Here is a 121,896-nt window from a genome sequence, read left to right as displayed (position 1 = left end):
TTGCCAGTCCTGGGTGTGGACTCAGGGCCTGAGCACTGTCCTTAGCTTCTTTTTGCTCAAGGCTAGCACTCTACCACTTGAGCCACAGCACCACTTCTGGCTTTTTTCTCTATATGTGGTGCTGAGGAATCAAACCCAGGGTTTCATGTATACGAGGCGAGTACTTTACCACTAGGCCATATTCCCATGGAACCCAACTCTGTATCTGATGCTTTCACTCATGGGCTGGTGCTTTACCACTTGAGCCACACCTCCAACCCCAGGGTTGAATCTTTTTCTTTTCTCCAGCTATTATTGCCTGTTCTTTCTCCTTGGTACCTACCTACCACAGGATAATTGCCTCTTCATTAACTTAAAGGGGTAGCAAAATGTGTTGGGGTAGCTCTTTCTAAAATGCTCTATCTGGTCTGAATTAGGTTTGTGGCTGTGTGTGTGTGTGTGTGTGTGTGTGTGTGTGTGTGTGTGTGCTGGCACTAGGGTTTGAACTCAGTGCCTCCCTCTCTTGCTTTTAGTGGAACAGTTTGGGATGCCTGGCCTTCATCTTGCTCCTTGTTAATTTGTGGACCCAAGTAAACAATCAAGGTTTTTCAGCCAACAAAACAAGTCCTTAAGCACCTCTCATGATATTGTTGTATAGGAAAATATCTCATTCTTCAAGAGAGATGCAAAGTGTTTGATTAACACATTGTGATGTGTTTATTTTGCTTTAAGATTATTGCAGCAAAAAAAAAGAATCAGCATGGCCCAATACAAACAGTGACTACATCCAGGCACGTGTGTGACTGCTCATTCTGAAACCAGAGTTTGGGCTCCATATGGCCAGGTTCAGGCCCTTGCCCTCACATGACCAGGAGATGGCAAAAGCAAAGGGTCTCTGTCCTCCTCCGGGGGAAGTTGGGCTGTCTGCTGGTCCTTGTTCCAGACACTTCCCATAGGACGCTGGGTCGGCTCTGTCTTCCACGGGCTCTCGGTGACTTGGAGCAAGGCCAGATACAAGTGGAAGCGGGAATGGCTCCCAAGCTGTTCTTCCTCTTTTAGTTAATTTGTGGTCCTAAGGAAGTTTAAGTACCTGTTACAATCCAACAACTTCTATGTGTGTGTGTGTGTGTGTGCATGTGCGTGCGTGTGTGTGCATGTGTGCGCGCGTGTGTGTATGTGCGCGTGTGTGTATGTGTGTGTGTGCGCGCGCGCGTGTGTGTGTGTGTGTGTGTGTGCAGTGCATGCCCATCCTGGGGTTTGAACTTAGGGTCTGAGCACTGTCCCTGAGCTTTTTGGCTCAAGACTAGTGCTCTACCATTTGAGCCACAGTTCCTCTTTAGCTTTTTGGTGGTTAATTGGAGATACAAGTCTCCTGTACTTTCCTACCGGAGAACTGGCTTTGGACCTCGTCCCTTGGATCTCAGCTTCGAGTAGCTAGGATTACAAGTGTGAGCCATTGGTGCTCCACCTCAAATACAGTGCGTGCGTGCGTGCGTGTGTGTGTGTGTGTGTGTGTGTGTGTATGCATGCAGGTACTTGGGGTTGAACTCAGGGCCTCAAGTCTCATAGATTTTCCTGTCTGGGCTGTCTTTGAACCTCAATCCTCTGATCTCAGTCTCCTGAGTAGCTAGGATTACAGGAGTGAGCCACAGGTGCCCGGCCTGTTTTGGGAGACAGTCTTCCTGTGCTGCCCAGGCTGGTACTCTGGGGTCAGGTGGGCTCCTGCCTGAGTTTCCTGATCAGCTGGGACTACAGGCAGCACCACCTGTCCTGGCTCTAGATTGTTCTTTTTCCTTCTTTAGTCTTTCTTAGCTCCATAACAACGGCATCTAGAGTAAAAACCACCTGAGTGTCAAGGGAAATTTGAGCATGGCTAACTCGCAGCTGGACTTCAGGATTATCCCATTGTAGCCTTTTCTGGTGTTGGAGTCATTTTACAACTCCAAGCAGGCTGTCCTCACTAGGAGCTGACAGCGTGTTCCCTCCCTCCCCTTTTGCCCTCCCTCCTACCCTTCTTCCCTTCCTTCTTCCCACCCACACTCCCTTCCTTCTTTCTTTCTCCTTACAATGGTTACCGAGGGGGACATTTTGTGGCTATATTTCCACATATTTACAATATATTCCAACCAATCTCAACCCCGCTCCCCCCCCCCCATTGCTTCCTTCCCAGAACGATTTCAACAAGGTTTCATTGTGTCCATAGCAGCTAACAATCTACTTTGATGGAATCTATCTTTTCAGGCTTCCCATTAGCTCAGCCCCTCCCATTAGAATCCACCCTTTAGCTGAACCCGACTGCTTTCCCAGCTGCCCAACACCAATTGATCTGCAGGTTTGATTGAAGGTCTAAGTTCTTTATTATTTTGTGGGTGTGGGTGTGTAGGTGTGTGCACGCGCACATGCTTCAACTCAGGGTGATGGTCTCTCACTGTTTCCTCTTTCTTTTTTCTTTTCTTTTTGTTGCTGTCCTAGGGCTTGAACTCAGGGCCTAGGTGCTGTCCTTAAGCTTTTTCCACTCAAGGCTAGTGCTTTACCACTTGAGCCACAGAACCACTTCCAGCTTCTAAGTAGTTTACTGAAGATAAGAATCTCACAGACTTTCTGGCCAGTCAAGCTTACAACTACAGTCCTCAGATCTCAGCTTCCTAAGTAGGTAGGATTACAGGTGTGAGCCACCAGTTCCTGGCATCAATATCTGGGAACTTTTCTTGTATGGTTGAGACCCCCAAATGAGAAACAACAGGGAAAGAAAGCTGGAACTCTCTCACTGTCCTTGTTCCTTAGGTGGGTACAGAAACATCTGCATACTTTAGAATAATAAACAACTCCTATCTTGGCCACCAGAACTGTGGTCTATGAGCTGGGGAGGTTGAAGGGGGGGCTGTTGGATCACAGGACCCCAGATTAGAGAGTGTAAAGGCTACAGCCAGGAATCTGGGTTTTGAGTCATTAACTCTCATTTCCACAAAAACAAACACAAAGGAAAAAACACAAAGCCACCCATTTTGCAGACATAAACCTCTTTCCCCTGTCTCCCTTGGGGGCTGTCGCTGCACCCACGTTGGCAGTGAGGAACTGACACACCGAGTCCCACCTTGTCTGAATAGGTGGCTTCTGAGGGCAGAGTATGTGGCTTTCTGGCTGCTCTGCTCCCATCTCCTCAGGGTTTTCAACCCCTTCTTCAGATGCCATAGGCCTTCGGAGCCATTTTCCCCTCCTGGGCCCTCAGACAGCCCTTCAGGCCTGGCCCTAACCCCAAATGCCTTCCAGGGTGAGGAAGAGCCAGGGGACTGTGCAGTCCCTGGCAAGACAGTTCCGGGCATTTTGGTTTTTCCCAAAGGTGTCCAGCAGGCCAGAGGTTCTGAAGTGGCTGTGTGTCTGCCCGGAGCTCAGAGGGGCCCAGTGGGGCCAGGCAGGTGGGATGATCCCCCCCCCCCCATCTCTACAGTAATGGAGACAGGACAGATGAATAAGTGACTATGGTTCATCCATGATGGTGGAATTTACCACTTCACTACTTCACTAGAAAGCCATGAGGGAATGACCCACAGAGACACAGCCATGGCTAAGGGCAGCTCAAACCTCTCACCCTGCTACTCAAGAGACAAGAGATCTGAGGACTTCCATTCAAAGTCAGTTAGAGCAGAAAGGTTCTTGAGTTTCTTACTTCCAGTGAAGTAGCACAATGCTAAAGTGGAGGCATGGCTCAAGTGGTAGAGCACCAGCTGTGAGCCAAAAGCTGAGTTCAAGCCCTGGTACTGGCACAGAACTAAAAAGGAAACACAACATTCCTCCCTCCCCCACACCCAACTGTGGTCCCAGGGCTCAGGGGGCTGAGACAGGAGGATCAATAGAGCAAGATCTTGCCAACTAAAATACAAGATAAAGCTATGACCGCAAGCAGTCCAGGTTAGATAGGCTGGCCAGCCCAAGAACCTGCTCTCAGCAAGGACACCATCTGCTTTTTCCAGCCCGCCATCTGGTTGGCAAATGGGGAAGGGAGGCCTGAAGATGAGCTGACTCAGTGGTGACTACCGGGCCAGTTCAGGGTAGAAAGGAGCTGGGGCGATCACTGGCCTGGACAGGGTGGGTTGGGGAGCTGAGGCGTCTGTGCCTGGCCTGCGGGTCAGAGTCCAGGCTGGCTGGCCATGCTGCAAGGCGGGAGCAGATTGCATCAGGGCTGAGCTGGGGGTAGGGATTCCCAGGTGATGCAATGTTGGCCCTACATTCCACGCAGGACAGGTTGCGTTGCAGGGCCCTGGGGGCTCTAGTCACACCCACCCTGAGCCCTTTGCTTGATCTCTGTCCCTCCAGACACTCCCAGCCCAGTGGACCACCTGGGGCTGTCTGTTTTTCATCTCTGTACTTGGTGGGGGGCAGGGAGCTGTCATGATTATCAGCCCCCCCTCTGTAAAAGGGGGCACTCTACTCCCCAGCTGACCAGCTGAGTTAATTAGGTGGTAGTTGTTTATACTTGCTTGCCGTTACCAGAACACAGGTACAACACAGCTCCTGAAACTTTGTGCTGCTCAGGCCCAGTTTACAGAGCACATCTGCCTCAGTGGGCACAGGGCCTTTCCTATTACCACTCTGCAGAAGAGCTGGAGAGCAGGGGCTAACTCAGCCCCTCCTCTGCCAGTCTCAGGCTGCCACCTCCAGGGAGGGACCCAGTCGACACACAGTCCTGTGGGATGAGGGAGTTCATGGCATTCCCTAGGGAGAGTCCACTGCCTGCCTTTGTGACAGACAGTTCTGGGGCTTGAACTCAGGGCCTACATGCTATCTCTGAGCCTTTTTTGCTCAAGGCTAGTGCTCTCCAGCTCCAGCCATACCTCTAGTCCCAGTGCATCCCGAAAGTCACTGCCTGACTTGGGATGGGAAGTGATCAGGAAGCTTCCGCCTGGTTGCCTCAGGCAGGCAGAGCACACAGCACCTGCTTGCCACCTTCACCAGTTCCAAGGTCACCGGGTCAGGAGAGACCAAGCAGCCAGTGGTGTGAGGGTGAGGACAGGCTGCATGGCGTTCAGCCATTGGGCTGGGGCTTTCCCTGGAGAGGATGCTGTGGAACAAGTCAGGGATGGAGGAGGGAGCCCGGTGGCCTGGCAGTCCCAAATCATCTCTCAGCTGCCATCTCAGGAGGGTGGCACAGAGAACCATGCTGGGGGGGGGGGCATGTGCCAAGTGACTCAGGGAAGGTTCCTGTCTGAAGCTGTTCTCTCCATACAGGACTGTGTGAGAGCGAGAGAACATGTGCAGCTTTGGGAGGGGGCTCAGGAGCCTCCTGTTTACCTCTTCATGGATGCTGGGGACATACTAGGCAAGAGCTCTATCACTGAGCGGCCCCCAGCTGGTGTAGAAAAACTTTATTAGTTTGGATTTTAAAATGACAGTGAGACTTCAGCAAAGGGGCACTGACTTGCAAGTCTGGCCCTCAGGACCCTCTCTGGATACTCCCAATTGTACAGGGATCTTCTCCCCACAGTCTGCTGGACACACAGGGACCTGCCAGGAGCAGGCAAAGCAGCACAGCCCTGTGAATGGAGGTGTGTGTGTGGGGGGAACCCAGGCCCGATCATTTCAGGGAAGTGGGTGGCATAGAAGTGGTAGGTGGGAGCACAGTGCTTTGCCTGCACAGCTTTAGCTGCTTTTTCCCCCTGGGCCAGGCTCCAGGCCCAAGGATCAGCAGAGCAGCCTCTGGGGGAAGGGTGTATCTGCACCATGTGGTAGGAGGTGTGGATGATGGCATCTGGGGATGTGGATGATAGGGTCTGGATGATGGAGTCTGGAGGGTGTGGATGATGGGGAGTGTGGGTAATGTCAGGAAGCAGGGATGATGGGGTCTAGGGGTTGTGGGATTTTCTTTCCTGTGAAATGGGATGTGAACAGCAGCCTCCTGACAGGTAGAAGGCTGCCCGCACACTTGCCACTGCGTCCTCTGCCATGCTGTCTCCCCTCAGATCACAGAACCAGGGGCTCAGTCCCCTCTCCCTCCTCACTCTGAGGAACAGCCTCCCACTAACAAGTCCAATGCAGGGCCGGGGATAGTACTGCCACAGCTCCAGGTGACAATGCTGTTGCGGACCTGGCTGCTCCTAGAAGCTGTCCATAGCCACTCACTATTCTCCTGCCTGGGGTCCATGGCTTACCCTCACCTTGCTACTCTTCCTAGCTGGGCCCCGGGCATTCTGAAGTCCCCCCTGCAGCACCAGGGAGGGAACCAGGTGAGTCACAATACAGCCTGCAGGATGTCTTGCTATAGCCACAGGCGCTGGCAGGCCGGCTCAGGGGTGCAAATGCCCCAAAGACCCTGTGTCACAGCACCTGAGGGGACACGAGGTCCTGCCTGGTCAGGAGGGGTCTGGTACAGGAACACAATCCACCATGTCCTGTCTGCGGTTGGGCCAGGATTCAAACCTGGTAGGAGCAGGGGCCTGGCTGGCCTGTGGGGTGGGGAAGGCTTTGACACTGCTGCCGGGCCTGTCTGTGCACTGGGAAGGCCAGGCGTGAGCAGGGTCTGGGGTCAGGGTGTGTGTCTGCACTTGGATCCCCACTGGGCCTCGACCCCCATTGGTGACCGAGCACGAGGACCGCTGGAGACAGGAGATGCAAGGATCTAAGCACAGGAAGGTCACGAGGGCCATCAGTGAGGACCCATGTAGAGGACATCAGAGCTGGTGTGACCCAGAGCAAGGGGCGGGTAGCCTCCCTGCTGCCGTCCGGGGCTCCTGCTAGGTAAGTTGGGTGATGTGTGGTGTGGGGCCTGTGGATGGGCGTGCTGGCTGCCTGCCCACGGCACATGTGGCCTTGCCCTCTGAGGCTCCTTTTTCCCTTGTGGCCAGCGTGTCTGTCCCTCAAGGTGCCCGGGCAGGGGCCATAGACTCCAGTGTCCAGGGTGGTAGCAGAAGCAGCGGCAGCAGCAACAGCAGCTTTGAGGACCCCAGGGATGTGAGCGGGGATGCAGCTGAGGTGCAGGAGCACGTGGCCAGCCCATCCTGTGCACCGCTGCGGCCCTGCGCTGGCCCTGCAGGGCCGGCGCTGTCCTCTGATGGAGGCTCTCCACACACCAGCCAATCCCGGGCTGTGGACTGTGGGTATCCCGGGGCGGCTTCCAGCTCGCCGTCCAGCACCTTCCAGTACTCCTGGCCACGGAAGAAGTAGGATGCACCTGCAGAGAGGATGCAGGCGGTGGGGAGGACAGCCAAGCGCCGCCGAGGGTGCCTCAAATTGGCTGGCCAGGCCTGTCAGGCCCCTACACAGGCCTCGTCCGCTGGAGGTGCGGCTGGTTTACATGGTTTTAATGTAGGATCTGCTCTACACTTGCTGCTCTAGATGTTGGGGACACAGCATCAAAGGGTGGAAGACTCTGCCTGGTCTGGAGGACCAGGCCCGGTCCCATGGGGGAGCCTCGAGGCAGAGCCCCAGGGCTGGGCACCGCAAGCCAGGTAATGCTCAGGAAGGGCCCGTGTGGGCACTGGGGCCAATGCTGTGTGCAGCCACGAACGTGTGTGTGCATATGTGTGACATATATCTGCATACACATGTGTACACACATGTCTGGGATCATTGTGGCAGGTACAAAGGCCCAAGGAAGCGTGTTTGGGAGAAGCAAAAGAGGTAGGTGTGGGTGGATGGAGTGGGCAGGAGTGGGTGGGTCATGGTGGATGAGGGGTGTGATGTTTATAGATCCAGGAAGGTCAGGGCCTCTCAGACATGTGGACAGTGGCTGACCAGACCTCTGTGTGTATGTGTGTATGTCCGCGTGCACACACACGTGTGGGGGTCACTCCACCCAGAAACACCACTGTGATTCATGTTCTACAGAGATGAGGAAACTGAGGCTGAGCAGCTTTGCCCATGCCCAGCGCTCACCATCAGACCAGCGCATGGCGTCGTCCAGTGTGCTGGGGACACCCCTCCACAGGGGGCCCTGGGCAGGGTAGCCAGGGTCCATGCGCCGTGTGTGGTCGTCATAGCGCCAGTACAGCTGGTCCTTAAAGAAATAAGTCCTGTCATTGTGCGCCCAGGAGAAGGCAGCATCGACGCCGCCTGGCGGGAGGCTGAAGTCGGAGATGGGCCGTGGGTATCCTTCCTCTACGTTATTGTCCTTAAACACCCAGTATCTGTCTCCTGGGGGGGCGAGAGAAAGGGCCGGGGGGAAGGGGCTCAGCTCGGCCCACCCCGGGGCGGGGGAGCTCCAGCTCTGCCCTCTCCTGTCTGTTACCCTCACCCAGGTATGGGACACGATAGCCACAATGTGGTCATCCCCACCACAGGGCCTGAGTCCTCATGAATAGTCACTGAGCACCTGCTGTGTGCCTGGCATGGGTCACCAGGTTACCAGCTACCTGTGTGTGCCAGCAACCACTGAAAAGCCACCAGGCCCAAGAAGCTTTCTCACACCTCATCAGTGCTCCATGTGCAGGGTGGGGAAAGCTTTACAGGCAGACAAAGAGCCAGAGGCCCAATGTTCACAGCACTATGGACTCTGTGCAAACGCAAGGCATTGAAGCCCTCTGCCAGGCACAGGGTTTGCAGACATGTCCCATAAAAATTCCTAAGCAGATGGTGCTGGAATTGCAGTCTAGCACTTAGGAGGCTGAGGTGGGAGGAACAAGAGCTTTCCAGGCTAGCCTGGGCTACACAGTGAGGCCCTGTCTACAAAGCAAAAAGAAAAAAACAAAAAGAAGCTAGCCAAAAGCCAAAAACAAACAACCACCACATGTGACAAGCAGGCCAGCAGGCCCCATCTTTGGGGAGATGCAGCAGGAAGCCTTGCGGAGCGCGTCCAGGTCAATGCAGAACATGGGCTGGCCAGGAGAGGAGCCCTGCGGCCGGCTGGTGGAATGAGGATGGCACAGTCACTGTGGAGGATGGCATGGTGGCTCCTCAAAACATTCAACAGCTGGGTGTCGCTGGCTCATACTTGCAATCCTAACTATTTATTTAGGAGGCTAAGATCTGAGGATCATGGTTCAAAGCCAGCCTGGGCAAGAAAGCCAGTGAGTGAGACTCTATCTCCAATTACCATCAAAGAGCCAGAAGTAGAGCTGTGGCTCAAAGTGGTAGAGCACTAGTTTTGAGCCAAGAAGCTGAGGGACAGCACCTAGGCCCTGAGTTCAAGCCCCAAGATTGACACTGACACACACACACACACACACACACACACACACACACACGGAATTACATGACCCCATAATCTTACTTCCTAGCAGAAGGTCAAAAGAATTGAAAGCAACTCAGTGTTCACAACAGCCCAAATCAGTCATAAGACTTTACAATAGTCAGGCAGCCAGCCCTGGGCCTCTCTGCCTTGTGCCACTGGGTGAGGAATGTGTGTGGGTCATCCTTCTCATGTAACATTATTTAGCCTTGGGCTGGGAATGTAGCTTAGTGCCTAGCAATGCATGAAGCCCTGGATTCGATTCCTCAGCACCACATAAACTGAAAAAGCTGGAAGTGGCGCTGTGACTCAAGTGGTAGAGTGCTAGCCTTGAGTAAATGAAGCTCAGGGACAGTGCCCAGGCCCCGAGTTCAAGCCTGAGGACTGGCAAAAACAATGAAAAAGAACCAAAAAAACATTATTTATCCTTAAAATGGAAGAAGACTGGTGAAGTTTGGCAGCACGTGCCTGAGAGATGGCGAGTAGGGAGATGGGGGGGGAGGGGGAGGAGGACAGCCCGGGCACAGCCTCCAGCTGCTCCTCCTCACCTCAGGTTAAATCCTTGCCACCCATCAGGGCTCTCGGATGCCTGGGGACAGAGGTGCTTGCTGTGTGTGCACCCTGTGAACCTGCGGGGCCTGCTACAATGCAGGTGGGCACACAGTAGGTGCTCCACACAACTGTCAAGAATGCAGGTTGGAGGTCTGCGAAACAAAAAATTTCTTGTCAAATGGTGTTTCCACAGGTTTGGGTCAGCGACCTTACATTATGTATCTAAAACCAAACAACTACTAAACATAAAAAGGTCTAAAATAAACCTCTCAGTGGATTATCTATGTACACATGATCATATAAGACAAGGATAAGCAAACTCTATTGTTGACGTTATATTTAAAGTTCTAGGTGAATTTCCTTTGGCGTATGCCACGTGGCTACTGTATATGATTTTGGTCCACTGGGTATTGTATATATGCCTACCTGATCTAGGGAAGGGAAAGAAAAACAAGGGTGTAAGATATCACAAGAAATGTACTCACTGCCCTATTAGGTAACTGTACCCCTTTTGTACAACACCTTGTCAACAAAATTTAATTAATAAAAAAAAAAGAAAAAAGAATGCAGGTCAGAATGGGAGGATGGGGACGCAAATCTGGGTTAGCAAGAGCCTCCTTGGGCACAGCTGGTAGAGGGCAAGGCCTGGGGTACCCACCTTTGAAGAAGACGATCTTGTGGTCGCTGGTGCGCTCATACACAGCGTCCACGCTGTCCAGGTGCAGCGGCAGGCCTCGCCAGAAGCGGTGCATCTGAGCCGGCCGCAAAGACACCAGGTGCCGGTCCCTTGTCAGGCGCCAGAAGTACTTTCCTGGGGGACAGATGGGAGGTGGCTGCGGGCACCAGTGGTGGGCCTGTCCCTCCCTCCCCTCGGCCCTGCATTACCTTTGAAGAAGAAGGCTTCCCCGCGGATCTGGGCCACAGCGTCGAAGTGCGCAGTGCACCTGTGAGGCACATCCTTTCTGAGCCTGCGGGCACAGAGCCAGGGCTGGGGTCAGGGGTCCCAAACCCAGGGACCTGGGGAGCAGCGTTCCAGAACCTCAGGTGTGGACGACCCCTGCCATCTTGGCCAGGCACCGCAGTCAACGGGAGAGAGGTGAACTAGAATCAGCGCTGCCTGCCACTTCCTAAGCCACAAAGGTCTAATTTCAGCACACAGTAAGGTGTGCACACCGTGGGCGGGTCTAACCTCAGCATACATCGATTGGTGCACCACAGATGGGGGGGGCGGGGGGAACCTCAGGGGTGGTCTGGGCCCCGCATATCACAGTGCTGCTGAATGCAAGCCTGGGACCTGATTCCAGTTCCTAAACACAGCCCCACAGGAAGGGAATCTCAGCCATGCTTCTGGTCATGGCACATAATCCGGACACATGAGCGTGCCCTGACGGGGAGGGTCAGCGGCAGGGGTGTGTGAGGAATACGAGGGGAGGGTCACAGGGGTGTGTGAGGAATACGAGGACACATGAGCGTGACCTGACGGGAGGGTAAGAGCCCGGGGTGCAGGTGTGGGGAGGGAAAAACACGGCACTGTGCAGGTCCAGTCAGTACCCAGTGAGGCTTTGCACAGCTGGGCCTGGGAGCCCAGGGTATGGCTGTGGGGCTCTAGCTTACGGGGTGCTGGACCGATTGCCAGGGGGCTCTGGCAGCAAGGGGGGCTCCTCAGGCTCCGAGGTGTCGAGCTGCGCTGTGGGGGACACCGACTCCCGCACACCTGTGGAGACCAGGAGACAAAGGTGGAACCCAGGCCCACTGTCCTCCTCCTCCACCTCTGGGACTCTGCTGAACCGACACTGGGCCACATCATGTGGCTTCCGTGGACTGGAGGACCAGGCCTGGCTCTGGGCCCCGGTGCTCAGCGGGGTGGCCCAGCCAGGAGATGCAGATGCACCAGGAGCTAGGGGTGCACTCCAGGCCGCCCTGTGCTCCTGGGGCACAGTGGGAGCAGAAAGCAGGGAGGGCCTCTTTCCCACAGTGAATGCTACCACTGGAGGGGCAGAGGCCTCTCGGCCATGCAGAGGCCAGGGCTGGCCGCCCACCACATGCAGCCCCCCAGGGGAGGGGGCCCTGCCCACTCCACGCTCACCGTACAGCTGCCAGATGCGCACCGGTCCTCGTAGGGCAGCCCGTAGCGCAGAGGGTCACCCACGGGGCCCCGGTAGTACGGCTGCATGATGGAACTTGAGGCGGCGACATGGCTCAGCCCAATGGCATGGCCGAACTCGTGGACAGCCACCGCAAACAGGTCCACCCCATGAGCATCTGGGGAGAGTGGCTGTGAGGCAGTAGCCAGCGCCTCCCCAGGCACGCACGGTGCCTGCGTGGTCCTGGCTGTAGCCCGTGGGTTCTCTCATGGCTTCCCCCTGGAGGCCCTGTGCCCTCACGTAGCGATGATGACCACATGGCAGATACCAAGGTCCTGGGGTCAAGGGTGACCTGGGCTGACAATGCACACACTGACCTTCTGGACACCCCCAATGATGGGAGTTGGCTCCTAGTGCTAGCAAGCGTGGAGGGGCCCCACTGGGTGACGTGCAGTGCTGTCCGCAGATAGGTGAGGGCTGTGGCCTAGGTGCCACCAGAGTGAAACAGGTCTTAGGACCTGACAGCCAGACACAGACTGCTTAAGCCGTAGAGTCTGGGGACTCTGCTCTGTGGGCCAGGGCTGCTTCTCCTCCCACAGGGCTGTGCGCGTCCTCACACCGTGGGGTGCAGCTGTGGGGGGGAGGGGCCCCGTTCCACACTGCACCTACCTGAGGAACGGAAGGTCCACGCCTCGTCATCGTCGAAGTGTGTGTCCCCCGCCGTGTGGTGGTCCCCGGGAAAGAAGGCGTGGGCCACAGTGCCACCGGGACCATCGAAGGGGTAGGCATCGTCGTGGTCAGCCTTGGAGAAGTCGACGTGGATGTCGGCAGTGTTGCCAGCCACCTCATGGAAGTTCAAGGGCGTGATGTCACTCCAGACTTTGAGAGCGTAGTACATGAGTGCACGCACTGTGTCCCGGCCCAGTGGGGAGTCACGGGGGAAAGTCCGGACTCTGGGGTGGGGGTCAGAGAGGAGTTCAAGCTGCAGAAAGCTGCCTGCCCCGGGCCTCCCTCTGGGAGTGGCACCTGGGTGTGTTGGGGGTATGCAGGTAGAGATGCACCCGTTGGCAGGATGCAGGCCCAGTCCTCTGTAGGGGCCCAGGCACTTTGGCCCACACGTGGATGGGACAGTGGAGGGAGGGGAGCCCTGGGGCTGGAAGAAGTGTCATCGGGGAGCACCAGCTGGTTAGCCCCAGGACCTGGGCAGGCCTGTGCCTGCAGTTTCACCCAAGGGGCCTCCCTGAGCTAGCAGTGGCCCTGGGGTCCAGCAGCTGTGCTGCATCCCTCAGTGTCCCACCAAATGTCTGTGTTCTGAACACGACCTGACTAACCCCCAGGGCCTCTGCAGCCACGGTGGAGGCAGGGACTGCAGGTGCTCACAGTAGACCAGGCTGTGCGTCCTTAGGGGAAGAGGGGGCAGGGCAGAGCTCCAGGAAGGAGCAGGTGAGGTGTGGACAGAAACAGGTGTGAGGCAGAGGCGCCCCCAAGGCCCAGTCCTACCCACACCTGACTCGGGGTCTAGGCATGGGCCTAGCCCACGCGGCACCTGCCCACACCTACCTCCATGACAGGTTTCTCTTGTTCCACTTGGCTGGTGACGCAGCCTCGCGCCTCCTTCGTACCCGGGCCATAGAAGGTAGGTCTGGGAGGGAGCAGCGTGGGGTCTTCATAAGCGCCAGTGTGGCCTCATCTGTGGGGTGGACTGAGGTGAGCAGCCGGGCCTTGGCCCTCTTCTCAGCAGGAGCCAAGTGGGTCCACGGGGGTCTGTGCGTGAGCTCCCCTCCCTCTGCACCCTGGACCAAGGGACATGTGAGGCCACCACCCTGGCCAGTGAAGGTCAGCGGCAGAGCCAGAGCAGCCAGGAGGGGCAAAGACCATGGCGTCTCCTGCTACCCCTGCAGAACTGACCCAGTGTGCCGGTGGCCTGCAGGCCTCCAAACTGCTGCATGGCGGCGATGGCCCTGGACAGCTCCTCCTGGGTCTGCAGCTGCCCCGTGGCAGGGTCAGCAGGAGGCAGGTAGCCAAATCTGCTCAGCCACTCCTGGAGGTGGAAAGCAAGGAGAGGGGTGGGGTGGTGCAGCCTTGCTCTGCGAAGAGCCAGCATGAGCCCACACTGGTGCGGTGGTCAGGCCAGCTCTGCCCCATCACTCCTGCCAAGGAAGCCAATGCCCACCCAGGGAACATCTGTGTGTGTGTGTGTGCGCGCATGTGCACACACGCACACATGAGCACACAAGTACCGGAGCTTGAACTCAGGGCCTGGGCCGCAGTACCTTAACGTTTTATTCACAAGGCTGGTGCTTACTTGAGCCATAACTTCACTTCTGGCTTTTTGCTGGTTAATTGGAGACAAGAATTGTACAGACTCCTGCACAGCCTGGCTTTGAACTTTAATCCTAATCCTCAGATTTCAGCCTCCTGAGTAGCTAGGATTTTTTTTTTTTTTGGTTATGGGGCTTGAACTCAGGGCCTGGGTGCTGTCTCAGCTTTTTTGCTCAAGCTTAGCATTCTACCATTTTCAGCCATAGCTCTACTTCTGGTTTTCTGGTGGCTAATTGAAGATAAGTCTCATGGACTGACCTGCCTGGGTGGGCTTCATCCTGTGATCCTCAGATCCAGTAGCTAGGGTTATGGGCTATAGGTGTGAGCCACCAATATCTGGCCCCGGGGGATACTCCAGAAAGTGAACGTATATTGTCCAGAAAGAAAGATACTCTTTACCTGACTATGTAACTGTAACCCCGTTACACCTAACCTTTATACTGTCATCACCTTTATAGTAATAACAAAAAGGGACTGGGAATGTGGCTTAGCGGTAGAGTGCTTGCCTAGCATGCATGAGGCACTGGGTTTGCTTCCTTGGCACCACATAAACAGAAAAAGCTGCAAGTGGCGCTGTAGCTTAAGTGGTAGAGTGCTAGCTTTGAGCAAAAAGAAGCTCCAGGGACAGTGCCCAGGCCTTAAGTCCCAGGACTGGCAAAATAAAATTAATTAAATAAATAAAATTTAAAAAGGGAAGCTAGAGAGTAGAGGTAAGAGGATCATGGTTTTGGGCTAGCCTGAGTTTAAAAACAACAATGAGACTATCTCAAAAACGCACTAAGAAAGCAAAAAGGGGCGGGGGCCTGGTTCATGTGACAACACCTGCCTAGGAAGCACAAGTTAAAATTCTAGTGTTGCCAGGAAAAAAAAAAAAAAGAAAGAAAAGAAAACGGAATTTAAAGGTTCTGAAATGCGGTCAGTGCCAAGTACAGGCCACACAGAGGCCCCACCCCAGGCTGCTTACTGGGCCACCTCTGCCTTCTGCCCTGGGAAGGGCAGTTTCTTCAGCAGTGAAACCTGGAAGGTGCCTTATGCTGGCTGTGAAAATGCAGTGCATGGGGACGTGGGTGTTGTGTGGATTCATCTGCTGTGAAGGGCCCACAGGAGGGACACATGCCCAAGTAAAGCAGGAACTCTGCGTGAGCCTTTACCACAGACCCAGCATGTTCTCATCTCTGCCTGTGGGGTCTGAGAGGGAGGCCCAATGCCTCTGGAGACTGGGGCAGGGAGGCCTGAGGCCTCTGGGGGGCGGGAGGAGGCAGCAAGACCCTGTGTAGTGGCGACTGCTCTCATGCACTTCAGCCACCAGGTGGCGCTCTGCCCACGCCCACGGCAGGACAACACGGTAAAACCATGTTGCCTGGCACGGACTTGCTGGCTGGAAGGACCTCAGTGGTGTTGGGGTTTGGGGATTCTGAGTCCACAAGGCGCCTGTTCCTGCTTTGAGAAGGGTGAACCCAGCATTGTCTAGCCAGAAGTCCAAGGAGAAGATCTATTTCTCTCTGATATTTTAATATTCCTAAGTGGCACACCTTTGGGCCCCACACAGCCTTCCTAGGAGGATGGCATGGGCAGCACTTGGGGGATGGGCTTCACCTCCCAGAACTCCCTGAGGCCTCCACTGGGGACTGGCCATACTGGGTGGGAGTGGGGGGCACAGGTGGCCTTCTTGACTTGCAGGTGCTTTTCATATGAATGCAGTGAGCAGCTCACCTACCCAGGTAAGGGCCCAGGCTGGTTAGGGAACAGAGCTGTGGGCCTGAGATGCCCTAAGCACAAAGGACACATTCTCCCTAGGGCCTGGAGTGACAAGCTGCACCTACCTGGGGTGGCACTATGATACTTGCGCCCCAGGTGTTGCTCCAGATCTGCCCACTGTCTGCTCTGGGCACTTCCTGTGCCTTCCACCCCATCCACACACTAAGAACAAGCCCTACCCTCATTGATGGTTTGCTGGACACCTCCCAGCTGCTCCAGCTCAGGCTACTCCTGGTCAGATGCCACACAGAGAAAACTCCTCCCGAAATGCACGTTTTTTGCTCCCTGTTTTGTTAAGTTGAATAAGCATTTTAAAGTTTGCTCCTGCAGTTTTCCTTCCAGGTGTTAGAGAGCACGCGTGCATGCTCACACAGGCTGCCACAGAGCCCTGGGGCCCTGTGGTTGCCACTCAGGTCAGCTGTGACACCCTCAGGGGCTTCCTCAACCACTCGGGAAGGTGGGCTGGGGAGGGGCAGGTGGAGGTCTCAGGAAGGCCCCACCCTCCCAACCTCCCCAACAGTGGGTGTTGTGCATCAAACTTGGTCTCCAGGGGCAGGCTGGCAGGGCTGGACATCTGCACAGTAGTTGGACTTCCTGCCTCATGGGGTGGCCCTCTCTCGTGCCACTGGAACCACAGAGTCCCGGCCACCTCCTGCTTCTCCCCCAGGCCATGGGCCAGCATTCCAGTGGAGGCTGATCTGTGGTGGGCTTCATAGTGCACATGCAGACAGAGGGAGCCCAGCCACCCCCGCTCTGGTCCTTGCAAGCCAGCGGGGAAGCAGGGGGCAGAGCCCAGCCGAGGGAGGGTGTCAGCAGCCAGGGCTAACAGATCTGAAATGTCAAATGAGGCTAATGGGCCGGTGCGGTGGCAGTGAGCCAGGGCTGGGGGCCCTGGGCTGCCAGGCTGACGAGAGCTGCCCAGAAGTTGGGGTCCTGCAGGAGCCCAGCTTCATCATCACCTCACAGGAAGCAATCAGTGGCTGACTCTGTTCCCCTTACCGTGTCCCCTGAGGCTGTGCACCTCCTATACCCCCCGGAGTTCCCACCCCTGCCCCTACCCGCTCTGTACCTACAGAGCTGGGACAGTGCTTGGCCATCAGGGCTGCCTGCTTCCCGCCCAGCCCTCCCTCCTGTCGCTACAGAGATGGACCGCTGTCTCCAGGGCAACAGAGGCTGCAGCATGCGGGCGCCCAGCATCACATCCCCACAGCAGGATGAACCTTCCAGAAGGCTACCAGGGAGGCCAGGAGGGAGGGAGGGGCCCTGGCCGGAGTTGGGATGACACATACCCCTGAGCTGGGTCATTACTGCAAGGGGGTATGGTGGGCATGGTCATGAGCGGGGTCCAGGATGCCCCAGAGATGTCTGCCCACATCCCGCCCATGTGGCTTCACACTTTACTGTTTCAAGTTTCACTGAAACATTTATCACCATTTGACACAATGTGTATCTTTTTACAGCTCTAACAAGGCATAATGTACACAGCATAAAATCTCCTCGATAATTTTAGCAAATTTATAGGGATGCAGATACCACCCCCAGGCCTGCACACTCATTTCCTTCACTGCCCCTTGGAGCTGGGCTGGCTGGGCCCACAGCTGAGGCGGAGCGGCACCTGTGGCCCCCTACTGGTGCTCACACCCCTTCAGACACTGGGCCATCTGGCAGCCCAGCCCTCACCCTCTTCCCCCTCTGCTGGCCCACCAGCCTGGAGGGCTGCAGGCGCCTCACTGATCTGCTCGATATCTCTGGTGAGGAAATTGGGGCCCAGAGGCCATGCTGGTGGCTGGTGCCCATCCCCACAGCATCATATACAAGGGGGCCGGTGGGCACTGCACAGAGGATAAACAGAGGCCCAGATGGGTGCAGTAACATGTCCAGGGTCATGTAGCACACGGTCAACGGAGGAAGCCATAGTCTGCTGCAGTGTCCGTGCCTGACACACTTGGCTGGGCCACAGAAAGGTCCCTGAGTAGCCCTGCCTTCCTCTGGGGCAGGGTGGTGGGTGGAGCGATCCCAGGACCCCATGCAGCCTCTGCCTGTCTGTCCTGGGGTGGGAAGACCGGGTGGACCAGTGCCCCTGCAGGTCAGGGAATGGAGAGAGAGGAGAGGAAGGACTAAGCACATAGACCCTAAGAGTTTCTGACAGCTAAAGGCCCTGGAACAGTCTCCACACCCATGACCTTGGTGCTCTGCCTGGTCCTTGGGATCAAAGGTGGGATGGCACTGCTCGATTCGGAGATGTCCAGAGCATTCAGCAGTGCTCAATCAGAACTGGGCATCTGCTTTAGGATGGGGTGCTACTGCCATCTCAGTTTAGGCTTTGAAGAGGGAGAGAGAGGCCGGGTCACTGACGCTCTGCCACACAGCCAGTGAGTGTGACTGGGGTTGGAAGCCTGGCTGTGGCTTTGGGGCCCATCCTGCAGCCTCTATGCTACAAGGCAGGAGGCGGGTGGGGGAGCTGTGAGGTGGCGCACAGGTAGGCCATCCTGGAGTAACACAGGTGGCCAGATGGCCGGCCCTGTCTTGAGCCTTCATGGCAATGTAATGGCAAGTGTGAAACTGAGGGAGGACCTGGATGCAGACATCCCGGGCCCAGAAAGAAGCCAGGGATGGGAGCCCAGGAGAGGAAGGAGAGTGGGCAGGAGAGGAGCTGGGGAATGGGAACTCAGGAGAGGGCAGAGAGTAGACAGGAACATAAGGCCAGTGGCTCAGAAACAGCACAGGACTTACCTCCAAGTGTAAAGTGACCACAGTCTCTGCACTTGCCACACCACCCCATCCTTGCCGGGCCCAGATGTGTACCAGAAGGGGTCTTGGGCTCAGAACTTGTCTGTGCTAAGGGTTCCCAGGGTGAGGGCTATGAAGATGCTTTACTTCCCTCCGTGGCCTGGTTTGGGCACAGGGTGAAGGGCTGTGGATGAGGTGGCGGGCAGAGATTATCTGGTCCTAGGACTACAGGTTTGTGAGGGTACCATGGCTGAGGGTGGAGGGACTCAGAGCCACTGGCTGTGGCCAGAATGGGTGGAGGGACATTTGGGCTCATGCCTAGTCTACAGTCTGGGTCCTTCCCCCTGGCCACGGCTCCCCCCCGCCCCCAACAGCCCTGCAATCATCTGCACCCATGTAGAGACAGAATGCATCCCTGCCCAGAGGCTGTCCTGTACCCAGCCTGCCTTGTTGAACAGGAAATCTGGAGGGCCACTTGCTCCACTCCACCACAAGGTGAGCCGACGCCCGCATCTCAGAACCCTCAGATGCTCGCCCAGTGGCATCCAGGGCCCTGGCACCAGAAACAGGCCACACACATGTGCCAGCCCTCGCTAAAATAGGACAATCGTGCAGTGAAATTCAAGGGGTGGTGGTAACAGAGCGTCATGCAGACCCACACAGGCGGTACAGAGAGGAGAAGCCAGTCACCATGTGGACATGTGGCACACACACCAACGTCCTTGCCCAGCTGGTCTCTGGAAGCAGCGGCTCCCCAGGCCTCTCCCCCCACCCCCCCCAGCCTGCCTTCCCCGCGTGGCCTGCCCGCCTTGCTGTGAGCACTAACTCAAGGAATCCAGTGACAAACTCAGGCCCAATGAACCTAGACTCCCCATAGCTGTCACAGAGATCCAGGAGGACGCGGCCCCCTCTGCCCTCACTGTCCCGGCACCCACCCTTGTATCTTCCAGTGGCAGCCTGCCTGGTTCGCAGTTCTGCACCGGCCACACTAGGCGACCCCTCAGGGCCTCCTGCAAGCTGTTCGGTAGATGCTCGGCACAGGAACAAGGGGGTCGACGCCTCACAGGTCCCAGGCCTGCGCACACGCTCAGCATCACGGGAGGTGAGGGGCGAGGGCTGGGGGGTTTCGGGAGCCCCAACCCTAGGTCCACGGTCTCCCCAGGCTCCGGTGTCATGACGCAGAGAACCGCCAGATGGCGCCGCCCACCGCAAGAGGAGCGCCGGGCAGGACTTCTGCACCGGGCCGCCCCGCGCTGGGGTGGGGTCCCAGGCCGGGGATACCTTGGGCATCCGCGGTCTTCACCCACGGGTGGACCCCAGAGTTCTGCGGGCGCTGGCCACGCTGGAGCCTCGTTCTCGCTGGTTGGGGCTGGGTAGGAGCAGGTGGGTGACCCCGAGGTTGGAGAACCCAGCAGCCGGAGTGGGATGGGCGCCAGTGGAGGGGTGCCGGGCCCAGAGCCCCCGCCCCCGCCCCCGCCGGGCTGCGCAAACTTCCCAACTCCGCGGCGTCTGGTCCGCAACTTGGCCCGGGCAGGGACCGAAGCCCGGCGGGCGCTGACCCCACCTCCGCGAGCCCTCGGAGCGCGGCGCCCGCCCCCCTGCCTGGGAGCGGGAGCCCAGGCTCCTTGCCTCCAAGTGTGCGCCGCCGTGGGGCCCGCGCAGAGATGTTTGCGGGTGACTGCAGGTGGCCGGACGGCTTTTCCCCAGACCCGAGCCCGGTTCCCGCCCGACACGGAGGAGGCCGCCTGAGCCCTGCCCGGCGGGACCCCGCGCGCAGGGTGCCGGTCTTGTGCCGAGCAGGGGCGCCCCTGGCCGGGTCCCTGAGTCTCGGCGGACCGGAGGCGGCCCGTGCCCGGGCTTATTCCGGGGCGGGCTCGACCCACGCGGTTGAGCTCCGGCTGTTGGTTTGGGGCCCGGGGAAGCCTGGCCGCCTTCGCGGAGGAAGCTGAGGGAAACCGGGCCGAGACCCACGCCCCGGGGGCTGGGGCGACGCTCTCCGCGGAACGAACTCCAGGACCACCGCCCTTCCCGGCGCCCCCAGGCGCGGCCAGCGTCCTGGATGCGCGCCGCCCCCGCCACTCCCGCCGGGCGGGCGGCCGCGACGCCGGTGCCCAGCGCTGGGGCCCGCATACAGGCGGCTCAGGCCCGGCGCCCTTCCCGCCCTGCGCAGGGACGGGACCCGGGTGCGCTCGGCTCGCGTCCCCAGCCTCGGTTTCCCTGTCGCGAGCCAGGGTCCGGGCGCCCCACCTTGCCGCCGCAGCTCAACGGGCGCACAGGTGTCTCCTTCCGCCCCGCCCGCCGCCCGGGGCCCCGCGCCGCCCCGCGCACTCACCACCCCCAGGCTGAGGTCTTCGGCGCGGGGCGCGGGCGCGGGCGCGGCGCAGCCCCCGCGGGCCGCAAGCGCCAGCAGCCACAGCACCAGCGGCGGCAGTCGGAGCTGCGGGCGCGGCGGGCCGGGCCCCCGGGCGGCGCGGCGTCCCATCCCGCTCTCCGGGCCGCGGCGGCGCGGGTTCCCACGCCCGCCCGCCCGCAGCCGCTCCTCGCCCCGCTCGGCTCCGCACCCGCTCCGCGCCCCGCTCCAACAGACTGAACCGCGCGCCCGCCCCGGGGGCGGGGCCGAGCGAATGAATGCTAATGAGCCCCGCCCCGCCCGCCGCCTTAAAGGGCCCGTGCCCGCGTGCGAGTCTTGGTGAGGCCCAGGGAGCACGCGAGATGGTAGTGGGACGGCCGGGAGTGGGGCCGGCCGGCAGGGAGAAAGGGTCCCGGCCCGCGCCACAGGGCCTGCGACCGAGTTCTCACTGTGGTCGGAGAGGCCACCGCAGCCTGCGCGACGGGCGCGTGGGGGAGCCCGCGGGCCGCGGAGCTGGAGGGACGGGAGCTTGGGAGGGGGAGAACATTGGAGGGAGGATCTGGGGGGAATGTGGGAGGGGGAGCATGTGGGTGGGAGGAACATGGGAGGGGGTGTGTGGGAGGGGTGAGATCATAGGAGCGTGGGAGGGGGGAGAACAACCGAGTCTGGACTAGCTTGGCTGGGATGGGGTTCTGGCCCTGGTTGAAGGACGGTGGGTGGGAAGGGAGTGGGGTTCTCGTCCTGGTTGCAAGGGGATGTGGGGGGTGGGAAGAGGATGGCGGTTTTGAGCTTAGGCCCTAGGTCCTCACCCCCTTTCACTCCTGCAGTTAGCCAAGGTTGGGCCAGCTCTGCCTCCTAGCCTGGCCCAGGAAGGGAAACATGGCTAGTTCCCAGTTGTTGGGAGCAGAGAAAGGGTCTGGCTCCCGTTCTGTGCTTACTCGTACAAAATTTCCCTTCTCACAATTTTGATGACATAGAAGCCATGCAGAAGCAGGCCTAGAGGGATGAAGTAGTCTGCAGTTGGTGGCAGGGCTTGGCTCAGCACCCCAGCAGGGGACCAGTGGGCTGTGGGCAGATCTCTTGCTAGCTTCTCCACTCACCCTGCTGTCAGGGTTGCACTGGCCTTTCACTGGACCCAGGAGACAGGATTCAGCCAGTGGGGCCTTGGCATACTCTCTCCGGGCCGCTCAGAGCCTGGGTACCCCTCAGAGACAAGGCATTCGTGACCATCCAGGTCCTGGGGTGCCCTGGCTGGCAGTCACCTTTCCCAGGCATGCCCTAACTTGTGGTCATTCTTGTTAGGCCAACCGGTGCCACTGTATACCAGCTCCGGCCAAGGAAAGGGAATGGACAGACTAACACCCTCCTTGGTTCTGTCCTGGCCCAGGGTCTGGCCAGGAGACACAGGCAAGGATGGTGGGCAGCAGAGGTGAGGGGCAGTGAAGAGCTTTCAGCATCATGGAGACATCTTTTCTCTCCCCCAGAAACAGTTAAAAATTAGCAAAAATGAGAAAAAGGGCAACCCAGGTTCATTGGAGAGTTGTCTCCAAGACAAGCTCCTGAGATCAGGCCTCTTGGCATCTGTGCTCTGCCAGGCTCTGGCTAGGCACTGGACTGCAGGGACAAGGGGGCCTGGCCAGGCCCCTGCATGCTGGCTGACTCGTGATGCTAGCAGGGTATGGGATACAGAATGGGTCAATCAGAGCCCCTAGCAAGTGAATGAAGACCCTGGCATCTCAAGTTCAGCCTGTGGACTGAGTTGAGGATTTTTTTCTTTTCTGGTTCTGGGGCTTGAACTCGGCCTGGACACTGTCCCTGAGCTTCTTTTGCTCAAGGTGAGCACTCTACCACTTGAAACACAGTGCCACTTCCAGCTTTCTTGAGTAGTTTACTGGACATAAGAGTCTCACGGACTTTCCTGCCCGGGCTAGCTTTGAAATCATGACCCTCAGATCTCAGCCTCCTGAGTAGCTAGGATTACAGGCATGAGCCACTGATGCCTGGCACTGAGTTGAGGATCTTGACAAGAGAGAAGCTTGTGTGGTTGTGGTCTGGCTTCCAGGTCTTCAACTTCCCTTTGGGGGAGTTTTCCTGCATACAACAGACATTTTTTTTTAAAGATCCCAAGCATGCTGGGGTCTTAGCAGTATAAATATCTTGTTATTTTATGAACTCAAGGCCTAGACACTATTTCTGAGCTTTTTTGTTTAAGAGTGACACTATCACTTGAGCCACAGCTCCACTTCTGGCTTGTTTGTGGTTAATGGGAGATAAGTCTCACTGACTTTCCTGCCTGGGATGGCTTTGAACCATGGTCCTCAGATCTCAGCCTCCTGAATAGCTGGGATTACAGGTGTGAGCCACTGGTGCCCAGCTGGAAACTTATTTTTTGTGAATTCTGGAGGCTGGAGTCCTGGGTTGAGGTCAGCAGTGCACAGCTCTTGGCACAGAGACTTCTGTGGACTCCCATAGTCCTTTGTGTCCCACTCTCCTCACAAGGACACTGGTCCTGCTGGCTTGGGGTTCATGTTGACTCTACCATAGTCACCCCCCAACCCTCTAGGCAGCAGAGCCACCATTTCTGAGCATGCTAGGTCCCTAAGAAACACCCAGCCCCCTGACCATGGGACCCCCCCCCCCCCACCATGTTCAGGTTAGCTGGCCTGGAGCTGTTGCAGCCAGGCCCAGAGTCACATTAAAACAAAATGAGACAAATCCTTAATTCTGTTCACTGACTGGGTAACAGGACACGCTTCTCCTTTCTCCATTTATCCCTCTTCTAACCCACTTTACTAAAATAAATCCTTGCTATAACTTAAAAAGAAAATGAGCCAGATGCCAGTGGCTCATTCCTATAACCCTAGTACTTAGAAGGCTGGAGTCTGGAAGATCACCTTGTTTACTTATTTTGTTTTTGTTGCCAGTCCTGGGGTGTGGACTCAGGGCCTGAGCACTGTCCCTGGCTTCTTTTTGCTCCAGGCTAGCACTCCACCACTTGAGCCACAGCACCACTTCTGGCTTTTTCTATATATGTGGTGCTGAGGAATCGAACCCAGGGCTTCATGTATACGAGGTGAGCACTTTACCATATTCCCAACCCTGTGGAAGATCACCTTGAAGCCAGCCTGGGCGTGGGTCTCTACAGCTAACCAGCAAAAAGCTGGAAGTAGAGCTGTGGCCCAAGGGGTAGAGTGCCAACCTTGACACAAAAAGCTGAGCAAGAGCTCAAGGCCTTGAGTTCAGGCCCAGGACTGGCATGCACCCACATGCACCTATACACACACACACACACACACACACACACACACACACACACAATCAACCTTAGGGTGGGAATATGGCCTAGTGGTAAAGTGCTCGCCTCGTATACATGAAGCTCTGGGTTCAATTCCTCAGCACCACATATATAGAAAAGGTCAGAAATGGCGCTGTGGCTCAAGTGGCAGAGTGCTAGCCTTGAGCAAAAAAAAAAAAAAAGAAGCCTGGGACAGTGCTCAGGCCTTGAGTGCAGGCCCCAGGATTGGCAACAAAAACAAATAAATGAAACAAAAAACCTCAGAGCTGCAAGTGGCAGAGTACCAGCCTTGAGCAAAAAGAGTCCAAGGTCCAGGACTGGCCAAAAAAAGAAAGAAAGAAAGAAAGAAAGAAACAAACAAACCAATCAAACAAACAGACAAGGAAAAAGAAAAAAAGTACGAGTTCACATGGCGTGTTGAAAATAATTAAAACAGTGCTATTAAAAAAAAATAAAAAAACCCTCAAAGCTGAGTTTGAAGCCAGCTTTGGCAAAAAAAAAAAAAAAAAGAAAAAGAAAGAAAAAAACCAACACAAAAAACCATGAGACTCCACCTCCAAAGTACGAGCAAAAACGTCAGGTTGGAGGAATGGCTCAAGTGGTAGATCACCACCCAAGCAAGCAAACCAGCCTTGAGTTCAAAGCCCTGTATGTAAAAAAAAAAAAAAAAAAAAAAAAAAAAAAATCCCTATATGCTAATAAAAATTTAAAAGAATTTCCTTAATTTTTTTTTAAAAGAGAAAATGGTTCCATGGAAAAGATTCATGGTCACCTGCTAGCCAGAAGCAGGACTCTGGGCTTCTCCTCCCGTGTGGCCAGTTCCCCAGAGATAAGCAGTTCAAGTGGGGAAATAGGGACCATGGTTCCAGGCATAAGAGGCTGGGGGCAATGAAGGCCCAAGCATTGGGAGTTCCAGTGTAGGAGGCTCCAGACATGGTTAATTCAGGGACTCAGAACTCAGATGTCCACAGGACCTTTGCACCCACTATGCCTGTGCTTGGGGTGGTCTTACTTCTGCCACCTTGTTCCTTTTGTGGATGATCCTTGCCACACCCTTTCTAAAGACTTTCCTCAGGAGGCTGGGAATATGGCCTAGTGGCAAGAGTGCTTGCCTGGTATACATGAAGCCCTAGGTTCAATTCCTCAGCACCACGTATATAGAAAGTGGCCAGAAGTGGTGCTGTAGCTCAAGTGGTAGAATGCTAGCCTTTAGCAAAAAGAAGCCAGGGATAGTGCTCAGGCCCTGAGTCTAAGCTCCACCACTGGCAAAAACCTCCACCAAAAAAACAACAAAAAAACTTTCCTCACCAGTGGTACTGCCCTGCACTCCAAGTAATTCTCTATCCACCGCCCATTCTGCTGTCTCATGGGGCAGCAACCACTGCTGTCCTGTTCACACAGCAGGCCAGCACCAGATCCAACCCCAGAGCAAGGGCCTGAATCACCATCATCCACCCAATGGACTTAGCTTGTAGTGAGCCGCCCCCTTTATTTACCCCTCTTGGGCCCACAAAGAGTACAACTTGGTGACCACAAGCCTTCTATTCCAAACACCTGCACTGCTGCTCAGGGTGACTGCAGTCCTGCAAGCTATTAGCTGTGTCAGGCTCACCCACTGGTCACTTCTTGGGCCACCTTATGCCTGATGACCTCCATGGGGCCTGAGCACTGGCACAGGAAGAGCAACGAGGGCCATCAGGCTGTGACCAAGGCCTGTGGGACACTGGGACTGGCACTAAGGCTAGAGAATTGAACTGTTATCTGCTGAGGTCCTTCGGCCCTACCAAAATAGGAACAGTTGGTAGGCCAAATGAAGGTCTTCTAGGGCTAGCAATCCTGGGCCTTTGAGTATTCAAAGCCTAGGGGTTGGACTGGCAGAGCCAAAGCTCTTAGCTTTAAGCCCTGAGAGTTGGGGGCCATTACCCCAGCTTTAAAAAAAAATTATTTATTAATTAAACAATTTTTTTGACAAGGTGTTGTACAAAAAGTGTACAGTTACATAGTAGGGCAGTGTCTACATTTCTTGTGACATCTTATACCCTGTTTTTCTTTCCCTTCCCTAGGTCAGATAGACATATATACAATACACAATGTACCAAGAACATATACAGTATCCACGTGGCCTATGCCAAAGAAAATTCACCTAGGGCTTTAAATGTAATGTCGACAATAGACAATATGTCGACAGTAGTCTTATATGAACATACATACATAGTTTTTGAGCTATTGTGTTCCACTGAGAGGTCAATTTTTGACCTTTATATGTTGAGTAGTTGTTTGGTTTTAGTTACGTAATGTTTGGTCGCTGACCCAATTCTGTGGGAAATACCATTTGACAAGAAGTTTTTGGTTTCACAGACCTGGTCTCTACTGTCTCCCCACCACCCCATCTTAACAGTCATATATCAGGGAGATCATGCCCCTTTGTTTTCTGTGTTCTAGGCTTGTCTCGCTCAACATTATTTGTTCAAGTTCTGACCATTTCCCTGCGAATAACAATATTTCACCATTTCTAATTGCTATGTAGCATTCCATTGTGTATAGGTACCATATTTTTTGGGTCCATTCATCTGTGCAGGCATTGCCCCAGCTTTAGCAGGCAGTTACTGTAAATACACACACAGCAGCTCCCATACTCGGTACCTATTACAATCCGGGGCTTGCAGCAGCAGGTAGCACTTGTTAGTGTTGCATCTCCTTCCTGCCTCTGGTGATGGAAGCCTCAGCTTCGCTGCAGGCAGTGAGTGTTGTAGCACTTGTGTCCAGGGTGTCTGGGACTCTGAGTGCTTGTCAGCTCCCTGGACCTCTTCCAGTAGCCAGTGTCTGCAGCTTCCTCCCTCTGGCTCTTCTCAGCCTCTGCTTCTTCCAGTCTTGGTACTCCACTTTTGTTCACCTTCTAGTTTTGCTATCTCAGACAGGCTCTGGAACTCTTCAAAGCTTCATTACTAACTACTGCTGTCGTCACGGTAGCCGTTGTCACTTCTGCCACTAGCTCAGCCTCTCTACTAATGAAGAAGCTCAGAGAAGACCACTGGAGAGAATATTTTATTGGGTTTAATGTTGCAACTGCAAAGCAATACAGGAGGGCATATCCCAGTCCAGCCTCAGGGTGGGGCAGCCGGCTTACATAGCAGAAAGGGGGCAGGGTAATGCTGTTTCTGCCAATCACAGGAGGCCATGCAAATGAAGGCTGGATGTGTGCCTATCACAGGCCTTTTGCCGGGCTACTAGGGGATGGGCTCCTCCTCTGGCCTGGGTGGAAGTGGCATCAGGGCCACCTAGAGCTCACTGAGGCTTGTGATGGGAAATGTCTGGGACTGGAAGTTTGTAATGGTCATGGCCAGAACAGGGTCTTTCAGAGCTGTGCTCCAGCAGCAAGCAGCTGTGGTTGTCATCTAGTTCTGAGTTACTAGCAGCTGGGATGCCAGCAGTGGTCTGTCTGCCTGGTTGTTAGTCCTTTGTTCAAGGAGGTCATGACACCAAGCAAGGCCGGAGTCAAACTGCCCTAACATCCCACATATTAGCTTAAAGGAAAACTAAACATTAAAAGGAGTGCTTATGATGAAGGCCTGACTTTAACACCTAGTTCCAAAGTGGTATGGGCTTGCTGAGCACACACATATCTGAGGCTGGGCCCCACATGCAGTGAGGAGGCCACGGGTGGCAGAGAGACCATCTCTGGATACCTTGAGCCCATGGTTGCACAAAGTTCACCCTCCTAGGAGCGGAGGCAAAACAGGCAGGACACCAATAGGGTCCCATGGTAGAGTCTGGCCACTGCAAATTTGTTTCTGCTTTGGCACAATTCGCTGCTGTACCCCAAAGGGAACCCAGGTTATTTCAAGTTGGTGAGATGGTCACCTGGGCATCATTTCCACCTCAGTCTCAAGCCCCACAAGATGTGTTCAGAGGGAAGACAGAGGCCTCAGTTCAGCAGTGAGGGGCTTCCTAATGCATATTAGCCCTCCATTCAGATGCCTGATGTTCCTGCTTTCCCAAGCTGCCCCTGCTGAATAGTTAATGAACTTGTAATTAAAGCAACTTTTCACATCACTGAAGTCAGCTGACCTGCTCTGGAGGTTCAGGGAACCAGGCTCCAGCACTGTCCCAGACTTGCAGGATAGCAGTCTATGACCTGGCTCCAGGGCTTTCTGATGCCCATGGTGGTTTCAGCGAAGGGTGGGTCCAGCCAGGGGTATGTGTGCAGCCACTGGCACTCAGGCACACAGTGGGTATGTGCTGTTTACTGGATGGGTAGAGTTCTAGGCTCTTCCTGAAGTGCTTTGCTCAGGCCCCTGTCCCCTGCAGGCTTGGGGGAAAGAACAAGGGTGCGGTGGCTCCTTATGAAGCATCGTGGTGCAAAGAGGACCCTAGACTGCTGTGGGTGGACAGGCCCGCTTGCTCCTCTGTGCTGAGCCCCTCCTCCGGGGCTCTGACCTCTCCACCTGTCCAGGCCCACTTGCCCCTCTGTGCTGAGCCCCTCACCGGCCCCTTCTCTACCTATCTGGCCTACAACAGCCTCTGGTGTGGGAGCCCCTCAACCAGAGCTGGGTCTGCCACATGGGCTGACCTGAAGCAAAATCTGGCCCTGGCAGTGAAGGGCCCCAAATGAGCCATGTTCCTCATGTTGGGACTAAAGCACTGCTCTGGCGCTGGGTCCTGGTAGGCCAGCACTTATCTGGGAGTCAGGATCACGGGACCACTGAGGTCAGAGGCTTTGACAGCTAGAATCCCAATGGACCTGTAGGAGTTCCAAGGCAGATGACTACTAGGACTGCAACCACAGCTCCTGCAGAGCCAACTGCACCGGCAGCAGGGCCAGGCAGCCACATTCCACGTCATCCAGCACCAGCAGGAGTACCAGCCTGCAGGACAAGGGCCACAAGGCTGCCTGCAGTGGGGCGAGGGCACAGGAGGCCCAAGTGGGATGGACCATGCCCTTCTACCTATGCCAGGCCAGAGGCCGCACTACTGAAGTGTCCAGACCTATAAGTCCAACTGCAGGCAACATGTGATAGAGAGAGCCACAGGCAAAGCAGGAAGTGACCCCAAGGCTGTTAGCTAGAAAAGAGCTTTCTTCCCATTTTATTTGATAATACATCTCCACAGAAACATGATATTATTTACAAATATACAGTTAAGAGATTGCTGGTCAAAAATCTTAAACTGAAAATATCATCAAAAATTTACAAAAGCCACCGACGGTCGCAGGGAGTCTGGAGGAGAATCCAGATGGCTGTGAGGTGGTCTGCAGGCGCAGCTGCCCTGCCCTGGTCTGTGCCCAGAGTCCTGGAGCTGCGGCCCCACGAGCAGAGGGGGAGCGATGCCCCACGCAGGACTGGTGCCCGGGGTGAGTGCGCCTCAGGATGCGCTGGTTTGCAGGTTTTTGGAAGCTGCGAGCATTGCTCTTACTTTGGCCATGAGATCCTATGCAGTGAGACATGGAGGGAAGTCTGTGAGCTGTAGAGGAGGCTGATTCCTGGCCCTTGCGGGGCCTTCCTGCTGGCAGACTAGACCTGGCTTGGTAGTGGGCAGATGGCATGCGTTTGTGTCTAAGTCACCACCCTGGCCTCGTTCTAAGCCTCCCATGGTACGAATTCACATGGCCCATGGGCACAGGGCCAGTACCAGCCATAACCAGACCCCTCATAGAACACGACAAGAGAAGGGACAGACAGACACCACATGGACAGTACCTGAGTTATTTTGCTCTGCACAGAAGAAACGATTGCTGAAGAGATCTGGCCATCTTTTTCCTGAGAAACGCCCCTGATGCAAAAAAAGGACAGAGGCTTAAGCATACCCCAAATCTGGTCAGACAGTGATTGAAAGTATCCACACCCCAGCCTTCCCCAACCAGAAACACTGTATTTGTTCCCAGGAACTGAAAAGCAGCATATGCATCATAATCATATATTTTATGTTATACCCACTCCAAGTTATTTTGTAAGATGACCCTAGCTCAAAATTTGTCTTCATATCATTACGTTTTTTGGGGTGGGTGGGTGTAGATGGGTTGTGGGGCTTAAACTCAGGGCCTAGGTACTATCCTTGAGCTCTTTTTACTCAAGGTTAGTGCTCTACGGAGCCAAAGTGCCATTTCTGGTTTTCTGGTGGTTCGTTAGAGACAAAGGTTCTCATGAACTTTCCTGTCCGGGCTGCCTTGGAACTGCGACTCTCAGATCTGAGTCTAAGTAGCTAGGATTACAGGTATGAGCCACCAGTGCCTGGCTCAAGGAAGGAAGCACTAGCAAAGTAGCCCTTCTCAAGGACCCCTCAGACTCCCAGCCAAGGGCCTTTAGGCTCTCACCCATGTGGATTCCACCAACACTCCCCATTACTCTTATTCTAACTCTGGAGATGCCACCTCTCCTGTGCTGGTTGGCTTGTGTGAGCTGCACTCTGCTGTCTCTGTGGGGACAGCCAGGACTCTGCCTCCAACTCTAGTCATGTCCTGATCACACCTATGAAAGCTCAGAACCAAGACCAAGAAGGCTCATCCTTCCCGGCCCCTCCTGGTGGGGAGGGGGCAGGAGCCTGACCTGAAGTCTGGTGAGTACAACCTGGGAGGAGGCTGCCATTCCTCAGCCTGGGCTCGGACAGCTGGATGCTGGGCCTTGGTGCTCCGGGGGCTCTTGGCATTGGTACCTGACTGCACATTTGTCTGGATTCTTGTCTGGCTGGAAGTAGCTCAGCCCTAGCCTCTGTGGCAGAGGAGTTCTGGGTCTCTGGGCTTTGTTGATGCTCAGCCCTGGTACGCTCTGTGCCACCCTACCTCCGACCATGCCTGCCACAACCCCCATGGCCTACTCCTAGGGGCAGAGGTCAGAAAGACCCTGCAGAGCAGGATGGGGCATGGGCTGAACTTCAGACTGCCGCCATCTTCAGGGTTGCTGACCCCTGGTTCCAAACAGGCCGCTGCAGGACCCCTGGAGTCTTGGGGGTCTTCAGCTATGGCATGGCTCTGAATGGGTTCTGAGGAATGGCCCTAATGCACTCACATTGGAGGTTAGGCCATCTGACATTCCGTGCCCAAGGTACTCCCCAGAGACTGGCACCCCCTGCCACCCTCCACACTTCCCACTGAAAACTGTCCAGGTCACAGTCACCTGGAGCGCTCCTGGCTGGAGCCCCGGCTCTCCACAGGAGAGATGCTGGCCGAGTGGGCAGCGTGGGCCGCTGGACGGTGGGCCGCCTGCTTGCTGGGGGAAGATGACTGCGACCGGGCCTTGGCCTTGGTCCTTGACCTCGACCGCCGTTTCTTCTTCTTCTCATGGGGACTTCTGCAAGGAAAACATCCTGGTGAGGGGTGTTTGGGCACAGGTGTGGCCTAAGTTTGCCTCTGGATGCATCTTCAAGGGACAGTGCAGTGAGATCTCCTCATGTGTCTGTGAAAGCCCTGGCCCTCCACCTCTCCACGTGTGTCTGCAAAAGCTGTAGCCTCCACCTCTCCATGCGTCTGTGAAAGCTGCATCCCCCACCTTCCACACATGCTAGCGAAAGCTATACCCTCCACTTCTCTACATGCGGTCATGAAAGCCATGTGTGGCCTTCCACCATTTCATATCTGAAAACTATGGCCTTTCACTTCCCCACATATGCCTGCAAAAACAGTGCCTTTCTACCCATGCATGTTTGTGAAAGCCATGGATCTGCAAAGCCATGGCCCTTCAGCCAACCTGCATGCAGTCTGCCATGGTTCACAGAATCACCCAAGGCAGCCTCTCTGCAGGAAGAAGCTTGGTCCTGGGCCAAGTGCTGCCTTTCACCCATTCCACCCCATTTTCCACTGCTTGTCACTGATGCTGGTGCAGCAAGGGCTCTCAGGAAGGCAGGGATGATTACTGGTCAAACACTGCACACACAAAAGCTTGGTGTTTCTTCTGACCAGCAGTTGTGTGTGTGGGTGGGGTGGGTGGGTGGGGAGATGGCTGCACACCAGCCTCTGACCACAAGTCCCAGACTGAGTCCTGCTCTGGGGCCACTGTCACACTCAGTGCCTAGGTCCGTCCCACTATCACACTCAGTGCCCAGGTCCATCCACTGTCACGCTCAGTGTCCAGGTCCGTCCACTATCATGCTCAGTGTCCAGATCCATCCACTGTCACACTCAAGTGTCCAGGTCCATCCACTGTCATACTTGTGTCCAGGTCCATCCACCGTCACTCTCAGTGTCCAGGCTCAACCACTGTCATACTCAGTCTCCAGGTCCATCTACTGTCACACTCAGTGTCCAGGTCTATGCACTGTCATACTCAGTGTCCAAGTCTGTCCACTGTCACGCTCAGTGTCTAGGCCATTCCACCACCACACTCAAATGTCCAGGTCTGCCCAGTCCTGAGAGTGCTATAAGCCCTACCTCCATTTCACTCAGGATGGGATCCCTGACCCCATCAAACCTCTCATTCCCAATCTGTAAGCACTGAGAAGCTGGTGCTAGTGGCTCATGCTGTTATCCTACCCAGAAGGCTGAGATTTGAGGATCACACTTCAAAGACAAACTCAGCAGAAAAGTCCATGAGACTCTTAGCTCTAATTAACCACCCAAAAGCCAGGCTCTAGTGGCAGAGTGCTAGCTTTGAGGCAGTCTCAGGCTGTTTCCCTTCCTCTTTCCCTCCTGGGTTAACTGACAGAGACCAGAGAAAGGACTGAGGTGTTCTGGACACTTCTAGACAGTCTCACAGCCTCCACACTTTTGCTGTTTGTCTAGCTGCTGCTCCATAATCTGAGGGGACACATGCCTCACTGCTGCCTCCTGGGATCACAGGGGCACATCACTGTCTCCCAAGGTCACAGAGGCACAGCCATGACTATCTACCAAGATCATGGGGCACAGCTGTCTTCCAAGGTCACAGGGGGACACAGATCTGCCTTGCTTGCCTAGCTTCCCTCAGGGCTCAGAGACACATAAAGACCCTCTCCTGGGTTACCCACTGTCCCCCAGGAGACACCCCAGAGCCCACTGCTGGCCTTGGACTGCGTGGCTTCTTAACAGCACAGCTACATCTTGCCACTAGCACGGGGGTGGTGGTGGTTTACTTCCACCTTTAAAGTTCTAAAATATTTGTATATTTATAATTCAGTGATAGAGTACTTGCTTCAGCATGTATGAGGCCCTGGTTCAAGCCCAGCACTGGAAAACACAAAAGCAGTACTGCTTCATAAGCCATCCACTCCATCTTCTGCCTTTCTGTCTGTTTACCCCAAACGACATTCTTCATACATTTTACTTTGTAATCTCACTCGCCCCACTTGCTTCTTTGCTTTCCCTTTTTGCTCTTTTCTGCTTTCTTTAGAATTTAATAAAGCATTTTAAGTGTTTCTTATCTTCTAGCAGCTTTTGAACTACGTTTATTGTAGTGATTACAATCTGCCACCTTTTCACTATCAGAGTCTGCCTGGCTGAACACTTCATGAGTGATAGGGTGCTTCCCAACAACAGTGCCCTCCAGCCATGCCTCGAGTGCCCATGTGCCAGAGCAGTGCCCTCCGGCCACGTCTTGGGTGCCCATGTACTAGAGCAGTGCCCTCCAGCCACGTCAAGTGCCAGAGCAGTACCCTCCAGCCACACCTTGAGTGCCCCCATGCCAGAACAGTGCCCTCCAGCCAGGCCTCGAGTGCCCACTTGCCAGAACAGCACCCTCCAGCCAGGCCTCGAGTGCCTACTTGCCAGAACAGCACCCTCCAGCCAGGCCTCGAGTGCCCACTTGCCAGAACAGCACCCTCCAGCGATGCCTTGAGTGCCCCCATGCCAGAGCAGTGCCCTCCAGCCACGCCTCAAGTGCCCATGTGCCAGAGCAGTGCCCTACAGTCATGTCGAGTGCCAGAGCAGTGCCCTCCAGCCAGACCTTGAGTGCCCGCATGCCAGAGCAGCGCCCTCCAGCCACGCCTTGAGTGCCCCTGTGCCAGAGCAGTGCCCTCCAGCCACGCCTCGAGTGCCCATGTGCCAGAGCAGTGACCTCCAGCCACGCCTCGAGTGCCCATGTGCCAGAGCAGTGACCTCCAGCCATGCCTCGAGTGCCCCCGTGCCAGAGCAGTGACCTCCAGCCATGCCTTAAGTGCCCCGTGCCAGAGCAGTGCCCTCCAGCCACGCCTCGAGTGCCCCCTGCCAGAGCAGTGCCCTCCAGCCATGCCTCGAGTGCCCCCATACCAGAGTAGTGCCCTTCAGCCACACCTCGAGTGCCCCCATACCAGAGCAGTGCCCTCTAGCCACGCCTCAAGTGCCCATGTGCCAGAGCAGTTGCATGTACTAGGCACGTGCAAAAAAACCACTCCAAAACAAAACAAAACAAAACAAAAAAAACAATGGCAAAAAAAACCCCCCACTAACACCAACAAGGAACTACTGGTTCATTCATTTTCCTTCCTTCACCTTCTCCCCTTGTTCTTCCTCTTCCTCCTCTTCTCGTGCTAATTACTTGGGCTTGAACTCAGGGCTTTGTGCTTTTGCTGGGCTTTTAGGTTTCCTGCTCACACTGATGTTCTCTCACTTGAGCCAGGCATCTAGTATGGCATTTTGCTGGTTGATTGGAGATGAAATCCTATGGACTTTTCTGCTCAGGCTGGCTTTGAACAGTGATCCCCCACATCTCCAGCTCCTAAGTAGCTAGGACTACAGGTGTGAGCCAGTACTTGGCCTGATTTACTCTACTGTTAACCAGGACACTCTCATTACCAATGCACTATGAATGACTTGGTGAACATCCTCATGAAAAATGCTTTTATAATGTACTCCAAGTACCTTTTGTGAACCTTGTTGTTTTTTTGTTACCCCACTGCATCAAACTTTACTTTCAGATGATCAAAGAACACTGGTATGTGTTTAAAACAAAGTCATACCAGCTTACAAGGACTCCACTGTTCAGATGAGACAATGTCACCATGAAACAGTAATAAGGTGACAGACTAGCCCAACAAACTAGCCCCATACTTCAAGCCTACAGAGGTACTAACAAGGAGGAGGAGTCAGCTCTTTCTTCCAGAGGATACAGCTACCAGCACAGCGCAAGAGGCCTAGAAAGCCACTATCTCGCAAAGGGTAGCTGGTGTGGTAATGGACAGAGAGCTGCCGGGATACAGCTCATGCGGGCTCACAGGGCTCCTCAGACCCCTGCACGCTCAGAGGGAAAGGTGACCCCCAGCCAGGCCACCTGCCTCAGCACCAGACAATGGTACAAACAGACATTTCTGTGTCTCCTGATATGACACAGAACCAGTCTGTCTACATAAGAAAACCCTTTCTAAAACCAAAAAGCCACTTCACATCTTCAAACATTTTAAAAACAAGTCAGCAAAAGAAGTATATAGTGGTTTCTGTAGATTTAACCTTGGGTGCATGATGCCACAGGATTAGTGTGACAGTGAATTTGTTTCATGCTACGGAGAGAAAGCAGAGACCCATCCCTATGCTGAGACCCAAGGACAGACCACACAGCTAGACCTAGGACTCACTAGAAAACTGGCTTGTAGTTGAGCTCAGGTTTATACTGCAAGAGCAGAACTGCCCAGAGGCTTTGCGCCCTGCCACCTCCCCCGCCCCGCAGATGGGCAGAGAACTGACTGCCTTTACCTTCTTTACCCAGAGCTCCTGTAGGCCACTATACCTGGCAGCCACAGCTGCGACTAGCATCACTAATACCTCCTCCCAGGACTGCCTTTAACGAAAGGTTAATTTGGGAGCAAAGAAAGAACTGTTCTGTGAAGAGAGATCTTTTGCTACAAGAAATTAAATTTAGACCATGCCCTTTATGCATTTCAAAGGTGGTGATGACTTTCAAATGTTAAGCTACTTGCTTAAGGAATAAGCAAGCTGGTAGCACATGCTGGTGCTGGGTATACTGGGTGTGGGACTGCCAAGGCACAGACCCAAGAGTCTGAACAAGAACTGTTTGCTAGCAACAGCCAGCTTTTCCATCCCTTTACCAGCTTCCCATTTCAAGAAAGAGAGTATCTCGTAGTGGCTGTCCATAGGCCCATGGGTGTCCATGGGTGGCTGTCAGCCCGGGTCTCCTCAGGGCCCTTCAAGGGGCACTGTCTGTGGGCAATGATTGACCCTGAGCATATCCTGCATAACAGTGACTCATGGTCTGTCCTCTCAAGGGCCTGGCCTTACTCTGGCTGCTTGGCCCATTGCTCAGCCCCACTTCCTGTCTTCCTACCATCGCCATCCCTTTGTAGACACTGGGGATCCATCAGTGACATTGGCAGTAACAACTGCCAAAGAGTCCTTGAGGGTGGTGCCCTGGAAGTGCTGCCCACCATGGCCAGGTGCTGCTCAACCTTGGACCTTGGTGCTTCCCAGAGGTGCACTGGGGTCCCAAGGTGGGTGTTTCCTGCTGAGCTCACTGGGAAGGGCCCCTCTGCTTTGTGTCCTTGGGGGTGATTGGTTTCTAGTATGTACTCTCCTCCTGCTGAGCCACCACAAGCCTCAAACATAGGATTGGCCACTATGCAAGGCAGCCTCCCTCCTTCCATATCAGTGTGGGGGTTCACAGAGAGCCATGCAGCCTCCCTACTTCCATGCAGTGTGGGGGCTCATAGAGGGCCACGGCAGGCAAGACATGTTTTTGGTAACTGGAGGGGAACCCAGGGCACTGTGAGTGGTGCTATGTTGGGGGGTCGCACTGGCTGTCTGGGGCCTGGCAGAGACCGGGTGCTTCTGCTCCCTGTTCTCAACTTACAACCATGACGGGCACCCACTAGCAGTCAGGTCAGCATGCGCTTGCATCTGCAGCCTGGCCCTGTCAGAGTCATGCACCAGCTCCCAGGAGATCAGGGAGGATTCCAGGCTGGAAGTCACAAGTTTCTGTCTTCCTGTGCCTTGCCAACAGGCAGGAGGGGTTATACATAAGCACAGATCCAGGAAGGCATTAGAGGCTAGAGTACAATGCCCTGGAGAATTTTGGTGAGCCTCCGCTCTAACAGGCAGCAGCCCATAGGGCCAGGCCAGCCTGAGCTGCACTGGTCCACAAGTGGACATCACTATCTGGTGTCCCCCACCTAGCCTTTAGACCCCTTCTGCCCAGGGGACCCTGAGTGTGCACCTGTGGGCACACAGCCACCTACCTGGAGCGAGTTCGCTTCCTGCTGGCCCCGGGGCTGCTGCTCACCCGGTATGCAGTGGGAACGCTTCTCTCTTCCCGCCGTCTCTCAGGGGAGTGTGCTCTCCTCCGAGGGGACCGGGAGCGTGACCTGGACAGAAGTGACATGGCATTCAGCTCTAGAGACTGGTCTGTGCAGTGTGCACCCCCACTACTGCTAGGCAGCTGGCACTCAGGTGTAGGCAGGGCCTGTGGCCCCTCCAGATGCCTGCTCTGCTCATAGTGCTCCAGCGCCTCCGAGGCCAAGGCTTTTAACACCCCTGACCCATTGTACCAGGCTGCAGGTCTCGGGAGGCTAAGCTGGGAGTGGCCGCCACCCACAGACACACTTGCTCTGCCCTTCACTAGCCTCTGCCGGTCCATCTGCCTAAAGCTTTCAGCTCACCAGTGCTGCTATGAAATGCAGGCAAGGGAAAGCCCCGAAGGGTGTGCAGGACCACAGGCCACAGCTGTTCTCCTCAGTCCACACTAATCACGTGACCTCCAGCTGGAGCAATTGAGATGGTGCTGCAGGCTCACTGGCAAAACCCCAAACTCAATGGAGAACAAGCCATTCTCCGAAAACTTGGGCTAAGTAATTCAGGTTCTATGAGGTTGCAGGGATGAAAAATCATCCACTAAAACTTAATTCTTCTGTTCATTGGGCCTAAAAAGCCCCATTCTCTTACAGATGGGACATAATCTGTGTATGGCAAAAGACCCTAGAGACCCTCACCCATTTGGGGTAGCTGAGGTCCTTGGACAGTGGCTTTGGGATTTCTATTTTAGTTCTTTGTTCATTCAGTGAAATTACTGTTTTAGGAAAGCCTGCAATAAGCAGAAATCTAGGGGGACCCCCCCATATCTGCTCTGTTTCCATGACAACCCACTGAAAAACAATATAAAGAGCAGCTTGATTGTACCATTTGAAAGTTTTCCATTGAATCATTTTAATTACAATAAAATCTCCAAACCAACATGCACTGCTGTTTCAAGACTTAACCTGTAGTCACCCTCCACCACCTTGTGTGTCACGGAGAGACAGAGTCACTCTCAAAACACACCTGGCCTGGGAGCCCACCTGAGAGCAGGGTGACCCATGCTGGCTCTTCTCCCACACAGCTGTGTCTGGACTCACTGGACAGCTCCGCCTGCCTCCCGGACCTTCCTTAAGACCTCTAGGAGGGAGCACAGAGGCCAGGGAAGGCAGACTCCTTGACATTTAACCTCACAAGAGGTCCAGGAGTGGAATGTGCTAGAGGCCGAGGCCGCCTGACAGCTGTGTTCTGCTGTGTTGCCACTGCCACAGCAAAGTTGGAACCAGGCTCCGTGCACCCGTGCACCGGGTCCTGGGGGAGGCATAAGCCTCACACACAGAGTGAAGTGTGCCAGGTTGGGTACTAGGAGAACTGTGAGGAAAGCTCCTCTTACCCAAAGCCTTAGCACCTATGGATTCTTAACAAAGAACTCTATGGTAAATAACCATCAGGAAGAGTAAATTCATTCTCAGTGCCTGCAGCTCACCATGCTGAAGAACAACCCTGTCTTCAGCTGCTATCATCAGTCAGACTCCTTTACAGGGAGGTGTGGCTGTCCTCCAGGAAGGAAGACTGCCTCAGGACAGGGGCAGGAAGTAACTGGACAGTGCTGTGGGTGCCTCACTTCTAATGAAAGAAGCTTTAGTATTCTACTCTGTTCTTCAGGCACAGTGTGAGAACCCGGAATTCCATCTTACAAGTAAATCTGTATAGTGTCATTAAAGGCCTTCTTAAAGATGACAAAGTGGTTTCAATTAAAGGGTTTCAAGTAAAAGGCAGCTCAGATAGCTCTTCTTGTACAATTACAGTGGTTTGCTAGCAAATAAAGGCACGAGGAGCCCTTCTTGATAAAATTACAGAAACTGACTAACTGACCACATTTGTAAGTAGCTTCTTTCCATCAACACTTAGCCCTTTGCCTCATCTGTGTACCGTCCTTCCAATGACAGGTCCTCCACAAGGCATGGTGACCTGGCAGCGAGGCCCCACTGGAACATGTGGCCACCTTGCAGGCTGGGGGCTGCCTGCCTTGCACTGCAGCACAGGAGCCCAGGCTTCACCAGGCCCTGCCACGGTTCACTCAGAGAACACTCCTGTCTACACCAACATGCCAAGTATCACCACGCACATCCCATGGCTCCAAGAAACAGGATTCATTATTGTGCAGAGAAAATGGACAGTAAAAATTCACAAATTTCAAACCAAATTATGACTTAATTTTGCCTAAGTTCTTTCACACTGCATAATAAGACTAAAGAGGCATCTAGACACTTAGATGAAAACCAAGTAATCTCACTTTAAGGTTTTAAAAAATAATTGTACTTTCAAGCTTTAGTCTTATAAATGTAGTTTAACAATACCTAAAGCTATTAACTTTAGGCTTAAGTAAATTGTACAATACTTCTTCATTCCACTTAGAAAGCTTGATGTGATACTAAAACATAAATGAAAACAGGAATAGCAGGAATACTGACACTTTAGTCAGTATTGACTAAAAGATAGTTACATGGTCAGAACCACATGCTTTTGGAGAAGCAAACTGATTTTTGTGAAACTAAAGACTTGCTATGACTAAATTGCTTTCAGAGACTAAGAGTCACTCACAATTTGGAAATAAATTTGGAAATACTGAGTAAGCAGGGCTCCCACTTTTTTTTTTTTTTTTGGTGGTGGTCCCAGGGCTTGAACTTATTAACTTATTAGAGCCTGGTCCCTGTCCCTGAGCTTTTGTGCTCAAGGCTAGCTAGCACTTTACCACTTGAACCACAGTTCCTTTGGCTTTTTTTGGGGGGGCCAGAACTGGGGCTTGAACTCAGAACTGTGATTCTCAGATCTCAGCATCCTGAGTAGCTGGGATTATAGGTGTGAGCCACCAGTGCCTGCAGCCCACTTATTAATGGGCTTTTGTATTGTCCTGCATTTTATGAGATTGTAGGGCCTATGTATGTAAGCATCTGAGAACAATTAGAATGTTAACTAGCACTTTACTTTGTGCTGACATGAGCCACTTAAAAATGATCAACTGGATTTTGCCAGGCCCAAGAAACAAGTCTGGTATATATCCTAGGTGAACATGATGTCTATTATGGGTTATTCTGTCAGAGAAGAGAGTATCATTAGCACTTTTGGTACTGTGGTGAAAAATGAAGTGTTACACAGAGTGGGTCACATGTCAGAGGACACCATCTCCTCCTGCTTCCTTTAAGTTCTCCTGGGGCCCTGGGAATGATGAGGAAAGTGGGTGGATCTGCCTCCAGCTTAGGGGAATACAGCCCTCCCTGCCCCCAAGCACAGGCAGCCATGTGCAGAAGGAGCTGAAGCATAAGTCTACAAGGAAAGGTTAAGGTGAGGCACCACCTGTTGAACTCTGTCCTCAGGTTTCAGAGACCAGGGGCTCTGGCTGTGACCTCTCTTCCTCCCCTAGGCCACAGCACAGATAAAAACACGGATGGCAGTGGGTGAACCCTACAGGGCCAGGTGCTGGCTCCCAGGGCTGAGTGCTGGTAAGAGTGCCTAACTGTAAAACATCACCCAAAATGCAAAACCAAACGCCCAGCACCTTGTAGAATAAGTTAACTGAGTGCAACCTCGGCAATCTCACAGAGAAGGTGAGTCTGGGAGAGAGGGGAATACCCAGCTCTGCCGACCCTGTCAAACACTTCTATTTGCTTCTTGTCAGCACTGAATACCTAAACAACATGAGGCACTGGAACTGTGTACACAGCACTGTGTAAATCTAAACTAACATAAAATACTTGGGAACTGAAGTAACATATGAGGTACTCTATAGACAGTTTAGTCCATAAACAGGACACACAGTGAGGCCTGTCCAGACACAGTGGAGAAGGGAATGGGCCCTTGGCACTCATCCTCCTCCGGATTATGAGGTCACAGCTCTGCTTGGTTGAGCTCTGGAGTAAAGGAAGCTGGGGGCAAATTACTGGGCACAGTACACTGGGAACCTGACTCAGGCCTATATAATTTGTTTTAAGCTATATAATGACAACACCAAAGTTTTCCAAGTGAGAAAGTTTTGAAAAGGAGAATTTGACCCATAATACAACCATAGGAGCTATTAAAAAGTCAGTGGGGTGCCAGTGGTTTATGCCTGTAATCCTAGCTACTCAGGAGGCTGAGATCTGAGCATTGAAGTTCAAACCCAGCCTGGGCAGTAAAGTCCATGAGATTCTTATCTCCAATTAACCACCAGAAAACTAGAAGTGGTGTTGTGGCTCAAAGTGGTATAGCACTAGCCTTGAGCAAAAAGGCTCAGGGCTAGCACCCAGGCCCTGAGTTCAAGCCCCACAGCTGACAGGAAAAAAAAAAGTATGTTAGAGTTGTTGACCTAAGATTTTTTTTTTGAGTGTATAATGGTATTCTGGCCCTCTGCCAAGTACAGAGGGTCAAAGACTTACCACAAAGGCAAATCTATAGTCTCACTACTTGTTAAACCCTGTAGTTAGAAATAGGAGAAAGCAAAAAGCATACTGCTTTTGTGGCCATGTCCAGAAAGGCGAGTGTGTAGTACCCCCCCCCACCCCCCGCCCGCAAACAACATGAAGAACACAGGACATTTTCATTTTCCCACACAGCCAACATGGATTCCAGAAGAAACATGGCTACCGGAGTGAGGCTGTATGAGGGGGGCTAGGAAGAGCTAGGGAGCCCGGGGAAACACACAAGACAGGATGACAGCCTGATGACAAAGCAGCTTTTCTGAACCTCTTGCAAGGTAGCCAATGCTTTGTTTTGTTTTCAAATTTGCTAAGGAGCAAATTCTGTGATCCTTGACTGAGTTCATGTTCTCAAACACTGGCTCATCATGAAGAAGACTTTGGGAAGCCTGAAGAGGCACACAGTTAAAACAGATCTGTATGGTTGTCTTTGGTTTTGGGGATAGGATCTCTTGCTTTTGTTTGTACTAGCGCCACAAACCCATTTAATGCTTTCTGCATAGCTGGGATGACAGCTCACTTTTACACTCAATTTTACTGGTAGAGATGGGGTTTTATTAACATTGCCCCTCCCACCCCCCACCCCCAGTTGGCCTTAAGCTACAAGCCTCCTATCTCATCCTCCCAAGTAGGGGGGGATTATACCTGGCCTGTGGTCTCACTCTTGCGGATGCTGTGCAGGTTATCTGAACATAGACTAGGTGGTAAAGAAATACTTGTTTTGCAATTGCCACATTCAAAGAAAGCACAAGAAACTCCACTAACAAGACCAGGGTCCCAGTGTGAGGACTTTGCACACACATGCCAAGGCTTGCTCTTCCCACACATGTGCCAGGCTTGCTCACACGACTATCAGCACTTAAGTACATCATTACTTTTCTCTTGTTTTGTGAGACAGTCTCACTATGTAGTAGTTCAGTCTGGCCTATAACTCACTACATAGTACAGGCCGGCCTGGACCTTAAGGCCCTCCTGCCTCCATCTCCCGAGTGATGGAATCATAGGCATAAGTAAGAGGTGGCTTAAAACATGTAAGTAGCTGACATGATTTCAAGTATAAAAGGATTTTTTAAAAGCTCTCATGTGGATACCGAAAACTCTCACCCCTGCCCTCCACCCATCTGCCTTTTCAAGCCCTCTGCTTGGCCACACAAGCTAGCTGAGGGGGCCCAATACATACAGAGGCTGCAGGACCCACAAACCCACCTCGAGCGCCGCACTGTCCGGTAGGCACTGGGCAGGGAGTGCTTTGCTTTTGAGTGTGACCTGGCTCTGGACTTGGAGGACGAGTGGTATTTGGGAGAGCGAGAGCGAGTCCGAGAGCGTTTTTTGTGCTTTTTCTTTTTCCTTTCTCTTTCTTCTTCTCGAGGTGGGTCTCTGCTTCTGCTCAAAGGTCTTTCCGGTGGTTTCGTGTCTACAGTGGGCAGAGGTCTGCCTCCAGCCAGCAGAGGACAGGGCATAGGACTGGCTTCCTGGGGATGAAAAGCAAAGATGTGGGCATTGACAGGCATTCTACAGCACAGATTACAAAACTAGTTCTACTTTACTACTGCAACATGTCTACCTGCTGGCTGGCTGGCATGACTGGGAGGAAGGCTAGCCTTCCCTCTGGCAGCTGCCTGGGACTGGCCTGGCCTCTGAGGGGCAATGGACAATTCTGCGGGCACTGAGCAGTACTGTCTTCTGGTGCTGGTTAGGCCGGCTGTGACTAGCAATGAAGGGAACGCTTCCTCAAAGACACTGTGTTAGGAAAACCCATATTTGCCCTTTAACAAATTCCCTGCCAGAGAGCCCACTACCTCCAACATTAGATTTTCATAAATCTGAAAATTACTTTTAGAGGAGTCCTAAGAGATCCCTCTTTGAATTTAGAAAAACTCTTAGGTGTCATATGCATACTGAAGGCCACACTAGTCTCAAATGCATGTCACTGAGAATGAGTTTTATGGTAGGAGCCCAGGTACCCAGCCCACTGGCACATGCCTTTCTTACTGGGCAGCTTTGCTTCAGGTCCTAGCCTGCTTTTTGCCTACCCTCTACCAGATGTTAGCCCTCAATTCACTTTAGGCATTTTTAACCACAATCATCAAACACGATTTTTTTCTTTTTTCCTGGAAGATTTAGGTGTAAGGTTTATGGAAAAATTCAAGGCGACACGGGTGGGCTGGCCTTCTGGTCTGCTCCCACTGCTCAGAAGCCCCAGGAAATGGGATGGAGACAGAAGTGATGTATGCTTGCATCTGTAATGGAGCTGTAGGTAGGCTTCCCTTCCTGCCTCCTACCTAACAGGGCCAACAGGATGAGGTTCTGTCAGCACCTCCAGAGGTGGGCTTCTTCAGCTGCTGCTCGGGAGGGAAGTGAGCTTACTTTACTGGGGCAGGCAACAAGCTAAGGTTAAGTGACCACCCAGAGGCTGCTTAAGACCCAAGGGCCATCTCTCAGCCTTTCCCCTTTTAGCTCCTGCTGCTTACATTCCCAATGGGCACAGCTGGTGGCCAACACACTAATCCAAACACATCTCAAAACATAGTTTTAATGCAAATGCTCTATTGTGGCTTAGCCAAAAAGGCTTAGATAGCCATCATCTGATGATCTGCACGTGTGTGTTTGCTGTATGAGTTAAGACCCAACCCAGCTGTGTGTGAGCCTGGCTCTGCCTGAGAACACTGCAGTTGGAGCTGGCTGGGAGCTGCCCTGGGTGCCTGGTAGAGAGCTGAGTTCACAGATTATAACCCAGGCTTCCAGAGAACCAGAGCTGCCTTCTCAGGATTTTAACATTCCAGCAAAAACAACTAAGCCAAAACAGTGATTGGGATTGGGGGAGAGGAGGCATGCCAGGCAGGTGAGTGAACAATGCTGGGGGAGAACAGAGGAACTCCTGGGAAAACAGTACTTAATAGGAGACCCTGGAATGTTCTTTTATCATAATAGCAACAAATCAGCATATGAACTAGCAATAGTGCTTTCTGCTGTGGCCAAATGAATTGCTCAAAAGCAGATTATGTACTTGACACCACAACACTGACTGCTAGGAACCAGGGCATGTCCCCCCAAAACCGTCAACACACAGCTGCGATGGTGCATCCTCACTGTCAGCTCCACCGAGAATGTGTCTAGCACACACACATTTTTCTGCAACAAGGTCTCACTATGTAGCTCAAGCTGGCCTTAGGACTGTGATCTTCCTGCCTCAGGCTGCTCACTGCTATGATGACAAGCATGTAGTACCATACTCAGTCATGTATGCTTTTATCAGTACCATCTGTGTATTTCTTTACTTTATAGAATGTCTGGTAATTTAGCATACCATCAATGCCTTTCCACATAAACAAGTATATTGCATGGTGTCATTTAAAATTATACCTCAGATGCCAAGTCATCTCTTTATGATCAATGAAACCAAACATATTAATGTGCAGAAACAGATCAAGTACAAACAAGAACCCAGCACCCAACAAACGAGACTCTTAACACCAGTGGGGTCAGATGTGTGATTTATTGAACGTGTGTCCTATGCTCCTTAAATGGAAAAAAATAGAGATGGGGATGTAGCTCAGTGGTAAAGTATTTGCTTACATTGCCTGAGGTCCTAAGCTCAATCCCCAGTATTAAAAGAAGAAAGAAGCAGTATTGAGAACAAACAGCTAACACCATACAGTAGAGACAAACTGCCAGAACCCCTTTAGAAGCTCATCTGGCAGTGTTCCAGAGGAAGAAAGCAACCCCACCACCAGGGACACACTCGGGAGGCACACACAGAGGATGCAGGCCATTCTGGTAGCAGACTCACAGCAGGGAAACCTGGGAACCCAAACATTTCCAATAGCGGGCAGAGCTAATGGGCCAGCACAGAGGTGGAGAAATCATGGATGCTCAGCCCACTGATAGTTCAGTGTCAGCAATATATCAAGCCCACATTCACGCTCTGATGTAGAAAGGCTTGCTCTACATACGGAAAGAACAAGATGCCTGCACAGTGCCTAAGGCGGACCCCATTTGTAGCATTTTAAACCTGTCAAGAGCAGTCAGTGCATGTGAATGGAGGGTTAGCCTGTGGAGAGAAAATGAGTGGTGGGTGGTGGGGGGGGGGGAGTGGCTGGGACAGACACACATGCTTGATGCATTAAACTGCATATTTGAGAAAAGGGTGGAAGTGATTAAACTCAGGTTATCAATAATTTAATGCAAGAAAAACAAAAGAAAAAAAGAAGAAAAAGATCTTTAATCTTCACTGTATACCCTTCTCTAGCATTGGAACCTTCCATATTATGCACATGGTGCTTTTATGAAAGGGGAAGTAAGAACAGGAAAATGTCAGCCCTCAGGACAAATCTGCAACCCTGTGGCTGTGCCCAGTAAGCTCTAAGGCAGACTGCAATCAAGGTCCTGCCAAGCTCTGCACTAGGCCTGAGTGTGCACCTGCTCACCCCAAAGCCCAGCAGTGCACATCTTGGCTCTGATGGATCATAGGTCCCAACTCCATTCTGCTAAGTCCTACACCCTCTAAGAACTGTACAACCAGGTGGCTACTTGGGTCAAATGTGCCAGTACTATCCTTGGTAAAGTCAAGGACAGCCTGCCCCGAAAGTTTCTTAAAACAAAAAATATTTTTGAGTTTGACTCTCATTTATGACAATAGCCAATTTAATTATAAGAGTTTCTGTTTCAAAGCAATTAGCGACATTTATCACCATCTGCATTTCTGCATTACATTTCTGATGCAACAGCTTAGCAGCTATCATCTGTATGTACACATAGATATCCAGGGAGGTTGCCCTAGAGACAAAACATTCATATCCTCGGATTATAGACCAGATTTCTCTCCCTCATGGAAACAGAGGCTGAGGCTGGGCTGGCCTGGGTGCACATGGAGGGGAGTGCTGATGGCTGTTGTGATGAGGCCTCCAGCAAGCTGGGGACAGCATGCTGATGACTGGCTGCATCTGAGTTTACAATGAACACTACAACACACAGGTGCCACCATGCAATGTCATTGGTTCAGTGTCTGTCTGTAGATGTCTCTTAATGAACCCCTTTATTCAGTGCACCACTAACAGCAAAGCAATAATGGGCATTAAATTATCCCCTTACCTCCATTCCTTGTTTTTGTTTTCATACCAGTACCAACCAGCTTGAATTCAGGGGTTTGAGCTCTCAGCTTTTTCATTTATGGCCAGCAGCCTACCATTTGAGCTACATGCCTCTAGCTCTTTGCTGGTTAATTGGAAACAAGAGTCTTTTGGATTTATCTGCCTGGGCTGGCTTTGAATCACAATCTTCAGATCTCAGTCTCCCAAGTAGCTAGAAATACAGGCTTGAACCACTGGTACCTGCTTTCTTAGCTGCCCCTCCCCCTGTATGCATAATAAGTTTTATAGCTGCTACCACAAAGGAGAGATAATCCTGCTTCTCTCTTGCTCCATGAAAACATTCCTCTTGAGGCCACAACTCCCCTTATGGCCTCTCCTGGCTATTGCTCACGCTGCTCCATCCCTGCCGAAGCCTTCTTAGAGCTAGGAGCACCACAGATGTGGTTCCTTTCTGTCTGCAAAATGGCTGGAGCTGGGGTGCACAGAACGCTGTCTCGGTGGAGAGCCTTGGGGGTGCGGGGTAGGTGGTGGTGGTTGCTCCCCCCTCCCCTTCTCGAGAGCTCCTCATGGAAAGGACAGAAATCAGGGAGCAGCAATCAGTCCACCACAGGGCATACCAGAACTCCACCAACTGACTCTCACGGCTCCTACAGTGAGGTAAGTTCTGCTTCCTGAGAGGATGGCAGATGGACTCCTGACCCAGAAAGCTGCCTTGGACTTCAGCAGGGTGCTCAACTCTGAACGCAGAGTGCTGCTTTCCACAGCCAAATCCATCAGTCAAGTGACCACTCGCAGAGAATGAGTGTGGAATATTGGCCTGGAGCGCTTAAGAAACACCAAGGTAATTAAAGTAAAAAGAGCAAAGGGCCTCTGCTATGTTGGGGAAAAGCCAGGCTCTGAAGGTATTTGGAGACAATGAGTGACGCATGGCTGTGGGTGGGCAGGAACTAATACACAGTTGGCAGTCAGTTCCCAGGACCGTGGGAGACTCATGCCAGTGCTTAATGACAACTGTCATCATGTCTGCAAAAGACTCTCTTCTACATACCTCAATGCCGAAAGGACTCTCCTCAAGCTTTCCCACTTCTGTTTCTGGCAGAGGATTTTTTAAGGTCTGTAAGAATAAAGCTGCTTTCCTTTTACGTTCAGCCTGAAGCTGCTTCTCCTTTGACTCCTTGGATGCCTGGGCCAGCTTTTCTCGAGCCGCAGCTGCAAGGCGGTCCTCCAGCTTTTGTTTTGCTAAAGGAACAGAGAATGTGGAATCTAGAGCAAGCATCATTTTATCTTAAGCTTTACAGGCATCAACAGGGCCATACAATGCTATTATTTAAGAAAACGTTAGTAAAATACGAATTTCAGACTAGGTAGACACATGGCCAAACCATATATGGAGAGAATTAGTTTAGAACGCCTGTCAGGGAGGGGCACTTTAGTCTCAATAAGGCTAGGTGGGGGGAACATGCTGTTGGAAGCTGAAGTGATGTTTGGAGAGCCTCAGGATGGAGCATATACAGTACCTCCACACCACTCCTAGCAGGCATGGTTGATGCCCGAGGGTCTAGACGTGGTTTATACCAGATGCCCTGTGTCTTATTCCAAGTGATCTGACAATCTGCTGCACACACCCACAGCAAGTGAGGCTTGGACAAGTGCATGTGCACGCGTACTCAGGGAGAGCAGCTGTAGTTCCAGCCAAATTGTTGACAGGAAGGCATACTGGTAAAGTTACCTTTCATCACACTGCTAAGTGTAGCTTGATTTGCTTGTGTGTACACAAAAAACAATTTGAGAGACCCAGTGAGAACAGAAAAGAGCACAAATATATTCATTAATTCACTACTTTAATGCAAAATATAACTTAACCAAGCAGGGGCCAATATCCCCCAACTGCTGCTGGCAATGCATCAGGGACATGCATGAAGATGAGCCAGGGCCGAGAAATCAGCCCAGGCATGCATCATCTTCAAGGGCCGATGGTTCTGCTGAGAGACAGTCTCACAAAAAGGCATCTCCCAGTGTGGTGCATTAACCCAGGCTGGGAGTCCAGGCAGGCAGCTCACCCCCGGGCTGTCATCAAAGCCCAAAGCGCACCTCCATTAGAGCTGTCCACAGTGCATTATGCTGCTCTGAGAACAAATTGCCAAGAGCACTGTACCTGAGCTAGCAAGCAGTAGGGCTCAGCACTCTGTGAAACTCACACTTGGCTCCAGGTTCTAGTCTGCAGTCCTAGAATTTCTGGCTTAGCAGATAAATCTTACAGTAATGTCTTTTCTTTCTTTTGAGAACTTTAAGACCTATTGACAAACCTTGCTTTGCTTCTAGCTCCTCCTGGGTAAGCTGGGGCTTCTTCTCCTCTACAACCACACAGGGTGGGGCTGTGGCGGGGCTGGTGGTGGCTGCGCTGCTACAGCTTTCCTGGCATTCTTTGCTTTCTTCATCGTCTTCACTGTCATCATCTAGCTTAACTCGATTTTTTTCCAGGGGAAGGAGATCATTTTCTTTGGCCTTGATTGCAAAGCTTATTGGAGCAAATGAAGCTATTGGGAAGAGGTGAAAAGTGCGACATGCTTTTAGGGAACAGGATGCAGAGCAGACACCACAGGCCTTACCATCTATGTGAGTGCTGGTGGGTGGGAGGTGGCACTGGCAGTGGAGCCATATCTTATGCTCTACAGCCTGCAGGGATGTCCGCCATGTCAAGGGGTCCTGTTTAGATGTCCCCTGCAGGGCACAAGGCTGAGGGTGCCCCCAAACCATGTCAATGTGGGTAGCTCACTGCAGGCAAGCTGAGCCATGGGGCCTGCAGGGCCGAGCGCCCAAGGAGCTGCAGTAGGACATATGCAGGGTGCCAGAAGATCACCTGCAGTTTTAAATGACCAACTCTTGTCATTTTTCTTCTACTTTTTTTTTTTCTTTTTCCAGGGTTTGGTGTATAGCTGAATTTGCTAAGAAAGCATATGATATGACTCCACTACAAAATGGAATCTTTAGAAATTAATTCCTTTTGGCAGTGCTGGGATTTGAACTCAGGGCTCTGAGCTTGCCAGGGAGGCACTACCACTTGAACCATGCCCCTAGCCCTAAAATTATGTCTAAAATCCAACTAAGTCTTTCCTCACAGCATACAGAAAATCACAGAATGTGCTTCTTATTCAGCTAGTAGTTTTTGGTGCTTACTTCATGGACAGGCATGTGTCAGACCATCTCTATACCTACAGGAAAATGCAAGTTTGGTATCACAAGTTCAGGCGTCACAATCCTCTGAATATCTGGACAACTTTAGAGAAGTACAAAGGCACTAAAGAAGAAAGTCTTCCCCACCCTACCCACTCAGCAAACACCAAGTCTCCTGGTCACTGACTGTGGCAAGTGGATCCTAAAAATGGCCAGGGTGCCACATGTCTTCATCTAAAGACATTCACAAGCCAGCCTGGACAAAAAAGTTAGCAAGACCTCATCTCAAACAAAAAGCTGGGCATGATGGAGTATCTGTAATCCCAGCTAGGTGATTTGTAGTAAGGAAGATCATGACATAAGGCCAGCTTTGGGGCAAAAACCAGAGGCCTTACTTGAAAAATAAGGGAAGCAAAGTAGAATTGGAGGTGTGCTCAGGTGGTAGAGCACCTGCCTAGTACTACCAAAAATAACACAAAAGCTCTGAGAGTGGAACCTTAGCCAGAGACTGAACTGCATAAAGCAAGGCAGCCTGGGCTGCAGGCTGAAGCTGGCAGAGTGCCTGGGAGGGGTGAGGCTACTTGTGTGTTTGAAATTTTATGTAAAGAAACAGTTTAATAGAACAAACTCTCATTGTCTGTAATAGCAGTCTCTTTAAGAAACAGGATCAAGTAACACTTTAAAAGGAGAGAAAACTTCATATAAAATGTTAATGGAGTTATGTAAGGAGCTAGCTCCCAGCCTAGGGAGTGTAGTGCAGGCACAGACGGACCTTTGTCCCAGCCCAGAGCAGTAAGCTCTGAGCAACCCTTTCCTTTCCCAAATCTCAAAAAACGGCTCCTTCCAGCAATACATTCTGTGGGAAATTGTGAAATGGTGAAAATCATCTATGCATCATCAGTAGGCATCTTCTAGCATGTATGTGTGCATGCACACAGAGGGAAAAGAGGGATCACACCTTAGTTTCATAACCTGCTATTTCACTTCATACGCATTATCTTTTCAGGTAAATGGTCTGGACAGTCTCCTACATCCATATATAGCATCAGAAATATGCCAGCAGTACTTCTTTACTGTAGTCTCCATGTCTACTTCCTCTTTTCTGATCTCTCCCCACCTTCTTTTTTTCTATACCAGTCACCTGGGCTTGAACTGGATGATGTCCCCAGCTTTTGTTTGTTTATTTATTTTTCCCTCAAGGCTAGCACTCTACCACTCAGCCACAGCTCTACTTCTGGCATTTTGGGGATTAACTGCAGATAAGAGTCTCACAGACTCTCCTATCTCCTACTCTGGCTGGCTTAAAATGGTGATTCCCAGGCCTCAGCCTCCTGAGTAGCTAGAATTATAGGCATGAGCCACCAACGCTTGGCTGCTTAAAACTTCATATTCCTTCAAAATAAGTCTGGGCATAGTGGCTCATGCTGGAAACCTTAGCTACTTGGGAGGTAGAGATCAGAGGATCATGGTTTAAGGCAAAAAGTTAGGAAGGTCTCTGTCAATCAATAGGCCAGGCAATGGTGGTGCATACATATAATCTCACCTACTGACTGGGAAATAGATAGGAGGATCATAGTCTGAGGCTAGGTCTAGGCAAAAATGAGACCCTACTGGAAAAATAACTACAGCAAAAAAGGGCTGGGGGCATGGCTCAAGTAATGCACTAGCATGTGAAAGTCCTAAGTTCAAACCCAGTACTTCCAAATAACAAAAAAAGCTGACTCCAAAATAAAAAAGCCAAGCCCCATGCTAATCATCCTGTGCAGACAGCTTGCTGAACCATGTTTCTAGGAATAGAAGGGCATTTGCTTTTAAAATGTGGGCTGTGCCTTCTAGACAAGCTGTATGGATCTGTACTTGCAAAAATGACCTATCGCCACCTCATGGTTTCTCCATTGCTGAGTCACACACACAGCAGAGATAGATGCACGAGTCACGCATGCACATGTTTTGAGATAGGGTCTTGCTACACTGCCTATGCTAGTCTCACATTCCTGAGCTCAAGTGATCCTCTTTGTCGCAGCCTCCAGAATGCATGTTTACACCACCATAACTGGATGAGTATTTCCCTATTAATATGAAAGACAAAACTAAAGTAACTTTTTGTTTTGTTTTGGTTTTTTTTGGCCAGTCATGGGGCTTGAACTCTGGGCCTAGGGCTGTCCCTGGGGTCCTTTCTGTTCAAGGCTAGCACTCTACCACTTAAGCCACTTCTGGCCTTTTTGTGATTTATTGGAGATAAGTCTCATAGACTTTCTTGCCCGACTGGCCTTGAACTGCAATCTCAGCCTCCTCAATGGCACCTGACTTCTGGGGTATTTTTGAGATATAGGGTTTTACCATATAGCCCAGGATGGCCTCAAACCTGTAATACTGCCTCAGCCTCCCAATGCTGCAATTACAGGCTGGCACTACCATGCTAAAAACATTATCTCACACATGGATTATACATTAAAAATTCCTTACTGGCTACCTATGTTTTCCCTTTTTATGTCCTCTGCCCATTTTCTGCTATAGACACCATCTTACTGATTTCTAAGAGCTCTTTCTTCAGTTAGGACATCAACCCTATCTTCTGTTAGCTCAATATTTTACCATCACTTTGACATTTGTGTTTTGACATTATTCAGGCCTTGGTTTTACAAGAATGATTAATCTGTCGTTTCCCCCCACCCCTACCCCTGCCACTTCAGTACTTACAGGCCTTTCCAACTCTGATATTAGATACTAAAGAATTTATTTTCATTTTCCTGGTTTTACTTTTCACATTTAAATATTCAATTCTGGAATTAATGCTGTCAGATGCAATCTAAGTCTTACTTTTCTTTTTTTCCCCCAGTACTGGTATTTGAACTCAGGGCCTCATGCTTGTTAAGTAAAAACATACTCTACTGATGAGCTTACATACCCATCTTTTTTTTTTTTTTTAACTTTTCCCAGTGAAAAGCCTGTTTTTCCAGTTTCAGTTATCTTCATACTAAACAAGTTTCATCAGAAGAATGGCAGAAAATGTTGGTTCTTTCTCCGCTCTGCTAATGCGACATTGACACAGGAGACAGAGATGTGCCTAGCTGCTTACTCCTGCCCCTCTACAGCACTGGACTGCACCGATGACTTGAATATCCATGCTTTCCCCAGTGGCTGTGGTCCAGGGACTGCGGAGCTCCAGTGCCTCTTAGTATTCTGGAACAGACTTACGGATGGGGAGAGCTGTTTCTTGAGGTGAGTGAAGCCAACCTTTAATTTGTCTTGGCTTCTTGCCTGGTTCCAGAGGCAGGTCAACTACAATATTTCAACAGTTCTTTCAGGCTTATAGAACTGTGTCAGTTTCTTATCTCTTCTTGAGACAATCTTAACATTTATTTCAAAAGTACAATTTTTCTTCCCCAATTCATCTGAATTTAAAGTTATATGCTACCTTTGTGTAAAGACATTTTTACATTTTCATTTGGTCATACTCTGTATTTTAGTACTTAACATGCAATTTCCTGGCCTCCCCATACCTCCATCCTTGATTTTTCCATTTTCCTTTGATTACAAATATTTACTCATTTGTTTTTATTTATCCATCATACTGGAGCTTCAACTCAGGGCCTCATACTCTCACTCATCTTTTTCATTCACAGGTAGCACTCTATTATTACTTGGCCACACCTCCACTCCAGGCTATTGCTGGTTATCTGGAGGTACGAGTCTATCCAGGCTGGTACTGAATCTGGATTCTCAGATCTCAGCCTCTTAGAATTAAAGGTGTGAGCTGCCTATGCCCACCCTGCTTTGACTTTTGAGGCACAGTCCAGGCTGGTACTGAACTCTCCTAGGAGACTGAGTACTGAGGCTACAGTTACTGCCACCATATCCGGCTCTCTTCCTAGGTTCTTTTCTTTTTTGTGTGTGCTTGCTATCAAGGTTTAAACTCTTGTGCTCGCTTATCTTGGCTACTTGTCTTGCTTGCTCTGGAGCTCTACCACCTGGGTCTTTCCTCCAACTCAGCCATTTTGCTGGCTATTTTGTAGATGGAGTTTCATGGACATACTTGACTGGGATGGCTTTACAGGAGCTAAGTCCTAAGTCCTCGTCCCTTCCCTCTTCTCTTTATATAGGAAAGTGCTAGAGATTGTACTAGGGCCTTGCACATGCTAAACACACACTGAGGTATATCCCAGACTGCTTCCTAGGTTGACTTTAATGTTCATTTTGTTTTCATTTTATGTTTTCCATCCAAAACAAAGTTCTGTGTTTTTCTCTGAAGAATATTTTTTTCCCCTTGTGGAAGTGCTAAGGATGGTACCCAGAGCTTTCCTCACACCAGGTAAGCACCTTCTGCTGAGCAGCCCCATTGTCCTTACTTTCTTGGACACAACAGCTTCAGAGTGCTCATGGTTGTAGGTCTACTCACAGGTCTGTAGGTCTGCCTCACACCTGAAGGTCTGCGTCCATGTCTGTAGGTCTGTTCCCACATCTGTAAGCCCACTCCCATGTCTGTCTATAGGTCTGCTCTCATGTCTGTAGATCTACTCACACATCTATAGGTCTGCTATAGCACTCAGATAAGCTCTGTTTAAACATTTCAGGCTAACAGTGATGCAGAAGGGAAATCTGCACATGTGGCTTCACCTGCCCAGTCCCACCTAGCCCCAGAGAGGGCAGCTGGCCATGCTGGCGAGTGGGCAGCAGCTGGGGTGAAGGGCTCCCACGTCACTAGGCTTGGCCAGGTGAGGTGAGAGGAAGGCCAGATTTGTAGGGAGTATCCAGACAGAGTGCTGCTGCTTCCTGGATGCTGCCAACTCACCCCTGTGTCACCAATGGATCTCCTGAGCCACTGCTCATGTCTCCCCTAAGGAGAATTCCAGGTGGCCACAAGGACAGTCTCACGGTTTCTAGAGCAGATGCTATTGTAGTCTATGTCTTTGTCTATTTCAGTGAGAGCTACAAGTGGCTAGAAAAGGTGAGAGTGGAAACATGGTGCTCAGGTGACTTTCTGAGCAGCAGCTTCCTAGCTGATGACTGGGTCAGTCTGAAAGATGACCATTCCCAGAAGAAAGGCCTCTTTGAGAAGGAAAGGCACTTGCTGCAAAGCACTGCCTCCTTCTGTCTTTTCTCCCTTTTAAGACCCACCTCCATTTTGTTAAAGCTTCCTTCCAGGCCATATGCCGCCAAAGACTTCTGACACAGCCCTCTGCCTGAGTTACTCAACAAATCTCCTGGATGGATAAAGCCATCCGGTTACCGCAGGGCCACAGAGGAAAGCCCCCCACCCCCCCGGCCAGAGCCTCTATGGATATCATGTCCCATCTACCATCCAGAGTAGACTTCCATGTCAGGGCAGTGACATGCCAGCACACACCCCATCAGTGGCACCCGCCCAACCCCAGCAGCCTTCTCTGCTTTTGGGAACCTCCTTTTCCTACCACTACTCAGCTCAACATCCTTTTCTGCACAAAGTCTCCCTCCCTCCTCACACTCTTTCTCATGGGCTCTCAGAGAAGAAGCCAGCTGTCCTGCTTTTTAATGCTTTAGTTGTTTGGACATACCTGTCCTATCAGACTCAGCCTTCCTTTCTGGGACAGAGCAAGGTGACTAAAAGATAGCTTGCTCAGCAAAGGAAGAAAATGAGCTTCAATGTGCATAGTTTCACAGGCTGTGGCTGCGGCTCAGTGGCAGAGTAGTTGCCCAGAATGTTTGGGGCCTAGATGTGATCCCCAGCAACATAAACAAAAAAAACCCTGAACTCTTAAAGACAGACAAACCATTATTTGAAGATTCACAGACATGTCCACTAGATGACTCTGCACGCACAGGCAAGTAAACCAATGGATCCCTATATCTAACTTACATCTATAAGCCTCCAAAGACCAGGCTAGAATCGTACAATGAAGTGAACAAGTTTTAGTGTGCTTAAAAGAGGAGCTCATATCCGCCTGACCTCCGGTTCAGGAACCTGTCCTTGTGACTGAAACTTTGTTGCTACTTCAGGCTATCTGGCTTTATCCAGATGGCGCACCTTTCACCAGCTTCCCATCAGCCGCATTCTTACTGGACGTGGCCTCTTTCTTCCCACCAGAGCCTCCTCTTCCTCCCGCCTCAGCTGTGTCCTCAGGAGGACCGTCATCCCCAGAGTCACCTGGCTTCTCAGCAGCAGATTCTGCAGGGGTGTCCTCTGATACCACTGCTGCCTGGAGAGAGAGATGCGACACACATTGTCACATGAAGAGTCACAGGGGACATGTCAGAAGAGCAATTCATCAGCAGCAGCATTTCTACATGGGTAAGAAATCTTTTGTATCACATATTGATGAAATTTCTTCAGTGTGAGATAAAAATTCTAAGAAATCTACTAATAGGGAGGGCCTCCATTACCCCTCCCCACAAATAGCTTAAAAAGAATTCAGGGCTGGAAATATGGCCCAGATAGAGGCAAGAGGATTATAAGAGGCCAGCTTAGCTACATATAGCAAAAAAGCAAGAAACCCAAATTGAAACAAAAATGAGAGAGAGAGAGAGAGAGAGAGAGAGAGAGAGAGAGAGAGAGAGAGAGAGAGAGAGAGAGAGAGACATACACAGACAGAGAGACAGAAAAAGGAATCAGGTGTCAATGTTATAAGGTGATATAAAGGCAGGAAAAGATGACAAGGATGAGATGTAGTGCAAGAGAACCACAGGGAGGGCAGTGAAGGAAGGTATGGTCACCAATGCCCAAAATACAGCTCCATGGACAACATGAGAATTCTAGCATGTGCAGCATGAGGCATACGTTTCCATCTAATATGGTTCCATCCACATTAGCACAGATTCAGTACACAGCTTTCATCCTAAGTAGTTAAAAGTAGTAGTCAATGCATGAAGAAACTAGAGTTATAGGTTCATGCCTATATTCCTAGCTACTCAGGAGGCTGGTATCTAAGAATCGTGGTTTGAAGCTAGCCTAGGCAGGAAAGTCCGTAAGACTCATATCTCCAATAAAACCTACTCAGAAAAAGGAAGTGGTGTTGTGGTTCAAGTGGTAGATTGTTAGCCTTTAGAAAAAGAATCTCAGAAACAGTGCCTAGGTCCTGTGTTCAAGCTCTAGGAATGGCACAAAAAGAAGGCTATTATTGCTTTTTTTGGTTTGGAACATATTGGACAAACAGTCATTAAGATACTATGAGTGAATGGATTATTTCCGTAGATCTAAACCAAGTTTCACCTGAGAAGTAAGGAAAGTTAGAGATAGCACATGTCAGACACACAACAGGTATTAGTGTGGGTCGATGCATACATGGAGAACAGGAAGTTAACTTCCACATCTGAGATCCGAGTCCTGCACCCTCAAGACCATACCTGCGTCCCATCACCTCCTTCCTTCTGCAAGAAGAACTGCTTCTTAAACTCATAGTAAGCATTATACTGGTGCCATGGCTGTAGGAACTCAAATCTGTGGACACAGAAAGAAAACAGGTCACTCAACATGACAAGTGTGCTGCAGCAGCAAGGGATGAAGCCAGCAAGTGCTTCCTGTGAGCTACCCTGACACTTGATGCCCACTGAGCACCCCCATACAACAGAGACAAGGCTAAGACTGCCTGTCCAGAGCTATTTCCATAGTGGCAAGTAAAGCCTCATGCTTCATGCTGACCAGCAGAGGCAAAGGGCACACCTGGATTTTAAAAGGGTTTTGTCTAGATTTCCCTTCCAGTGGACCCCAAAGCAGCATGAATTATATATACACTTTCACCTAAGATAGCATTAACATTTTTACTGCACAGCAAAATAACATCCCCAACTCTAAGCTAACATGAGGAACAAAAACCTTGTTTAGCTGGGAGTAAGTGGCCCAGGCCTGTAATCCTAGCTATTCAGGAGGCTGAGAAGCTAGGACAGTAGTTTATAGCTAGCCCGGGCAAGAAAGTCTTTGAGACTCTTATCTCCAATAAACTATCAAAAAGTTGGAAATGGCACCGTGGCTTAGAGTACTAGCCTTGAGTACAAAAGCTCAGTGACAGCACCCATGCCCTGAGTTCAGGCCATAGAACACACACACACACACACACACACACACACACACACACACACACTTACTTCAAGCCACATGCCCTGAGTTCAGGCCATAGAACACACACACACACACACACACACACTTACTTCAAGCCACACCATATTTAAAGACACTAGGGAAGGATAAAACATAAGAAAGGGATTATATTACTAGATTAAGAAAAATTAACCAATGTCCTAAACCCCATATACTTAAAATGCTTATTATTGTTGTTTTTGTTACAGTGTCAGGGATGAAACCCAGAGCGCCCCACATTTGAGAAGCAAGCACTCTGCAACTAAGTCATATCCCAGTCCAATACTTCAAACTCTTCATCTCACCTCTGATCATTCTTGGCACGAACGCTGGTCTCAAATTTAAGGCCATTCCTAGCAACGTACTCTGCCAGCTTGTCAATCACAGGCTGAACATCAGGGGGTGGAGGGATGATGGTGGCCACAGGGGCAAGCGCACTATTGGGGAGAAAAGCCTGGTGAGTGGCTGTGTGCCGGCAGTTCGAAAGGAGTGGGGAGGCGGACAAGTGCACAGTGGAGGAAAAGCCTGATGAGAGGCCTTGTGCTCAGCAGCCCTATCAGGTCTCACACTGGCTGCTGTAGAGTCTCTCGGACTCAGGGGTCCCATACACACAGGAGTTACAGATAATACAAGAGGGAGGTACCTGGCCTGAGGATGATGTGTTTCCTAAATACTAATATGGTCAATCACTTCTGAAAGAAGGGTCCAAAGTATCACAGGCAATAGTGACAATGGGGTTTATTGAACAACAGACTCAAAAATCAGAGAAACAAATTTGCTTCTTCTATTTCCCTCCAACCATGAGGCAAAACAATCAAGACTTTTGTAGAGGTAGGCAAATGTTCTACCATTGAGCTATATCCCTACTACGTGGCTGACTTTCTGAGCATGATCAGAAAGAGGATCATTTCTGCAGAAAGATCTTAACCTTTGTCATATTTTCCCAATAACCCCTGCTGCATGTCAAGATGCCTGCACGGGGCTTCCCTGTGGGGAGCCGAGCATTCCTGTTGTCCTTCTCCACATGCTGGCCTCACCTGATCTCACCTGCAAGGCTAATGAGAGGCCTGGGAGCACCTAGTACAGTACTACTCTCACAACTGTGAAAGCGGTGTGTTTCATAACAGCTGAGTTCTCCTCACAGAGACCAGACAAGAGCTACTCAGCTGAGGTACGGGGGGCACTGCAGTCAGCCAGCTGAAGTGCTGGGGCTCTGTACAACGAGAGGCCCCAGAAGTGATGCACATGCGCGGGATGCTGCATGGGAATCATGTTTACAAGAGGCTATACTGCATTGCTAAAAAGCCTTTCTTAGCTTGACAGTTGCAGTTCACACCTGTAATCCTAGCTACTTCAGAGGCTGATAATGAGAGAATGGTGATCTAAGCCAGCCTGGGAAGTAAAGCTTGAGACCCCTCCTGAACTTCTAGCTGGGCTCAGTGGTGGGCACCCTGGAGGATCTAGGTCAGCCTGAGCAGCAGCAAAGTGTGTGAGACCAGCTCAATAAAGAATGGATGTGCCAGTAGGTACCAGTCATCCAAGCAACAGGAACCCTACAGTAGGAAGTTCAAGGGTCCAGGCAAACTCCAGACAGGGAGTAAGACCCTATTCTCAACAATAACTTGTGAAAAATAGGGCTGGAGGTGTGACTTGGTGGTAGAGCACTTGCCTGGCAAGTGCTAGGCCTTGAGGTCAAACCCAAGAATTACCAAATTTAAAAAAATACATTTTTTTTCTTTCCTTGAGAAAACTGTTGAGCCCATACTGGCCTCGAACTTGCTATGTAGCCCAGGCCAGCCTGAAATGTGTGATCCTCCTTTGCCTCAGTTCCTAAGGGCTGAGATTACAGGAGCACATTACTATGTTCAAAATTTTACAGACTCTCATGTCATAAGGATCTCAAGTGTATAACAGGGATCTGAGCAATAACTATGTAAACAACAGAGACAACAAAGGTCTCTAAACACAGAAAACAGGGGCACTGAGGTGACTGCTTCCTATGCACACTGTAGTGGCAGACACCACAGCACACAGCACACACAGAGCCTGTGGTGGTAGTGAGCACAGGGCACTGCAGCGGTGACAACCAGAGTACACAGCATACACTCCCTACCCCGTAGTGATGGCACCCTAGCACACAGACAACACAGGCCATGGTGGTAGTGAGCATAGGATACAGCAGTGACAATACCATAGCACACAGTACACACACCTTGTGGTGGTAGTGAGCACAGGATACAGCAGTGACAACACCATAGCACAGTATACACACCTTGTGGTGGTAGTGGTCGTGGTGGTCACCTCACTGCTTGTTTCAGCTGTAGAGGGAGGGGGAGGTGGTGTGGTTCCAGGAGGTGGCAGGGCAGTGGTCGTCACTCCAGGGGAGCTGGACACAGTCACCCCGGCAGGAAGGGTACTGTAGTAAGTAGCCACATCAATTCCTGGAGGTGGCGGTGCCAGGCAATAGGTGCCATCTGGTAACATGTAGTAGCTGTAGTACATGGCAGCCACGGTTGCTGTAAGACACACAATGATCACACGCTGTGTCTCTCAGCCATTCCCAGCCACTCTGATACCCAGTGCATAATGGAGACATACCCAGGGGCAAGTAGGGAATAGACAATGCAAATACACCCAAAGCAAGCAAATCTGAGCTCTATCTAGGCCAGTTTGTGTTCTCCTGGTGGGACATGTGGAAATGATTTTTTCTCCAGGAGCGACTAGTGGCCCTTTTCCTGCCCCGCCACCCAGCAGCCTGAATGCACACAGCAAATGAAGTGAGCTACCTGGCTTCCTCAGCTAGCATGCAACTTCATATTCTCTAAAATCTTCCTTTTTTATTAAATTGTTCACTGTCTGCAAGGCTTGTGGTCTTTGTCCCAGCTGCAGGCCCATGTGTGAGGTGCTGCCTTCCTTTTGGAAGCCTGAGGGTCTCACAACTGCTCCACTGGCATCCACAGTGATGAGCAATTGTCTCTTCTGTGCTTTGCCATAGGCAAGCAATGCTGGGTGGAGAGCATCCACAGTCCTCAAAGTTACCCATCTTTTCCTTGGAAAGTGTTCAAGGCCAGCATAAACCACAGAATGGTCAACACTGAAACCTAGGGGTTTTGTGTCTAATCCTGGTGCAGAGACACATGGGTATTGTCTACCCAGGGGTGTAGCCGCCTCCTTATCAGGGGTGGATTCTGAGCTAACACAGCACTGCTGTAGAGCCAGGCAACCTTACACGGAGTTATGGCCTCTGGCCACTACAGACATGTGCCAACATCTCAGCAGGGCAATGGCCACCTTTTTAGCTCTGGCTGAGAGGCCTGTGTCATCCCCAGCACTGCTCACAGTCCCTGCTGTTGATGAGAGACACACAGGCACCCCTTGGCTGTCACTCCAGCTCGGTGATACACTAGACCCTCACATTTGAATTTTCAGAATGGAGCACAGTACCAGTAGACTCCACCTCATCTTACAGGAGTCCCCAACACCATCCCTGTAGACAGCCTGGATAACAACAGACCAGAGGGAAGGGGCTGATGGTGGGATGGGAGCTGCTCTGTGGGTCCTGAGGGCAGAGATCATGCCCTCTTCACCTCTGTGATCCCTGCACTGAGCACACAGTATTTGATGGACAAATGATATGATGGCTCAGTTCAGGCTTTTACTGTCAAAATTAGGTATTCAACTACCAGCACAGGTTTTGTAGACACATTATCCTGGAAGGAATGGAATTCCAATTCCTACCCTGAATAGTCAAGCTGAAAAACGTTCCTTCTAAGCCCCAGGTAAAATGATCACTGAAGAGGAACAGGCCCGGCCCACAGACACACACTGACTGGCTATGACCAGGCTCCTGCCTCCAATCTCAGTGGGAAGGGTGGTTTGTCCTGTCCTGTCCATCTCTTGCCCAAGAAAGCCCAGCATAAAACAGCAATGGTAAAAAGACATCTGAAGTTCGTAAAAACAAAACAGTTTGAAATCAAGTTTCAAGTCACTACTACGTAGTTTCAGCTTAATGTACTCTTTATTTAACAGGTGATTTCAGACTGAGCTGCACTGCTGGCAAGACAGCACACTCACTTAATTCAGTCAGCTGGAACACAACACATACTTAAATCAACAACAATGCCCAAGAAGCCAGGCTGCCATAAAGATGAACTCCAAATTGGAAAACTCCTCCAGGACCCAGGATGATTTCAGGCATACAGAGACCCAGACCTAGGACCTGTGAAGAGGGGAAGTGTGCAGAGAAAGTTGTGCAGAGGTGGGGGGTTGTGTAGGAGGGTAGGTGTGTAGGGAGTAGGTGTGCAGAGGGGATTGTAGAGGCAGGGCTGTCCTTCAGGGACTGCAGAGGGGCTTGTGCAGAGGTTGGGGGGCTGTGTAGTAAGGACTTGGTAGAGGCATTAAGGGGGAGTGTGGAGGGGGGAAGTGTGCAGAGGGGGCTAATTGCATGTGGGAGGTATGCAGAGGGGGGCTGCGAAGGCTCTAAGCAGAACCTTTGACAAGGTAATCTACTTTCCCTGCTCCTCTGTGGCTTCTTACCCACATCTTTGGAAGCTTGCCATAAAGATGTCAACCACACCATAAAAAGGGGAGTAGAGGCTGGATAGAATCCACAGTCTCAACAATGTGGAAAGAACTCTGGATGTGAGGGCTGTGACACCTGGGAGAGAAGGCACCATGCCAACAGAAGGGACCATACATACATGCTGCAGTGGGGTTTGGATTCCATTTCTCCATATTACTTTTGGGTTGCTGCTTTTTGATAACCAATTTGCAGGGTGTCAGGGATGCAAAGATTTTAGGGAGGAGGATCTGATCTTTCCCCCAGAGCAGCCTGAGAGCCTCTGGCTACTGACAAAGCCCTGAACCCTCAAGCCCCCCCCCAGAGTTTTAGGTCCTGCCATATGAACAGCACACAACCTCATTATTGCTCCTGTGCTTGGCACATTCACCCAGGCTCTTCCTGCCTTGAAGCCCCTCTAAGGTTCACTTTCATGTCTTCTCTTTCTAGAAGCCTGGGTCCCAGCTAGTCCTGTATTGAACACACCCTGTGCAATTCCCTGCCATGCTAGTGTTGCTGGCAGAGCCACCGCCCCAAGAGCTTATGTGATATGAAGAGTCATTGAGTAGACCCTCAAGGATAAAACACTGCTCAGACACCAGGAAGCTGCCCTGGGCCTGCTTTCTGTTGAGAACCTCTGGACACAGATCCCATACCAGCAGTCCACAGCTCGGGGCTTACTGATCTTGGCCCAGGCTGACCCAGGACAGGGAATCCCATGCAGCAGCTCCTGCCAATATCACATTCTTAGTATCACCACCAAGTCTACTGTCATGAGTAAAGTGAAGACCACCAACAGAGAGCTAGGCAGCCAAAGCATGCCTGGGTTATGCCAGTCACAAGGGACATGTGCCCAGGTCCAGGATCCATCTGTGCTTCTTAACACCAAGGCCCCAACTACAGAACATGCCTTGCTAGGTATGTGGCTGTACTCAGGATTTTATAGTTAACTTTTCGAGAGGAGACCCAAGCTGGCTCCAAGCCCTGGGCTCACATGATCCTCCTGCCTTCAGACTTCTGAGAGGCTGGGGCTACAGGTGCACAAATTGACATGTTATTCTGATAAACATACTTAACGAGTATAGCAAGACCTACTTCAAATAAACCAAAGAGAGAAATTCCAAGTGTTGATGTTTTCTTTTCCTTTTTTTTGGTTGATCGTGGGGCTTGAACTCTGGACCTGGGTGCTGTCCCTGAGCTCTTCAGCTCAAGGCTAGCACTCTCCCACTTGAGCCACAGAGCCGATTCTGGTTTTCTGGTGGTTAACTAGAGATAAAGAGTCTCATGACTTTCCTGCCCAGGCTGGCTTTGAACCACGATCCTCAGATCTCAGCCTCTTAGGTAGCTAAGATTACAGGCGTGAGCCACCAGCATCCAGTAAGCACTCATATTTTTAAAAAGTACACTGGTACATAGAAAAATGAAGCTGCTAATAATGGCAGGAGGTGCACTCAAAGCTTCTTCCCATACTCCCCATACCAAGATGGTAAGTTGCTTACCATCTTGAGACAAGAGGTAAAACCGCCCCAAAGGAAGCTCAGGATAGACACCTGCCAGGAAGCAGTGACTGACACTGTCCTGCTCACCTCACCCTTGGAAACCTCTGCAGAGACAAAAGACTGAGATAATGGTCAACTAGGCCATATAAGAAACTGGAAAGGTTTTGTCATTTACATGTCTCTTCCTGCCCAACTCCCTTGGTGAGTGTCGCTCATGTCTCTACCTTGGAGATAGCTGAAGGTTCACTGCAGTGATGTCTGTCTCCAAGTCTGTTTATTTGGTGTATAGGGTGATCTGGATCTGACATATCTAGAATTGGGCCTAGGGCCCCAAACCTCTGGTTTCAAGGGGGAGAAAGGAAGGTAAGGTTTGTTTTCTATGTGATTTGGGAATGGACTACAGGACCCCATGCACTGAGCCACACACCCAAGCATGGGAAGGTATTTTATTTTCCCACATTTTTATTACCAATGTGGGGTGTCTGTGCTATTTCCATACATGCATATAATATATGTTGACCACTCACCCTCCTACTTCCCTGTATTTACCCCTTCCCCCATCTGTGTTCATGTCCATTTTTTCCCCTTTAGGTCTAATTTTCACATATGAGAATGTGTATTATTTGTCCAAATCTAGCTTGTCTCCATCTATTTTCCTACAATGACATAATTTCATTTTTCTTTATGGCTGAATAATACTACATAATGAGTGTGAGTATGCATGTGTATACTGAATTTTTTCTGTTCATTCATCTACTGACGAGCATCTAGGCTGATTCCACAGCCCGGCTACTGTGAAGTTCTGTGATAAACAGGGGATGGTTAGTCATTCCTCCAGATGTACACCCAGAGTGGTACAGAAGGATCCTGAAGCAGTTCTATTCTTAATCTGAGGAACTTCCGATAAATTTCCATACTGGATATACAATTTACATGTCATTTCGTGAAGTATATAAAGGTTCCCCTTCCCAGGGTATAGTCCGGTGCCTGGGCAAGCACACAACTACTAGGCTACACCTTTGGCTGTTTTCTTGATGGGAGCCATCTGAAGTGGGATCTATATTTGCATTTCTTTTATGGCTAATAAAGTTACCATTCAAAGAAGATATTTTTTAAGGACCAATTTCCTCTAGTTTCACAGTCAACAGTGCTGAGTTTAAAAATATAACTTAAAAAGCATCCACAATTATACCTCTTAATGTACCCCAAATCTTTTATTCTTCCATAAAGAGGTCTTTCAGGGCTGAATTGAGTTATGAAACAAAGTTCTTTGCAGCTCAGCAATTACTTCACGGTGATTTCTGACTATATGTTCTTCTGTTGAGCTCAAGTAAAATGAAGTTTATTCCTATCTAATGCATGCATCTCTCAGGGGCAGTCTTATAAAGAAGGTCTTTCAGTCCTTAGCCCCAGCTCTCTCTTCTCCTTTCTGGTGACAAGGGCCACTGCACTTTCTACCTTAACACTATCACTAAGGATGCCAGCGCATTCTCTTCCTTGCGGGCCCTCTCTTCTTCTATTCCCTTCCTGACTTACAATGAAGCTATTTTTAAAAAGAAAATGCCATAACCAACAGAAAAGGCACATTTAAAAGACTGCAAAAGAAGAAAAAAAAATCTACTCTAGCCACAAGAAATGATTTAATTTTTACACCTATCACTTTTAGAATAAAGCTAATTACAAAAACCACTGTTGGCTATAAGAGTAGACAGTATTTTGGCATTATTGCCTCCTGAATGTTTATTTATCATACCTTTTTTTTTTTGCAAGAATTTATAGCTAAACAGCAGAAGACAAGTAATAAAATGAGGGAGCTTAGAAATAGCTTACTGTAAGGCTAAAAAAATGGAAATAAATTGCTAATTTTGTGTATCTATATTTAAAAAACTTCTAGGAAACAAACTGTATGTGCGTGCACGCACATGCCACTTGATCCTTGAACTTGAATTCAAGGACCAGGCACTGTCCTTGAGAGTTTTTGGTAAAGGCTAGTGTTCTACCACTTGAGCAACAGCTCCATTTCTGGTTTTTTGGTGGTTAGCATTCTCATGGACTTTACTGCCCAGAGCTGGCTTCAAACCACAATCCTCAGATCTCAGTCTCCTGAGTAGCTAGGATTACAGGTGCAAACCATAGGCACTTGGCTAGAAATCTTTTAAAATGAAAACAGATGCTCTTCTTCCCAGGCTGCCATATTGGTAGAGAATAAGTAACAAGAGGTGTCAGAGTGTGCCCTGAGATCAGTGAATACCAGCAGCACTGCAGCAAAGGGAGGGCAGATGTGGTAGGACCAGGCCTTGTGCAAACTGCAGCCTCCATACAAGCACTCCTGAAATCACACATTAAAACCACAGGCCAATGGGGCTGGTGGCTCTTGCCTGTAATTCTAGCTACTCAGGAGGCTGAGATCTGAGGATCATGGTTTGAAGCCAGCTCCCAGGAGGAAAGTTCATGAGACTTTTTTTTTCCTGGTCCTGGGTCTTGAACTCGGCCTTGGCACTGTCTCTAAGCTCCTTTTTACTCAAGGGTAACACTCTACTACTCAAGCTACATCACCACTTATGGTTTTTTCTGTGATTAATTGGAGGTAAGAGACTTATGGACTTACTGCCTGGGCTGGCTTTGAGCCATGATCCTCAGATCTCAGCCTCCTGAGTAGCTAGGATTATAGGAGTGAGCCACTGCTGCCTGGCTCCATGAGACTTTTCAATTAACCACCGAAAAGTAAGATGTGGAGCTGTGGCTTAAGTGGTAGAGTGCTAGCCTTGAGCACAAAAGCTTAGGGACAGCACAAGGCCCCGAGTTCAAGCCCAAGGACTGGCACACACAAACAAAAAGTATAAGCAATGTATACATGTAAAGATTTAGAAAATGAAGAACAGGACTGTTCATCTTAGAATGGCTTAGGAGCTGACACAGGAGTGAACATCTGAGCTTTACAAATCTCATGTCAGGTCTGCCTGCTGAAAAGCGGGTAAAAGACTTTTGCCCACAAAAAGCCCTTTTTCCACAAGTCCCTTCCTCAGTGCATAAAGAAGGGAGGAGAAGGAAGACTTCAAAGCCTGGCTTATATGTTCCCTGGACCAGGGCAGGCTTGAGTTGGGCCAGCCTTCAGGCTGAGCAGAGCAAGCTGGCCCCTCATAGAACCAGAGACTCTGCAGTTTATCTCGGGCCTGGGGCTGTCAAAATTAAAGAGGCAGGAAGGTCCTGCCATGCACTCTCAAACCTGTATGGCCCCTGGATGTTTATATCATCAAGGCTTGGGTCTGGTTGTGGTCTCCACCAGACTGAGGATGCTGTGTCTCAGCCTGTTCCATCCTACTGGACCCTGCAGGATCTATGCATACACTGCAGCACTGTACAAACATTGGTAACAGGCAAAGGGAGTCATGCAGCCCACATGCCATCTGGTTGTCTGCCACAGAGAAGATAGTTCAGTTCCACCACCTGCTTCTGCCATCCTCCTGCTTCCTTCTGCTAAAACCTATCCTGGACATGTTCTAATTATATGCACTGTCCATTCACTGTCCATGGCTCCCTATAGCCATTCAATAACTAGTGCCAAGGAAAGCCACTGACCTAAATATCAGCTTTCTCTTTGGCTACAAGGCCCCAGCTGACCTCACCTGCCTCATGGAAGGACTCAGTACCTCATCTGCAGGGAAGCACTGAAGACCAAGCACTGGAATTCTAAAGGCTCTTCTCTCATGCAACACTTAACCATGGAGCACCACAAGACCCAACCACTTCAAGTAATTGCTTGAACACATCAAGATTTAGTGTCAGTTAATAACTTCAAGTAATTGAAAAGATAATAGAAATAAACCTTGGGTTGCAAATATTCATGGGAAATATTTTCATTTGTAACTGAACATTTACAAACTTACTCCCACCATTATTGCTTTAACACTATTAACAGGACAATATAACAGCTTCTCACCAGACATTCACATTGTATTAGGTGGTCTAAGTCATCCAGAGATGAATTAAATCCATGGGGAGAAGAGAGTTGAGCACCCATGATTTTGCTATTTGTCAGCAGTCCTATAATCAAGTCCTATAATCAAGATACACTGAGTAATGACAACACATGCAGCCTTATACTGTATCTTTAATGACAGCAACCAGGTGTCTACCCAGAATTTGCTCTCTGTTCTTTTCCCACCCCTGGCACTGAGATCTGGACACAAGACAGGACATACTCAGTAGGTATTCATAAGTCAGAAAGTACTCAATGGGTCCTCATAAGTCGGAGCACATGCAGTGGGTCCTCACAAGTCAGAGCATACTTAGTGGGTCCTCATAAGTCAAAACATACTCAGTGGATCCTCCCAAGTCAGAACACACTCAATGGGTCCTCCCAAGTCAGAACGTACTCAATGGGTCCTCCCAAGTCAGAACACACTCAGTGGGTACTCACAGTCTGCTGTGTATTCCACCTGGGAGGGCTGCGTGGACGCTCCATCTGGGGTGTGTGGGGTAGGGGCAGAGCTGTCAGCCTGTGCTTTTCGGACAAGGGCTGCTAGGGGATGATCTGGATCCACCACCTTTAAGGGCTAGGGACAGAGAAGACGGTGTTCTGAACCACATAAAACTCTAACTCTCTTGTTGCAAAAGACTCAACTTTATAGTGCTGATAATTACAGGAAGGAGAGGGCATGAGGACCAGACAGCTACTCATAAAAGCATGACTATTCAAGCCAACTTGAAACTTTGTCCTTCTTCAAAGGAATTTCTGATTTCTAGTAAACAGTTTTCATTATCCTCCAATCATCAAGAATCATTCCCTCAAGAATCAGCCACACTTTATAGTTGTGAAAGAATTTACTTAAATCTTAGATTTCTGCTTTTTATGTTACAGATGGTGGATTCCTTCCTAAGGATGAGGGAAGACTCAGAAGTAAAAACATCTATTTAAGGGGCTGGAAACATGGCTCAAGTGATAGAGCACCTGCTTAGGAAGCATGGGGCTCTGAGTTATAGCCCCACTACCACCATAACAGAAACACACACACACACACACTCTGCACTTATTTAAAACTGTCTCTGGGGCTGGAAATATGGCCTAGTGGGTACAGTGCTTGCCTCGTATACATGAAGCCCTGGGTTTGGTTCCTCAGCACCACATATATAGGAAAAAGCCGGAAGTGGCATTGTGGCTCAGTGGTAGAGTGCTAGCCTTGAGCAAAAAAAAAAAAAAAAAAGGAAAAGCCAGGGACAGTGGTCAGGCCCTGAGTTCAAGCCCCAGGACTGGCAAAAAACAAAACTGTCTCTGAAGGCAACAAGTGACTGAACAGATGTTTTGAACATCCAAGAAGCATAAATAATGCAATGAAATCTACATGACAGAACAACTTCCAAGTCTTCACTAACATACGACTTATTCTTTTTTTTTTGTGTCAGCCCTAGGGCTTGAACTCAGGGCCTGGGCACTGTCCCTGAGCTTCTTTTGTTCAAGGCTAGCGCTCTTACCATGTGAACCACTTCCAGCTTTTTCTCTATGTGGTACTAAGGAACTGAAACCAAGGGTTTCATGCATGCTAGATAAGCACTCTACCACTAAGCCACATTCAGAGCCTACAACATTCTACTTAGTGTCTACTAAGTAGACTGACTTAGTGTCTATTTAGTATCTACTCTAGTATCCTAAAAAGATATAAAAATAATCTGCTTGTGGAATTTATAATATAGATACACAGAAAGCAAATGCTTTGCCAGCAAGATAAACACAAAAATGTATATGGTATCTCAAAAACAATCAAATTACAGCTGAAACACATAAGAAACAACATGCTCAATATTTTCCAAATTTAAACTGGTAGTAAATTTGTTACGGCATAAAAATACACAGATCAACGAGACAAAGACCTTCATCAGTTCTTCAAGGCGGCTGCTCTTCTTGGAGGCAAAGAGAGATGGATGCAGGTAACTCCCATCTTCCTCATCATCCTCGTCTTCATTGTCAGAGTTTGGACCTGATTCTGAAATAAAAAATTAAACAATTAAAATCATACTAAACATTTTTGGTGGTGAAAAAAATAATACATGATGTCAACTCAAACAGACAAGGGCAGGGCTACTATATAATGTTATTTCTTGGTTATCTATCCATTCAAAACTATGGATATTCTTTATTCCTCTAAACTTAGAATAAAAGACCAAGAGGAAAGGAAGTGTGACCCTCAACCACTTCATAGACTCCTAGGGAGTCCCTAGTGGAGAGGCACTAAAATAGGCAGTGTGGTGCTGGTGGCACATGCATGTAATCCTAGCTTCTTAGGAGGTTGTGATCTGAGGATCAGAGTTTGAAGCTAGCCTGGGCAGAAAAAGTCTGTGAGACTCTATCTCCAAAATAACCAGCAAAAAATCTGGAATAGAGGAATGACTCAAATGGAAGAAAATTAGCTGAGTAAACAAGCCAGCCAAGCAAGTGTGTCCCTGAGTTCAAACCAGAAAAAAATAAAAGGGCAAAAACCTTATTGATTCATGAAAAGTAAAATTAACCAAAGAGGGGGACAGAAACCCTACAGCAAAGTTGGAGAAAATAAAATCTGCAGTAAGATTTACACAACTGGGCTGGTTATAGCTCAATGATAGAGTGCATGCTTAGCATGTATGAGACCCTGGATTCTATCCCCAGAATTGGTGTATGTGTATGAATGTACACAACTGAAGCAAAACATCTGACTTCAGCTGAAGAAAACAAGACTCAAGGTAACACACACAAAGAGGCTTGACCAAGTACAATAAGCCATTTTCATTTTTGCGGACATGTACAATTTAACTTTATGGCCCCTTGACAATGGTGCAAGCACATACACTTGTAGAATACTCTCTGCCAAAGAACAACATTCCCTGCTTTCTCTGTGAAATGTTAAGCAGCCGAAATGAGAGGGAAAATGCCCAGCCTAGCTAATTGTGTCAGGATGGCATCGATATTTAATTATATTTCACCCATCTGTGAAATATTAACTGAGAATTCAATATGGTACATCAGCAGGGCAAATTATCAAGCCTTGTCACAGGATTTCACAAACACTAAGAATTCTAATCTAGATTTCAACTCCGTTATCTCCAAAAATGAAGATCTCCATATTTTCCCACACTTTCCTCTCCCTCCACCACCCCCCGACCCCAGGCCCAAAGTCTGAAGAGGACAGAACAGGTTCATGTACTTTTTTTCTCTTCGTTCTTGTTTTCTGCCAGCACTGTGTATCGTCCTTCTTTCATAGCTTTCTGGATGAATTTGTAGTAGGGGTTGAGGTAGTGATCGAAGCGTAGGAAGTCGAATTGCGAGTTTCGTGCCTGCTTGGCCTTCAGCATTATTTCAAACTGTGCTCCCTGTTTGCATACAAAATTGGCTGTGCGCTCAATGATGGCATGCATTTTGGCTGTTGGTGGCTATGAGAAAACACACACATTCATGTGATCAGTTTGTCTTCTTTTTGACTGGTCACATGACTTACTTAAAAGCCAGAAACAGTCCTTGTTTTACAGTCCATTTTAAGACATAATGACATTTCTGCTAAGGGGCCCAGTCTAGTACTATCCTATAGTCCATCATCCTGTCCAGGTCTAGTGCTATCCCTGTAGTCCACCATCCTGTCCAGGTCTAGTATTGCCCTGTAGTCCATCATCCTATCCAGGTCTAGTGCTACCTCTGTAGTCCACCATCCTGTCCAGGTCTAGTACTGTCCTGTAGTTCACCATCCTGCCCATGTCTATTACTATACCTGTAGTATACCATCCTGTCCAGATCTAGTACTTTGCTGTAGCACACCATCCTGCCCATGTCTAGTACTGTCCCTGTAGTCCACCATCCTGTCCGTGTCTACTACTGTCCCTATGGTCCACCATCCTATCCAGGTCTAGTACTGTCCCTGTAGTCCACCATCCTGTCCAGGTCTGGTAGTGTCCTGTAGTCCACCATCTTGCAGTATACTATCCTGTCCAGGTCTAGCACTATCCCTACAGACCACCATCCTGCCCAGGTCTAGCACTATCCCTATAGTCCACCATCCTGCCCATGTCTACTGCTGTCCTGTAGCCCACCATTCTGCACAGGCCTCATGTCCACAAGAGTAGGCACAGAGGAGCTGGCCTTCTAGGCCATCTTCCTACCTAGCTCAAGACACAAGAATGACCTCCAGTGCTTCCCAGAAAGTTATACACATATGTCTCAACACTTCTCCAAGAAGTGTAAGGCTCCCTTCTACTAAACAGCCCTTTGCACATCCAAACAAATGCATAAGCTCACTGCAAGCCTCCTCCTCTTCAGCCCTCACCACTTTCATTGTGTCTGTTCCCTTCAAAATATATTCTAAGGCTCCATCTCACTGTCATTCCTAGCTAAAATGGGTGTCCTGAACTGAAGGCAGACCACATATGGCCCAGCCAGAGCAGGTGGGAGGGGGCACTACAGGCAGCGAGGCCTCTGACTACAGCCACTAAACACCTGCTTCTTCCTTTTACTTTGGCTCCTGAGTTACTTCCACCATATCATGTTCTATCTCCTGGTTACAAACAGAACTTCTTAGGCCAAAAACTAGAAGCCATACATCTAAAAATACTTTTAGTAGCAACAAAGAGAATAATACTAGGAAATTAGGTGGGAATGAAACTGGAAATTACTCTCATTAAAAATGGGCAGTTAAGCATTGAAGATGCTTATTGTAATTTCAGGGTCTCATCCTGAAATTACAAATGGCTTAATTCTCAAACTTAATTTCTGAATAAATAATGTCCGTCATACTGAAAATGGGTAAATGTCTACAATTAAAGTTATTTAGACTCCCCAACAAATTAAGTTCCATGTTAAAGGCCCACTGAGTACTGAAATATGGACCCTGATATAGAATTTCATTGGCTTTGGCTGAGTAGGAAGGTTCATTTCTAGCAGTACATTCCATAAACACATCAACGATTAACAATCAATTCAGAACAATTACACTCAGGGGAAAGCATGATCCCACCCAGTGCATGCTCTCTGTGAACCAGTCAACTTGTAGGTCTTAAAGGCTTTAAGAGCAGACTATTAGTGATCTAATATGACTACAACAATTAGAATGCCACATGTAGGCAATTTTATAAAGAAACAATGACTGCACAAAAGCAAAGCATCTATGAATATATTCTAAGATCTGCTACCAAGAAACAAGAGATTAAAGTATCTGGCTTGATGAGACATGGCTTAAGTGATAAAGCACCAGTTATGAGCAAAAAAACCCAGCATGAGCTCTAGGCCTGGAGTTCAAGTTTCAGCACCAGCACAGGGAAAAAAAAAATCTGGCTTGGAAAAAGCCATTCTTTGACTTCTTTGTTATACAGATCTTAGATAATTTCTCTTGCATTTAATGACATGATTATTTCTGTTATACAATGGTATTTTAAGAAGCAGTTAGGAATTATGGGGATACAGCTCAATGTCAGAATGCGTGTATATACACACAAGACCCTGTTTGACCTCCAGCACCCATGCCATGCCAACCCAAACCAAACCAATCCAACTCAGTCCACAGGTAATCATGCCTGTGTTATCCTAAAGGCTGCCTGATAAATGTCTTTCTAATCCAATTCCACTCAGAAGTCCTGTGAGCTAAGAAAAGTCTATTGAGCTAAATGCTCCTGCAAACTCCATCACCATGGCTTCAAACTCAAGGAAGAACACTGAGAAAAGGGAGTGGTCTGGCAAATGCTGAACTCAAATCTAGCAGGGTGAACAAGAAGGAGTGACAGGGGAAGATGAGAAATGAGTAAGAACCCCAGGGCAGTCTATAGACTTCTGGTCCTCCAAGAGAGGAGAAAGGAAATTTTGCTTTTTTCCCATAAGCCCGTGTAAGTATCAGATTCTGTCACAACTCAAATGTACAAACAAAACTATAGAAACATTAGCAGGAAATACCAGAAAAATTTTTCCCCATCACTGGGAACAGGAAAGGTTTCCCAAGCTATTATGCTTAAAACCCTGCAGTCTTAAGGAGACTGGCATACACAGTAAAATGACAAAGCATCTACAAAAGCTTTTGTGAGATCAAAGTAGCCAAAGGCTCCCCCAGCAGACACCACAAGAAAGGACAACACTGCAAGAGGGCAGGGGCACATTAGCTTCTTTTTTCTTCTATCCCATACAGGGCAACATAGCCTGAAAGCCGTGGTGAAAACAAACTGGACAATACTCAGCAAAACTGAAATTGAGGGGTTCACAGCTCCACAGTCAATGGCTAGCACCCCAGGCCTGACCCCACAGGCCTGACTTGGGTGGCTCCTAATCTCTCTAAACCTCAATGTTCCTCCTCTGGAAAGTGGGTAATTATGGAACCCACCTTTCATAATTACTAAATATTAACTGAAAAATATGAGCACAGGGCTGGGAATATGGCCTAGTGGGTAGAGTGTTTGCCTCGTATACATGAAGCCCTGGGTTCAATACCTCAGCATAAACAGAAAAAGCCGGAAGTGGCGCTGTGTGGCTCAAGAGGTAGAGTGCTAGCCTTGAGCAAAAAGAAGCCAGGGACAGTGCTCAGGCCCTCAGTCAAAGCTCCAGGACTGCCCCCCCCCCCAAAAATGTATACACACACACACGTGCATAGAGCAACTGCACAATGCCTGGGGGAGAGTGTGTGCTTAGTAATAGCTTACTTTACTTTATTAGAGCAGCCTGAAATGTGAATTAACAGTTCATACAGAGCCTCTTCTCTCCTTCTACATTCTAAGGGTCCCATCCTGGATTGGTGGCTGAGGAGCTCCTGCTCTGGGGAGCCCATTCAAACACAGCAGTAGAGTGTAGGCAAATTCATGTTACCAAGGCAGATACTGTTCACCCCTGCCACTTGCAGTGTTTTAGTGTGACTAGTACTAGCTGCTTGCAAGTACTGGATGGCACCAGCATGCCATACACAGCCAGGTGGAACAGGAGAGTTGGCTTTGCATGGGGAACTCAGAACAAGGCACTGAAAAGCTCTGGGTCCCTGGGAAATGGATAGCCAACTGAATGTGCTATGTCAGACACATGACATGCTTGGAAGAAAAATAGGTCTCTACTTCCCATGGAACAGAAACATACGCTCATGGAGACTATAAATCAATAATAGAGGTGTCAGATCACCTGATAGAGCTTGAGTCTAGAGGCTCAATGGGTCACTGGAGGAGCTGTGTGGGGTCTGTCGTGGTGGTGTAAGGGGGATGGAGAGCATTGAGCAGGAGGTAGGCAGAGCTCCCAGATATTATCATTTCATTAGGTCCTCAACCCACAGGTAGATTAAACCAAGGGCTCCTTAAAGTGTCTGCCTTAACCAAACTTGGTGGTCAGCCCTCTTCACTATGGCACAATGGTGCCAGCCCATGTGACCAGTTCAGCCATTCTAATGCCCCTTCAACATGGGTGAGTATTATACAATGCATTTCTGACACTGCCAGAAAGGAAATGGAAGAGGCAAGCCAGACTCACTAAATTCTCAAGCAGGCTTTTGTACTTGCCTCTTTACTTGAAGAAACCTCCAAAAATGCCACTGGAAAGAGCAGATACCTAGGCTTTTTGCTCTCCACCGAGTAGCAAGTATTTTTACTTCAGGCATACTATTTACTAAACAACTTTTACTTTGGCTGGGGATAGCCATTAAGTACTATAATAGGAATTAAACCAACAAAATCTACTGTACCCTTGCATTTATATTTGCATAGAAATTAAAAATCCTGTGAAATTTTAGCATGAAATATAATGAAACAGATACAATATTTTAAGACTTCATTTCAACAGGTCATGCACATAGAACCATCTTATTTCAGAACATACAAGAAGACAATATATGCCAAAACATGGAACAAATAGCAATATAAGTCTTAGTACACCAAATCTCCAGATAATATTTAATGCTTTAAAGAATCAAACTTAAGAAGTAATTACAAAAACCCAAAGAGTTAAGCATATTTGTTTTTAAAAAGAAGCAAACAAAAAGAGAAAGAAGGGGCTGGGAATATGGCCTATTGGCAAGAGTGCTTGCCTCGTACACATGAGGCCCTGGGTTCAATTCCCCAGCACCACATATACAGAAAACGACCAGAAGTGGCACTGTGCCTCAAGTGGCAGAGTGCTTGCCTTGAGCAAAAAGAAGCCAGGGACAGTGTTCAGGCCCTGAGTCCAAGCTCCAGGACTGGCAAAAAAAAAAAAAAAAAAAAAAAAAAAGCTAGTGCATAGGCACATGCATGCCACCCCCAGTGATGAAAGAGGGCTGTGGCACAGGCCAGCACACATAAACTGGGACCCTAACTTGAAAACAGCCATGGCAAAAGGGGCTGGAGCTTTAGCTCAAGAAGTATAAGGATCTGAGTTCAATCCCAGTGGGGGTGAGGAAGGGGAAGAGAATATATGAATGAGTAAAGTGAGAAGGGATTGAAAAGGCTACTTTGGTATTTTCATCACATAATGCAGAGAAGGAAAAAAGGACCAAAAGCCACCAAATCCATGCTGAGCCCAAGCTGGCAACAGGCAGTAGAGACGGAGTGTCAGACACTGGGTCTATGAAGTGCTGTCTTGGCATCTACTGTTCACCCAGTGACTTGTATACCGGATATGAACATGAACTTGAAAAGCTTCTATGGGCACTTGCAATCTCAGTACAACAAAGTCAAAGAAAAAACTTTGCTGCTCATCATGAACACTTGAGACCCCTCCCTGTGTGTGGCCCTACAGCAAAAACATTGTCAACATCCCTCATAAATACACAATACATAAAAAGCAGCTTAGCACACAGCCTAGAATACAGAATTCACACAATAAATTCTCAGAAAAACAAAAGAAAAAAATCTCAGCATTGGCTTTAACACCTACTGAGATTCAACAAGATAAAACTGAAGATGAGATCAAGGCTGAACTGGAGACTCAGTCCCAACAGTAACCAGCTGCAAAGCTTTTCTCACTGGCAGAAGAGTGGACTAGACATGTACAGGGACAAATCATGAAGAGGAAACTGCCCCCAAGATATAAAGATATGGCATCCCACCCCCCAAAAAAATCACACCAGAAAGAGAAACAAGGCACACTGCCACAAGGAAAACAAACTGCTTGAAGCATGGCTGTTTTTCATTTCTGTGGATGACAATACATGACCTGACTCTGACATGGTGGCCCAAATCACCTCCAAAACAGGCCTAGTGTACTAGTCCTAGTCTAGTTATTTTGCTATATTTATTCCTTTTTTTTTTTTAATTGATCCTGGAGCTTGAACTCAGGGTCTGGACACTGTCCCTGAGCCTCTTTGTGCCCAAGGCTAGTGCTCTACCACTTGAGCAACAGGGCCACTTCAAGTTTTTTCTGAATAGCTTATTGGAGAAAAGAATCTCATGGACTTTCCTGCCAGGGCTGGCTTCAAAATACGATACTCAGATCTCAGCTTCCTCTGAGTAGCTAGTATTACAGGCATGAGCCACCAGCACCTAGCTTATTTCTTCCATCTTCCTTGAAGAGGAAAGTTAAGTGGAAGTCATGTTTTCCCCAACTATCACTACAGCATGAAGTGCCTGGACAGCAGCTGGATAAACACTGCTCTCTCTCACATGCAGCACCCAAGAGGAAAAAACAGCAACAATGAGAGAGAATTGAGAAGAAATACACATACCAGCTCCACATCTGATGGGACATTCAATCCTAAAGGAGCAATGAAAGGTTCTTCATTTTCTTCCAAATTTTCAGCCTCAGACTTTTCTGTTAAAGCAAACAAATAAAACTCCTGAACAACATTCACCAGCACAACTTCCTGCTCTACCTCACTGTGCCCATTGCTCATTCCACCCTCCCAGAGACCAGGGCAGCACGGCAGAAATATTTCCAGAGCAGGCTGGAGCCTGCCATTCCTAGTAGTAGATTCTAGGCACATATCTGTGATGCTGGCACCTCTGCAGTTTCTGCATTTCCTTCAACGAACTGCTAACTCTGTACTACATGCCAATGAGGTGTAAGATCAAGCCAGCCAACATGGACATTTCCATCAGAGCAGGATGCTAGACACTTAGCAAGAACTTGATGACTATTCTGCTCTGCTCTGTCACCTTCACTCCTGTATTTAACTGACTTTGCCAAAGCCTCCTTCTAATTGTTCTGTGGATTCCCAATAGCAGCAGCAGCAGCAGAGAGAGAGAGAGAGAGAGAGAGAGAGAGAGAGAGAGAGAGAGAGAGAGAGAGAGTGTGTGTGTGTGTGTGTCCTGGGGTTGAACTGAAGGAGGGTCTGGGCACTATTCCTGAATGTTTTTGCTCAAGACTAGCACTCTACTACTTGACCTATAGCTCTACTTCTGACTTTTTGGTAATATTTGGGGATAACATCTTATGGACTTCCCTGCCTAGGCTGGCTTCGAACTGCAATCCTCAGATCTCAGTATCCTGAGGAGATAGAATTACAGATATGATCCTGGTGGCATAATCAATTATAATAGTCAAATTATAAAACACTTGGGCATTTAAAAAAAATGTCGGTATCTCATAAGCAACATATTACTGTTTGTTTTTTTTTACATATAATCAGATGTATTTCTCCACTTCTATGCAGTCATTATAGTCACTAAACAACATCTGTCTATGTGCTACACAATGCCAGAATGGCATATGAAAATGTACCTTAGCCTAATATCCAATATATACAAGAAGCTCAGGAAATGAACCCCTCCCAAACTTAACAGACCAATCACTAAATGATCAAGGGAAGACTTCTCAGAATAAGAGGTAAGAATGGCAAACACATGAGTAAATACTCATTATCCCTGGTCATATAAGAAATGCAAATTAAAACAACTCTGAGATTCCATTTCATACCAGGTAGGTTCGCCAACATTGTAAATTCGAATAACAAATGCCGGCGGGGATATGGAGAAGAAAGAATCCTATTGCACTGTGGGTGGGACTGTAAACTAGTACAACTCCTCTTGACAGCAATCTGGAGATTCCCCAAAAATCTAAACATAGATCTTCCCTACGACACAGCTATACTACTCTTGAGTATTTGCCCTGAACATCATGAGCCAGGATATGATAAAGACACCTGCACATTCATGTTCACTGCCTCACTACTCACAACAGTGATCCTGTGATCCTAGTATCTCAGCCTCCTGAGTAGCTAGGATTATAGGCATGAGCCATTGGTGCCTGGTTCTATCTATTCTTACAGAAAAACAGGCTTAGTAGCACAGAATAAAAACCTACCATTGCAATACACACTTAAATGAACTAAATTCAAACAGCCCTTTCTTGTTGAACAAAAGAGTATATACAATAATGGAAAATTATAGACCAACTGAAAACAGTGCACTGACAAAAGGGAGAGGGGAGTCAGGTACTGACAGACACAAACAGGCTCACCAAAGCCTTGTTGACTAGAATGACAAATTTAATTAAGAAATGACAAGAATACTGTGACTGTGAGGATCAAGGAATACAGAGATATGATCCTGGGTCAGGAGAGCATTAGTGCAAGTTAAAAACAAAGTTACACAAAAGACTAATTTTTGTAAAAACATAGCATGGGCCAAGCACCAGTGGCTCATGCCTATAATTCTACCTTCTCAGTAGGCTGAGATCTGAATATAATTTGAAGCTAGCCCAGGCAGAAAAGTCTGAGACTCTTATCTCTAACCAGCAAAAAGCGGGAAGTGGAGCTGTAGTTCAAGTGGCAGAGAGCCCACCTTGACTGAAAAAGCTAAGGGGCAGCGCTCAGGCCCTAAGTTCCCCCAGGCCCTGAGTTGAAGTCTCACTGAACACAATCATACATGCGCTCACACATACACAAGAAAACATACAGGGAAAGTTTTGAGAACATGAATTTTTTTTTTTGCCAGTCCTGGGCCGTGAACTCAGGGCCTGAGCACTGTCCCTGGCTTCTTTTTTTTTTTTTTGCTCAAGGCTAGCACTCTGCCACTTGAGCCACAGTGCCACTTCTGGCCATTTTCTGTATATTTGGTGCTGAGGAATCGAACCCAGGGCCTCATGTTTACGAGGCAAGCACTCTTGCCACTAGGCCTATTCCCAGCCCCAAGAACATGAATTTTTAAAAGAAAGTAACCAAATATGCTTAAGAGAATTTTGTGAAGATCAAGTATACTCTGGAGAGACATGAAGTTATGCTAATAGTCTTGAAATTCAGAACTGTAACTACTCATCATCACTTAGCTTATCATTAGCAGACATGAAATCCTAGACAGAGGACGTGGTCAACTCTGGGACACGGTATATTTTAGCCACTCAACCTTGCTTCCAAAGCACATTTATTCACCAAAAAAACAATTTATGAAACTACACTTGTGGTCAAGGGTTGCTCACCTAATCCAGAATATTAGGAAGGGGTAATTTATTATGGAAAAATGAATGCATGTTTATGTCTTTTTTTTTTTTTTGGCCAGTCCTGGGGCTTGGACTCAGGGCCTGAGCACTGTCCCTGGCTTCTTTTTGCTCAAGGCTAGCACTCTTCCACTTGAGTCACAGCGCCACTTCTGGCCATTTTCTGTATATGTGGTGCTGGGGAATTGAACCCAGGGCCTCATGTATACGAGGCAAGCACTCTTGCCACTAGGCCATATCCCCAGCCCCCATGTTTATGTCTTATGTCTGCAAGATTGTTCTGGTACACCATAACCTTTGAGGGACTGTTAGGTTCAAAAATCAGGGCATTCATTGGTGGCTCATGCCTATAAAGCTTCTTAGCTACTCAGGAGACTGAGATCTAAGGATCACAGGCTGAAACCAGCCCAGGCAGGGAAGTCCATGAAATTCTCATCAACAATTAACCACCAAAAAGCCAGAAGTAGAGCTGTGGTTCAAGTAGCAGAGTGCTAGCCTTGAGTAAAAAAGCTCAGGAGGACAATGTTCAGAACTTGAATTCAAGCCCGAGTTCAAGTGCAAGAAACAGTATTTTTAAAAAGTCCATGCAGGAAGTGTCACATTCTTTAATGAGCATCCAAAGTATATTGGGAAAATCTACAAGCTCACAAAGCAGAGTGTCTATGACTCTTTTGCTGGCTCAACATGCTGTTTTGGTGCTATCACAATTTTGGGGGGTTAGGGGGCTGGCCACAGGCTGGAAGGACCCTTGTGCAACCAGCAGGACTGAGGGTCAGAGAGTATTCTCAAGTCTCCACAGGGTGTGATCCGGCTTGCAATGCCAAATATCTGAATGACTTCTCCAAGTTAAAGTTCTCAGTCAAACTGAGCATACACATATAAGTGACCCCTCTTTTTAAATGTCCCAGGCTCAAGTCACTATTACTGATCAAAACAGCAGGGCTATGGCAATGGGGTTCTCTTAGTATTAAATGAGCTTGTACTTTTGGCAGCACTATTTTTTTTTAATTAAAACTTTTCAGAGTTAGTACAGGAAAGCATAAACGTAAAATCAGAAGGGGAGGGGGAGCTACTTGAATTCAGTATAGACACAGAAAGTCTGAATCCATTTTTTACCTCCATGAACAATTCACTTTCTAGTTTCTAGCTTCATTTCACCAAAAGAAAGTACCCTACTAAAATGAGAGTGATATCAATGGCCAGCGCACCTCTCTGTTTGGAAGGCTCTTCCTCCTCAGTCGGCTCAGATGGGTCATAGTAGTCACTGCCATAAGTAAACCCCACGGCACTGTAATCCCCATCCTCGGCTAGTGCTTCACTCAGTCGCTTGTATTCTTCCTCTTTGAATAAAAATGAGAGCTTTATTAAAAAAAACTAGAAGTTTACCATTTCTAAAGTTGTAGCTATCAACAAAAGCATATGACACTTTTTTCAACCTCTTTTCAAGGTGAAAATGTTGCTGAAAACTCATACTTTACAGCTATCAAAATGAATTTCTGCCAGTACACATTTACCACAGATAGAAGAATACATGTCTTTTAAGGAAAATTTCTCCCTGCTAAGAAAACTTTGGGATTAAGAACTGTTTTATTAAAGATTGATCATTAAGGCAAAGACAAGAACATCAATTTAATTCATACGATACTGTTAAAGAAGAACAGTTAAAGAGATTGTTTTTGGGTTTTTTTTTTTTTTTCAATTCCCAGTCTGCCCTCAAAAGCTGGGAAAATTCTTTGTGGCTCTACATATAAACTATCCTGAGGTCCTCTCAGAACGCAAAGACTCGTTTTTCCAATCCACTGGGTACTGTCAAGATAATATCAGAAAGAGTGAGTAAAATGAATGGGAGCAAATTTTTAAATACTTAAAAATTTAAAAGCTGTGGCAGAAGTAAGTCTTTCTTGAGCAGTACCTTGCCTCGCCTCCTCCTCAAGCAAGTCCGTATGCAAGGCTAAATACCTCTCTTCATCACACAGCGCCTCTACTCGCGCCTCCTCTTCAGAGAGTTGGTAGTCTCGGTTCCAGGTGGCATACTCAGCATCGTACGCAGAGAGGTCATGCAGGTGACCGCGCCCATCGTATCTGTAATGCGAACGTGCAGGTCAGTGGACAGAAGTTACTTCCTAGGCTGATTGTGTGTGACACTCTATGTATATACTTACCAATTAAAGTAATAAAATGAAAGTATAAAAACAAACGTAAGGCTTTTCAGATTTATATTTAACATGGCTAGTCATATCTCACCTAGTTTCTAAATTCAAATTAACTTAACAAAGTCTATAATCCTTTCTACAGCACAATAAAGTTTAATTAAAGGCAGATACTCCTTTAAAACATAAATGACATCTACCTCACTAGCAGCTCTTACCGTGTATGATTTGGTCAACCATTCAATGCCACTTGCAAAAAAATAAATTTTTTTTTCTGAAAAGTTAACTATCATAGCTTACATTCACACAAACCGAATACATAAATACCTATCCGTAAGAACCAAACGGTCGAAATTTCCTCGCTTCTTTCTGCTAGTCCCGAACTCTCAGGAGATATCTTCATCAAAGAAACTTGCGTCCATTGGAGATAAAATCTTGGCTAGGCTGGCCCCCTAGCCACTTGGCTGAGGAAATAAGTGCTGGGTTATGTGGTAGAGAGACACACATACATAGGAACAGTGACATATACATGCAGTTTAAGGAGGTTCACTGGAAACAGGGAAAAACCAGCAGAGGAAGCAGTACCAGCATTTCCTTCTAAACTTCCTGTCCCCGGAAATAGCATAAATGAAGACATATCTTGCATGGACCAATAGTTACTATTCGGAGAATTAGAAGAGCACTTGCTGCCATGCTTTTAACACAAGGATTCGGTGACGATGCTGTCAAAGTACTGGTAATAAATGAGTTAGTAGACTTTAGACAAAACAGATCTGAGGTTGCAAAAACAATGCGGTGACAAGCAAAAGTCTGCCTCACTTAATTAATGCCAAATTTTGCAACAGGGACCAAATTAATGGGAAAAAAGTCCAAAAGTTCCAGGGAACTCAAGGCATTGCATTTATTAAATTTTAAAGTTAGTTTTACTTTGATGTAAACCTCCTTAACTTACAAATGTAGATTAAATTTAAAAATCTTACAGGTTGTACATGTGTAGCGTTTGCTCCCCACCAGCTTTGGGAGGCCTAATTCAAGTCACATACAGAATGATACAGAAATCAAGGAGAGCTAGGTCAGCACTCCCCAAACTTTCATAATACATGTCAAGAGTAACACTTTGGAAAACAGGCCTGGTAACTCAGGCAACATCACTGGCTAGATAGTGGTTCAAAGCCCCAGCACATCTGAGCTGAGGTCGTACCATCAGGTCCAGAGCCGACCCAAACTGCAACACTCCCTTCACAAAGTCCTTGTTTCCTAGAGCTACCTCCAAAGGGACTGTCAGGGATGGCAAAAGGCCTACTAGTCATTAGTGTGTCCATTCTGGCCCAGCTCAGAGAGGTCATCCCTACAGTCATGTTCCAAGGCCTTGTAGATCCAGTCTTACTCCTCTCAAACGGCGGGCTTCGTTCACTTTGGAGAGACTATTCCACAGCTTAACAGTAGGTAGGTTACAGTTAGCTTTGCAGTCCGGGCCCCAGAAGCAGTGTTGCTCAAAGCCTCCCCCCCCCCACCCCCCCAATTCCGAAACCCAGGGAGGAGAGGAACGCAAAAAGGAGACTGAAAAAGTGAGGGGCGGGGAGCAAACAATCTACAACATGTAGTGTCATTCTTTTCAAATCAACACCTCTAGAAATCCCCTGCTCCAGCCCACCATCTCCGAGCACCCTCAGGAGGGCTACCTAAGCAGGTGTGATTTGAGAAGAAGCAACACCTAGGCAACCCTGCTTCACCCTACGGTTTTGGGAGACAGTGAAACCAGCCCTAAAAAATGCCACTCCTGGAAGCAAGGCCAGGATCGGCACGGCGTCCACCGCGCTTCCAACTTCTCCCACTACCTGTCTGTCAAGTGGGGCTATCCCGGGGCGGGGCTTGCCAGGGCGTCAAAAGTCAGGCTGGCCAGTGGGTGACGGGGAGGAATAGGTCGCAGCTAACTCGCGGGGTCCAAAAGAGGCTTCTACCCACGGCCTCAGCGTGCGGCGTTTCGGAGGCAAAGCGCGCTCCCGGCTCCCTCCCGCAAGCGAGCAGGGGGTGGGGGGGGATGGCGCGGCGGAGGGAGCGGCGCGGGCCCGCGGCGCGGTCGGCAGCCCCCGGCAGCGTCCCAGTGTGGAGTCGCCGGCGGGCAGCCCGCAGAGTCGGTCCCTCCGGCGGCAGGCTCGGCGCCAGCTCCGGTCGGAGCCTTAGGGCGGGTTTCACGTCCCCTCCCCCCGGACGCCGGGGGACGCGGGGCTGGAGGCCCCCGGGTCCCCGAGCTCCCCAAACCCCTTCCGGTCCCGGCATCAAGTCTACATCAGGCGGAATCGAGCGGGCGAGGGAGGGGAGGGTCGGCGAGAGGGGGAGGCACCGACCTGTCGATGAGGATCTTGGGGTCCCCCATCCAGGGGATGAGGTGCTGTCCCTGCTCCTGGGCCAGGGCCCGCTCGTCGTCCCGGAACAACTTGCAGGCATAGCCGAAGACCAGCAGCTCCACCCGGCTGCCCGCCCCGCCGGCGCCGCCGGGCCCGGCCTCCTCCTTCGAGTTGCCTTTTCTCTCCGGCTTGGCGCGGCCCGCGCCCGCGCCGTACATGACAGCGTCCCCGAAGTCCGGGCTGGTCCTCCGCTGCGCCGCGCAACGTCGCCGAAGCCTCTTCGGGCCTAACCCCTCAGTCAAAGACGTCGCATCCCGGCCGCAACCTCGACACAGTCGCCATTGCAGGCCACAAAATGGGGAAAGCGCGACTTCCGCCAGGACGGCCTCACTTCCGGCGGCGGCGCGGCAGATTCGCCACGAGCAGGGGCTGTTCGAGCCGCTGGAAAAATACAGGCCCTAGTCCTGCGTCCATAAGCGCTGTCACGACGGAAATTGGAGCGAACGAGGGGGTTTCCATAGTATTTTCTTTTTTGGTGGTCGTCAAGAAAGTGGCGAAAGTGTGGCGTGGGAGTGCGCGCCATTTCCGCTGCGGCGGGTGAGGCCGTTGCGGCGAGTGGCGGAGCGGCAGCCTCTGGTCGCGTCCGTCCGGTCACCCGGCGGCCTCGAGCTCTGAGTCGGCCACTAGCGGGGTCTTGGCCTCAGAGTTCTGCCTCTGGTTTCGAGGCGGCTGTCCGAGGCCCAGATCCCTGCGCGTTGGCGGGCAGCGAGAGGTCGGCGGGCCCGGGACCCGCGTGGGGGTTCTGGGTGGTGGCGGAGGCCCCGCCGGAGGCTCCCGGGCCCCCGCCCCCGGTGGTTCCGTGTCCTCCGGGCTGCAGTTTTTGTAGCAATTTCAGGTCAGGGGGTCCAGGAGACCGACGGCCAGAAATGTAGCATGGGGACACGATTTCTCCTCCTGTTGCAGGATTGAACCTGGGGCAGCCTGCGTGTTCGGCCGAGCTGCGGCCCCAGCCCTTTTATTGTGTGTGTGTGTTTGTTTTTAGATAAGGTCAGTCATAGTTGCCTAGGATGATCTACCTCCTCCTGCCTCTGCCCTTCCCTCCAGTTTCTGCCTAAAACGGAAATACTGATGGCAGTAAGATGAATATTCTTTCTGCGCCTGGCATTCCTTCTCTGTAAGGTGATGATGCCTTCTGCTGGTGATATGGGAACAAGATGATGCAGATAGCTTGAACGTGGCCCCGATTTTGGTGTGTTGTAACAATTTAGTCCTGTTGTATTCCAGGGAGTGAGAAAATCCACCGAGCACTGTTAAAGGTGACAAAAGAGCTTTATTCAGTTTGCACCTGCCTTGCCCGGGGCTACCCCAGAGCTAGGAGCAGTTGCAGCCTCCAGGGGGCGAGTTTTTTTCCTTTCTTCCATCCCACAGGCTTCTGTCCACAGGCCTCTTTTTCATAGCACTCTCCCCTCTTGGATTCCACTTTCCACGTGGCTTTTCTGTGGGCCTCCACTCTCCACAGGCCTCTGATCTCCAAGTCTTCTCTGGTTTCAATAGGCTTGGACTTCGGGATCCTTTGCAGGCCTCAGGCTCTTCTCGGCTCTCTGCTCTGCTCTTCTCTATCCCTTCTCCTTGGGACTCTGGCTCTCTGCAGGCATCTCCTCCCTTACGGCCCAGAGCTAGGACGCTCTGGCCCCCATTCTCCGCAGGCCCAGATTCGGGCTTCCCTGTGCTGCTTGTCTGGACTCCAGCCTCTCTCCGCTGCTGGTCCAGGCTCGGGCCTCCTCCATCCGCAGGCCCGGGCTCAGCCTTTCCTGTCCACAGGCCCAGGCTCAGCCTCTCCTGCCCACAGGCCCGGGCTCCCTTCAGGCCTGCGGGGAACCCGGGTACTGCTCAGCTCTACGAGGCACCTACCTCCTGGCGCCTTGCTTTCTCCGAGCCTCTTCTCCCTTCTCCTGGAAATCCCGCCCTCTTAATCCCCCAGCTGCCTGCAGTCAGGGGGTGATGGTTCTGGTCCCTTCAAGGTGGGGTAGGATCCCCTTTTAGGCTCACCTGTGTAAACCTGGTCTCAGGTCTTTTTTTTTTTTTTTTTTTTTTTTAAAGCTGCTGTTGCTGGGCCCATGAATCAACAAGGAGCAAGGTAAACTGGGCATCCCAGACTTTTCTATTTTGTATATATGTTTTTTGTTGTCATCATTGTTGTTCGTGGGGCTTGAACTCAGGGCCTGGGTGCTGCTCCTGAGCTCTTTTCCTCAAAATTGGCACTCTACCAACTGAGCCACAGCCCCATTTCAGCTTCATAGTGATTAATTGGAGATAAGAGTCTCACGATGGACTTCCTGCCTGGGTTGGCTTTGAACCACAGTCCTCAGATATCAGCCTTCTGAGTAACTAGGATTACAGGCGTGAGCTACCAGTGTTTGGCTGCATTTATGTCTTTTGTCTAGAGCCATTCTCTTCTTCAGTTGCTTCACTCAGTGACCTGGATACTGTCTTAGTTAGCAGCAGGAAGGGTTAGATCTCCCTCTCTCTACCCCCAGGCATCAATGACTTACTGCAACACCTCTCCCACCTCCAAACACAACTGTTTTAATCATACACACCTTCTCACCCACTGCCCCCAATTCTATTTAACCTTAAAGACACATGCCTGTACTTCTGAAGACAGCCAAGGATTGAAGTGCTGTCTTTCTGTGACTCTGCCCTGCACCTTGTGTCTCTATTGGCATATAGGGTAAAGTGGCTGGACCTGACTATGGAACTCCTGGAGTTTGGGTCCTGGGGGCATCTGAAACTTCATTTTTACTATCAAGACAGATGTTAGCTGTTTTGGAAAATTGAACAACAAACAGCTCCTATCAAACTTTGCATTCTGGTTTCACCTGTCTTTTCCATTGACAGGTTCCTCATCAAGGTTTAGCTCAGTCTTCCCTTTATCATTGTGGCTTCATGTCATCTGGCAATTTCATTCAGTGGCAGATGATGTGGGGACCCCTAGCAGCAAAGTGGGTGTTGAGCTGTGGTTTTGGTGAGTGCACTGTACTCTCCATAAACAGTATTCTTTTACTACAGAAGAACAAAGAATAGAAATTGCCAACTAGCAACATGTAAACATGCAATTACTGTATTGTCACACACACAAAAAAAAACCCTGTCTATCTGAACAAACCTAATTTAAAAATAACTTCATTTTGTGGAACAGTTTACCAGCTGAGGGGAACAGCCCACAGCAAGTAGCTCAGCAGGGGCCTGGATGCCTGGCAGTAGCTGCAGAGCTCTAGGGAAGCAGGCAGGCAGACTTGAAGTAGCCTGAGACCAGCCCAGCAGGAGCCAGCCCCCTCATGGCTGGGGTGTTTCCCAGGGTCGGTGGCTCCTGTTGGAGTGGAAACCCCGGAGGGCCAGGCTACTCCGTTCACTGGGGATTAAGGATGTTATTGTGGCTTAGTGGTAGAGTGCTTTCCTAGCATGCATGAAGCCCTGGGTTCAATTCCTCAGCACCACATAAGCAGAAAAAGCTGGATATTGCCTGTGGCTCAAGTGGTAGAGTGCTAGCCTTGACCAAAAAGAAGCCAGGGACAGTGCTCAGTCCCTGAATCCAAGCCCCAGGAATGGCAAAAATAAATAAATAAATAAATAAAAATGGTGTAGCCTTTTGGAAATGGACTTGAGTGTCTTTACCACCAGAGCCAGGGTTCGACTCAAGTGATAGGTGGCTCTTCTGAGGTCACCAGAGTAGATCAAGTCTTCATAGATAAGCCAGCCAGGTCAGCCCAGGGCTCTTCTTCCTTTGCCAGTTGTGCAAATTCACCATGCCAAGGCATCACCAGGCACATTTCATTCTTCTCCATACTGACCAGATGTCGTTTTTCGCCCCAGCTGGAATGGAGTGGGAACTATTTGGTCTCAGTGGAGACATGGTGATATGTTTGGGATCAGACATTCCCTGATGGCCAGCTTTGTGCGCCCACTGACAATGACCGTGGACTGTGCTCTATCTCCTCTCTGGGCCTCACTGCCTCTCCTTGTTAGGCTGTGTGATAGAGCCTCTGTACACATCTACCTTGAATCTGTGTGTGGTATTGGGGACTTGGAGCTGGCCCAGTGGAGGGAGGGTTTTATGCTGGGGAGATGGCCCTGAGTTATCTCAGGGCCCGAGGTTTTATTATTTATTTAGCCAATCCTAGGGCTTGAACTCAGGGCCTGAGTACTGTCCCTGAGTTTCTTTTCCTCGAGGCTAGCACTCTATATCACTTGAGCCACAGCACCACTTCTGGCTTTTTCTTTTTATGTGGTACTGAGGAATTGAACCCAGGGCTTCATGCATGCTAGGCAGCACTCTACCAATAAACCACATTCCCAGCCCAGGGCCTGAGGTTTTTTTGTTTTTTGTTTTTTACCAAGGGAATAAGAGACACAAGAGAGAAGGTCACCTGAATTTGGAAACTGAAGTCTGCGAGGTGTGTGCACCTCTGGATGTTAAACAAGGCAAGAAATGTATTCTCAACTGGAGATGTGGTTCAGATGGTAGAGTGCCTGCCTAATAAAAATGTGAGGCTCTGAGTTCAAGCCCTAATAATACCAATAATAATAATAGAATAAAATGAATTGGTAGAGAAGTATATATGGAAGTTTCATGAGTATTAATAGGAAGAGAAGAGTTTACTAGCCACTTCAGAAATGCATCTTGATGGTCAATCAGCATAAGGGAAGAAAGGGAATGCCTGAGATGCAAATGCAAGGCACAAAGCACCACTGCAGCAGGAAAAGCCATAGCTGGCTGGCAGTGCCTCAGGAACCTAAATGCAGAATGGATGATTCTGTCCCTAGCTTACATGCAGGCTGGTACCACCTCTTCCTCTGTGCAGGCTGGCAGCATTCCTAGTTTCTTAGTTTATGGGAAGGTTTGGGTTTCTTATTCAGTCTCAGAAAAACCTTGCCTAATGACACAGGCCCAGGGTAGTGGACAAAACAAACTGTAAGACTCAGGGCATGGATCAAGTGGCTCAAGTGACTGAGTTCAATCCCCAGTACTGGAAAAAAGTTAACATGTCTTTAACATTCATCCTCAAAAAGTAGCAGAGTTTCAAGGATTTATATCATAACAGCATCATAAGGAAAATTTTGGAGACAATCTGAATGTGGGAAGTAGGGGATATATTTTATGAATTATTGTACCTCATCCTTGCAGCATACCAAGCAGGCATTAAAAACAATGTGGTAATGTGCCCAAGGACATCTGGACACATCTGAACAAAGATATTCATTTTGGTGCTGTTTGTAATAAAGGGCCAAGATAAATATCTGCTGATGGAAATTACTTAGGTAAATTATAGGGCATCAATTCAATGGGACACTGAAGCCATTAAAAATAATGAGGATGTTGTGAATGTACCCACATGGAAGAATCACGTAATATATAAATGAAAGTGTAGAAAAGTATACAGACTCTGTGTGTGTGTGTGTGTGTGTGTTGGTAAGCACCAGTCACAGGCCTTTGTTGGAGTGCAAGGTGGAAGGAATGTGGACTTGGGGATATGATCTGGTTACAGCATGGGCAGAGGGCAGGAGCCTTCCTCTCTGTATTATACTCTTTGCAGGCCCCAGGTTGTTTGCCTGTTTGCCCTCTGTGCACACTCAATGCAAGAGGTTGGGGCGTCCTGGCTGTTTCCACCTGAGTGATGGATTGGGCCTGTAGTCGTAGGGATACCCATTGTGGAGTAATGGCTCAGGCAGTGGCAGCACTCCTGATAAAGCTCCCAGCCCGGCCCATTACTTAGGACCCGAGTCCCTGGAGTCTCTGCCCGGTTCCATCACTCAGGACCGAGTCCCTGGAGTCTCAGACACAACCATCCCTTATTTCTCCTGCAGAGTATTTACTGCAATTTGTTGCTCAGGATTGATGCCAATGCTATTTTCCTTTTGTGATTTAGAGGGGGGTGAGGGAGGCTGAAGGGGGAGAAGTGCACAACACTGTCCCTGAGGCCTTGCTCCCAGCACTGCAGCTGTCCTGGGTCAGGGAGTGAGTCTGGGGGAGCTGTGTGGGTGTGGGTGTGTGGGGACAGGCATACCATGACCTCTGCATGCTGGAGTGTCCAGGAGAGGATGGGAGAGCATCCATTTCAGGGTGGTAAGAGAGGAAGGACATGGGCTTGCAGGAGCACAGGCCAGAGCCATACAGCCTGGATACAGTTCACCTTCCTGAAATAGATACAGTAGTCACAGTTTTCCGGCTGCCTCGTGGGAGTGGGGTGACATCCTCACACTCTGCATTGTGGGAAAGCTCTGCTGTTATTAACGTTGACCTCCAAGCTGCTGGGAATCACCCTTTCACCTTTCCTCTGTCTCCCCACCTGGAGGCACCCTGAGACATGGAATCAGGCTGCAAAGTCTGGGGAGGCTGGGGGGAGGATCCTGTGTTCCCACAGCTTGAGGGGACACCACATTCTTCTTCTGTCCCTGCAGGCCTCACCCTTGTCCACCAGCAGGCCCTGGCTCAGCAGCTTTCCTTTGTTCCATCCTCCTGATGGATTCCCTATCCCCTTTTCTGCCTCCATTGCACTAGGTTCAACCATGTCTCTCCATCTTTCGGCCCCTGTGTCATCATCCACTCCAACATGGCACCTGTCACTCAACTTGAGCTCTAAACTAGCTGGGCCTAAACTGGTCCATGCCCCCAAGAATCACCCCTGAGGGTGTCCTGGCCTTCAGTTCTACAGCAATGTGGGTTTCCCACTCTGGTCCCCGCCCTCCCTGAGTGCGTGGCCATGCAGGTGGCTGTGATCACAGACACTAGTGGGGGCTGGAGCCGGGAACTCTGTCTCCCGGTGAGGGCTCCATCCCCTTTGCAACACTAAGGGTCTGCTCAGAACCAGGTCTGGGCAGAGTAGAGTCCTGCAAAAGTGTCCTAGACCTCAACTTTCAGGCTGAATTAGCCTGAACTCAGAAAGCCCTCCTGCATCAGCCTGGGGTTGTGTGTGGTTGCCATGGCACTTGACCCCACAGCCTGGGCTCCAGAGCCTTGATGACCAGCAAGGATCTGCTGTTCACCCTCCACCCCCCAGGTTCCTTTGTAAAGTGACCCCTGACTTCTGTGAAAGGCGCATGATGTGACATCTTCAAAGATGCTTGGATGGTGTGAGGCAGAGTCATGTGGATGTGGGAACAGCCTTCCTGTGCAAGGACCCCTAGGCAGGCTGAGTTGAGTGTCTGGCTAGAGGCAGGACTAGGAAACTAGGGAGTAAATTCAGAGACCTCACTCCACAGAGCACCTTTGTGGACATCTATGCCTCAGGCTGGTCTGAGCAGGGCGGCAAGGAAGGTCTGCTGACGCTGAAAACAGTTGCTCTCTGTCCCTCCCCTGAGCACAGAACCCAGCCTGTACTTCAGGCAGCGTGAGGAGCCGAGTTTCCACAGGAATTTCAGCCTTCTGATTGCACACTGATGTTCCTGCAGACTGAACTGATGAGAGGAGCTGTTTTCCTCTCAGCTCCAAGTGGATTTGATCACCAGAGGCCTTCCTGCAGCTGTGCTGTGGGGGCTGTGTGCCCATGGCAGTGTTGGGGGGAGGTGCCTCTCCCTGGGGTGTGCCTTCCATCTTGGCAATGAACTTCCTTGATTACTGGAACTTCTTTAATTACTACTGTGGTGGGGTAGGGTATACGCAGGACTTTAGGCCTACTGATGAGAAGTGTGGTGTCCCTTAACCCTCATCAGCTCTACTCATCTTCCATCTCCCACAGTTTCTTGCTTCACACAGGGACGGCCTCCAAGCGGAAGGGAGTGGGGCCCTAGGGCTCCAGGTGGACACTCAGGACAAAGGACCTGGCTGCTAGAGGAGTGGTAACATGTGTTCTCAAGAATGAGAGATGTGACCAATGACAATAATAGGTGTATGTGATATGGCATGGAGGGTGGGCTTAACCTAGCTTTGAGCGCCGCTATAACTTCATCAAGCCTCCTCTTCCTGGAATGAGGGGGCATTACCTCCACCATCACTATTATCACCAGCATCACATCACCAACCACCTCCATGATCACCATCCTAACTACCACCATCATCCCTGTCACCATCATCACCATTGTCACCAACATCAGCAGCAGCACCACCACGATCTTCACAACCATCCTCACCATCACTACAGGAGCCTTTATCACCATTACATCCACTACCCATCATCATCATCATTACCACCATCACCACAGTTGCCATCATCATTATCACTGCCATCACCATCCATCATCACCACCACCATCACCACAGTTATCCTTAACAGGAATTCAGAGGAGAGCAGTTACCACTGCCCAGCAAACATCTGAGAAATACTCCACTCAGCAGGAATGATGGAAGGACATGCAGAACAAGAGTTTTGTTGTTTATCCCCTTGCCCAAAGTCAGTTGTTTATCTCCCTCACGATTATCCAGAAGACTTGGCACATTCTGTATAGACACTTGGGTGGAGATTGTGTAAATGCATTCTCCAACCCTCCATTCTATATGGAATACTTAGATATTATGCAAATGTTCTCTCCAACCCTGTGTACTTCCACATGTTTAGTCCTACTGAAATTTATTTTGATGGAAGTCTCACATCGTAGCCCAGGCTACATGGACTTCACAGTTCTCTTGCTTCTCCTGAGTGTGGGGATTCCAGGTGTGCACCACCATGCCTGGCTGAGCTTGTGTATTCTTTATTTCACCCCCTCTGCATTTCTGATCTTTTGTTAAAGTCTTAGGTATCTCTAGGTTAAATTTTTGGACATTTTAATCCACAGGTTTTCTCTTGTATTTAGGGAAAGTACTTTGGGGGATTGATGTGAGGCTTAGTTTTTGCATTTTCTTCTGCAAGAGTGTGCTACCACCCATCCTACAGATTTGAAGTTTTGCCTTCACATTTGTAAATGGCTGCTCCTGGATTTTGTATTCTGTTTGTGGATCTATTTGCTCTGCCTGAGCCAATTCCATCCCATGTACGTGCTGTTTATCTGCTATGTGTTAAAACCTGGAGACTGCCACTTGGGTCCCATGGCACTGAGAGGAGACATCCAGCCTGTTTGGGCTTTGGCAAGTCCTCCTGCCTTTTTTGCCTGGCAGCCAGACAGTTCTGTCATAGTCTTTCTAAGATATCTCAAATTAGTGAGGTTAGCTTACTCTTAGTTAGTATTCCAATTGTTGATGGCTAATGATTAATTTTTATTCCTGTACATTGAATTTTTGTGATGCTGGTTCATTCAGACTTTCCCCATAGTCATGGAAGGGAGTAAGGTGGGTGGTGAGATGCTGGGAGTGGTGGCTCAGAAGGACAACAAAGCAGAGGTCTCAGATCCATCTACACCTGTGCCCCAGCCCTGCCCCTGACAGTCATCTCATAGGTGTGGCCTTCAGCGCCAGGACACTGGACCTCAGGGTCCAGTTGCTCTGATGAAGACTAGACTCTGTATCAGAGGAAGGAGGACAAGAAGAAAACACTGGGTCCAAATCAGAGAGCAGGAAGGACCCTGAAGCACCTCCCCCCACTGTTCCCACAAGCTTCAGGACCCAGGGCCCTTCTCTCCTTCCCAGGCTGCATCACTGTCAGCTGAGCCCTGCTCTGCCTCCTGCTGCTCTGGCCTTGCCACCCCCTCCTCCCCAGCTCCTCTCTGTCATCACATTCTGCACCCACTTCTCTCTGGTTTTCCCTCATGAACATATGCCGCACACTTATTTATCAGTCTATTCATTTACATTTGTGTGCCACCCACCTGCCACTCTCCAAATTAAAAAGCCAGGCGGAGCCCCAGGCATAATGAAACCTCAGTTTGTTTTCACTACTTTTGAAAACAAAACCTCCTAAAATCATCAGGCTTCCAGGAGTTATATAATGGCATAGCAGAGAAATCCTTCAATGGTCCCACAGCTCAGCAGGAGGGAGGGAAGACCCAGTTTGGCTCCCTGTGGGCTTAGCATTCAGTAGAACACAGATTCCTTCAAGAGAAGGCAAAGGACCTGGCTGGCCCTGGGGCCAGGGCTGGACTGCAGGGCCTGCTGACCTCAGCTCTGGCCTCCTGTCCCTGCCCTTCATACTTCAGTCTGTTCCTACCTGAGATGACAAATGCTGAGCCCCAGGGAGGGCCCAGGCCTCCCTGCCGGGTCTGAGCTGTGGCCCCAATACTCAGGAGCTTAGGAAGGAGATGGGAGGGTGCAGCCTGTCACTCTCTCCATCCCTGCTGGGGATGGCATTAGGGACATCTGTATCAGGGGCATGTTTATGGAAGAACAGATGGCTCTTGATTAGGACTTCACCCCCAATGCAAGCCACTGAAGCACAGCCTTAGATTTGATTATACTCAATTAAACTAATGATAACCACCTCACCTCAGGCTGCTCATGCTTGTCCTGGCTGAGCCTTGAGTCTATCCACAGTATCAGCTCACTTTCCCTGACATTTCCCTCCTGGAAGGAATTGCCTGGATCCCCCATCCACTGACATAGATCATCCCATCCTTCCCAGCTCATCCGCCAGACACATGTCAGCTCCTGCAGCCACCCCAACTGCACCTAACACCCACTTCACTGAAACCAGGGAGATGCCTCCCTTCTTCCAGTGAACTGAGCCCAACCTAGACCTACATGCAGCCTTACAGAAAGCTCTAGAGGTCCAACCTGAGGACCTTGGCCTCCCCCTGTCCCCACCCTGCCTGGGAGTCCCATCAGGACCATTGCACTGCACTCCTCTTCTGGGGCCTGAAAGGTCCCCCCAGCTGCTGTCCGCCCAGGCCTCTATGGGTAGTGTCCAGCATCCACCTCCTGCACAGTCCATGGGGTTCCCTCAGATCTTGCTAACATGCAGGCTCAGGGGCCAGGGGAGGCCCTGTTCCCAGCAAGCCCCACTGAGGCAGCCAGTGCCTGGGCCAGGCCCGCTCTGAGCAGAGCATGCAGAGCACAGGGCCTCTGACTCAGCTGCACCCTGGGACACTGGTGCTTAGGGGCCTTTGTCCAGCCCCCAAGATTGGATGGGCAATTTTGTCGGTGCAGCCTGGGCTTTGGGGCATACTGAACTCCTCAGTGTTGAGGTCTCCTGGCCCCTGATGGGTGAATTTCTCCTCTCAACTCACAGGGAGCATGCCAAGGGCCTCACCAGTGCAGACTAAGGATGATGACAACCATAAATCCAGCAGGCAGAGCCCAGGGCCAGGCAAGGCAAAGTGAGCACTGGACTTGCTGGTGGGTAGCCCAGGAGCCCCTGAGCCCATTAGGGATGTCTGTAAGGCAGCCAGCCGCCCAGGAGGGTGGCGCTGTCCTTGGGGACCCATTGTATTTGTAGTGAGCCCTGTGTCTTCTTCAGACTTTGGTGAGGGAGGACCAGTTCCCTCCATCCTTAGCCCCAGAGAAGGTGGAGGGGGGCTGAGGGGACAAAGGAGCACTGAGAAGTCCATGCAAATCATATGCAAATGGCAGCACATGTTGGGTCTGGCTGGTATTTTTCCCTGGCCTCATTCCCGGTGGGCGGTGAACCTGTACTAATTTCCATCACTCACTCGCAGAGTTTCTGGGAAAATGCATCTTTAGTTGCTAGTGCTGTCTCAGGTCCAACAGAGGGAGGCTGTGAGACCTCAGCTCCACCCCCAATCTGCACTCTGTACCTTCTTCCAGGGCTCCCCCTTCTCTCCAGGATGCCTTCCCTGGCCAGCCAGAGGCTCAGGTCCTCAGCTGCCTAGGGGCACAGTAGACAGACACTGGCAGGTGCCTGACCAGGGGGAGCAAGAGGGCACAGAAGTCATCTATGAGGAATTTGTAGTCACCCATGGCTCTGACCACCAGGCTAGGGCCAGCTGGAATCCCATCCTGGTGCCTCTGGGCCTGCTCATTGGCCTGCTGTGACCCCACCCTCTGCCTGAGCCTGAGAGCTGTGTGCTGATTGGCTATGAACTGGCCATGTGATCTGTCCCCAGAGGGTCTCAAATCTCTGATTTCAGGGATGATCCTCAGGGGCTGCTAGAAGCCTGGGGTGGAAGCTGCTGAATGGTGTCCTGTTACAGGGCCAGCTCTCCAGCTGTGCAGCCGGGGTCCCTTCAGTCCAGGAATCACCTCAGCCCAGCAGTGGATGTAGCCAGGGTCCCCTCAGCCCAGGAATCACCTCAGCCCAGCAGTGGGCACAGCCAGGGTCACCTTGGCCCAGTAATCACAGCCCAGCAGTAGGTATGGTCAGGGTCACCTCAGCCCAGCAGTGGGCACAGCCCACTGTACCAGCAGTTGGTACAGCTAAGGTCACCTCAGCCCAGGGGTCACCTCGGCCCAGCAGTGGGTGGCCTCACAGGGCTACACGGCTCTTGAAGACAGCACCAGGATGCATATCCACCTGTCAGGCCAGGGCCCTGACCACCAGCTGGGTGTCCTTCATGCACCTCTGGCTACAGGTCAGCCTCAGAGGTGCCCAGGCACGGAGGACGCTCGCCGTGGAAGCTCCGTTCTTCCCAGAGACCAACAAGCAGCCGTGCACATCCAGGGAGCAGTACACAGTGCTGTAAATGTGTCCCCAGATGATAAACTGAACCACAGGGCCATAACATCTCCAGGAAACACACGCTGTTGCAATTAGAGCCATGTCCCCTCTCTGTTTCAAGGATGAGGCCTCTGAGGGCCAGTGAGGTACATCATCTTTTACAATAAGTGTCATCTGACTATTAAAAATTGACTCACCTCAAGTACACTGTCAGGTCCCCGGGACATATGTAAATCATATGTGTGTGTGAGACTCTGTTAACCCTGTTAACCCTGGAACAGGTGGTACTAGGTCAGGCTGACCACAAAATTCTGCTTCTGTAAACGGCTTGCTTAACCCATTTGTGACTTGCTCTACCCCCTGCTTTAACCCCTTGCATCTGTGCTACGTGACCACCTGTTGTCAGTTCCTGATATCGAGACCAGTTCCCAATATCAAAGACAAAATAAATAACTGAAAGGGTAAATAGCCAATAGAAATAGGACAAGACTTGCTTGCTAAATGCCATCCAATCAAGTATCTGCCAAGTTGGAAATACCCTGCCCCTGTTGTAATCACAATAAAAACCCTGCCTATCTGAGGGTCGGGACTCTCAATCCAGATCCGCTGCGTCAGTGATGGTGACGATTGGGAGTCCAGGCCTGAGCTTGTAATAAAGATTCTTGTGTGTTTGCATCGGTATCGGCTCCTTGGTGGTCTTTGGGGACCGGAAATCTAGGCATAACACTATTCATCCCATAAACAGTGTGGATTGACTGGAGGTACTTTCTGTATGACCGGTTACAGTTTGAGATTCATCTGTCTGCCAAGGTGGTTGAAGGGAGAAAAGACAGTCTTTTTGACAAACAGCCCTGGAGCAGTTCACCATCCTTACACAAAGCAACCACCTCAACTTATACCTCAGACATACCTAAAATGTGCTATCAAGAACAGAATGTGAAATGGAAAATTACAAGCTTTTGGAGAAATAAAGGAGAGAAAACGTTGTGACCTTGGGGTAGGCATTGGGGAAAACACAATCCACAGAGAAAAAAATGAGAGATTTCATCAAAGTTAAAAATATTCTGCTCTGCAGAAGACACGATGAAGAGACAGCTAAGACCAGCCACAGACAGGCAGAAACGCCTGCAGTCCACATATCAGAGAGTGAGCTTGACCCAGCATATGAAAACCACCCTCTAAACCCAGTGAACGCAAAACTGATCAGCATTTCATGTAGACATTTTACCTAAGAAGTAAATAAATAGTTGAGCTTGGTGGTTCACACCTGTAATCCCAGCTCTCGGGAGGCTGAGGTAGGAGGATGGCAAGCTCAGGGCCAGGCTAGGGAATCTGGTCTTTGATGCCATCCCGAGCCTCAGAGGCACCTCCTGGCCAGCAATGAAGTCTTAGCTGTGCTCCCTTGCACAGCGGAACCCCCCCCCCCCGAGAACTGTGACCCAGGCGCTTAGTGGGGTCACAGCTGCAGGGTGGATGTCTCATGCTGAAAGAGGGGCATTATTCACTGCCCCAGTCTAGAAATAGACTGGCTGTGACCTCACCCGCCCCACCAAGCTGTGACCCCACCCACCCCACCAAGCCGCTGCTTGACCCTGGTCCAGGCCACTCTGTCCTACTTCGTAGGAGGGAACCCCAAGCTTGTGGAGGCTGTCCCCCAACAAGGCTGCCTTGTGTGGCTCTCTGAGAGCCTTTCACAGGGCCCTGCCCCTCCCAGGGCAGCCCAGCTGCAGGTCCTCCTGTCTACTGACCCCTGGTCCCTGTCTCCCCACAGGCAGGAGGAACGGGGGTGGGGGTGGGGTGTTGTTTTGATGCCTGCCAGCCCTTCCTCCCCTCTCCCAGGGGGAAGCCCTGGGGCAGGTGAAATCTCCACAGCTGCCACAGGACCTCCAGAGGGCAGAGTGGGCCTGCCCTGGAGTGGGTGAATTCTGAAACACACACACTGCAGGAACTGTGATGTGTAAAGTGCTGTGTACAGCTCTGCCCACACTCCACATGTGTGGATTTAGGACATGTGTGCACTCACATGTGTGTTCCTGGGAAAATACTCATGCATAGGCATATGTGTGTGCATACGCATGACGTCTATGCACACAGCTCTGACACTCAGTCCATCCTGCTGCTGGTGACTGCCGGCAGCTGTGCACACGGAAGGGAGGGCAGGCAATCACAGGGTGGGGTGGTCGTGTTGAGCCCTGGGCTAAAGGCATGCCTCCTCTGGACCAGGGCCAGGCCTCTGTCTGCACAGAGGTAGCCATAGTGCTCCCCTTGAGGTTCTGTCCTGAGACAGGAAGTGTGAGGGAAGGGTGAATGCGGACTGTGGCGGTTCCTCAAGGGGCCCTGCCTGGCAGTGAGGGGTGAGCTGTCCCTTCTTTCAGGGAAGCCCTGACCTTGCTTCCCTCCCTAGCAGAGCTTAGGAGCAGCTTCCAAGGCAGAAGCATCAGGCTATCCAGGGGCAGGGAGGAGGGAGTCTGGACCAGGGCAATGTGAGTGGTGCTGGTCCTGTTTCCCCCTTCTCTCCTGTGTCCACCTCCCCCAAGGGCCCTGAGCAGAGCTGGGGACAGCCCCTCACAGAGCTGCAGGAGTCTATGTGCCAGACCAGACCTTCTTCCCCATGCCTGCTCTGCCTCAGGAAAGAGATGCCTGGGGTGTGGATCTGCACCGTGTCTGCTGTGCCACATGGTCCCTAGGGAGGGTGCCAGCCCTCCTCCTGGCACCCACATGCCTGCCTCCATGCTTTTCTGCTGAGTTGCCCATGCCTGGCCTGCCTCATTTCAGGGAAGGAAGTGGGTGGGCTCCAGGTCTGTGGGTGAGCAAGCCACTCTTCTAATTGGCATCTGTCCCCAGGAAGCCATCCCCTCCTAATTAGCATATGTCCTCAGGATCAGAAAATAGGGATGATGGATCACAAAGGCCCTGGCTGGACCCTGCTGGGATGAAGGATTAGCAAAGGTCCAGGCTGGGATCATGGATCAGAAGGGAGGTTCATGGATCAGAAAAGGCCCCTGGTTTCTGATTCGGCATGAATCAGAAAACCTTGTGGTGGCTCCTGTCATCTGGGAACATTCAAGCTGACTGGATCCCAGCTCCCCAAGTCCCCATGTTGTCCCTGGTGTTCCCGGGTCTCAGAAGGAGAGGGGCATCTCCCTTTAGGCCAAAAGGCACTGGTATCATGACAGAAGCTGGACACCGCAGGTCCCTTGTGTGTGGACACAGAGTGCCGCATTGTTGACTTGCGTTTTGTCAGATGCCCGTTCACCAAGGTAAAACTTTCATGTTGACCTTGGTTTAAGATCATGTGGATTTAAAGCCAACACAATGTATTTTGCTCCTGAGTTTCCAGAAGCTTCCTTCCCAGGGCCATACCAACAACACCTGACTCTCCAGACCAAGGTAGCAGCACAGAGGCAGCAGACACAGCAAGGCTTCCCTCCAGATCCCCAGCCTGTGGGAGGATCTGCACTAGATCTGCGGTGATCTGACCCCAGTTTCTGCTTTCTGTGCCTCCCAGCACTAAGGACAGACTTCAGAGGTACTAGTGAGATGCCGCAGCCCTGCTGCAAGGGTTATGATAAAGGCTGTGTTCATTTTCCTGCTGGAGCTTTCCCATCACAGATTGTCACATCTTGACCTTGTGGGCCTCCGTCAAGGGTGTTTCTGCTCCCTCTCAGAGGCTTGCCATTGATCTGTGCTGCTGCTTGCAGTGGAAACTCAGCAGCCATGTGCCAGAGGAACCTAGACAACCTGCTCAGTTCTCCTCAAGATTCTGAAATTCCCAAAGTAAAAAGCTTATTGCTTAATCATGGAGCTTTTCCTTCATAACGGTTGTCCCGTCTGCAACAACTGCTCTACCCAGGCGGGTAAAAGCAGGATCAAGGAGCTACTTAGAAACAGTAAGCAATGCCCAACACGTAGCTTAAAAAAAAAGCAAGTTCAGTCAGCAACAGTGGCTCATGTCTCTAATCTTGGCTAGCTACTCAGGAGGCTGAAATCTGAGGATTTTGGTTCAAAGCCAATCCATGCAGGAAGGTCCATGAGACTCTTCCCGTCAACTAACCCTTAAAAAAGTGGAAAATGGAGCTGTAGCTCAAGCAGTAGAGTGCCAGCCTTGAATGAAAAAGCTAAGGGACAGCACCTATAGCCCTAGGTTTAAGCCCCAGTATTGGCAGACACACACAAATAAGTCACGTGTGGTATTGTATCTTGTGTTTCCATAGAAGCAACATAGAAATTAGATCAAAACTCTAAACATTAGGCACAAAGGATTTCTTTAATTCTAAATAATAATTATTTGATTTTAAATAGTTATTTCCCAGGATTGCTTCAAGTGTTCAAGGGACACAAATAAATGCCTCTAATGTGTTTTTGTTTCTATCTCATTTGTTCATTGGGTGGCTCCCTAGTGAAATTCAAGTGAAGCAAACAAATCCATACCCTATACAACTGAAGAGAATAAGGATCTTGAGTCTCCGCAACATTTTTAGTTAGAAGAAACCCATTTCAGAGATAAAACAGTCACATTTCAACCGCAATGCTATTAATGGAGGCACCATTCCCTTCCTTCCTTCCTTCCTTCCTTCCTTCCTTCCTCCCTCCCTCCCTCCCTCCCTCCCTCCCTCCATCCCTCCCTCCATCCCTCCCTCCCTCCCTCCCTCCCTCCCTTCTTTCCTTCCTTTCTTTCTTTTTTATTTTGCCAGTCCTGGGGCTTGGACTCAGGGCCTGAGCACTGTCCCCAGCTTCTTTTTGCTCAAGACTAGCACTCTACCTCTTGAGCCACAGCACCCCTTCTGGCCTTTTTTGTCTATGTGGTGCTGAAGAATCGAACCCAGGGGTTTGTGTATGCTAGGCAAGCACTCTACCACTAAGCCACATTCAGTCACCCATTTTCTTTTAAATTTTTTACTCATCTAGTTTAATGGTCAGAGATGGCCGATAACAGGCTATCTGGGCAAAGTTTGTACCAGTCAGTGTTGAAATAAAAAAAAAAGTCAGGCCATGTGGATGAATGAAAAGGCCATGCTAAGTATCCCCTCCAGATTTTTGGCAGGGAGAAAAACAAGCACACATCAACCAAATAAAAAATCTCCACTGGTGTTGAGAGACATCAGAGATGTCTGGTGGGCTTAGGAGGCATGAATCACGGCTGGCACTCCCAGGAGTGTAGCAGCTCTAAATCACCACCATGGACCAGTACGCCACCACACTGGAGTCTAGTCTTCATCCCAACAAGATAAAATGGCTGAGGACCCCTGGAGATGGAGGAGAATCCCCTCCTAGAGACCCCAATGTGCTTGCTTCCAACAGGAGCTCTAGGTGAGGTACTCCCACACAGGTACCCAGTTGCCATCCTGTGCACATGGGCTTCTCATGCTGGTTGTCATATACACAGTGGATCCCATGACCCATTGCTATATCTTGCCTTCCCTGAGGTACTCAGGCTCTGTGATTTCATAATCAGGTGTAGGGCAGCAATGAGGTCATGATGCTAAGGTCTCGGAGCCTGGTGTCTTTCTGCTGTGGAACCACAGCTGACTGGCATGCTGAGCCCCATCTGGACTGTCTGTTCCTGTGGCCAGGATTGTCTTTCAGCTCTCCTACTCTCCCTTATGGGTGCTAGAGCAAATAATTATTATTTAGAATTAAAGAAATCCTTCGTGCCTAATGTTTAGAGTTTTGTGTAAGTGGAAATGACATTTAATAAAGCAGTGAACATTTCATCCAAAAAGAACCATGGACTCCATCGTTGAGACTTCAGTATTAAGTGGAGGCCTGGCTTCTGGCTGAGTGCCCTTCTCTGCTGTTTTGTAACAATCCCCCTATGATTCTAAGGACAGCTGGGGCAGAGCATTGCAGACGTCTGTGGCCTGCCACAGGTGCCCCAAGGGACCATCTCCACCTACTCCTCCAGATGTGGTGAGGTTCAGGCCTCATCACCAGAAGCCTCACACACACAGGCCAGCTTTTTGGTGCTTCTCTGCTCCCAGGTGGTTTCCATGTGATCCCGTGAAGACTGAGGAAGGAGATAGCATGAGGTAAGTGGACATTCTCCCCAAGGAGGTCCCTAGTTTTCTTGATCTGGAAGAGAAACCTCAGCCTTCTCTACACCCTCTCCCCCACTGCAGGGGGTCAGCTCAGTGCCCACATGGGCCAAGGGCACTGAGGCTGCAGACCTCACGTATCCTGTGTGATTGACCATGGCAAGAGGGGTGCTTCCTCCCCTGTCAGGGCAGCCACACGCATTTGCTATGCATCTTGACATTATTCTTCCCTAGGCTGTGTTCTACTTTTCAGCAGATGGCTGAGTTTCTGGTAGTGTGGAAGGGAAGTGTCTACTCACATTGGAGGTTCGCCCTGCCTGGCTCACTAACTAGTATAGAAAACAAGTGTGTGGCCCCTGCCAGTGGGTACTGCAGAAGCAGCTCATGGAGCCACGCCCATGGATCCTTATGCGAGGCCAAAAAATGCTTGCTGGCTCCAAGAGAATGATGGGGGAGAAGCCCAGGTGCCTGGGAGACAGATGTGAAGTTGCATCTCAGCCATTCCACCCACCCTCCAGGTGCTTTGGTGCTATGCATTCATTTCTCACAGGCCCAGAGCTGGGAGCCTCAGATCGATCTGCACTGGCAGACTCAGTGTCCAGTGCAGTACGAGGGGCCCTGGTCACAATTGCTGTCCCTAAGGGACATAGAACCAGACTTGGAGGCCGTGTTCATGGCCGGCTGGGTGGACCTGGCAGGGGTTTCTTTCTTTTTCTTTTTTGACTGAGGCCGGGACTTGCGGGACTTGAACTTGGTTCCTGAAACTTCTGCTCTTTGGCTAGAGCTTTACCAACAGAGCCATAGCTCCAACCCCATCAAGTAGGATTTTAAACTTTTTCTCCTCTGATAGCAAGGGGGCAAGGGAAGCAGTTCAGAAATACAAACAAGCTGCTTTGGGAGGAGGGGGTTGCAATGCAAAATTCTCTGTCCCCTCCTCTCTCTCTCCCCACCCCCTCCAGCTCCACCTACTGCCCGCCAACCTCCCCAGCTACAATTCTGGCTGGAAGCCTGGTTACTGACCGATCCCTAGCCTCAGGATGAGATTCTTAGTTTGTGTTATTAAGACGATATTTTCCCCGTTTGAAGGCCATTTGAGGGTGAGAAACAGAGGAAGATTGATAGAAGAAGAGCGAGGGAGAGATTCATAATTTACTTGTATTGATCATGAGCTCCTTTGGTCAGGTCAGAGCCTATAAAACAGTTTAACAAACGAGGAAGGAAGTTTTTTTTTTTTTTTTTCCCCCAGGAGGTGGAAAAGCTGCACGTACTGAGACGTGGCAGGGCAGCAGGGCCAATTAGGCAGTGAGCCAGGCCTGCCTTTCCTCTCCCTGAGAGAAGCACGGCAGTCTGGGCCCGAGGCGGCTCTTGGTGCTTTGAATAATTCAGGAGCTGGGCTTGAGGTGGAGAACTCAGAACCAAGAGGCCAAGAGGCTGGCTTCCAAAGTCACGTCCAGGGGCGGCCCCTTTCTTCCTGTGTTGATGATGTCAAATGCAGTGTGCAGATCAAACCAGCCTGGGGCAGGTGATTTATAACCTTCTGTGCATGGTCCAGGACTTGTGCTGGAAGCGGCTGAGGCTCTTGTGCTGGACAGGGAGGCCCAGTGTGGCAGCCACCTCCCTGCTTGGCCCAAGTCACACCTGGGATGTGTCTCTCCTAGTGAAACAGAGGCAGATGCCTCAGGATGCACCTGGGAGTAGATATAGCTGTCAGAGACAAGGAGGAGAGGGGCTGAGGGCTGAGCTTAAACTCTAGGGCTGTGGGAAGGAACAGGCCCCCGACCATGCTGGATGCTGGGCCTCAGGATCTGCTCAGCTGGCAGCCTGCCCCGTGGGGGTGCTCCTCTCTTAGGTGGCTGGATATGGGTTGGTGCCTCTGAGATATGTGTCAGACCTGGACACACTTTCAGAATCTGTGAGTCTTAGAACTGGCTGCGGAGCCTGTGGAGTGTGTGTGGCACCTGAGGCCAGCCCTGTGCCAGGCTGGGATGCAGGCACCACACCAACCTGCCATGTTCCTTTGCTCCTTCTAAGAGTCTCCCAGTGGATTCCCTAGGAGTTTGCTGCATACAAGATCATGTTCTCATGAACAGACTGGAGGACTTTTAATTCCTTTGTGGGCCTTGTTTCTCTGAGTGGAACCCTAGAACCATGTAAAGGGCTATGGTAAGCACCATCCCTACCTTCTCCTTGGCTTTAAGAGTAAAACACTCACTTTTCTCCAAACTATGCTGCTCATTTTAGGTCATTCACAGGAGACCTCCTTCAGCTGAGGAAGTTCTTTTTTTTTTTTGTTTTTTTTGTCAGTCATGGGGCTTGACCTCTGGGCCAGGATGCCCACTTCCAGTTTTCTGGTGGTTCATTGGAGATTTCCCTGCCTGGCTTTGAACTGCAATCCTCAGATCTCAGCCTCCTTAGTAGCTAGTATTACAGGTGTGACCCACTGGTGCCCCGCAGGAAGTTCTTTTCTATCCAGATTTCATTGCATGTTTTTAGGACTAAAGGGTGATGGTGGGTCTTTTCTTTTTCTTTTCTTATTTATTGTCAAAGTGATGTACAGAGAGGTTACAGTTTCATACATTAGGCATTGGATACATTTCTTGTACTGTTTGTTACCTCCTCCCTCATTCCCCACCCCCCCATGGTAGGTCTTGTCCAATGCTTTCTCTGTATCTTTTGGGACAAACCTATGTTGAGTTGTATGTGTGTGTGTGTGTGTGTGTGTGTGTGTGTGTGTGTGTGTATGCTGAATTCTATTGATACAGTCAGTGTAACACATGGATTGATTTTCAGATGTTAAGTGAACATTTCCTTAGTGGCAGAAGTCCCTCTTTTTTTTTTTTTTGGCCAGTCCTAGGGCTTGAACTCAGGGCCTGAGCACTGTCCCTGGCTTCCTTTTGCTCAAGGCTAGCACTCTACCACTTGAGCCACAGTACCACTTCCAGCTTTTTCTATATATGTGGTGCTGAGGAATCGAACCCAGGGCTTCATGTATAGGAGACGAGCACTTTACCACTAGGCCATATTCCCAGCCCCAGAAGTCCCTCTTGGCCAATGGTGTGTGTTGTTTTATCCATTGCTGGATTTAGTTTAGTTAATGTGGAGTCTATAATTTACAAAGGGTGTTGACTTGTAGTTTTCTTGTGATTCCCAGCCCCCTTTCTCCCCCACCCCCACCCCGGCGCCTATTTGTTGAAAGAGTTTGCAAAAGATTGGTGGTAATTCTTCTCTAAATGTTTGGCTGGCAAAGACCTCTGGGCCTGGGGTTTTCTTGGCAAGAAGTCTTCCATGGTGAATTCAGTCTGTTTGTTATATAGGCCTGTTCATGTGCTCAACCTCTTAAGTCAGTTCCAAAAGATTTTGTTCTTGGAATCTGACCACTTTATCTAAGTTACCTAATTTCTTAGCATGTAGCAATTTGTAACATCACCTTATCATAATTTTGCTGCTATTTTGGGAAAATCAGTAATGACAGCTCTTTTTTATTCGTGATTTTAGTAATTCAAATCTTTGCTCATTTTTCTTAGTCTAGCTAAATGTCATTTTTGTTGATCTTTTTAAAAACCAACTTTTAGTTTCATTGATTTTTTTTCTCTACTGCCTTTATAGTCTCTGAGTCGTTTATTTACATTGGAATCTTTCTTCCTTGACTCTGTTTGCTTTGGCTTTATTGTGCTCATATTTTTCTAGTTTCTTAAGGTATAATGACATGTTATTGATTTCAAATCACTTTTCCTTGTTCATATAGGCATTCACAATTGTAAATTTTGCTGCGGGCAAAGCTTTGGCTGTGTCACAGAAGTTTTAGTATATTCATATTTGTTCATATAAGATATTTTCTAATGTCCTCATTATTCCTCTCCTCTCCTCCTCTTATAGTACTGCAGTTTGAACTCAGGTCCTTGCATTGCTAGGCACACCCCTACCTTTTTGCTTTTGTTATTATTATTTTTTGAAATAGGGTCTCGGGCTGTGCTGTGCTGTGATCCTCCCATTTATGCTTCTAAAATAGCTATAATGATGTGCCATGGCACCCAGATAGTGTTGAGATGGGGTCTCTAGAAGATCCACCCTTTCTCCACACCCTATCCTGGCTCTGAGCTGCCAGTCTCATGAGCTCTGCTTCCCTGAAACTATTTTGAAGTCTACAACATTTTTTTCCCTGCCAGTTTAAAAGTTGTTGTTATCTAGTTAATTTTTAATTTCAGTGCTTTCCAACCCCACAATTCTGATCTGGATCTATAGAAAAATAATTTGCAACTATCACCTTTGATATTTTACATTTGGTGAGGTATGACTTTCATATTTTCAGGTAATTCTGTGGACATAATTTCTTAGAACATGTTTATAGTACCCCACTTACAATTGTTTGGAAACCTCATCTGACTTTTTTTTTAACCAAAGGCTTCCTACATGTGAGGCAAGTGCTCTGTCACTTAAATTGCATCCCCCAACCTCCTTTTTGTAGCATTTTGTTTCTGAGATGGAGGTCTCACTAATTTTTTTTTCCTAAATTAAAAAAAAATTCAGTTGTGGGGCTTGAACTCAGGGCCTGGGCACTGTCTGGGCTGTTCAGCTCAAGGCTAGCACTCTACCACTTTAAGCCAAAGTGCCACTTCCGGTTTTCTGGTGGTTCACTGGAGATAAGAGTCTCATGGACTTTCCTGCCTGGGATAGCTTTGAACCACAATCCTCAGATCTCAGCCTCCTGAGTAGCTAGGATTACAGGCATGAGCCACCAGCTCCTGGCTCAAATTTTAAATTCTTTACATCATCTTTAAGTAGTTGTACAAAAGGGTTTCAATTCAAGGTGTTCATTTATGAGTAGAATACATTTTGATCAATGTTCACTTTACTTTTTTGCCTGGGCTGGCCATGAACTTGAGATTCTCCTGCCTCTGCTTCCTGAGGAGCTGGGATGACAGGTATGTACCATTATAGCTGGCCTTTATCTGACCTTTCATAGGGAGAGGTTCTGCTGTTTGATTATATCCCTGTGTATAAACTGTATTTCCTATTTCTTTACATGTCTCATTTTCTCTTTCAAATTGGACATTCTTGTTATAGGTTATTAAAAATATAAAAATATGGACTTGAGTCTCTGCCCCTCAGTGTTTTGCTTCTTGACCTGTTTGTCCTTTTCTTGCTTTTCTTTCTTGCACCAATTCTGCTCTCTGTTTTGGGAGAAAAACACAAAACTTTGCGTGGTTGGTTTAGAGACCAGTTAATGACTCTATAGAGATTCTGTCTTGAAACACTCTGAGATGCCTGCAGTCGGCCTTAGGCTCACAGCTCCTGGGTGCAGATGCTGCCTCGAGGAGAGCCATGGGGCTTCCTTGCTCTTCCCTGGGTGCACCTGAGGCCCCGGGAACACATCAGAGCTTTTGTAAGCACATCTCAGTCTACCTTTCCTTCACTTTGAGGCAAGCTGTTCTAATTCCAGAACTCGTGCAGTTTCGCAGAGTTCTCTATTTCTCTGTATTTTGAAACACCAAAGCAATCTTCCATCTATGTTCCTCTCACCTGGCTGCAGCCTGCGTGCTGTTTATTAGCGAACATGAAGGTCAGGAGGTGGCAGGTGCTGAGCCTGGAAAACACGGAGGAACAGAGGTTGGAATTTCCTTTATGCTGGGGGAGTGGGGCATCTGTCTTCAGGCCACAGAGCTCTCACAGTGAGAGGAACAGACAGATAGTCAAGTTTTCTGGTGGAAAAACCAAATCTCTAACACCCCTGGACAGGAAGCCATCGGTGGTGTCTTTTGTGTCTGTCATGGCCCATGAGACATGGACCGGGTGAGGCAGAGAGGGTCTGTGAGGATGGGAGTCCACTGTGATGGACGCCTTGTCACATTGGGACATGGGCCTCAGCAGTGGTGTGGAATGGCTCATAGCTGAAATTTCACATGAAAATTCGCTAGGTGGAAAACCTTGCATAGGGCTTCTAGTTCACATTCCTCTCTCATGGCCAATTGCCTGCATGGTATCAGGACCCCAAGCACCTGTGGGGGAGGCTGGCATGGTGGTGTTGGGGTTAAGTTCATGCAGAGAATGTGTTGGAGTCAAACTGTTGCTGTAGGCATGATGACATGGGAAGTGTGTTGATGGTGAGATGACAGTGATGATGGGAACATGGTCACCATCACCATTCCATCATTATCCAGCACCATCATCAATACCACCATTACCATCATCATCATCATCACCATCATGATCACCATTGCTATCTCCAAAATTACCATCTATGTGACACTTAAATATGGAAGAACTGGATTAGTAATGAGTCTTGGTTAATGGATGAATTCTTTAACACTCCAAGCATCAATACTGATCTCAAGATAGTTATTTAACTTAACTGGGCACTGGTGGCTCACGCCTATAACCCTAGCTACTCAGGAGGCTGAGATCTGAGGATTGCGGTTCAAAGCCAGCCTGAGCAGTAAAGTCTATGAGACTTTTATCTTCAATTAACCAACTAAAAACCAGAAGTGGCCCCATGACAAAAAAGGTAGCATTTGTCTTAAATATTATATATGTAACACTAATTCTTTCTTCTTCTTCATTGTTCTTCACTGGTATTCATTGTGTGCTTATGGTTAAGCTATTCACTTGGTTCTTGATGATTACTTAGATCTCACTGTGATCATTTGCAGTAAGGACAGCAGCCCCTCTGCTAGTCTCTTTGTAATGAGGCAGCAAGCCTGGGGAAGCTTGGCTTAGCTGCTGGCATCACCCTGCTGTGCAGCTGGAGGGACTCACCTTGAGCTAGAGTGTCCATCTGAGCAATTGGTACAACAGGCAGGCCTGTGTCTGGTGCCCTGGGAGTCTCCACATCCAATGCTGATAGCAGAGAAGGTTGGCCCGGAGACCTGCAGGAATGAGGCTACATAGGTCAGCAAGCGCCCAAGGTCAATACTTGCTTTAAGAGGTGGGGTCTCTGGGCTCTTGGGTCATTCACCATGTTTCCAAGGTATCTTGCATGCATGAAGTCTTGAGTTAATTACAGGGCATGTACAGGGGCTGCCTGTCCCCATGGCAGGACATTCCTGTGGGGAGGAATCCTGCAGCTTTGGCGTTTGCACTGGTTGGGGCCCATGCTGCAGCCCCACCGTGCTTTCAGCCCCGGCTGGGCATTTGGGACATCAAGTTGAGGAAGCTATTAACAGTTTCCTATGATAAGGTGGTGTCAGTTCACCGAAGTGATGGATGTTGGCTAATCATGCTAACTATCACATCGAAAATGTTTATGTTAAGCAGAGAGTGGAGCTGCCAAACATTTGTAAAGTAGGATTCCAACCAGGAGACATATGTCTACCGCAAACACCGTCCTGGCCGGCAGCCATCAGCATGTGTGTGTTCACAGCAGAGCCGGCATTTTTGGATTCAGTGTCCCCCTGCCCCCTAGTGTGTTCCTGTGCTGCGACTGTACTGCTCCCCTGTGCATACACACTTCCAGCGGTGAGAAGCTCTCCCGGATGCTCCATTGCCTGGTGATTTGTCAAACCTGATACAGAGGAAGTTACCTGGAGCTGCCTCTGAGGCGCTGGAGAACTCCAGCTTTGAGGCACTCCAGCCTGAAAACAGCAGCAACTTTCCCTTCTTTTTCTCTTTCTTCCAGACTCTCCTTAGGGTGACTATGTGTGATGGACAGGTGCCTTGGTCAGGACTGGTCAGTCCTTTTGGGAGGCTTTTCTTCCCCTCCATTCCCTTATTCCTGGGAGCAGGGGAATGCAGGCTCCTGTTTATTCTGAGCATCTCCTTGCAGGGAGACAGATGGGTGGGACAGGGAATTGGTCCTTTGCTGTTTGTCTACCTTGTTCCCTGCAGAAGGGGCAGAGGGCAGAGGCTACTGTGGTGGCCAGTAACGGCACTAGCCGAGTCTCTCTGTGTAGGATACTCCGCTTCCTGAGCAGTAAGTCTGCTGTCTTTGGAACCAGCACTGGATATGGAAGTTCATGTGGGAGTCAGCCATGGCTCTGCTCATTACCTTCTCGCTCCCATCTTGTCCTCTCCAGCCACCTTTCTCACAGCTCTGTCATCTAGCACAGAGCCCCACCTGGCCATTCATCTCCCACACCCAGGAACATGGCCTCTCACTACCTTGTCAGCAGGGGTGTGCTTTTGTGCTTGTCAGATTCAATTCTAAGTTTCCAGGGGAGCTGTGTCTTATCTCACATTTTCTCTGTGACCCAGCTCTTAGCATCTTTCTATGGTTAACTTCATTCTTATAGAAAGGAAAAAAAAAGAACAATGACTGACAGGAAACTTGAAAAAGATCATGATTTCCTGTTCTGAGTTTTTGCAAGCTCTTTCGTTTGATCTGTATCTTTTCAGCATCACCTTCCTCAGGCAGCTATGGGTAGGAAATTAAGAAAGGGAGGACAGCTTGTCTTCTAATGACCCCTCCTGGTTGTCAGGATGCTGCTGGACTGATGATGCCAGGGTTTGAAAGTTCATTATCTCAGTCCAGGGCATTGTGTGTGTGTGTGTGTGTGTGTGTGTGTGTGTGTGTGTGTGTGTGTGTACTGTCTGGTTTTCCCAGGCCCTGAACAGTGAGGTCAGAAGGACAGAGAGACAAATTGTCCTGCTCTTCCCAGGCTTATAGGTCTGGCCACCGGGCAGCCTGAGTTGGTGGCCTTGGAGGCTTTTCTAGGTGGCCATCAAGTGCACAGTATTCAGTAAGTGTCCCATAAATCACAGCTGAGCAAATGCAAATATACAAATAATGTAGCCTGATGAGCCTACATGGGTGGGTTTTAGGGTCCCTTGCTTTTAGGAGGGAGAGAATATGTATTCAAGACCCATGCTGCCATCTTGCCACTGCCCAGGAGTGGGTGGGATGGAGCCCAAAGCCCTGGAGTTCAGGTTCCAGTAACAGGATTTGATTTCCTTACAAAGGAAGATGCTGCCAGTTAGGTGCCCAGTGGAGTTGAGGCTGTGAAAGAGTGAGAGAAAGTAGGCTCTGAAGTAGGGAGGATCCCGACCTTTATGCCCCAGAACGTCCTCTGGTGATGACCAGATCAACCCCACCATACAGATGCCAAACACTCAACACATTTTCTAAACAGTAGGGCTGTATTCGATTCTCCTGTAAGCCCCAGAAAATAGAGCTCTCTGTTTTTGTCCTGACCTGGTACCACCCTGCAGGATGCCGAAGGTGCCAAAGGGGCATCTTCCAGAGCTACATGGACCTCTCATTGCTTTGCTCATGGCTTCCTCATGCCGGTGTCTTGGTCCTCACACTACAGAGACTGGAGACTGCCCTCCTGGCCCTGACCGCACATCTGACCTCACACCTCAGCAAATGACATTTGGGGAGGTGTGTCTAGGATGGTGTCCAGAACCCACTTCCCTCTCCCTCCCTTCACACAGCACTTCATAAATACCACAGCCAGCCCATTTTTCTCTTGCCTAGCCTGCTCTCTCCCAATCAGTTCCCAGCTCCTGTGACTGTTCCTGATTGGTGGCCCCAGCCCAGGCCCGTGGGTAATTAGCAGTGACTCCAGGAGAGATGCTGAGAGGTGCTCTTTATTCCTCCTTCATTGAGATTCTGCTCAGATGCCCCTGGTACCACAGGAGCACCACAGCCTTCCTAGCTGTGAGCGCTGAGGGTGAGGGCCATGGTGGTGGCTGCCATTGCCCTTGCTGCTGTGGAGGCTGGGGTGGTGTCAGTCTTCCCATGACCCCTGTCTTCTCCCTGTATTTGCTGGGCTCCCCACACAGGGTCCTACTGGGGACAGGAGCTTCGAGGGGTCTATGGGCACCAGAGGGTCCCAGTAAGGGTCATGTCCTTGGTGACATGCTGGTTGTGTGGGAGAGGACCTTGGGACTTGCTGGTGACCAGGTCATCTGCTGGCACTGTGGGTCCAGACCATGGCTGAGGCTGCAGGAGCTCTGCTGCCACTGTGGGTCCCAGACAGTGAGCGTCATCGCCAGTAGCATCACAGGTCTACATGACCTCTCCATGTTCTGGGTGATTTCATGCTGTGTGAAGTCTGCAGAACCCTGCCCAGGTCTTGGGAGTGGAGGAGCTGTTCTGGGCACGGGGCCAGTGACCACCAGGCCTGCAGGTTAGGAGATGATGAAGGATGCTCTGCTTGCCTCTGACGGAGAAGCTTACAGACCAGAAGCTCAGCTCTAGGAGATTCGGCGGCAGTCACCGCCCCATGTTCCATATATCTCAGCATGACCACACATTTGAATTTTCAAGTCAAACCATAAAGTCAGATTTTGATCTGAAATCCAATTCCTAAAAGTTGGCACCACCTCAAAAAAGAAAAGCAAAACCATGAAGGCCATCAAAAGACATGGACGCCTCTGCATAGCATCTGCTATGCAGAGGAGAGCAGCTGGGGATAGAGGCTGTTCCCTTCTAGGGGAGACAAATGTTTTAGTTCTTGACAGGAAGATGACAACTCTCTCTCAAGATAGGCTATTCCTCCTTCAAAGATGAAGAATTATATTTCCCCCCAGCCTTCTTGCTGTTTTGTTTTGTTTTGTTTTGAGGGAAGATGTGCTGGCATTTGAATGTAAGGCCACACACATGCTAGGTGGGCACTCTACTACAAGCCATCCTTTCAGCCCTTTCTCTCTGGTTATTTCTGAGATAGAGTCTCACTTTTTGCACAAGCCAGCTTGAACCATGTTGCTTTTATTTACAAATCCCCCATAGCTGGGACGACAGGTGCGTGCCACCACACCCAGCTCTTTATTGGCTGAGATGGGCCATACAAACTTTTTGCCCAGGCTGGCCTCAAACCACAATCTTCCTCATCTCAGCTTCCTGAATAGCTAGGCTGAGAGGCATGAGGCCACTTCACCTGGCTCCTGGGGGTGGGAATGACAGCCTTTCTCAGGTTGGGATGTGGCCCTGGATGGCCTCAGATATTCTGTGCACTCCCTCATCTTTTGGGAGGAGTGGGCAGAGGAGAGCTTGAGGCCCCTTTACCACCAGAGTCAACCCTGATAGAAGAGCTGGGGAGCCATGAGAAAGCACAGGAGGCTCCATGGGAGCTGGGCCAATCTCCTCGCCCTTCCTGGGGGCCTTTCAGAGCCTGGCCTCCAAAAGTAGACTCTGCCTGTGAAAATCTGAAGGCTTTTTTTCTTTTGCTGTTGTTTTGTAGTGGTGTTTGGGGTTGAGCCTAGACCTCAGGCATGCTAGTTGCCTCTCCAACTAGGCCAAATCTCAGCCCCTGGAGATCCACTGCAGAAGAGAAAAATGTCTTAGGAGAAGGAATGACTCCCACATCACTCTTAGTATCAGAAGGAATTTGAGCAGTCTAGCTTGAAGCCGCAGGGAATTCCATAGTTTCCCTCTTCTCGTGTGCTCATTTGGGATGGCCAGAAACTCCCCACTGGGACTGCTTGAAATCCAGCTCACATTATTTTGACATTTTTGTTTTATGGATATGTAGTATGGATGAATACTCAAATGTATGTACTTATTTTTTTTAAGACTGCCTCTTTGACCCATAGGTTATTTAGAAATGTGTTGCTCAATTCCCAAATAGTTGGGGATTTTCCAGATATCTTCCTGATGTTGATTTCTACTTTAGTTCTGATATGGCTTAAGAACACACTTGTAATATTTCTATTCTTTAATTTTTATGGCCCAGAGTATGATCTATAGCTTAGTGTGATGTGCGTTTGGCTGCCACGGTAGAGGGCACTGTGGAATATCTATTAGGTCAAGCTGGTAAATAAGGCTGTTCAGGTCATCAATATGCTCATTGATTTTCTGTCTCTTCATTTTATCAATTACTGAGAGTGAAGTGTTGAAATCTCCTACTCTAATTGTGGATTTGTCAATTTCCTTTCTCAGTTCTATCAGCTCTTCCCTCCTGCAATTTGGGGTTTTGTTGTTGGATGCTTAGATATTTAGGATCGCTGTGTCTGCTTGGAGAATGAACCCTTTTATCATTAGGTAATGACCCCACTTTACCCCTGAACATTTTTCTGGCTCTCAAGTCTACTTTGCCAAAATCAATGCACATACTCCCCTTGTGTTATAGCTCGTGTTTGCTTGATAAACCATCCTCATCGTTACTCTTAGTAGAGCCATGCTTTATGTTAAAATGGGTTTCTTCATCAGCATAAACTTATTTCTTGCTGGCTCACTCTTATCCACTGTGATGATCTTTGTATGTGAAGTGGCACTTAAAATGCCTATTGGTAGAGCGAGCTCCACAGCTCTCAACAGCTCTCATCTTATAGGTGGTCTTGCATTTTTGCACCTCTGGCTTGTGTTTCAGCGTGGGAACTTTCCTCCGCCCCTCTCAGCATTCAGCCATCCTTCCTCTAACTGCTTGTGTTATCTGGAAGCCCTTAAACCCGAACTCTTCCTCCTTGTCACTGTGATTCTGATTTCGTACAGGACTGTTTTTTTTTTTTTTTTTGCCAGTCCTGGGCCTTGGACTCAGGGCCTGAGCACTGTCCCTGGCTTCTTTTTGCTCAAGGCTAGCACTCTGCCACTTGAGCCATAGCGCCACTTCTGGCCATTTTCTACATATGTGGTGTTGGGGAATTGAACCCAGGGCTTCATGTATAGGAGGCAAGCACTCTTGCCACTAGGCCATATTCCCAGCTCGTACAGGACTGTTTTAATCTTCCTTGAAGCATGTAGTTTCCTTCTGCTGAAATTGCTCACCAAATACTGCATTGATTATCTTTCTCATTAGAACCTTTATCATATTATTTCTAAAATTTTAATTTCCTGCCTGTAGGCATAATGCTGAATCTAAGTCTGGTCTTCACTCTGTGTGGGCACTTCTATCCTGTCTTGTTTATCTCATGACTTTGTGGGGAGGAGCAGGACTTTGTTATGGGAAGGAGGTAGGAGCTGAGTGGGGGTGGGGGCTGCCATGTTGAGATGGGCAGACCCCCTGCATGCGTGTATGCCTTCAGTGGGGGCTCAGTGCCACACTCCTGTAGCTGAGGGGTGAGTTGCCGTTGCCATGGCTACCTGGTCCATTGAGACCTCAGTTCCACCAGTGGCAGTGTGGGTCCTCCCCCCCCCCCCCCCCCCCGTGCTGCTCTTCAGAGAGGGCTGCTGCAGCTACTGTCACCAGCACAATGGCTTCTTGCTACAGTGGTGGGTGTGGATGAGGAGACCTTGCTTTCAGATGCATACTGTGACCCTGGCTGAGGACTAGCCAGCCCTTGTCCCTGCCATCTCCTCTCCCCAAGGAGAGTGCCTCTGTCCCTCCCCTCCAGGTGGGCCTGTTCTCCTCTTCCTCTCCCTGCACTGGAGAGGGCATCTGTGCCCCGTCCCCCCTTCCCAGGACGCTCAGTATTCCGAACTTCTCAGATTCTCCCTGGCCATCCCTGTGAGCACCTGCTCACTTCTTGGAAGTAGCATCTGAAATGAATCGGGTGTGGAGCTCCATGCCTACAGCTCCTGGCGCTTTGTGTCTCCCTGTGGCTCACACTCCCATTTACCACTTGTGATAGTCTAGTTTAATCTTTTAACCAGCTTCAATTGACAGTACATGTCCCCAGTAGCCAAATAGTCACTCTTTGCTTTCCTACAGGTTTCTTGGGCCTGAGTGAATTAATTTGCCCTGACACAATATTCACAGAGTCCCAAGAAGACACCGAAGATGGTGCATCAAGGCCCTGAGATTCAAGTCCCTGAACCAAGTCCCTGTGTTGAAGCAGTCTGGAGCATTCTGGAGCACTGTCTGGGGCAGTCTGGAGCACCGTCTGGGGGTAGTCTGGAGCACTGTCTGTGGGTAGTCTGGAGCATTGTCTGGGGGCATTCTGGAGCACTGTCTGGGGAAGTCTGGAGCACTGTGTGGGGATAGTCAGAAGCACTGTCTGGGGCATTCTGGAGCATTGTCTAAAGCATTCTAGAGCACTGTCGGGAGCATTCTGGGTTCCTGCTGCCACCCAGGGATGCCCCTGAGTCTGTCATCTCCAAGGGGTGAGGACAGGGGTGGGCAATGGGTATAGACATGGCCTTGTTCCCACAGCTCACAACCCAGAACCAGCTCTGAAGGGTGGGGACTAGGGCCAGGCTGGCTAGGGAGAGCACTGGAAAGGTGAGCCCGGACCCAGGCAGACTGGGGAGGAAGAAACCAGGAGCGAGTTCAAGCTCAGTAATCCTTACCTGTGGTTACCTTCAGTTTTGAATTCTTGACCATTTATATAAACCTGGGCTTGTCTGATTCTTGCATTAGGGACAAACAAAAACCAGTCAGGCAGATGCTGGTTTGGTTTGAGAGCAATGCCCATCCTTGGGCATCATAAGCATTGTTTTTAAAAATGGCATTTAAGTTTTCATCTCAAGTCAACTGAATTCATTACAGCAACTATGTAATGAATTAAGCTCTCTGAGCCCTGGTCACTTCTTTCTCAAGGAGTGAGGAAGCAATACCTAAAAGCAGCTTGTGCCTGGATGGGGCTTTCTGCTTCTTGAGCCAGAGGCTACACCCACCTTGAGGCCACACCCACCTTGAGGCCACACCCACCCCAGCCAGTGACTACAGCCCATAAATGTGCAACTATACTGACATTTTGTTGTGGATTGTCATGCTCATTTTGCAGAATTTAAATGAAAAATATTTAAGGTGCCAGCAAATTTCAAATTTCCCAGGCACCGACATAATTAAAGTTACTTTAGTTTCTCTATATCTCTTTTGATCTGAAAGCAAAAGCAATAAACAAGCCAGCAGCAAATCGATGGGATGATTATTCTGTAACAAATTCTAAACACTGTAAATTAACCTGTCAAATGGCTTTGGCCCTCTGGGGCCTTCTCAGCCCTGAGAACACTGAGGATGGAAGTGGGCCTGCATCCCACATATAGGTAGCATCCACCTGCTTAAGGTCTGGGGAATGAGAGTGGGAGGCTGGGAGGTTCAGCAGTGGGAGGGAGAGGCTGGGAAGTTCAGCAGTGGGAGGGGGAGGCTGAGAAGTTCAGCAATGGGAGGGGGAGGCTGGGAGGTTCAGCAGTGGGAGCGGGAGGCTGGGAGGTTCAGCAGGTCTAAGATGAGGGAGGGGGAGTACTGTATCCCCTCCCCCACTCAAGTGTGTGATTTCTCTTCCCCAGACAGTGCACGTAGAGGAGATCTAATCAGGAAGGAGGGATGGGCCTAATGGAGACTGTCCAGGGAATGAGCCTTTGACTGCCCCTGGCTTGCTTCTCTGCTGCTCCCATAATTGGCCGCTCTGGAGCCTCCTCTGCTTCTATTAGGTTAACAAGCTGCGTGTGTCCGCCTGTGGCCCATAGCTCCTCTCCGCTCTTCTGGGGGCCGTGTGTGCAGATCTCCTGGGTTTCCACAGATTGAATCTGACTGGCGTGACTGTGGGCGCCTGGACCCTGGCCGCCTGGACCCTGGCCAAGCTCCTTCAGTGGGGGAGGGGGTGGCACCCAAGACCCACAGCATTCCCCACCTCCCTGCTCTGTGTCTGGCCCTCTCCCAGCGCTCATGCTGGGGCCCAGGCCACGGCTGCCATGGCTCTGTGTGAGGCTGGAGAAAGTCCACAGAGTTGGTGAGGACGAGGAACAGCTAGTGTGCGTCTGTTCTCAACTGGAGGCGGTGAGCTTCTCCCACAGCACATCTTACCTGTGAGTCAGGCAGTCGGGTGGCAGTGGTGATGCTAGGAGGTGCTGGTGGGTGTGTTGTGGTGACCTTCTGTTCCCATTTTTCCTCGCATACCAGGCAGGGTGCTGGCTTGAGAGTCTGGTTGGAAGCTGGAGGCTCCCTTCCAGGCTACAGGTTTCCTGACATCAACAGGACTTCTTCCCCTTCTCCCTTGCCCTAGGGCCATGGTCTTTGCTAAATGGGTCCTGAAGGGCACCTTTTTTTGAGGCCAAGTCCTTCTTTTTGACCAAATTTCAAGATGAGCCTGAAGAGTGGCAGCTGCCTAGGAGCCCTTAGTCTTCACACCTTCCATAGCCAGGTCTGTATTCCCGTCCTGGAGTGCCTCCTCAAGCTCAGCACTCTACATGACTTTGACTGGGCTCTGGGAGCTGTGTCTTCCTCTCCAGTTTGGGCTGGAGGGAGCTCCCACCCAGAGCAGTGTGACTGGCCAGGGACAAGACGGAGTCAAGCTGGGACCCAGAGCTAAAGCAGGAGATGCCAGTCTCCCTGGATCTCCAGAAGAGGTAGCAGACCTTTCTCCAGAACTCTGAACCATGATCTGGGGGACAAGCCTGGAGTTGTAGGGCAGAGCTGCCTTATGAACAAAGCCAGGGCAGAGAAAGCAGTTTGTGTGCTGGCGATGACACCTGAGCCCTTAGATCAAGCCAGGTTTACAGGGTATTACGGTGGCTCTTCTGGCTTAGGCTGGTTTGATTTCAGTTTGCTGTTGCTCACAACAGAAAGGATCTTAATAGATGCCTGGTCTGGCTTTCATAGGTCCAGAGCCTGTGAGCTGGCTGAGGCCCTCCCCACCCTGGGCCTTTTTGCATATCATGCTCCATATCCTCTTGGAGCTCCAGTCACTGTGACCTTAGAGATCCACAGTCCAGGGAGCCAGGCAGACTGGTTTAATATTGGTTCTGCCACTCTGGAGCTGGAAGCTTTGGCAGTTCCTTACTGATGTCAGTCCCTTGGTATCCTCAGGCCAGTGAGTTTACTAAGTCGTCTTTGCTCCTGAGGCAGGACTGAGGGTTAAATGGGAGGGTGCACTTAAGGCAGAGAGAGAGGTATGGGCACAGGGAACTTTCTTTTGGGGCCAGCAATAACATTTGCATCTCAGGAGTTGGCATCCTCCCACTGAGGTCAGGGATCCAGAGTCATTTTGGGGTGTGGATGGTCCCTGTGCTTGATCTCCGACAGGGGGTGCTGGTCGCTGGCACATTCAGCCTCTGAGCCCAGTGCTTCAGGCATCACTGGCCTGTGATAAATGAGCTGTAACCACACATAATTATTCTCAAAGGTGATCTGTGTCTTTTTCTTTCTAAATACATTTGTGCATTATGAGCCCGCAATTACAACGAAGGTGGTATCACTCTGCACAAAATCATGCATACAGAATGAGGGCCAGAGCCAGGCTGAGGGCCTGGGTGTCCAGGTTTCGAGATAACTGAGCACTGCTCTAACACACATGCTATGTTCTCCCGAACTGAAGCAGACTCGTATGTCCTCTGAAGACCTTGATACATGTTAATGCATGTTGATGCCCAGGACCCTTCTCCATTTCCTGTGCTCCTAGAGGGCTTCACAGATGGGTGGCATGGAGGGAGGGAAGGTGCTGCAATGGGATGGTCCAGCTCTTCAGCCCCCCCAGTGGGCAGCAGAGGGACAGTAAGGCTCTCCAGCCCACCCCCCAGTGGGCAGTAATGGGACAGTCCAGCTCTTTAGCCCCTGCAGTGGACAGCAGTGGGATGGTCCAGCTCTCCAGCCCCCACCCCACAGTGGGCAGCAGTGAGGGTGTCAGGAGCCCACATGTAGAGTAGGGTGCCACTCCTGTCATGTCAGAACTGGGTGGTGGGTGTGCAGGGGCCTCACTTCCATCTCTGGCAGGGATGAGTAAGTCCTTGCTCCTGGGGCCCAAGATGCAGCCTCAGATTGCAGCTAATGTCAATCATTAGACAACTTAGAAACACCCATGACAGATTTTTTTTGCTGGACTTTGAATCTCCCCTGGTGCTGACACCCTGGCATACAGTGGAAAGAGGGTGGGGGGAGGAAAAAGAGGAGGAGGCTTGGCTTGGAGTCCCCCATTCTCTACACCCTCATTCCATTCTGGGTGGGTAATCCAGGAGCCATGGATGATGCCATGCCAACTTCCAGGGGTGGCCTCTTCCTCTGGCCCCATCTGGGGGTACAGCAGCTCCACGGAGCCTGACCTGCTACAGGGCAGTCAAGTTACAGGTGAAGAGTGGGCTCACTCCAGGAAGGAAGTTGGGCCCAGCCTCCCTGCCCACCCAGTTAACAACGCGGGAGAGGACCCTTGGCCTAATCTTCCTCCTGAACTCTGGGAGAGGTGCAGTCAGTCCCAGTGCTCCCTTGCCCCGTGCCAGTTCCATCTCAATAACGGAGATGCCTAAGCCTCCTGAATCTTGGCCACACACCACCAGCTTGGTAATGGTGGTGCCCCAGTAAAGCACTGCTTGTGATAAGGGAGGTGTCTGGGAGGCCCGGGCAGTAAGCTGTAACCTGGGGAGCTCCATGAAGTATGACAATGCGGAATACCCATGTAAACTCACCCTTTATCTAAGAGCTAAAGGCTTCACTGCAGATCATGTACTCACCAGAGGAGCTGGAGAAGACATGGACTCAGGAGAGTTATTGTATCCAAGCCTCTCTGTGTTCTCTGGAAGTTCAAAGGGTGATTTAATGTGATGGGCTGCCCCAGGCAGCTCAACAGAGATCCCCATCTCCTTCTGGGGAATGTACACCAAGCTGAGCCCACGGCCAACTCTATCCCTACCCTGGTTTCCAAAATTGTT

At 49.9% G+C, this 121,896-nt stretch overlaps 2 protein-coding genes and 2 long non-coding RNA genes across 7 annotated transcripts; 2 read left to right on the top strand and 2 right to left on the bottom strand.

The window, feature by feature from the left end:
- Positions 1–5,326: 5,326 nt before the first annotated feature.
- Mmp17 (matrix metallopeptidase 17) lies at positions 5,327–21,067 on the bottom strand. Its single transcript, XM_048343164.1, is given in 11 exon segments — positions 5,327–7,144; positions 7,849–8,106; positions 10,350–10,502; positions 10,577–10,659; positions 11,306–11,405; positions 11,778–11,798; positions 11,801–11,953; positions 12,445–12,728; positions 13,336–13,465; positions 13,684–13,816; positions 20,918–21,067. Coding segments are annotated over 11 exon segments (1,779 nt in total). The 3' UTR covers positions 5,327–6,830.
- An 8,232-nt stretch (positions 21,068–29,299) lies between these two features.
- Positions 29,300–85,341, bottom strand: LOC125349230 (splicing factor SWAP). 4 transcript variants are annotated; one of them, XM_048343159.1, is made up of 18 exons: positions 84,992–85,341; positions 82,406–82,575; positions 81,702–81,833; positions 77,786–77,871; positions 71,348–71,573; positions 70,041–70,153; positions 68,593–68,728; positions 60,388–60,631; positions 58,421–58,552; positions 57,386–57,479; positions 56,070–56,241; positions 49,198–49,428; positions 47,940–48,130; positions 43,008–43,273; positions 37,296–37,421; positions 31,340–31,513; positions 29,927–29,999; positions 29,300–29,657 (listed from the first exon to the last, which is right to left on the bottom strand). In XM_048343159.1, exons 1-18 carry the CDS (start codon positions 85,207–85,209, stop codon positions 29,592–29,594), a joined length of 2,850 nt encoding a protein of 949 aa, XP_048199116.1. In that variant the 5' UTR covers positions 85,210–85,341; the 3' UTR covers positions 29,300–29,591. The 4 variants fall into 4 exon arrangements, with proteins under 4 accessions (XP_048199116.1, XP_048199117.1, XP_048199119.1 ...); XM_048343160.1 differs by having other exon boundaries at positions 56,190–56,241; XM_048343162.1 differs by having other exon boundaries at positions 82,453–82,575; positions 82,971–85,135.
- Positions 31,781–32,729, top strand: LOC125349231. The gene is made up of 3 exons (XR_007210486.1): positions 31,781–32,226; positions 32,287–32,352; positions 32,556–32,729. It is a non-coding gene; the product is annotated as an uncharacterized LOC125349231 (long non-coding RNA).
- LOC125349232 lies at positions 60,683–68,491 on the top strand. Its single transcript, XR_007210487.1, has 3 exons — positions 60,683–60,694; positions 61,083–61,087; positions 67,991–68,491. It is a non-coding gene; the product is annotated as an uncharacterized LOC125349232 (long non-coding RNA).
- Positions 85,342–121,896: the final 36,555 nt, after the last annotated feature.

Source organism: Perognathus longimembris, chromosome 3, assembly GCF_023159225.1.
Source record: "Perognathus longimembris pacificus isolate PPM17 chromosome 3, ASM2315922v1, whole genome shotgun sequence".
NCBI lineage: Eukaryota > Metazoa > Chordata > Mammalia > Rodentia > Heteromyidae > Perognathus > Perognathus longimembris.
Note: the sequence above shows the minus strand (reverse complement) of the source record. Positions and strands in the feature narration are given on the sequence as shown.

Excerpts from the sequence above, each read along its gene's own strand:
- LOC125349230 (XM_048343159.1), bottom strand. The coding sequence starts at position 85,209 with ATGTACGGCGCGGGCGCGGGCCGCGCCAAGCCGGAGAGAAAAGGCAAC. Across the intron at positions 77,872-81,701 it reads AGAGCCTTCCAAACAGAGAG|AAAAGTCTGAGGCTGAAAAT; the intron begins GTGCGCTGGCCA and ends TTGCTTTAACAG. Across the intron at positions 48,131-49,197 it reads GGAGCTAGAAGCAAAGCAAG|CAAAACAAAAGCTGGAGGAC; the intron begins GTTTGTCAATAG and ends CTGTTCCTTTAG.